This window comes from Cheilinus undulatus, linkage group 9, assembly GCF_018320785.1.
Source record: "Cheilinus undulatus linkage group 9, ASM1832078v1, whole genome shotgun sequence".
Classification (NCBI taxonomy): Eukaryota; Metazoa; Chordata; class Actinopteri; order Labriformes; family Labridae; genus Cheilinus; species Cheilinus undulatus.
The window spans coordinates 35,979,054-36,118,452 of record NC_054873.1 but is presented as its reverse complement, the minus strand read 5'-3'; the positions used below and the strand labels follow the sequence as shown (position 1 = coordinate 36,118,452).

The 139,399-nt window shown below is 38.6% G+C and overlaps 4 protein-coding genes across 5 annotated transcripts; 2 read left to right on the top strand and 2 right to left on the bottom strand.

Moving 5' to 3' along the window:
* Positions 1 to 25,106: 25,106 nt before the first annotated feature.
* On the bottom strand, positions 25,107 to 26,870 carry foxl1 (forkhead box L1). Its single transcript, XM_041796142.1, has one exon. It carries the CDS (start codon positions 26,742 to 26,744, stop codon positions 25,578 to 25,580), a length of 1,167 nt encoding a protein of 388 aa, XP_041652076.1. The 5' UTR covers positions 26,745 to 26,870; the 3' UTR covers positions 25,107 to 25,577.
* Positions 26,871 to 34,942: 8,072 nt separating this feature from the next.
* On the bottom strand, positions 34,943 to 37,556 carry acd (ACD shelterin complex subunit and telomerase recruitment factor). The gene is made up of 2 exons (XM_041794808.1): positions 37,493 to 37,556; positions 34,943 to 37,288 (listed from the first exon to the last, which is right to left on the bottom strand). The coding sequence occupies exon 2, from the start codon at positions 37,190 to 37,192 to the stop codon at positions 35,399 to 35,401; it is 1,794 nt and encodes a 597-aa protein (XP_041650742.1). The 5' UTR covers positions 37,193 to 37,288; positions 37,493 to 37,556; the 3' UTR covers positions 34,943 to 35,398.
* Positions 37,557 to 39,252: 1,696 nt separating this feature from the next.
* On the top strand, positions 39,253 to 58,714 carry gan (gigaxonin). The gene is made up of 13 exons (XM_041796543.1): positions 39,253 to 39,334; positions 39,965 to 40,151; positions 40,349 to 40,463; positions 43,538 to 43,888; positions 44,718 to 44,786; positions 44,881 to 45,032; positions 45,856 to 45,977; positions 46,271 to 46,383; positions 47,700 to 47,849; positions 48,306 to 48,442; positions 51,682 to 51,816; positions 53,356 to 53,465; positions 53,555 to 58,714. Exons 2-13 carry the CDS (start codon positions 39,967 to 39,969, stop codon positions 53,725 to 53,727), a joined length of 1,812 nt encoding a protein of 603 aa, XP_041652477.1. The 5' UTR covers positions 39,253 to 39,334; positions 39,965 to 39,966; the 3' UTR covers positions 53,728 to 58,714.
* A 16,993-nt stretch (positions 58,715 to 75,707) lies between these two features.
* Positions 75,708 to 137,176, top strand: LOC121514879 (c-Maf inducing protein). 2 transcript variants are annotated; one of them, XM_041795270.1, is made up of 21 exons: positions 75,708 to 76,604; positions 104,153 to 104,278; positions 108,041 to 108,091; positions 108,691 to 108,852; positions 111,973 to 112,014; positions 112,379 to 112,441; positions 112,577 to 112,657; positions 113,029 to 113,132; positions 113,406 to 113,510; positions 115,943 to 116,389; positions 119,079 to 119,144; positions 123,972 to 123,998; positions 124,091 to 124,139; positions 124,220 to 124,327; positions 124,415 to 124,531; positions 126,849 to 126,989; positions 129,775 to 129,822; positions 129,960 to 130,106; positions 130,207 to 130,312; positions 131,079 to 131,149; positions 132,908 to 137,176. In XM_041795270.1, the coding sequence occupies exons 1-21, from the start codon at positions 76,284 to 76,286 to the stop codon at positions 132,959 to 132,961; spliced, it is 2,436 nt and encodes an 811-aa protein (XP_041651204.1). In that variant the 5' UTR covers positions 75,708 to 76,283; the 3' UTR covers positions 132,962 to 137,176. The 2 variants fall into 2 exon arrangements, with proteins under 2 accessions (XP_041651204.1, XP_041651205.1); XM_041795271.1 differs by lacking the exon at positions 75,708 to 76,604 and adding an exon at positions 88,500 to 88,636.
* Positions 137,177 to 139,399: the final 2,223 nt, after the last annotated feature.

Sequence of the window (139,399 nt, the reverse complement as noted above, 5' to 3'; positions counted from 1 at the left end):
TCACATTGCTGCATACAGTTGACATTCTAACACACTTAAACCTGCCAAAGTTAACAATAAAACCTCTGTTCAATCAACCAGATGCTTAAGAGTGGCAACATGTAAAGGTTAAAAAGTAAAGGACCCAGTATTGAACCCTGAGGATCACCACCTGTCATTATACAGCACGGTGGAAAATCATTCATACTTATTTTTTCATTTCAGCACAAATACAATAAGACTTTTATTTATATAAAAAAGTAAAAAGGAGAATCAAACTTTGAAGTCCACTTAAAGACATCAAGTAATCGCCTGTATTAGAGGCAGTATTTCCGTCCAAACCTACAGATAACAAAGCTTTCCTTATCCATATTAATTTAGGGGTGCTTATGGTTATTGCTGTTCTAAAACTGAAACCTGAAAATCTATCTACACTGAAAGAAGCCTTGTCAAATTTCACTCAAAATGAAACACTGATAGCAGTGTTCCTTGGGTTCATTATTAGTTCTTACACTCTTTATCATTTACTGTTTCTTTTACCATTTTTCTACCTCTATTTAGCAAAGTCAGACCCACTGAGACCAGAGATCTCTTTTTCAAAGGAGACCTGACCAAGAATGGCAGCATTACACAATTTCAACAACTAATACACTTGAACTCAAACAGTACACCATAGATGTTAACGACAATAACCTAAAGCTCTCTTTCCCAACATGATTTCGACTTTGGGAACAACAAACTGCACAAAGTCAAACGAACACAGATTGTGCAATCAGCCCATCAAGATTAAGACAGAGGAAAGGCTGTCTGTAATTTTGCTCTGAATGGTCTTATAAATACACATACTAATGTCTGAGACGAGAAGTTCTCAAAGTCCAGCTGACTTTAGAATATAAACTACTGTACAATGGTGAGTTAATAATGTAAAGTTTGTGATGAATCTCAGAGCTCCATATAAACTGTCAAACACATGAAGACTCTGAGCAGAGGCTTTCATGGGTAAAATATCACCATAGGACAGGTTAAAAAAAAAGAAAAGCAGACCCAAGTAATGTCTTTTTGACATAAAAGAAGAAACAGGATTTGTTTCTGTAGTAAAATCTCAGCAAAACCTTCAGTTTTGTAGCAACAGACTGAATCTACTTTTTGAAAGACAAGTTTTAATCAAGTAAAATCCCCAAAGTATTAAAAAATAGTTAAAAATTCCATTTTTGATCCTATTTTGTATTTTGTTTGCAGCTCTTGAGGATGTAAAGAACATGAGTTTAATTTTATCTGCATTTAGAACAAGTTTCAGCTGACACAGCTGATCTTGGACTAAATCAAAAGCATGCTGAAGATCTGCAAAAGCTTGTGAAGTCAAAGGGACACGGTAATAGCTAACAGTATGATTGACAAAAAAGGAAAAGGAACAGAAGGAATATTCTGTCCAAGGCAATTGATATAAAAAAAAAGTTAATAAGAGAACCAAACCAAAGGGTACCCCCTTTTTGTTCACTCTTTTGAACTTTTGGTACTGTTTAGTTCAGTTTGACCCAGGACATTACTGGGGTTTTAAAAACAACACAGAAATGAAAAAATACATAGTACTTAAAAGCAGTAGGATAAACAGTTGTCTAGATGTTGTTATCATTTAAATTCAGTGTTTTCCAAATGAACTCTTGTTTAAAAGTATGTAGGAATGGAATATGGAAAAAAACATTGTGGGCTCAAATGTGGAGAAAACTTAATCATGCACCACATAACTCAAAAACTCTCATATCTTCACTGAGCAAAGGCCCTTTATTGATCACTGTGATGATAATAATGTTGCAGCAGTAAAATTCAGGCTGAAAAAGAGAACACTGAAACTCTGCTCAGCCCTGCCTGTTTCTAAGAGTTTGTATATGTCTGTGTCAATAATACCGCAGTGTTGATTGGGACTCTTCGCAGTATTACAATGTGCTGGAGTGTTCAGTGTTTGAGGTTTGTCCGAGCTGCCTGCGCTCCACCGTTTCCAGTGCTGAGTATAAATAAACAGCAGTCACGCTGGCTGCTCTCTGATTGGACAACATGTAATGAGCTGTGAAAGGCCAGTCAGCAGTGTCACACCATGAACACCCTCCTCCATCTAATTGATGCCAGACCTCGACACACATGACACAGGCAGACATGTTACATGGGAGTCACCTTTGTCACGCTTTCTTTATATGAGGTTCTCCATGTGAAGTTTCGAATGGTTCAGCAAAGAAAAGCTGCAGCCCGTATGTGCTGTGATGTACACAAGGTGATTACACTGTTTATATTTGTCATCAAGTTTCTTCAGTTCAATTCAAACAGTTTCATTAATCCCTGCAGGGGCAATTACTTCAGAACAGCTTGTACACAAAAGACATGAACACTGGGACATACTGAGTCCGACAACAATGCACAAGAGTGATAACAATATGAGATCTCAAAGGAATACACGTTTTTAAAAGAATTATGAATACAAACAACTTAACAGTTTTAGTGAGTGGCTAGTCAACTTAAAAGTTTAAAAAAAAACATCCTGATAGCAACAGAGACTGTTTTCTTTGCCCATAAAGAAAAAAAACTGAGTCTTTCTGAGGATCTGCTGATTACTGGTGGATTTCAAATGTCTCTTTTCACACCAATGCAGGCTTTGGCTATGAGTTACATGCTCTTGCATTGCAAAGTGGTAACAAAAACACAAAGACTTTCTGGGCATAAACTAAATTGCTTCAGAACTTTTTGATAGTGTGTACATTTGAGCCAACATTGTTTTGTGGCCCATTTTGTGCTTATTTCCAGGGAGAAACTGTACCTATTTGTTTCGCTGCGTAGCCCAGCTTCCTGGCCGGTACAACCAGCGAGTCTTTATTAAAGGAGAAATGCTGACTGAAATCACTGGAGGCTAATGCAGCTACTACTGCTACATGCCTCATAACTCAACTTCAAAATTACTGAACTATCCCTTTAAATGAGAGTTTATTAAACCGGCAGGGAAAAGAAAAACAGAGGAAACATTCTGGTTAAAGGATGACTTTCTTTATAATGCCTACCCAAGTCCATAGATGAATTCACAGCTCACCATTTTCATCATGAGAGATGTGCTGCTTTGCTACTTCTCTCCTTGTTCAAGTCCAACAAGCTTCCTTCACATCAGGATATAAACCAGGAAGAGAATTCCCATGATCTGATGCTTGACCCTAATGAAGGGGGAAAGCAGAGATGTATCATCAGAAAATTTCACCTGCTAACTGTGTCATTGCTCTGCACACTGACCACTTGTTCAACCGGTCATTTACACAAATATTTAATCAGCCAGTCACATGGCAGAAACCCATGCAGCTAGGCATGCATGCATGACAATCTGCTGGAGTTCAAACAAAGGATCACAATACAGAAGACAATTTTAATGAATAACTTTAATTCAAAACCACTCATATGCATTACTTTTCTCAGTTTGAAGAAGATCCTTTTAATTTAACCCTGGTTAGACTGGGAAATCTGTCTTCAACCAGCTAATTATCAAGCTTTTAGCGTTCAGTGTAGATTGGATGGTTGGATTGTCTATTTAGATTTTTTAACCCCTCTCCGTCTACCTCCTCTCAACATCCCAATATGGAAACTTACAGCTTCTGAAAAAGAAAATGGTGATCCCATAGACTCTATACAGCATTCACGTAGGTTTAGTGACATTGCTCATCAATTTCTTAAGCTGGAATTGAAGCCCATCAACAGCATTCATCATACTGAGAATTCTGCAAACAAAACCAAACTATTCACACTAAATGTAAAATCACATTCACTACACTCAGATTCATTGTATGGAATCCTGTGTATACAGAGAAACCCCCAAATGCACACTGGATTGGTTAGACATGGCAGTACTGGACATCCCCACAATGCATTGGGGCTCTCAGCAGAGCTTGTTGGCCAGCCAGTGGGGAGGGTAAAAGTAAAAGCAACCACAGGTTACTGACATATGTTTGTTTTTAAATGGAATTGGAATAACTAGACACAAAAAGGGAAAGCATTTTGATTGGTGGTGAACTTTATTTAAGCCCCAACAGTCATGCTAAGTTGCTACTAGCTTAGCAATGCTGTGCAGAAAGCCATGCTTGTGAGTATGGCAGAAAGGCGTTCTGACTGATAGCTTAGTATGCTGCATGCTTAATACAGAACATGTTTGCGTATGTAGTAGCAAAAATAGTAGTATGCCGTTTTGGACACAGCATAACTTTCCATTAACCTACTTACAGAGAAAAGGGGATGTAGCTGAGCCAGGCCTGGAGACTTTTAGCTAACATTTCCCACATGTCCTCTTTTCAGCCAGATCAGCAATGTTCCCTATCATGTAAGTTTAGGTGAAACACTTTTCCAAAATTAAGTCAAACAGATGACTTCTAAAGTAAAATTCACACCTCATATGGTATATTCCAATGGGGGCATCAATCAATCATTAAACTTTATTGATATAGCACCAATACATAACAAAAGGTATCTCAAGAGACTTTACAGGGGACAGAGTTTAACTGTACTCTTTGTTATGTTGTTTATAAAGACCTAACATTAATCTAGCATGAGCTCAGTTAGCAAAGAAAGACTTTTAGGAGCAGAACCCCCGAGCAGAACCAGAACAGTAATCTGTAGAACGAGAGAAGAGGGAAAGGCAGAAAAAGAGAGAGGCAGATGCAGTAAATGAGAGGAGAAAAATTCAGAAGTAGAACAAATGGGACACAAAAGGAAGAGAGAAAACAAGCAGCCATAAATCTTACCTGGCCAGAAATCATTGTGAAACTTAGTCACCTGGATATAGCTATAACATCAAAGATATGGAAACATAGTGTGAAGAATTAGCAGCAGTCGCGCTATCAGGTTAGATTACTGAACATTCTACAGATAGGTGAAATGGAGAAGGCTGATACTGGTTAGTATAGAAGTTAAAGCTGACCTGCTCTCAGATTTGATATTTCTAATGATGATAATAGATGTAGGTCTGATGTTGATGATTAAAGTGTTTGAAGACAAGTGGATCTAAAACATCAGTCTACTGATGTCCATGATGATGATAGTAGTGTGTTTGGAATTTGCAGGAACAACCATGTAGGTATAGGACATGTAGGCCAACCATCCTAAGCAACAATAATGAGGATGCACTAAAAAATAGGAGTAATTCTGGCAGTTAAAGTTGAGAAGTTATTGAGCTGTTTAGCCCCAAACCCTTTATATGAGGCTTAAAACATGTTTACTACTGTTTTAAAATGCAATATTTTAATATTTGTACTATTGGGGCTCCTAGAGCTGAAGTTTTTCTTTGGTATCAGTCAAGGTGATTACATTGCACTTGTACTCCCCGTTCAGATTATTGCCACACGCCAGTGTCTTTGACAAGTAAGTGGAAGAAAAATCCCTCTAATCCCTGTGTGACAAAATAATCTAAACTTGAGTATCCACTTTCAGGGTTGAACTCTTATTTTTATTTTTAATGTACAAGCTTACAACAGCTTCCTCAACTCTTTATGATTTATGAAGGGCTAAATAGAAGTATGTATGCATGGTCCACTCTTTAAGTCCTACTTGTGCTGACACAGCTGAGAGCACGCATAAAGTTCAGTAATGTCTTTACCAGCAGACATACACTGACACTGTAACAACACTGTACATACAAACACAGCTATGATGCATTCACAGTCGCTTCGCCACGACAGATTCAGCAAACATGCTGGATTTGTACAAGACCAGCTGTGCAGAATAAATCTGGATTGTTTTGTTTTAGTCTAAGTGCTCAAATTAAACCTGTGTATGTTTGCATATGTGTGTATTTGAGGATACTGTCTCCATTGCAACATAGACCGTGAGCATGTGTGTATCTGGGTGTGTGATGGCCCTGAGTGAGTCTGTGATGCAGCTCCACTTCCTCCTGGATTAAGTGTTAAAGTCAGGGTGGTCCCAGTCTGGGGGTGGTAATCCTGCTGCTGTGTACACATCCTTCTACCAGCACTTGCATACACAGAGATATACACACCAGCCTCATGAGACTGTGGGTATTTATTTACAGTTGGTGAAAGCAAAGCTGCAGAGATGTTGAAAAGTTTTGATGAGAGCAGTGTTTGAGAGGCCAGACGCCGTCAGTGACGCCATCACTGCTCCTCTGGAAATGTTTTGTCTTCAGGATTTGAGCTTTTTAGGGAACATAACAACACACTCATGTTAAAGATTAAATAAATATTTGTCTCTGTGAATTACACTAAAGTGATGCTTTTTGTGTTTTAAATATGCAGAAGTAATCCCTGCACTTTGAGCTGCAAGTGAAGAAAAACAACCACAGTTGTCCTGACTTTAAGTAAACCTACCAGTCAGTAAGTACGATAACAATCAGTATGTATAAGCACTTATAACATGTTTTTAATAAGCGCTCCTTCAAGTAAATAGTTATTATTATTTTAATATCAGTACTACAGCTAGAAATGTCTATCAATAACTCTTAACGGCTATGGAGATTGAATAATGGATGAGATACAAGCAGAATGAATTTGCTGAATAGTCCTGACAGTTTGTGGAAAGATAAATCATGGCCTGTATTTAGACGAAGCACAGCTGAGTTATAAACAACTTCCTGTTTGTCAGAAAATATGCACATGTGAGGGCTCGCTACAGCCACGCCTATTGACTGATGAAAACTTCCCAAAGAACTTTTCATCATCAAGGTCCCTTCTACCTCTATGCCAAAGTAAAAGTCGATTGCATCAAGTCCCTCTGACTAGTTAGGTCAAGTATGACCCCTGGAAATGGCCCAAAACACCTCGATTTTGGCTAATTTATTCAGGATAGCAGATTTCCTGTTGGAGGTAGAAACATGGTCCTGCATGGTCCTCCCCACGCTGCATCTACTCACCAAATTTCATACATTAAAAACAACCTCTAATTTTCTATAGGTGTTAAGGTGTGTGTCAATTTGCATGCAAATTGGTGCAAAATGGGCTCTGGCATCAATTCGCTACTCAGGCCCCTTATGATCTGAAAATGAGGTCGTTGCATTTGTGGTCCACAGAGTGTTTTCTGTTCATGAGTAGAGAGGATTCTCTGCAGGCTGATGTTAAAGAACACAACTCTAGAGGATTTTCTGTTTGGCTAAAAGTAAAATATTCATTTCAGGTTTCTAACTGTGCACTGATAAAAATGACATTAACCAGTGATGGAGCTATTCACTACAACTTCATCTGCTGTTGTTAAGTGTTACCTTCCAAACTATTTCAGGGGAGAGAATGAACTGTCACTGCCATCCTCTTGGTTTTTACCAAAAAAGCCAAAAAAAGGCTTTTCTTAAAAGAACATTTTATTGGAGGAAAAAAATAGACAATCTCAAAGCAGATAAATAATATCAGAAACAAGGAGTTTCCACAAAATGTTCTTTTGTTCACATTAAAGCATGAATATGAAACATTAAAAAGGACTTCACATCTCTCCTGGTGTATCTCATTTCAGGGGCTGCATCCAGCCTAGACTGCTAAGGCTGATCTGATATTAAACAGCCTGGACTCTGGAGGAATCCTGTTGAGTCACCAGATATTCCTGCCCTTACTCTGTCAGCTCTAAAGCATGGTACACAACGTGTGTTTGTAGCCAATTCAGAAACAAACTTTTAGTCACAAAACTCACTTGGAAGTCACACAGACCTTCAGTCTTGGTGTGCATCATTTGCTGTTTAATGTATGGGGCACACCATACACTGACCAGCTGCTCCTGACTGGTCAGACGATTTCCGGCATGCTTGATATTTTGATCACATGACTGCAAACATGCAGTGAGACCAAAACCGTCCAACCGAAACCTGGGCAACAACAAATCAGCACCACCAGCAACATTCAACCTACCTGATCGACACCTGTTATGCAGGGATTTCCTCTTCATCCAGCATTGATGTTCACAAGGGCTTTGCCCCGCCACCTTCATGTGACATCCAGCTTGTCTAACAGCTGCAGCATCAGGTGTACTACCCCTGAATGGCTCTTTCACTTGTAGGTGTTTACATGTGATGAAGTTAAAGGGCGTTGACTCTGGAAGGGACGCCCACCCCCCTTTCAGTTGCGTTAGTACATCTTTGGGTATTGATATCAGGACCGTGGGTCTAATGCTGACATTCAGGAGGAGGAGGATGGGAAGAGTCAGCTGCCTGATACAGGAGAGGCAGCTGTGCTCCTGCAGGCAGCTGGACCCTGTGTCCTGGTTCAGATGGCAGGTTCCAGCTGCATGTTTTGTGGAGGGGACAGCTAAGAAGAAAACAGGAGAGATGAGCCATGGCCCAGTGCAGAATCTAACGGATAGTCATCAGGGGACCAGAACAGGACAGTATCAATGCTGACACAGGGATGTGTTGAAACAGCATGCTCCCATACCTGACCTGAAAATGTCAGACATCATCTTTAATCACCATGAAAATAGCACGAAAGCCTTTATTATGTTAAGTTACACCGCTGCAGTGGAACGCCTCAACTTCGTGGGGGGCCTCGCTTTGAGCTTTGTTTTCTTCTCTCTCTGCACATCAGTCCAGTGTTTGTATAATAAATATGATCGAGGCAATGTATAGACAATGTTGACCAAAAAAAAACTTTACATGGCCGTCACATTAGTAAATCAACCCTCAAGATATCTATTTTTGGAAATCAATGCCATCTGTGATCAATGAAGTGCGCGCAGTGTGCACTAGCTCTCCCTTTCTCTCTCTCCTGATGCTTGCAGCTACTTGCAGAAACTCCAATCACGTCTTTCCCATACATCCATCCGTTATTCTGCAACCTCAAAAGTCAGCTTCTACTGTCCTTTAGTTTGTGAATTTATGAATTATTATGAATTTATATTCAAATAGTTGAACAGAGTCCTAAAGGCCATTGAAATTCATTGTATAGCCTAGTCAAATTCGTCCCTATAGTAGCTCACAGACCACATTCTATAATGAAAATAATTGGGCTTGTATTAATTTTGTACCCTGGGCATGCCCACAATGGGAGGAAAAAGAGTGAAAAAAAGATGTTTAATTCAAAACAATTTAAATGTATACGACACATCTGACAATTAAAAGCAAAAAATGTAATTTAAAAATTTAGTTAGTTAAATTTAGTTAATTGTTAAATTCACCTGCCATTTTTGGCCAATCCTGTTGTCAGGTTAATCCTGTTGTCAGGTCAATCCTGTTGTCAGGCCCGTCTCCTTGTGGCCTGCTGCATTCTAGATAATCGGGATAGATCTCACTGGTAATAACTCAAAATGTCCTGTAGTTTCAAGGAATATAAAAAATACTACTGCAATGATATTTCAATCAGACCAAAATGTTCATTTAATTTTTGCGTACTTGAAAATCCGGCCCCCAGAGTTTCTGTTGAGACTAAATCTGGCCCTTGTGCAAATGTCCTTGATGAGCCCTGCTTTACGGTCTAGACTAGACCAGCATCCGAGCAGCAGCGCCTCCACCAAGGAGCCTGATGCTCCTCTGACACCTGTTTCTGCTGATACTCTCCCCGAACAAGATAACAACAAGATTTAATAACAATAACATTATTCTAAATAAATGACCAGACTGTCGGTTAAAGGATCATTGACAGTATTTTTGCAAAGAGGACAACGGATTAGGGAGAGTATCTGTACTTTTTCTCCACTTAAAGCAGGGGTGTCAAACTCACTCACAGCAGGGGCCAAATTCTGAATGTGGGTCTAACCTGAGGGTCCAACTGGGTCAACATTTCCCATAAACTGTCAACCCCATCTTCACCGGTACCCAATTATAGGGGAAAAAGTAACATTGATGATAAATCAGTTTGAGATTAAAAATAAAGGTCAAAAATTAAAGCCACGATTTTTAACAGTTAAAGTACTAAATGAAATTCAAAATTATGAGTTAAAAAGGTTGAAATATGAGATGAAATTCAAAATTATGAGTTATAAAAGCAAAATATGAGTTGAAATAAAAAAAAAAAACTTAAATTTTTAAATCACAAAGGTCAAAAATTGGGAATAGAAGTTTAATTAAAGAGTTGAAAAGGTCAAGATGTAAGAAAAATCAAGAGTATCAGAGGTGAAATATGAGATAAAATACAAAATTATAAGTTTTAAAGGCAAAATATAAGATACAATTTTAAATCATAAAATTTTAAATACAAGATATCATTGAAAATATTGAGTTATAAAGGTCCAAAGATGAGATAAAAAAATTAAGATTTTAAGTTGAAAAGGTTTATATTTGGCATTAAAATCCAAATTCATGAATTTAAAATGTCAAAATATGACTTAAAAATTTAGATTTTCAATCCAAATGTTCAAAATATCATATAAAAAGTAAAGCCATAACCTAAAGTCAGAATTGTGAGATGCAAATTAGAAAACAGGAAATGAAAACACAAATTGATTTCCCCACTTTCCTGACTTTTAATAAAATGATTGTAACTCTTTACTCTGTTGAATTCTTATGATTTAACAAGCATTCTTTCAATTATCAAGATTTAGTCTGTTATACTGGAGGAAATCTGCAGACCTCATACTGGTGGGCCAGTGATAATAAAAATATGATATGATCTGGTGGGCCGGGTTTAACTGTACCACAGGCCAGATTTGGCCCCTGGGCCTTGAGTTTGACACGCCTGACTTAAAAAAAAAAAATCAAAAGTTATATCTTTTCATGAACTACTTAGCACTGAATATAAAATGAAATAAAAATTTGTCCAAAACAAACTACTGCTTTCACAAAATACTTAGGCTATAATACTTGTAAACATATCAATAAATGTAATTAAATAACAATAAACTAGAGTTTTATATGGGGGATGATAAAATGTCACGTTTTTCTATCTGTGCGTGCTCACGCTCACGCGCACGTCATTTATTGTCATGGAAACGGCCCAGCCTATATATAGGGCCCTGAACCTTCTAGTCTCCCCTTTTGCATTTAAACTTTTTGAGAGAGTTGACCTGCAAAGACGAGCTGACCAAACTTTGGAAAGCGAACAAGAAAGCTTCAACAAAACTTGGATACGACCTCTTCAAGCCTTTAGGATTGTTTTCAACGGAGAGAGAGTCTGTAAAATGGCCGACAGACTTCTCAACGACGCCAGACAGCTGCTGCAGCTGATAGCAGAGGTGCAAGGTAAGACAACTTTAGAATGAGCTTCATTTATCTAGACTAGACTAGAATAACGTAGTCTGTTTGTTTTCATTCTTATCTGCTTTATAGACTTTATCAGTTGGTCTACAGGAATAAATCAAACTTAGCCTGTGAGCTAGCTTAATTGGGACTGTTTGGAGAAAATAGTCCACCGACTAGTAAGGATCAATTTTTCACTGGACGATTTTTCTCCATTTACTTTCTTTATTTTCAAAGAATTTTATTTTTCCATATCCCGGGAAAAAGTGGAGGGAAATAACAGTTACTATTGTGATTTGAAAGCACGTTTATTTTGTTGGGGTTCATTATTTTTTCTAATATGTTCAGTAAAAGCTAGCATAAAAGCGAACGTTCAGACTGCCTCTGATGACGTGACGTCAGCCCTGAAAGGGAATTCCCCTGACGCTGGGGGAAAACCCAATCAAATCCCCGCCCACTACTCAGGTGCTGCTGCTTCGTGTTTCCGCAGCAACCGTTGCTACCTCCAGTTTTGGGAAAGTTTGTCTTTATACCGTGGGCGACGCCATTTTGAACTGTTTGTGATCCCGCATGCTTTCAGTGAGTCAGCATCAGGTCAGAATCCGTCCATGCGCGGGCGGGAGTGGATGACAGGTGATGCGGTAGAGCAGGGGTGTCAAACTCAGTCTCAGCAGGGGCCAGATTCTTGATTTAGGTCTGACCTGAGGGCCTCACTGGGCCAACATTTAACCATAACCGTCAACTTCATTTTCCCCAGTAATTAAATATGAAAAAAAGCGCTGATGATAAATCATTTTGAAATTCAAAAAAGGAAAAATGAGAAGTTTAAAGGCTCAAATCTGAGATAAAAATTCCAATTTATTGGTTCAAAACATCAAACCATGATAGTAAAAATGAAAAAAATATGTTTTTAAAATGCAAATATACAAGGAGAAAGTTGAAATCATACGTTTGTACGGTCAAAATATGAGATAAATTTGAAATAATGTGCTTAAAAGTCAAAATATGACTTAAAATTTGAAACTGTGAGACTGATAGTTCAAAATGTGTGATTAAAAAGCCAAAATTAGGGGTTGAAAATGTCAAAATATGGGCTAGAATTCAAAATGATAACTTGAAAAGTTAAAAATATGATTTCAATTCAAAATCTGGAGTGTTAAAGGTAAAAGTATGTTAAAAAGTAAAAATCATGAATTAAAAATGTCAAATATGAGGAAAAAAATGAAATCATTAGTCTTAAAGACAAAATATGAGTTAAAATTTTAAATTGTGTGTCTTATTTGAAAATATGGGATTAAAATGCCAAAATAAATATATTATCCTTGCATATACTTATATATTTCTCTCACATACATGCAGTTTTTGTCTGACGTACATGTATTTGAGAGAAGAATGTATGCATGTGAAAGGTCCAGAATGAATGATGTCTTACACAGCCCCTCATAAGAATCAAATTCATGAGCCAGAGAGTGAAACAATATTAATTTCCCATGACTGTTGTTTTATTTTCAACCTGTTCACAAAGGGCCCAGTAAATGTAAATAAATATATCGTCATTTTGTCCAAAATAAAAGAAATGCACAATATCTGAAACCAGTTTAACTGTTTGTGTGGATTAGTAGTGTAGCACAGCTATAGGAAATGTCATTTTTTCACCTTTATTATTGTAAATGTTTGAAGTAAGAGTTAGTCTTCATATTTTCAACAGGGTATCCGAGGGGTCTTGAAAAGTATCAAAAGGTGATAAATCAATTTTGGGAAAATTAAGACCCTTAAAAAGTATTAAAAAGTCTTATCACAACTTTATAAAGTCTTAAATTTTGTGAAAGGTATTTTTTCTGAATTAGCTGTCCAAGAGTTTGAATTCAAAAAACATCATAAAAGTGTGTGAATTTATTCATTTTCATTAAAAAAACAAAGATTAACAAGTACATAAAAAACTAGGCTATTGTGGGTGCGTTTGTAAATTGTCTCTGAGAGCGCCAGAGCAGGTGGGCAGGCGGGCGGGTGGAAATTCAGAAGCACAAAGATTTACTATCCCAGCCTCTTTGAATTTTGTTGGATCATAGTGGTCTACAGTCTTCATCACAAACTATATTTAACTAAAGTTAAAAATATCACTGATGTAAATGGTTACAGCTTGAAGTGGCGGTGAGGTATTAAAAAATATTGAGAAGGTCTTGAAAAAGTCTTAAAAAGGTGTTAAAATCAACTTCAAGATTCCTGCATATACCCTGTTCAAACACTTTGGCTTGGCCTCTTTCAGATGATGCACGTGTCTTACTGGGACTTCCTCCTGTAGATGTTGCACCGGAGGTCATCGTCATTCCTGATGATAACGACGCTCCGGAGGTCATCGTCATCCCTGATGATGATGATGACGCCCCAGAGGTCATCATCATCCCTGATGATGACATAGGTGAGTATGAAGGTGAGTATGTTCCTTTTCCAGGGTTTCCTCCGATCTCCGACGATGAGTCTGATGATGAGATCCAGAACATCATGAACCTTGATGGTGAGGAGGATGAGGAGGAAGAAGATGTCCAACGGCCGTGGCTGTGGCAGGAGGATGAAGACGACGAATCGACAGACAACAGCAGCGACTGGAGTGATAGGGTTGTGTCAGAGGAAACAGACTCCGGTTATGAGTCGATGTCTGAGGATGAGGAGGATGAAGAGGGAGAAGATGAAGGGGATGACGCCCGACCTCTCTCTCCTCTCGAGCAGAACTCCCCACCAGAGAATTTCTGGCAGGGCTGGCGCCAACTGTTTCCCCCTGTCTCTGCTGGACCTCCTGCAGGACCTTCTGTCTCCTCTGGACCTTCTGTCCCTGAGGAGACTCCTCCATCCACATCAGGCCAGGGTGTGAAGAGGACCAGGGAGGAGAGCTCTGAGGCAGAAGAGGGTGCAAAGAGGCAGAGGATGGATGAAGACGTGGACGACGAGCAGCCTTCCACCTCTGGGGTCACTTCTTCTGCACAGAGCAGACACTGGCACTGGAAGCCTGCATGTGACGACAGCGACTCGGATTAAAACCGACGACCTGTCTGATGGGACAGTTTGGTTAAGTCCAAAGACTTTATGTCCAGCAGGCACCAGGGGTCACCTTCACCTTCTATTATTTATTTATTATGAATTTATGCATTCTTAATTATTAATTTATTATGTAAATATGTATTTATTTATTATTAATGTATTATGTATTTATTAATTATCTATTATTTCTAATTCATTTCTTGTTTGTTAATTAATTTATTTATCTTTTATTATTATTATTATTCATTCATTCATTTATTGTAGTTTTATACCATTTATGTCCATTAAGTGTTACTGAAGACAAAGGTAAGTCGGTCAGAGGAGGTAAGGCTATGACTACTAAAACTTTTAGAATCAAATGAAAACATAATTTGCTTTAAGAAAATTCAATTTTAACTCATTTAAAATATTTGAAATGAAATTTTAATTCTCACTTTTTTTTTTTAACAGAGTAGATGGTTGACCAAGGAATTTAAAACAACTTCAATGAAATTCACTTCCCTTAAATTTGATTTAATAATTCAGCTGTTGGGACATCTTACTTACTATGTTGTATCTTTTTGTTTTTTACATGCTGACAGGAGGCGAAAGGTTGGACCCAGAGAGAAGTGTTTACCCTGGACCAGATGAGAAGGATGGATGACTACAGGACCAGCTGGAGAGCGGTGGTCGCCTTTTTTCCCCAGATGTCCATGTAAGTAATCCCCTCAATCAGTGTTCAGTAAAAGTGACATAAAATAAGAAAAGCTGTAGTAAATATTTGGATTTTGTTTATTATAACATTCCTAGAAGGAAGATTTAACATCAAATCTCTCAACTCTAAGGTGTATACATTTTGTTCAAACTTGTCTTTCTGTCTTACAGAGGCTTCTGTGTTTTTGGTGTTTGCGGAGCAGCTGACTGTAAACTTGAACCAACGGACTGAGCCTCCATCTTCACCTCCAGCGCCACCTTCTTCAGCCAGCAGCCCAGTGACAAGGAGTGATGTTCAGTTTGGGACGCTCTTCAGACACCATCAAGGAATCTTGATGTCAACCATTGACAGAAGAGACAGAGAGCTCAGAAACTGTTGACTCTGAAGAATCAGAGGTATCTAGTTCGCATCTGGAATTTGTGTCAATGCTGGAAAGGCCGCCCAGCTGTGGGGCGTTTCTGACAATTACAGGCCTGTCTCTGGACCGTTTGGATCTTCATTCTTTTCCTATACCTGTAAAATATGTGGCCTTTTTATTAAATGATTTAACTTAAACATGTGTCACATAGTTTTCCAAATGCACGCTTTCCTGTCTTGGGAGCAAGAGGCCTGGTTGGGGTCATGTCATGCTAGTGGGTCAGCTTGGGAGTAGGATGTGAGAATACCGGCCGACGGCCTGTATAGGTCCGGTATACGGCGTTCTTGCGCTTCTACTCACTGGGCTTTGAATTCCCTTCTGACAGTAAATACAAGCAGGGAGAGTAGCTTCTCTTTGAAAGAAGAAAAAATATAAAGAGTAGCCCATGCCCACAGGTGGAGAAATATTCACAGTCACTTACCCAAAGAAATGGACGAGAGAGAAGAGGAGATGAAGGGATACAACTCACAGGAAAGCAAGAAAGACAGAGAAGAAGGGAGATAAAACAAACTGAAAGCTGAGGCAGCAGGCTTTGGAGAATTTAGCCTGCTCGAACCGCTAAAACGGAACTGGGGGACGTAGGCAACTTCATGGTAGAACGTTAATCCATGGAGCACTTAAAATAGTTTGCAAATCATCAGGAGCCAAGAGCACCAAGTGTAGCATAGAACAGTTATAGCTACACTACTGAAGTGAGTGCTGCCAAGTAACACTCAGGCTGTAACTTCTGCCAAACTATTGTCAGAAGAATGAAATAACACAAACAGAAAGATTAGAAGTCACTGTTTCTTTATTGAGCCAAAAAGACATACCTCATATATATTCCTGAATATTATATCCTGGGTGCAAATTGTTGAAAAGTCGTGGGAAGACTTCTAAAAAAAAAACCAATGCATCATGCAGCTGACCTTTAACCTATAGGCAGGTGTTCCCTAGTGTATTCAAACAGAGGATTATGAGCCTACTGAGGGAGAAAAGTTCCTGCAACCCTCTGAAAGAATCCAAACCTGCAGCGGGGAAGCAAAGTTTTTCTACCTGACATCTCTTTTTTAGAGGATATTGTGTTTTATTTACTCAAACAGAGCTTGTCTGCTATTTTTTTTTTTTACCATCAGACTGTCTCATCCAGGTTTAGAGTCTGATCATAGATGGTTCTGTCTTTCTTCCTGCCTTTATTGATAAATTTGTTGAAGCATGCTGCCGTTATGCTTCTTACATTGTTTTTTTTAGCATTGTTGTGCAGTCTCTGTTCACAAGACCTTAAGTCAGTCTGACTTCTTAAATTTTGACCTGCTCCATCATATGTGTAACATTTACAACCAGGCATCACTTAAACAAACCCAGTGCACACGTAATATGTGAAAAGCCAAAGACAAACAAGCTTCATGTATGCTTGGACCTATAGCCACTGAAGACAGCAACAATGAGGCCATATTACCCCTTTCCCACACTTGATGATGGAACACACAAACTGGCAGGAGCCAAATACTTCAGCATATTGGATGCAAGACCTGGCTATTGGGCCATCCTCTAAAAGGGCCACACACAAGCTCAGAGAAGATATGCTACAGCGTATACACGCAGGACACTTTGGGGTGGAGAAGAGCAAACAGGGCAAGAGACATAATGTTTTGGCCAGGTATGAGCCAACAGATAGAAAAGACAATTGCAAAGTGTGACACATGCCAAACACCCAAGCTCTAACCAAAGGAGCCCATGCTCTTGCAGGCAGTTCCAGGGAACCCATGGGAATCTGTAGCAACATACTTAATCTCCTGGAACTCAGAGAACTACATTGTTATCTGTGACTAACTCAGCAGGTACTTTGAAATTGAACGTCTGGACAACATCACTGCAGCTACTGTTGTCCATAAAATGAAAGCAGTGTTCGCCCGGCATGGTATTCTAAAGAAGGTCACAAGTGACAACGAGCCATGCTACATCACTTCGAGGCCACTCCTGTCGACGGACTAAATTCACCAGCCCAGATCCTTATGAGCCGCATAAGGATCTGGGCTGCCCTCAGCCCACAACAACAACACAAGCTGGGACTTGATCCCCCCAGCTGGGTCACCTGGGCGAGGGGGTATGATGTTGAAAGACCCGAAACCCCCAATGATCCCAGGAACATCACTGAAGATGAATCCCAGCACATCATAGCGATGTAAAACCTTTCTTCTGGAGCAACCAGTGACATCTGGGAAAAGCCAGATAACAACCAAGAATAGTTTGTTGAGTACTGGAGAGTCAGTTGACAGCACGGAAAGATGGCACCCGGTTCAAGTTGGGCTAGCACCCAAGCTTGTATCCCTGCAAGGGAGAAACCATAACAGGCTACAAGTGACTCCTCTGAAATAAACCCCCAAGGGATCCCGAGAGGGGCCAGAATGAGATATCCAAGCAGATGGCCCCAAGGGTTACAACCCATGGAAATGGTCAGACAATCCTCGGCATGGATTAGCTAGGTCTCCAGAGGCTTTTTGCTGCTGGGATGCAAGCTGGGACTTGATCCCCCCAGCTGGGTCACCTGGGCGAGGGAGTATGATGTTGAAAGACCCAAATCCCCCCATGACCCCAGGAACTTCACTGAAGATGCATCCCAGCGCATCATAGCGATGTATCTTGAAACCAAGATGCCGACGTCTCAACGTTGTGGGGGGCCTCACTTTGAGCTTTGTTATCTTCTCTCCCTTTCTGCACATCATTTCAGTGTTTGTATGATAAATCACATTAGTAAATCAACCCTCAAGATATCTATTTTTGGAAATCAATGCCATCTGTGATTAATAAAGTGCACGCAGTGTGCGCTAGCTCTCCCTTTCTCTCTCTCCTGACACTTGTAGCCAATACTTGCAGAAACTCCAATCACGTCTGTCCTGTATATCCATCCGTTAATCTGCAACCTCTCTTGTCAAAAGTCAGCTTCTACTGCCCTTCAGTTTGTGAATTTATGGTAAAACTCCATAAAGCTCCCGCGTTGGTTCTGACCAGGAATTAATTGACGTCATCGAACTTCCTCACGCTGAGCAGCTGTTTTAAAATCAGATTGCGGGCGAAAACAAATAGTCTAAAGACAACGTATATTTTAAGGTGATATAATAAAATAAAACCTACTGTTGATGACACAGAAAAAGAAACATAGTGCAAAACGAATGAGCTGCTGTCTGTGAGGGAAGGTGAGGTGTGCAGGAGTATGTTTGAGGGGGGATGAGGGGGCAAGATCACTGGCTTATGCTAGTTTAATTCTGAGGGGAAAACCCCAATAAAACAGAGTTAAAAATGTGGGATTTATGTTATGATGAAAATAACTCTTAAAACATCAGACATTTAAAATATTATCTTTATTATTGCAACAAGAAATATGATCACTGAAAGCACTGATCATTTTGGTGACTTTTTTTCAGATAAAAGTTATTTTTGCTGAAAGACAGTCCTGTGGTAGTTTTTGGTTGCCATCCTTGATGATGACTCAATTACAACTAAGAATGGCCTCTTTTATATTCAACTAACCCAGGCTAAATTGCATTTGCGCAGACTCTGTAAGTGTTATTGTAATACTGAGATGGTGGGTTTGTGCGTGTGTGAGTGTGTGGAGGGGTATTTGGGGGCCTCATATCAGGGTCTGCTTAGGGTCTCACTTTGGCCAGGGGCGGCCCTGCTTACATGGCTTGCGCTTGACTCAAACAGTTGAACAGAGGGCCATAGGGTATAATCACTGTCTCTCTTCACTCCAGTCTCCCAGCAGTGAGGAAGCAGGGCCTGTGAAATAAGTTTGTTAGGGAAGTTTGCTCCTCGAAGTAAAATAATGCCAAAACTGTTGCCACAATCTTTTTAACTCTAAAGTTTGTCTGTGAAAGTTCTCAGACACCCAGCTAATAGTTATTTAAAGTCTCATCAACAAAGCAGCTTGGTTGTGCTTCCTAAACTTCACCAGAGTCCATCTGCCTTTTGAATGAAACTTTGAACCCTTTTTCAGTCACCTTAGGAAGAGAGAGTAACTGAGCTCCTGTGCAGATTCCATGTGAAGCTTAGATTAGTTAAAAGCACTTTCATCTTGCTTAAACATCCTTTTCTAAAGTGAGCATATGAGACTCTCCGGTCACACAGAGACAGAAGGAGAAATATGGCCCTGAGTTTGCAACGTGTCATTGCCTGTGTTTTATGTGCAATCATACCAAGCTTAGTGCTTAATCACACAGTTTAAAGCTCGCTGGTTCAAAAGGGCTCCTAATCCAAGTGTTTATTATATTTTTTCACTCTCTACATAAACCGGCTACACTTGTCCAAATACACACTCAGCACCAGGGGAGGGTGGGGCCATGATGAAGATTGATGGGCTCGGTTCAGGCCACATTAGCTGCTAATCAAGTTAGGTTTCCTGGCACAGAGCTCTATACATCATTATGTGTCTGAAATGTCCTCCAGAGCATAGCTCAAGCTGTTTAAAACCTGCAAATAAATACATATGTGCAGATAAATGTACAGAATAAACACCTGTTGCATGTCAGAGTATGAAAAACAGCTGACCTGCAGTCATTATTACCTCATTAATATTCACTTTTGGCATTAAGTGAAATGGTTTTCTCTAAGCCTGAAGTACTAATGGTCATATTAACAAACATTTGTGGACATTTTATCAGGTTATTGCACTCTCTTGATGCTCATAGGGGGAAAATTCTGGATAAAACAGCTTTATGTTTCCCACCTTTTAAATTGATCTTATACCAGTATTGACAGTAGGTATGGATAACTAAACAGCAACAAATAGAGCTGATGATGAAAAAAGTTAAAATGTTGTAGTTCCTTTCATGGCCACTTGAGGCCTACTCTAAATTAAGTAACTCTTCATAGAGCCCCATATCAAAATGTCATTCTTTACAGCCTGTTTAAACACTGACTTTAGTTTGTTTGTTACTTTCTCTTTTCCTTGCTAACTCTGAAAAATATTAGCTCATTTGGAATTTGATTGAAGCAACAAATTAAAATAACATAGGGGAGGGGCAACCCATGGCAGGAAAAGTAACTGGTAAAAATAAAAACAGCTGGAGGAGCATTTAACCAACTAATTTGGTTAATTGGCAACAGGTCAGTGACTGGGTATAAAAGGAGAGTTTTAGAGAGGCAAAGTCTCTCATAAAAGATGGGCAGAGGTTCACCAATCAGCAAAAAACTGTGTCTAAAAATTGTCAAACAATTTCAGAAAATCTTAATAATCATAATATCATCAAAAGACTCAGAGAATCTGGAGAAATCTCTGTATGCAAGGGAGAAGGGAGAAGGCTGAAGGTCAATATTGGATGCTCCCGGTCTTTTGGCCCTCAGGTGGTACAGCATTAAAAACAGGCATGATTCTGTTCTGGAAATCACTGCATGGGCTCAGGAACACTTCCAGAAATCATTGTCTGCCAACACAGTTGGCCATGCCATCCACAGCCCAAGTTAAAGCTGTATCATGCAAAAAAGAAGGCCATAACCGCTGCCATCTTCTCTGGACCAAAGCTCATTTGTGATGGACTGAAGCAAAATGGAAAACTGTTCTGTGGTCAATTTAATCAGAATTTGAAAATCTTTCTGGAAATCATGGACACCATGTCTTGTGGACTAAAGAAGAGAGGGACCATGTGGCTTGTTATCAAGGCACAGTTTAAAGCCTGCATCTCTGATGGTATGAGGTTGTATTAGTGTCTATGGTGTTTGCAGCTATATTGAAAGGCACGTACGTTACTTTTTTAAACCATGGTTAATTGCATGCTTTCAGCTGGTCTCATAAAGCCTCTGCAACATCTCCCTGCAGCCACAGTGATGTAAAATAAGTCCACCACTGCTCCTTAATGTCTGATCATACAAAAGTCATCTGCTGCTTGTGTTAGCAAACATTTACCGTTCCTTTATCTCCTTTTCAAATTATAACTAGTCCTATTTCCATGGTTAGGTTCATGTCATTATCTTTGATCTACTACAAGTGTGAAAGCTGGTCTAGATCTACAAAGAGAGCCAGTTGCCCTTAATTTAAGTCCGTACAAAAACAAAAATGATACAAAAATAGTTGCAAATGCAAAATAGTGGAATTTCCACATACTTCTTTCTACTTCACCTGTTGTTTGAGCGCCCTCCCACCTGACGGTTTGAAAGCGCAACAGAAAAAAAAAAAAAGGCCTCATTCAGTTCAGACTGGATAAAGAGGAGAGACCACACATGAGATGTAACTAAAAAAGTGTTTATTTTATATAACTACAAGAGACAGGAACTGCAAACAAAGCAAACAGGATGAAGAGGAAAAAAACTGGCTGACCTCCATCAGTTTATCCTCTCTAGCAAACACACAGGTGAGATGAATCTGGACAGCAGGCTTCTGATGAGTGAGGGTCATCACAGTTACACGACCGAGAAGACACAAGGAAAATATAGCAGTGTTTACCCCTCTGTGGTTGGAAAACTTAGACCAATCAAGAAATCTAAGATGGTGAAAAAATAACACGCCAAACTCAAAGATATAAAACAACAATGCCGTGCTAACCATTTCTCCCAAGTGCTGATTTTATTTTTACATGTGTAAGTAAGTGTGTTTTCAGCACATAAAGTCACTCTACAGTCTTTTGAAAGTCAACGGTTTCACTCACTGTCAGGGCTGATTGACTAATGGTACTAATAGCTCTCAAATATGTGCAGCATCTGCTCCAACAATATGGGCTGTCTTAGGATCTAATGCACAAAGGGCACTCTATGGACACGCCGTTAGAGCTGTCCTCCTCTCTGCATTTTGCTTTTATTTTTGATGTTAATTTGGAGGGAAGCTGCACTACTCTGCACACAGCTGCACCCTCATAGTTATGGGAGCATTTTATCTACATAAGATGGTGAACAGGAAGAGTAGGGGAAACTTTTTCAAGGTTTTGTGATGCCTGATATAAAATATGATCTTCTTTGTACGTCACAGCTGCAGTTTGTCTCTACATGAGGACAGAGTGATGATTTAATCCCAGGTTACATTAATGATAGTCATTTATAACTCAATGAATATGTCATGTAACACCTACATTAAACTGTGTCTATATCATGTCAAGCTGGTGTGTCTGTTTATGTGTCATAATAAAAAAGTCATGAAAATAATTCAGAATCCAGCGGTGAAAACAGACAGCTTATTAATGTTACAGGTCTGTGCATGCATTTTTTTAATCATATTGAAAGGATGTCCTTTTTGTCTGAGCTGCTTTCTAATGAAGATCTTTAACTCTTCAGTCAAATCTGACCATCAACATTGACTGATTTGTCTTTAGAAGACTCTTTGAGGATGAAGAGGCGGAGGAGTCGATGCCACAGCGCATCATGAGACCAAACTGACCCAAAGTCAAACAGAAATTTCTCACTTCTCCTTCTTTCCTCTTGTCCGTTCTTTCCCCTCTCAGCATGTTTTATTTACACGTCCCACCAAAGGAATCCTATACACAGGAAATGCTTGTGATTGTGTGTTCCTCTCCTCAAATGTGGGGACGTTTATTTATTTCAACAAACATTCCTGATTTGCAGAGCGCCGGCCTCGCACACTGCAGCTTTTACAGTTCAAACGTGTATGTGAGCTTGGGCCTAAATTTAGAGCTGGCTGCTCTGTGTTTGTAATGATGCTGTCAGCAGAGAGCTTTGATTTCATGCAGGTGTCAGCCGGCAGAAAGGCCAGCACATCTCATCAGATACTGGCTGGAAAATGGACGAACACGAGACAAAGAGGGGTCAGAGTGGCTCTCCTTGTCATTTAGGTTTTTTTGAAACGGTATATTTCTTATTTGTTTTTTCATCTTTCTCTTTAATGGCTGTTTTGTTGTTGCCATATTTAGCTTATGTCATTTCATTTTTGGGGCTTTTGTTCTTTTATTTCTTCAGAACAAAAATCTTTTCAGGACTTGAAAGAAGCAGCTGTCTAGAGCAATGAATGTTTCACTCCAACCATAAGTCCCCATCATTGACATCCATTAGTCTGGAAAGGGCTACAAAGCCATGTCTAAGGCTTTAGGACTCCAGTGAACCACAATGAGAGTCATTATCCATAAATGGAGAAAACTTGGAACAGTGGTGAACCTTCCCAGGAGTGGCTGGTCCACCAGAATTAATCCAAGCGAGCATCAACCACTCACCCAGGAGGTCACAAAAGAACCCAGATCAACATCTAGACCTGCAGAAAACATCTTAATAATCAGCTTTTAGGAAAATATTCTGTAGACTGACGAGACAAATGTTTAACTTTCTGGAAGGTGTGTGGCTTGTTGTATCTTGTGTAAAACACAATGTGTGTGTAATGATCAAAAACACACCATCAAGTCCACCACTGAGTGGCTCAAAAAACGTGATATGAAAGATTCATTGCCAGTTAGTGCAAATGCTTGCAGCTGTTGTTGCCAAGGGTGGAACAACCCTTTATTAGGTTTAATTACTTTTCTTTTTTTTTCTACACAGGGCCAGGAAGGTTTTGGGTGGCTTTGTCCTTAACAAATGAAATCATCATTTTAAAACTGTGTTTTGTATTTACTTGATCATTTAGGCTTATTTTGAAATATTTTTGGAGATCTGTATATCTGCAATTGTTTTCACTGCACTGGACCAGCAGGAGTAAATTGATCTCAACTGCATTATCTAGGTGTGTCTGACTTTGAGAATTTTGATTTTGTATCGTTACAGTCTGATTAACGAGTTTGTATGTCTTTTGAAAGTCCAGTTTTCTTACAGCGTGTGCATGTAATGACTTTGTGATTTAACATTGTTTTGGTAATGTCAAACATGACAATGATGTGTAAACAAACACACATTCCTATCCTGCCGCCTCTGACATGCAGTGATGCAAACTGACCCGTTTCACCTCTGTTGTTAACTTTGACCTCTGTGTTCTGCCTTGCAGACTCAAACGGTGCAACAGAGTTGTAAATATTCATGTCTATAGAGTATAAAAGGGCTTTTAACAGCTTTATCACATGTGGTCACCAGTTGCATTGGAGTTAAACCATTTTGGGCAGATTGGCAAATGTTTAAAATCTCATGGGAAAACATGAAGGATCTTCACCTGAAAACAACAAGAAACTATTATTAACAGCAGCTCAGTACCAGACCCTCCAGTCAGCTGATTTTCAAGTTTATTATTTTTTTCAGTCCTCTGTTCATCTTTGCATTATTTCATAACTGTTAAATTTCTTGAAATCTGTTTTTCTTTGCCCTGATGCTGGTGTTGTTAAAATGGTCTCAGTATAGATGTGTAAAAGGGCAACTTTTCTGTGTAGGCTGCTGTTTTGTTCCTGATAGGTTTCACATGAAGTAATGTTATTATGAAAATGGCTTCAAAGAGAGGACAAGGGGTCCAACTCTTGACTGGAGTAGTGGCACTAAAGGCTGTGAAAGCTCTTAAACAGTGAGTTTATAATGATTTAGGACTTAGCATCCAGGGTACATCAATTTTGACGTCATCTTCACTTTTGGCAGAGAGTGAAAACACCTGCCTCACCGGTTTTTATGTTTTATTTTATATTCAGATCAAAACGTTTCTCAGAGGATTGGACTTTTTAAAACAAAGAGTCTGTGAAACTTATAATGCACATCACATTCTTAAAATATCTCTCTGGTTCAATGGGGATCAAAAGGAGAGACGTTGAACAAAAAGGCTGTGTGTAGATACATATATGTTTCAAATTAACATATATATCATATTCACAAAATCTGGGATAGATAGCAAAGAAAAAAATACTCCTCAGTACTCTCACATCTAAGGCCATTATGTCAGATCCCACGGATATGATAAGATGTTCTAATTTATCTGTCAAATAATCAGTTTAAATGAAAAAATACCACTGTTTTATTACCAAACTAATCTTTATTTTGCAATTGAGATTCAGGGCAGAGTGGAAAACAAACAAGCGTTTGATTACATCACAGGCATTAAACTTTATTCTCATTATCTGAATTACGCAAACCTGTGGAGTCTGTCTCCATGAATGCAGATATAAATGCTGTTTGTCATATTTACCCATATTTTAAAGTATTAACATCTTCATGATCTCAACTTTGTGCCTGTAAGCTCTATTGCCCAGCCGTAAACTTCATCCAGCTAAAGTTACAGAAAAGAATGTGCATAAACCAGAACCTGACAATTACGCATGCGTAAAAGTAGCAATAGTCTCCCTGCTGCCGTTTGTCGGTGTCTGATTAGCGCTGTATTGATCAAAAGGACAGAGGTCCTGAAACGATCACAGCACCGAACCGTTTTAGAGTCATTTTGTCATGCATTTTAAGACGTTACGCTTTTACGCATCTGTGCGTAAAATACGCGCAAAGGCCTTGATTCAAACTTTCACTCATTTAAACTGCAGGACTTTGTCCGGGTAGGAGACAGACAGGTAGGAACAGAAAGGGAATCCCATCTGGTACAGCTGATGCGGTCGAGCACCGAGGACCATAGAGGGACAGAGAGCAGGACTCTGGCGCCCTGAACATGTCTCTGCTGACACACCGAGGATGCTGCCGCGCACATCGTCCTCACCTCTTGATAATATACTCTCTATGCTAAAACCTCTCGGTTTGTCCTTGGCTGGAACATTTCCTTTCGGCTTGTCCTGAGCAGCTGTTGTCAAGTTAGTGTTTCCTGCGCAGCTCACTGCGCATAACGGACCTCTCTCTCTTTCTCTCCCGCTGAAGGTAGACCTCCTCTCCTCCGGATCCAGACGGAATGATGCGCTCTGGATTTGTGCGCTTTCCATCCAAAAAGGAACGGCACACTGCTCGGGCGGGGGGTCTTCAGCCCCCCTCCCAGTGGGCGCAGAGGTGTCTTGGTTAGAGAGCACTTTAAGTCTCTGTGTGGGAGGATTTTGCAGATTCTCTGAATGTTTACTCACGACTAGAACTGATTTTTTGTCTGCTGGTTTCTCCAACCTCTCCGCGTCCTGTCTCATCTGCACCTCTGCGGTCCCAGAGCCGTCCTGAGGTGTCAGAGAGGACTGGGGGTCCCTGGGTGGCCCTGGACTCCTTTTGCGCCTGTGTCCAGATGCTTTGGAGTCCCGTGCCTCCTGCTGGCTCTTAGCCTTCCTCTTTCTCCGGCGGTAGTTTCCGTTCTCAAACATGTCCAGGCACTTGGTGTCCAGAGTCCAGTAGCTGCCTTTGCCGGGCCGGCCCTTCTCTCTGGGCACTTTGATGAAGCAGTCATTGAGGGACAGGTTGTGTCGGATGGAGTTCTGCCAGCCCTGCTTGTTGTCGTGATAAAAGGGGAAGCGGTCCATGATGAACTGGTAGATGCCGCTGAGCGTGGCGCGCTGCTCCGGTGCGCTCTTGATGGCCATGGCGATGAGCGCGATGTAGCTGTAGGGAGGCTTCTGCGGAGGCTCCTGACGGGTCGGCACGAAGCTCAGGCCGGCTGGCACTACTCCTCCGCTGTCTCCTCCGTACAGGTAGATCAGCGGGGGGTTAGTGAGGCTCAGAGCCGGGGTGGGCGCTCCAAGTGACGGCAGTCGACCGTGGTAGAGAGTCATGACGCCGGAGTGAGTCCCAGAGAAAGCTTCGGCTGCTCCCGGAGCTCCTCTCCGCCACTGACTGACTGCACGGCCTCATGAGGGCCCCACAAAATGTTAATAATTGTTGTACGTTTGCTGTGTTATGTTGACTTTGCACTGGGAAATAAATTGTCCATCATAAACAGTCGGTGGTGTTCTCAGCCCACCCACATTAATTAAAATTTCATTGCGCTGAAACTCCCTCATGTTCCCCCCGTCTGCCCAGCAGCCAATGAGGCGCAGGGTTATTCCCTCATCTGTTTACAGAATTAGTCGCTTGATAAGTCTGCCCACCCAGGTCGAATCAAGCTGTGTTTATTTGGAAAAATTTCCGGGCACCCAATACATAAACGCACTGATGTGCTGTTTGAAATATCACGTCCACCCCTGACGCGGAGGGTTGCTCACACAGAGAGAACAAGCAAACACAGCAAGCTCTTTCTGGGAGTTGCTGTGAGTTCTCTCAAACGAAAACAAAGTATATAAAAGGGAAAATAACTAAAAACCTCTTTTTTTAACTGGTGTCAGACCATTTTCTTAACTCCAGTTACACATCATAAATGCACAAGGACGTTTTGTCTGCAGGAACTACTTCTCTGTAAGGACAGAGATCATCTGAACATGATGAGCTGAGTGCACAGATTTATAATCTCCACTGAAGAACTGAATGCAACTCTTCAGTTTCTCTGTGTAATTTAGATTATTGGAACAAAACTTTGAATAAGGGCGCTACATTTGTGGCAGTTTTTCGGTTTAAATCTTTATACATGATCTTTCCCTCTCATTTAATTCATGTCTCATTAAAAATACAAGATATCTTCCTCTGACTTAGTCAAATTCAAACTTTATAAAAAGTTTAAAAATGTTTACCCCTCTTCAAAAATCTTTCTTAATCTGGATTAGTTCTGCTCAAACCAGATAGAATAGTAGAAAATGTAAACTTTTGTTTTAATTGTGTAAAACATGTCACCACATTCACAAAAATAATCTGAAGATTTATGTATTTCAATCGCATATAAAATTTCCATCCATTTAAATTACTTAGATTTAACATAAACAGGCCAATAAACTTTATGTGTTGCATATTTATCACTCTAAATCACACTAGATTTATGTTCAATCCAAGTAATTCAAATGGATGGAAATTTTATATGCAATTGAAATACATAAATCTTAATAATTAGGCCTAAATATTTCTGTGAGTGCGCCTGAGATTGTTTCTCCCCAGTAAACTCAGTCATAAAACAAAAGTTTAACTTTACTTCTAAAGGAAACTTGAACAACAATACCCTTAATTTCACCACATTTTAGAACGGTATCATTTATGAGAGTAATGTAGATTATGATGACTTTATGATCACAGGCAGTTTTACCATAAACCAAGGTGGGTGATCATCTGGGGTCTTGAGATACAATTGAAATATGTGTGCATCCAATAAGTATACTAAATATAGACTAAATATGACCAAATAAACAGGCAATCAAATGGTTTTCAGCGATAAAAATATGTATTTGAATGTTCTTGGGGCAACAATTCAATCAAATAGCACCAGAATAGCAGTTATCACAAAAAGTCCCTGAGGATGACCTCTGGCCCTAGCAGCAAGATCTAAGCCCCATCAAGTCTTCATATCAAGAAAGCAGATCAGAGGCATCCTGAATCAGGGACTGGCTGATTGTTGCAGCTTCTATCTGTAGCAGAAAAATAGCTATTGCACTAATGAAAATCTCAGTGTGAAACATTTCAGGATAGATTTTAATTCCCAAAGTGTAATTTAACATCATTATTTGGTAAATGGCATTTAGTTGTGGAGTTATTTGGCAGTGTTGATCCATTCAGTGTAAGTCCAACTTAAATGTGTTTGAACGCTGCCTATTGTGCAGCGATCACTGTCGGGATTTCTTTGCTCATGTTTCTGGTAGAATATTGTTTTTTTTTTATTTTAAAGGTCACATATTTTACCCCTTTAAGACAAGTTCTCTTTAAGACTCAGATGTCCCCAAAACATGACTGTGAAGTCTGTTTCTGAAAAAACACTCCAGTATAGGATTTTTGCATGTCTAAAAAAACCCTCGTCTGCTTCAGCCCTGATCAGAATGAGCTGTTTTGTGTCTGTGGCTTTAAATGTCAATGAGATGTCTGACTCCACCCCTGACTCCGCCCCTCTCTAGAAATGGATGGATGTGTTTCATAGCGTGGTGAATGTACAGGTCACAACTTGTCCACGAGAGAGTTTTGGAGTTGTTGGATTGTGTATTTGATGAGTTTGATGAGGGAAAGCAAAAATACCATCCATCTCCATTGAGTTGGCACAGCAGCTCCAAACTCGGCAGCGCTGATCTGAAAATAGCTTGCACGGACAACCAAAGGTAACGACCCTATTACTAAGACTATAGGGATTATGGCAATGGGCAAATTTGCCAGAATGTTAAAGTTTCCCTTTAAGACACTTCACACACGAGTGAAGTTATCCGCAACAAAGGAAAATCTGCAAGTAAAGATGGTGGGCTTGTTTCTGTTTTCCATTCCTGCATATGTCCCTTATCTCTCCCCTTACCTGAAAACACCTGACTTTGCCAGGTGTCCAACACAAAATGGCAATGTTTATTAATTATGGAAAGTACATTGCAATGACTCAATAATTACAATTTAAAAAATGTCAAATTTACATCCTAAGTGAAAGGTAACGATATACTGTAGTGTTATTTTAGCAACATCTCCATTTTTAGTCATTAATTACATAAATATGTATCTTTACAGTGTAGGATGACACTTTAATAGTTCAAAATGATTCACTTACTCTACAAAGAAGCGTTGAGCTAAAGTACCACTGGTTAGTGTAAAGAAGAGTCCATTTTTAACTCCTAAAGAGTCTGAGTGTGTATAACACAGTGTAGACCATTCTAGACACTGTAAAAATGTCAGTATTAACTCTGACAGAGTTCATTTAACTACACAGGTTTTGCTGTGTAGACATGTTGAGTTATTTAGATGAGGTGAGTTTGATTTTGATTCCTTCATGGGTTCCAGGACCCCCTAGATGAGGTGCAAAAGGTCTAAATTTATTTGGGTGAGGGGTTGCAAAGTGTCTGTTCTGAGGTTGTCATAATTAGATCTGCACACACAAACTAAAATCTTGATTAAAAAAACATTAAAAAGCTTATACAAAGGTCTCAACATCTGGAGACCTTTTTCCTTTTGATTACATTAATGTAGTAATTCAAATTTAGGTTGTTTTGTGATTGCATTGTATCACTTCTACTTTTAAAGGAGTAAAGAGCTTCCTCCTTCATACACAGAGGTATGGATTATAATTCAGATTTGGGTGTGCCCTGTAGTTCTATGGATTTTTTAAACTTAAAAAAAGATGCTTTAAAATATTTTGTTTGCTTGAATTTCCCTCAGGATTAAATAAGTTTCTGTCTGTTTGTCTGCCTGTGATTGCATTTACCTAAACAGGGATGGGTCTCGTATTAATTTTTGCCAAGGGCCTCTAAATTGCTGATAACCACCCTGCTGATGATGAATAAATAAACGTATAAATTATCTGATGCATCGATGTGAATCACTGTTGAAACGGCTGATCTGCAGGTGATGATTAAAACTCAGGGGCTGAGAAAGAGTAAACAAGTAATGAGTAAAACCTGACAGCATCCATGCAGCACAAACTCAAACAGGGTGAACAGATTTTCAGTGAGAATATTTACAGACAAAGGGATAGCAAGAAAACAGAGCCAGGGAGTGTAGAAATGGTTCTGTTTTGTTCACTACTGTCAACAGATTCAAGCCTCAAGGTTGGACATGTTTTGTGTTCAGGGATGCTCTCCTACATACCAAACCTCTGGTTGTTATTGGAGTTAATGTTGCCTTTCTATCAGCTTGAACCAGTCTTCTCATTCTTCTCTGACCTCTGCCATCATTAATGCGTTTCTACCCAGAGAACTGCAGCTCCCTTTTTCAGACCGTTCTCTGTTAAACCCAAAGGACGGCTGAGTGGGAAAATAAAAGCCAATCTGCAGTTTCTAAAATCCTCAGACCAGTCAAACAACCATGGCATGTACAAAGTCATTTATATCCCTACTTCTGCTTCATCCTGATTCTCAGAACTTCACATCATTCCTGACCATGTCCACCTAAATGCACTGGTTGCTGCCATGTGATTGGCTAACAAGGTGTTTTGCACTGAGCAGCTGAACAGGTATACCTAATAAAGTGATTGCTGAGTGTATTTATGGTTTTAGTAGAATTTTCTTAAAGTAAATTGCTTGGCATGACCCTTCAAATTAACATTTGATGTACATATTTTGTTTCTGATTGCATCAAAGCTATAAAAAAGAAGCAGGCATTCTCCCTGAGAAGCTGCAGCAGGCGCTCAGGCCTATATTGCCTTACAAGGAAACTATGGTCAGTGTATTATTTGTAGATGTGAGCATGATGCTTTATATTCTGTATTTTCCTGTTTATAGGTCAAAGGAGGATTATAACAACTTTACAAGTGCGCACAGCTGGCTGCTGATTACATTAGAGCTTTGGAGCTTTCAGTGGATAAACTCTAAAAGTTGTCTCCGTTTCTCTCTCAGCAGACGGTGATTCATTCGCAGAAAGAACTAAACTAACATGCAAGTTTTAGAAGAGGCCAGAGCGAAGTCACATTTGGCATTTTCAAAGGGCAACAGCTCAGATCTTCTCTATCCACACTGCAGAAACCATGATTTGGATGTTATATAACTGTTCAAGCTTTTCTGCCACTGCAGCAAACACAGAAGTCTGTTACATGAATATTAGTCCATCATGCTGTGTTAATTCTAAATAATATTAATGCAGCTGTGTCCTGTTTTAAGACGTGTTTATTCATCAAACTTTATGCTCTTTATTACCTGTGTGGTCACGGTTTATTCAAATAACTTGATTATATGTTTGTTAAATGTATTATGATTCTGGTGTAAATGCAGGTGTAGAAATAGCAGTTACACATCAGCACACACAGGTGTTGAGAAATAATATGCTTTCACATCTCTGTTTGCCATCCATCTCTTTGCAAGTGTAATAATGTGACTTTTTAATCTTTTGTCCCCAAATTTCTCAGATGAAAGCTTCAACTAATCTCTCTGAGTTTTCTGCCTCTCTCTGTAGAGTGCACCATCTATCTTTCTTACTTGTGCATGCACAAAAATAAAAATAAAACTGTGGCAGTACCCTCAACCTAAGGTCAGGCTAAGAGAACAAACTCACAGGGATGGAGCTTGTTTTCCCAGCATATCTGACTTTTATCAGGGAACTATGGAACCCATTTCTATGGAAGCCCATTTCCACCAAAAATTAAAAAGAAAAAATGTGACAATAAAGCAATTTTGAAATATAAAAAATCCTAAGTCAATTATGAGATACAAAGTCAAAATAGTGATATAAAAAGGCAGAATTATGATATAAAGTCATAATTCTGAGATAAATAGTCAAAACGAGATTAAAAAAAAAAGTCAAAATAATTAGATTTAAAAAGTCAAAATGATGAAATAAATAGTCACAATTATAGGATAAAAAGTTGAAATAAAGAGTAAAAAGTCAAAATTATGAGATAAAACTTGATATTATGAGATGAAATCAGATTTATGAGGTTAAAAAGTCAAAATTATGAGATAAAAATACTTGGAATTATGAGATTAAATTTCATAATATAAGATAAAAGATGAACCAATGGGATAAAAATTGAAATAATAAGATGAAAAGTCATAATTATGAGATAAAATGTTGCAATTATGAGATAAAAATCAAAATTATGAGATTAAAAGCCAAAATTATAAGATAAAAAGTCAAAAATATTAAAATAAAAAACTTTAAATTATGAGATTTAATGTCATAATTAAAGCATAAAAAGTCATAATTATGAGATTTAAAGCAAAATTATTAAATAAAAATGATGAGATTAGATTATGAGTCATAATTTTGACTTTTTGTCTCATATTTTTGACTTTTTATTTCAGAATCTTGGCTTAGAATTATTTCTTCTTTTTTTTAAATTGTCTAACTTCCACATTTTCGTTTTTAAGTGGCAGAAATGGGCTTCCATAATAAATAGTAAAGCAAGCAAATCAAAACAAGTTTGTGGGTCTGTTAACCATTCATCTCCCAACAATTAGCAGATAAACACACAAACATACTAATACAAAGATTTTACATTTACATTTCACACTTTACAAAGTTTTACATGAAGTATTTTTTATTGTTAAAAATTAATGGGCCGAGGCGTAGATGGCCTCACTGTTTGGTCGTGCCCCATATACGTGGGTGGCCTGGGTTCGAGTCCTGCCTATGGACCACTCTCTTATCCCCTTTCCTCATTTCTGATAAAGCCCACAAAGTATCTCAAAAGGAATGGGCCTAATAAAGTCAATTAATTACACAAAAGACTGCACTGGCCACTCAAATAATCATTTCTAGTAGTTGAACATTTGAAAATCTTACATATTCTTAAATTCTAGAACTATCAAAAGGTGAAAAAATATGTTGCAGACTTCGTTTTTGAACAGATGAAATTTAAAAACCCTCAGCATAGTCACCATTTGAGGGTTTCAGTTTTACAGTGATCACCTTGTATACGATTACTATAGGGAACGCTGTCTGCATGAGGACAAAATGACAAAAATAAAGATATTTAGCTACTTTTTATATTCTGATTACAATTCCATCAGCATTATTAGTTCTCTTCCATTAACCCTGCACTGGACTAGACTGGAACCAATTTCTAAATCAAGTTAAAGAAGCGATTTGGTGACATCTCCTGGACAAATGGAGGATTACAGTTTTTTTGTTTTTTTTAAAGAAATGTATTATTTATCATATTGATCTCAAGGTTATCCACAAGTGGCTGACACACATATGATCAAATAAGTGGAAATTAATTTTGGTTCCATCACTTAACTTCATATAATAAATCATTTTAATGTGTTTTGCCATCTTTCACATCAATTTCCAAATAAATCCAAATACATTCTTACAACACACGTTGAAGAACTGCCCCACTGAGCCTTTACTACACTCCTCCACACTCATTCAAAATATCTAGTGAGTACATTGCTGCCTACCCAGCATGCACTGCTCCTTCACTAACATGATGGTAACAAGATGGGCCTATAGTGAGTTGAATATGCAGACCCATTATGCAGGTATGGCACACAGCTGATTTCTAAAGCTGATATTGTTTCTGGTTTTAGAGAGGGAGATTCAGTGCTTCATTTCAATACAACAGATAAAGGTAATTATCAGTAAAGAGCTGGAATACAAACACTTGCCCTTTTAGGGAACTGTGCTTCTTGCAAGGCCTGTGTAACCTTTCTTACAAAATCTTAACAAAGAATATAAATGATTTATTAACTTTCCTAGATGATTTGTAATTTAATTATATTGTAAACCATTTCACTGACACCATGCTACATGTGCTGCAGACGGCCCTGAAAGGTTCATAAACTAAACTATGCAGGCAGAGTATTTCACTGGCCAAACAATAAAAAAAAGAAAGTGTATTAAATCAGAATTTATTGGCTTTATGATAAAATGTGGGTAATATTTGAAGAAACTCTGGGACACTTAAAAAATATGTTCAAGAAATCTGGGTGGATTTTGGAAGGGAAAACTTCTGAGAAATCCAGAGCTTCTGGTTAAATTTGGTGCATGCTTTGCTGGAACAAGTCCTTGTGGTCCATCATCAAAATAACAAGAAAAATGACTCCACCATGCATCTCTCAATGGCTGACACCATTTCTTACTGACTGGAGACCCCAAAAACTGGTCAACACAAAGCCAAAACATCCACAAAAACCTATCCAGTGTTGTATTTTCAGCAGAAACAGGATCTTCAAGAGATGTGTGTAAGTTTGGTAAAAAATAGTTCCTGTTCAATGACAAGGTTGAACTTTTACACTCATAAGCCCTTTATTATACCAAATAAGCATGGAAAACTAAAAACTTCCAACAAAGCTCACGTCTCAGGGGGTCATAGTTGCATTAATTAAGTGGCATATCAACGCTGGACCCATTTTTCTTAGTCGGCTCTTTGGGCTGTTTCTGCATCTGTCAACATATTGTTATGATTTTGCATAAGACAACTTGACTATTTTGATTCTGTGAAACAGAAAATGCATGACAAAAATGTGGCTGTATAAATTTAATGAGGCCATGGCATGGGTCAGAGTGGGCTTGAGACCAAAAGATGCCAACAAATAGAATTAACTAAGTGAAAGTAAAAAATGAATCATTTTCAGAAGTGCAGTTAAAGGTTAAGTGAAGTTAAAGTAACACAATAAAATAAAACTTTCAACAAATGTATGGTGTTTATTTTGGCTGGAACAGCATAAAATGTCACAGTGAACATGTGCAACTTCCTTATAAACGTTACACAAATTGATATTTAAAAATATCATTAAAGGATGCATCTTAAAGATGATCAAAATGGACTTTATCTGAGCTGCTCTGGAATATATAAAGATATTTCTTCAGCTGGAGTCTTATTTTTGCCAATATTAGAAGCACTAGGGGTTCCTTTTAAATCGATTCAGTGTATCTCATCACATCCATTATGTTGAAAACAGAAGGTGTAATAAAAACAGAGAACTTTAACTGCCTTTAAACACTGAACCTAAAGTGGAGTGATCTCAGTCCTGTCAGAAGATGTCTGATTGGAGGTTGCTGACGTGTTGTGTTGATTATCCATCTGCCTTGGAGTGACAAGATACTTCACAGCCCAGTTCAGCAACGATTCAGAGATTTTACATTTACTGAAGTCTTGTAAATTCTTCCCAGACACTTGGTATGAGTAAGAGAACTTCTTTCCATCGCTGTGAACTGTAGAAATCTTTCTACATAATGGCTCTATAGTTTTGTCTGGTTGGTGACTGCTGCCCTCCTCAAGCCCAGAGCTGTTCTTAGACTCAAAAAGCCAAGATGGAGGACTCCCGCTAACCTGAGCTTCCTCCTCCTCTGCTAGGAGGTTTTGTGCTTCTGCCGAGGGCTCGCTTCTCTTTCTCTTTGCCTTCCTGCATTTTCTCTCTACACCCTCCACCATGACCTCCTCAAATATCGGGCTTTCCTGCTCTGAAGCTAAAAGATTAGTCTTTTCTGGTTCAGCACGGGCTTCATCTGGTCTAGTAAAGGGTTCTGGTGGAGTCACAGAGGTAGACGCTGAAGTACTGACAGTGACAGGGAGGCAGGTTGAGCTTGGAGGTTTCTGGTATGGCAGAAGCTCGCTTTGCTCTCCTTTGCTGTTCAGCTCAGAGGTCTGCGGGGTTGCTGTCGAGCTGTGGGTAGGAAGTCGAGTGCTTGTTAAGATGCCAACAGGTGGGTGGTCCTGTGTTGCACATGGGGATACGTCTTCTGAGGAGGTTTCATCAGGTGGAGGAAACATGTCCCAAGGATTGGTCAGTGGTCTGATTTTACCCTCATTCAACCTTGTGATTATGACCTCATCTAGCACATCATCCTCCTCGTCAAGTTGTGGGTTCTCATTTGTGACACAGTCTACCTGTCTGAGTGCTGGACCCTCTATTCGCCAATCGTCATCATCAACAGAGGGCTTCGCTGTCTCAAGAATTTGAGGTAAATCTCTTGATCTTTCTTCAAATCCTGCTGAAACCTCAATCAGTGTGCTGCTTGGAACATCCAGATGTTCTTGCAGATGCTGAGCATCTTCCTCAGGAATGAGAAGATAGTTCATAGGAACAGTGAAACATTTCTCTCTCTTGTCTCTGATCCTTTCAATATCCCAGCTTATGGCAGCAAATGTGTCTGGGCAGGTGAGGGAAGGAGTAAAAGTTGAGGTGGAGGGCTGTGGCTCCACTGCATAGCTTGCTTTCATCAGCCTCTCCTTAATGTCCTCCAGCACAGACTGCAGACAGTCATGCTGCCACTCCCCCAACAGCTCAGTCAGATCAAACCCACACTGGCTCTGGGATTCCTGCCCCTCCTGACCCATCAGGGCCCTCCATGTCTCACAGATCTTCTGCCTGACTGAGGGCAATGTTGTGCAGCAAGGGGTGCTATCTTTAACCGGACCTGCTGCAGTTGTAGCCAGCTCTCCTACTGACAAGAAGAACCTGCATTTAGTCTGCTCGGGGCCCATGTGGAACTGCAGCGTGTAATTCTGGATGCACACTGTGTGGTTGAGCAGACTGGTAAAGCACTCCCGCTCCTCCTGATCCTGAAGGTGCTCCCAGGCTGATGTGGTGAGGATGGCTGGGATCTGGAGCACCCCATCGGACAGGAAGAGCAGCCCAGTGGGCCCCTCAGAGCCCTGAGCCTGGGACTGAGACATCTGACCCACTCCGATGACTTGAGCCTTCAACCGGCCGCTGCTGCTGCCTCCATCCTGGCTGCCATAGTTCAGGATCAGACTCTCTATCCATGGGGAAAGTTTACTCCTGGTAGGTCGGGACATGTTTATAGTTTCAAACGGTACGCCTCTGATTATTGTCCGTCGAGTAGGCAGGCACGGTGCTTAGTGGTTCCTCCATCAAAACATCACAGGGAGGAGCTAGAGTAGAAAAGCATACATAATCAAAAATGAGCCACTATAATTATTTTGTTGATTTGACGTTGTCTTATATTGTTAGCAGGCATTATATCATCTGTAAACGTGTAAAATACACAACGACTACAGTCAGTGTTGTTCGTTATTATTTCCCTTCTAAGCTAGCACAACAAGAAACAAAACTCATCAACAAACCATGAAAATTACCTTAAAGTTGCGTCATTCAAAACAGCACACCAGTATGTACATATGTCCAAAGTTATGGCGGCGGAAGTTTTGAGCTAATAAGAGGAAATAGAAAAGGCGGAAGACGAACTACCTTCAAATTAAAAGCACAAATGTTAATTCATTGTGTTGGCACGAGAAACTTCAGTTGATACAGTATTTGCAGTATTTGCAGCTTTCACAAGGAAAGTACTAATGAGTGAGTTTGTACAGGTGAGATAAGGATGAGCTTATAATCACACCTCACCATGCCATGTATTAACCATTTCAATACAAGGAATGGTTGAATAATTTATATAACAAAACAAAACTAAGTAAACAGTAGAGGAGAAAGAAAACGATAGGAAAGGAGAGAAAAGTTGTGCATAATTAAAATATATTAGTTTTCAGTTACTGGAGTTTTAAAGTGTACTGCTCGAACATTCACTTACATTTTAATTTTTATATAGTCATGATACAACATAGACATGCATGTCTGGTTATATATACGCATATAGGTTGATACACAGACCCTTAAATCATTGTATGTTGCTGCCATCAGAATATATAGACACACGGGATGTACATACAGTATACTCGTGCACAGATATCTATACACACACTCATATTAACCCAACCAGAATATTTTTTCGTATTTGTCTTCTTATTATTTTATTATTGCCTCAATATTTGTGATATTAAGTCAAGTTAGACATCTAAAGACTTGTTTATACTTAGTTGTAAAGATATTTGTTTTTGTCTGTACAGATATATAGACGTCCATATTGTTGGAAAAAAATATTATTACTGTATCATTTTATTACCACTGTTCACCATGATTTAGATTATTACCATAGTCATCAAGAAACATTATTATTATTATTATTATTATTATTATTATTATTATTATTATTATTTTCACTGCTATTGTTATCATCATCTTCAATTAACTGTGGTTAACTAAAAACAAATATGTGGGTATTTAGATGAAAAAGTAATCAACTTGTTTTTTAAACACCTTTTAAATATCTTAGGGAGGATGAATTTCTTAGGGGATGGTGAGGTATTCTAATCTAAAATTTAGCCTCAACATAAACGTCTGCTAATAATAACAAGCAAGTGGTGAAGATAATATAACACAGTTTATTCACTGAAACTGAAATAAGAGAATAACAAATTTACTTTTTGGTGAAAGTTTTATTTTCCTAACACCGGAAATACAATACGGTTGATTGTCTTAGGCCGTCGTGGACTTTATGCTCGCATTTTGTTTTGTGGTTCCATTTTGTTTGGATTCTTATTTCTCGTCAATCTTTCACCATCGAGACACTGAAAATGAAAACGAATGTAAGTTTTTTTTTAGCTTAAAGAAAATATACACACATTTTGTATTGAAATGTTGGTTGTTATCTTTTGCAGTGGTATATATCGACAATTCTTTTAGGAGACAAGGTGGTACATAAAGTGTCCTTTAATTATTGGAACACCCTCTATATGCACACTTTCCGCCTAGCTGGAGAGGCGTTCAGGGGCCACGTGAATTTTAAGTATCAAACGAATAACAACAACAGACAGACGTTCCTAACCAAAATACCACACAACTTAAAAACCTCATTACCTGAAAAGTACAAGCTTTCAATACCTCTTTTGTGAATAAGTTCATGCATTGTTATTCTGAGCTTGATAGTTGTCAATACGGTTAAGTTTGATCATGGAAAGGTTTGTTTACGATAATATCGTTGACCCTGAATGCACATCTTCGCGTCCACTTACAACATTCTGGCATGGAATGATTCATGATGTTCTAAATACATAGAGGTACAGCCCGTGCTCTTATTAAAGGAAGTGAGTATTTTATTATCTATATGTAAGACATTTACTTGAATTAAGTTTAATATCTGAAATATAAATCATGACGTAAGCAGCTTTAACCATTGTAAACAAACACTGCAGAGCTGACTCCTCTTTGTAGCTTTATCTAACGGCATTGAATTAGCTAATCAAACTAGCCAATGACGAGTTAACAAATTCTCCCACTGCTGGACTGTAAATGATTTTGCTGGCGAAAGTTTGTCCTCGTTGTAAAAGGCACTGTCGCTGTCGACGGTTGAATTGCTAATAGCCTTTAGGCTGTAGCCTTTCATTTTTCTCCATGAGCCTCTCCAAACTTCATGTTGAAACTTGTCAGTTTGAGAAATTTAGCACAAATCTTTGACTATTTGTTCCCACGATATTCTGAAGACAGGTGGTAAACTCAGCAGGAGTTCATTAACATTTTAAGGTTTGGATATTGTAAACACAAGCCTACTTCTCTCTTTTTTGTTATTATAAATAACTTGCTGGAAAGGTGGGCAACTGGCGTATTGTTGAAAGCAAATCCAGTTCAGAAAATATTCTCTATCTGTATTTTTATTTATTTATTTATTTATTTTTGCTAGCTAAATTGCTTTTTGTATTTTCACTTGTCATATCTAGACATGCCTCTTTCTGGATCAAGTGATCCCAGTTCCAAGGTTTCTGATCCCCAGCACTCCCAGAAACTCCTTAGGGTCCTTCGAAGCTTCTGGCAAGAGCAAAGTTTCCACGATGCAGTTCTTGTGGTGGATGGAGAGGAGCTCCCTGTGCAGAAAAACATCCTGGCTGCTGCCAGTCCTTATGTCAGGTCAGAAAATCTGACACTGGCTATTTACCTTTGCTAAGATCTGATTCTGAATATATTGGTGTTTCTACTGTGAAGCAGCACAGACATGTCCAATTTTACAATGTTTGTTTTGACTGCAGAGTGTTAAAAATACTTCTCTGTTTCAAGTTTAATTTTTTAATGCTTTTTATATTTACTTGTGTTGATGGCTTTGTTAGGACCAAGCTGAACTACAATCCTCCAAAAGAAGATGGATCTACATACAGAATTGAGCTACAGGGGGTCTCAATGGCCATAATGAAACAGATCTTGGACTACATCTTCAGTGGTGAAGTGAGTATGAAGGTTTTGATGGAAAATTCACATATTTTTAAACCAGTCATATATTGTATATTTTCCTTGTTCCAGATGATGTAGATGTAGAGAACATTTTGAAGTTTCCTTAGCAGATTACTGTCACTGTCAGAGCACACATGCTCAATCAAAGTATGTCAACTAAAATTCTTTGTTTTTTTACTACGCTTGAGTGTCTGACATAAAAGAGGAGATTCCTTCAAAGACTGAGCTTTTTGTTATGCAAGAATCCAGAAACACTTGTTTAATCTGCTCTCTTAAAAACCACAAGATTCATTTACAAAAACGGGTATTTTCAGTCTTCAGAACATGGGAGTTTCAAGTCTATCTCTCTCTGATTGGTTAGTTTTACTTTCAAAGGTTAACTTTGGTCCAGTGAAAAACAAAACACAATAAACTAACTTAGTAGGAGAGTAGACAAGCAGCTGATGAGGTGTTTATAATTTATTGTTTCTGAAGAGAAATGTCTATCTCTAATGTGTCCTATCTGTTTTATTATTTCACCCCATAATAACAATCCGAACATGCACTTTAAGTGGAAGTACTTGGATGGTTTGCCTTCAAGTTTTATTACAGACATTAAGGTAGTAAAGGCATCTGCTGAGGCAGATTCAAAGTTTTTTTCTATCTAGTTAGACTCCATAAAACATGCAGAATGGCGTAAAGTTCAAAATATCAGAATTCCCTTTTATAGGGATAGTGAATTTTTGAAGTAGGGTCATATGAGGTACTTGTCTGGGTCATGAAAAACATGCGAACTTCTAAAGGCTTGCTAAGGTATGTTAACAACCATACATGAAGTCATTTATCTGTAAAACACATGAGGAGCAGTCAGATAGAGCTGCTGCATCAGTCTTACTTTAAATACATGGGATATGCTGCAATGGAATTGAAACTTTGAAGCACTAGAGGGGTGAAACACGCTACTGTTTGTATTAAAGGGGGAGAAGGAGGAAGTGTGAATACATATTGAAGTCAAGAGACAAACTGTTTCAAGTTAAACTAAAATATATTGGTCATATATTTGGGGCATAGTGGTTGTACTGTAATTCATTGTTCCATGACGATCTGTCAATCAAGATGTGAGCTGACACACAACATGGTCTTTAGAAATCTAAACTCTTGGTTCTTAAGTCTTGGGTCAGGACCCAAAGTGGGTCCAGAGGGTTGCAGGTGTGCCTGGAAAAAAATGTGTGGCAAAGACATCCATGATGTGCTTTTATTTTGAAGGGCATATCTCCATCTCTATGTTTCTGTTTGTTTTATGTTGACACACTGGTTGCGGGATCAATTTCTGGCCTACTCTCTCTCCCCATACTTCCTGTCTCTCTTCAGCTGTCCAATCCAAATAAAGGCCAAAAAAAGCCCCCCAAAATAATCTTTAAAAAGTCATTTGTTCCATCTGAAGTCCAAACTGCCTAATTTTCATGAAAAACATCTGATTATAATTGAAACATTTAAGACATTTGGGTCATGATTTGTCATATATGAGGTGGTGGGTCCTGACACAAGACCAGTAGAGAACCAGAAGACAGCAAAGTAAGCTGTTTTGAACACAGTTTTCTCAAACTTATGACTGTTCATTTTCAGTCAGGTTTTTGCAGATGCTCAATGACACATCAAACTTTGATATCACTTTTGATTTTTTTATATTTCAAGCCTAGTTTCCAGAGGCTTTAAACTTGAAAAGTGCTATTTAAAAATATCAGTTGAATTGTACACTATTTTGAGTGTTGTAAATGCTTCACTTTGATGTCAGACAGCCCTTTCCTGTTACCCTGTAGAAGGCTGTTTTTAACTGCACTATTGCCCTTTACTTCTCACATGGAGCGAGTTGTATCATGCCATGTGTCAGCAGTTTTGGTTAGGAATTACTGAAGCCAGTAGGAACTGAAAAAACGTCACAGTTTTTTAGATCTTCTCAACAGGTGGGTCTGGACCCAAGTGGGTCATGAAGCCATTTTCAGTGGGTCGCAGATGTGTGCCTGAAAAAATAGGTGGCCAAAAGTCTATGGTGTGCTTTTATTTGGAAGTAAATGTCCCCATCGCTTTGTTACGTCCCATTTCAAGTCAAAAGATGCTTCCATGCTATTAACAATAACTGGTTGTGATTGAGAAACGTGAGACAACTTCTCATTATGGAGGCGGTAGTGGATCCTAATGCAAAACCAGTTAAGAATTACTGCTTAAGATCATCACAGATTAAATAAAATATTACAATTTGTGATTTCCTTATTTTCTCAGACTCTTCAAACTAATACTGTCCTAGTCACTATATTTAACCCAGTCTCCACACACAACATACTGAGACAACTCCACCCATCTATTATTTCTGTGAAGAGGATAAAGCAAATCCTACACCAATAACCCTGCTAGACTCTTAATAAAGAACAGCACTGAACCAGCCACCAGGAACTGTAGTGCATAGCAAATAAATGAAGCAAGTCATTAAAAAAACAAGAGAAAACTTTCCCCAGTGTCTCTGTCAATTAGTCTCATCTGTAAAAGTTATTCCCACATGTTGTCTGATTTATAACATTATCATTTTTCATTGTTGTTTTCTTACCATTATATTTTCTTTTATCTTTTTCTTTCCCAATAATCCCTTTTTTTAATACTGGATCTGCCAAAAAGTGTTGTACACATAAGAATGACAGGAGCATTGTGTAGTTAAAAATAGAGAGTAAAGACAATCTGAAACTAAAATGAAGAGTTGAAACATTGCAAAACAGCCTCAACATCAGCTGCTGTTTCAATGAAGGAGTTTTTTTTGTAGTGGCTTAAGCTACTATGTCTTGAACCTCTTTCAGCTTCCTCTGCAGTGGTACAATACTCTGCAGCCAAATAAAAACTAGCTGGCACCTCAAAACAGTGATCTTGTTTGTAAAAAATCAAAACAAACTATCTTTAAAGTATTTGTGTTAAAATTCAAAATTGTGTTTTTATTAGTATTTTTAAAGCACTTGTAATTATTACATGCCTTTTCGACATACTGTAGATATTTATTTGGCATTAATTGCCCCACACACTCTCTTTGTCCCTCACACACACAGATCGCTCTAAGTGAAGAAACAATCCAGGACATGGTGCAGGCATCAGACCTGCTCCTGATGACAGATCTGAAGTCCCTCTGCTGCCAGTTCTTGGAGAGCTGCATCACAGCGGAGAACTGCATCGGCATTCGGCTCTTTTCCCTGCACTACTGCCTCTACCACGTCCACTATGTTGCCACCGAGTTCCTGCAGACACATTTTGGTGACGTGGCGCACACTGAGGAGTTCAGGGAGCTCCCCCCAGACCGGCTCTGCGAGGTGCTGTCCATGGAGAAGCTGAACATCGGCAATGAGAGACTCGTGCTGGAGGCGGTGGTGCGATGGCTGGCTCATGACCCCGAGGACCGCAGGGTGGGTGATGCTCTCTGTAGGTTCAATGATGAGAAAATACATTTTTTCAAAGGATATAGAAGCAACTGTTTTGCTGAACAGCAAATTCCGTGTTTGTGCATTTTACTACTACTGGACATTGTAGTGATTTAGAGCTTAGAGCACTTAAGTGTATTAAGGTGGTTAATATATTAAATTTCAAAAAGGTGAGGATAGAGAGATGTCAGAGTTAAGGCTGCTGCCCATGAAGGAGCCTCACCCAAGCAGTCCTGAGTACCACCAAGCACCTTGGTGGTACTCAGGAAGTGAGCTCCAGATTTTAACAGACTAGGACTTGAACCAACGTCCCTCCAGTTCTCAACCAAAGTCCTTACAGACTGAGCTCCTGTTATGGCTTTGGAATTACGGTTGAGAACAAAAGATGACCTTTGCAATGCAATGTAGTGAAACTTTGCAGTGTTGTGTTGTATGTACCCTTCATACTCCTCTTCATAATATTGTGTTCATCTCTGCTCTTCAGCTGATAATGTGACTCTCTTATATTACACTTAGAATTTATATGTAAAGGTTCATCACAGTGTCAGACCCCCAGAAGGCCCCCTCCCCTCCTGATAGAAGAAATTTCAGTGGCAGCGTGTCCGGTAATTTCCATGAGTGCAACTTGCAAAATAGGGGCGCTCTACAGTTTGTGAACTAGCAGCCTACCTTGCTGTTTTTAGTGGCTTTAAGTGACTTGGTAGGCTGTAAAACCAGGATCTATAGAGGTTTGTCAATATATAAACATAATTTTAATCTGCTTCAATCTGTGTTTGTTTTCAATAGAAAAGTCTTATGCAATCTTCATTTGCAGGTGCACATGAAGGAAGTGATGTCTGCTGTGTGGCTGCAGGGCCTGGACCTGAGCTACCTGAGAGAACAGGTAGAGAAAAACATTAACTTCATTATATAACTTACTACTAACTCTGTACATTTCAGTTTTTAACAGTATTGGATGTTGCATGGTATCCCATCAGGCCATGGGGGAGCCTCTGATGAGGGAGGTGGTCAGAGAGTACTGTCAGTCTGTGCTGAGTGCTGGACCGCTGCAGGGGGAGGCTCTGCTCGCTGCTTTCAAACCCAGAGGCTATTCAGAGTGTATTGTTATCGTCGGAGGAGAGGATCGCAAGTGAGTAACCATCATTTACTGATCATAAATACTGTACAGTGATAGGGCTTTATTGGTTAGTGTGATATCAGAAGGGCTGAAAATTTTAGGAAAATAATTTAAATATTTAAGTCCAATATTGCAATTGTGTTTTAATGTTGTAATTTTTTTCAGTTCTTTCCAGTAATTTAAAAAAAAAACAGACAATAAACCATTCTATATCACAACCAACAACAGTTTAGATAGACTAAACTAGGGGTAATTGATTAAGAAAAAAATGTAATATCAGTTATTTGAACTGATTTGAATGCTGTATTGAAGGAAACAATCATTTCTTGTCATTCTCATTTTGATCAAGAAAAGCAGGATTTTTTTGTAAAATGTTCTAAAAATGACACTTGTATGGCTGCGTGACGTGTAGAGAGTAACATTTCGGCTGTAAAAAGCGTATCAAACTGTTGTTTTGACATGCATGTCAGGTTAAAGAAATATTGAATCTTCTGTGATTTTAATATTGCAGCATGCCATATTGCAGTTTAATCTAAATTGTGATTAATTGCCCAGCCTTAATTACAATTATTTCTACTGTGTATCATTGGAGAGCTCTGATGTACAGACATGACCCAAACTAGAGTTTAAAGGAAACCAGATGTAGTGTGGATGTAAAAAGATGCCTTTACTGTGGCAGACATCTGGTTTTTTAGACATTAAGTATTGGTACTGTAATACAGATCAGAAAAATGTATGTAAAAAATAATATGATGAGGTAAAGAGGAAGTTAAACTACCTCTAAATGAGGTGAAACAATTTAAATTCTGTGTTGTTTGCTGTTTTTCATCTGCAGAAGTAGGAAGCCCACTGCTGCAGCGCGCTGCATGTGTCCGCTCTACGACACCAACAGACAGGCCTGGATCGAGCTGCAGCCAATGAGTGAAGCACGCTTCTGCCACGGAGTGGTTGCAACTGGTCAGTGCTGGCTTAAAGCCAAAAAAACTGCACTCAGCACAACAGAAGCGACATGTATCTATGACTTGTATTTGTTTTTCATAGAACATAAAGGGCAGTTCTGTAATTTATTAACTAAGGCGATGACTTTGAAGTATGAAGGTTTTGAAGTACGTTTATTATTAATGTATTGTTAGCCCTGGTTTGAAAATATGAGAATTTCTTCTCTATTGCTGTAGATACGTCCAAAACAGTAAAACAGCTTATCAAGGAATATGCAAGTCCTTAATGACATTTGGTGTCCTGTTTATTAGAGGGCTTTCTGTTTGTGATTGGTGGGACTAATGAACACAAAGCCGTCCTTGGCAGTGGAGAAAAATATGACCCTGATTCCAACACATGGAGCCCAATAAGCCCCATGCTACAGGTAAACATTCTCTCTCTGCTCTGCATTCAAGTGCTTTCTTTAGTTCAGTTTTTATAGAAAATAAACAAAAAAAGGTTTGATGTTTTATTTTTTTGCTTTTAGATTTTCTGTTATGACTTCAGTGTAAGAAAGATAAAAGCATTAGCTTTTTGTGTGAAGATTATTTCTGCAGCCATGTTGTAAAATGTTCACTAATTTTTCATGATTTTTTCTTTATGACCACCAGATGTCAGCAGCGCTATAATTCAGGTTCTTTGTCAACTCTAGTTGGTGTTCAGAAAGAATATGAAGATGTAGTTGCTTACATTTACTACAGAAAAGTCGGGTTTTAGATTAAAAATATTCTCTATAAATATTGTTTGGCACTCTACGGACTAGACTTGAAATGATGGAAGCTCATAAAAACATGAATCTGAAAAATAAAAATAAAAGACTATGTCCACATTCAAATTTCTTATTTTAACACACCAAAGCAGACTGAGTGACAGCTTGACCTTAGAAGAAAGAGCAAAAACCAACAGAGAAAAATAAGAAAACACAAGGGATATACTGTAATTGAATAAATGGCTTTAAAATAGACTCATTTTTGATTTACTCACTTATTTCCATGTGTTATTTTTATGTGGTTTGTCACACTTTTGCTGATATAATCTTTTTATTCCAAATACATCCAAGTTTCACAATTAGATTTTAGTGTATTATAGATAATGTAAATCTTCCTAAAAACACCAAATGTATATTGTTTAATGTAAATGGACACCTTAAATGCAAATCAAAACTCTGTTAGACATCAGTGCAGAGTAAAATGATTACAAAGTAAGTCAGATACTCTAAATTAACTCTCTTTAAATTATTTATGGCATGAAAGCAGTCAGAGTAATATTAACTGGATTTTTATGACTTGAAGGTTTAATGCAAGACTACCCAGGTTCTCCAGTTTGTCATTTAAAAACTTATTGATACTTGTAATAGAGGTAAAATCATGTTTAAATCTTTACAACACCTGATAATAGCATTTTAGCACAACTATCATGTGTGTTATTAAACCTGTTAAACATGGCTTTATCTATCATTATTCTGTCATTTTTAGTTATCACATCTTTTATTTATGTATGTCCAAGTTAATTTGTTGTTGTTTTGTCGGTACATCATATGTACATCATATTTTATACGTTTTATACGTTAGTTTAACTGTTTAATCCTCCTGTATGTGCTTAATGCCCCGTGGGTCGAAGAGGAACTATTTTTATTTTCTGTTTTTCCAGTACACGGGGCAAAAGATTGACAATAAAGTTTACTTTGACTTTGTCTTGCAGCCTCGCCATAGCTTCGGTGTGGTTGAGCTAGATGGTCTGATCTACGTCCTCGGAGGGGAGAATGAAGTAACAGAGCTAGTCACTGTAGAAGTGTATGACCCACACTTTAATTCCTGGAAGACGACCACAAGTATGACCATGGTCCGCAAGGTAAAAACACAAAAACAAATTTCTTAGCATAGTTATAAATCACCCATCTCTGCTTTTATCTTGAATATTATAAAAATACTGTATTATTTTCTGTTATTTAACTACATAAACAAAGCCTCTCCTTCTTATTTTGCTGTTGTCAGACACTTGTCTTTGATTGCACAGAATAAGGCTCAGTCACATTTCTAATTTTTACCCCTACCACAACCCTAGACCTTTTTTGGGGTGTTCCCTTACCCCTGTGGAAAGCATTTTTAGGGGAAGTGGTGAAATCTTCCCCTACGAAATGGAATGATCCTTAAAATACACCTAGAATTAAAACTAAATCCTCCATGTAGAAAAGGTATCAAATAGCCATTAAAACTCTTTTACATAAAATGGAAGATCTTTTGATCATTATTTCATTTAATCTGAGCATCCTGTGAACTGTAAAGTTGTGTCTTTCTCTTGCTTCAGGTTGGCTGCTACGCCTCCATGAACAAGAAGATCTATGCCATGGGTGGGGGCTCCTATGGGAAGCTGTTTGACTCTGTTGAATGCTTTGATCCCAAAACACAGCACTGGACCGGTCTCTGTCCTCTGAAAGAAAGAAGGTAAACAACATCTGATTGTGAAAGCTCAGCTTTGTTAAAAGACAGAGGAGCTATTATGTCATCATGATCACAATTTAATGACTTCCTTTTTCACTCCATTAAAAGTGTCTAAGTCATATGATATACACACTAGAGGTATAAGAAAAATTAGTAACTTTAACCAATAACATCAGTCTGATTTGTTTCCTAAACTGTAAGCAGTTTTCTGGGTTTTAGTTTCATTTTGACTTCCCTGACATGTCCCCACGGTCAGAGTGATGACAAATGTTGCTAAGGATGAAGTGTTTTAACTGAGAATGATGAGTCAAATATCCCACATTTATCAGTCATAGTTGAACCTGTGACCTTCAGAAGTGAAGAAACATTTAACAATCAGCCTTCAGTTTGTTCATATCTTCATTTTTGATTTACAGATCCCAGACAGCATTGAAAAATGGTTTTAGATTCTTCATAGGTGAAGATATATTGACTTTTCTCTTCTTCTGAATAAAAGCACTGCAGTTGAAACCAGACATTTACATACACTGTATAAAAGGACACATAACCTTTTTTTCTCACTGTCTGACATTAAATCAGACTAAACTTTTCCTGTTTTGGGTCATTTTGGATTATCAAAATTATTTCTATTTGCTAAATGCCAGAATATTTGGAGAATTTTTAAAGGTTTTTTTTTTTTTACAACTTTCTTCAAAGTCTGCAATTTGCATCTGTTATGCCTTTAAACAATTTGGGAAAGCCCAGATGATGATGTCATGGATTTGGAAGCTTCTGATAGGCTAATTGACAATATTTGAGTTAATTGGAGGAGCACCTGTGGATGTATTTTAAGTAGGGCTGAAGTAAGTAAGTAGGGATGAAAATGATCTAACTGCGATTTTTTTTTTGCCCCCGGTATTGCAATTGCTAAGTCACTTGTATTATGTTTTTTAGCAACAAACACAAGCAATAAATCATTCTATATTATAACCAACACAATATTAGATAAAACTGGAGCCAAATAATTTTGAAAAAAATCCAATTGTGATGATTGTGACTTGTATTGCAAATTGGATAGAAATTTGTGTATTGAAGGGAGTTATAATTTTTATGTCATTCTCGTATTTTGTAAGAAAAATGTACAAAAAGTTGAATTATTGTAGACTATTCTAAAAAGAATGCCTTTGGATGATTGCATGATATGTAAAGCATAACATCTCTGCTGCAAAAAAAAAGTTTTAAATGGGTATTTTGGCACAAATTTAGGTTAAAGTAATATTGCAACTTCTGCTATTTGAAAATTGCAGCAGGCCAAATTAAGATTTAATCTAGTTTTCGATTAATTGCCCAACCCTAACTTTAAGGCCCACCTCAAAAACACTGCATCTGTGTGTGACATCATGGGAAAATCCGAATAAATCAGCCAAGATATCAAGAAGAGAATTGTGAACCTCCACAAGTCTGGTTCATCCTTGGCTACAATTTCCAGATGCCTGAAGGTGCCATGTTCCTCTTTTCTGAAAAATATACGCCAAAAAAACACCATGGGAATGTCCAGGCATTATACCGCTCAGAAAAGAGACGCGTTCTATGTCCCGGAGTGCTTTGGTGTGAAATGTGCATATCAAACCTAGAACGAAAGCTAAAGATCTTGTGAAGATTCTGTCTTAAATGAGTAAGGGAGTGCCATAATCCACAGCTAACAGAGTCCTGTACAGACATGGGCTGAAAGGCCGCTCAGCTAGGAAGAAGCCATTGCTCCAAAAGCAACATAAAAAGACAGATCACAGTTTGCAAATGCACACAGGGACGACAACTTTAATTTCTGGAGACATCCTGTGGTCTGATATAACTAAAATTGAACTGTTTGGCCATAATGACCATCTTTACATTTGGAGGAAAAAAGGCGGATGCTTGCAAGCCTGAGAACACCATCTCAACTGAGAAGTACAGGGGCGGCAGCATCATGTTGTAGGGGTGTTTTGCTGCAGGAGGGACGGGTGCAATTCACAAAATAGATGTCATCATGAGGAAATAACATTATGTAGAAATATTGAAGCAACATCTCAGGACATCAGCCAGGAAGTTAAAGCTTGGGCGCAAATGAGTCTTCAGAATGGACAATGACCCGAAACATACTGCCAAATTAGTGGCTTAAGGACAACAAAGTCAGTGTTTTGGAGTGGCCATCACAAAGCCCTGACCTCAATCCTATAGGAAATTTGTGGGCTGAGCTGAAGAGGCTTGTGCAATCAAAGCGGCCTACAAACCTGACTCAGTTACACCAGTTCTGTCAGGAGGAATGGGCTAAAATTTCAGCAAACTGTTGTGAGAAGCTTTGAGAAGGATACCTAAAACGTTTGACCCAAGTCATACAGTTTAAAGGCAATGCTACCAAATACTGAGGAGATATATGTAAACTTCTTACTTTGAAGAAAGTTATTAAAAAAAATTCTCACTCTCATTGTTCTGGGATTTAGCAAATAGAAATAATTTTGGTAATCCAAAATGACCCAAAACAGGAAAAGTTTAGTCTGATTTAATGTCAGACAGTGAGAAAAAAAGGTTATGTGTCCTTTTATACAGTATACAGTATGTAAACTTCTGGTTTCAACAGTTTGCATTATAAACACTTCTTCAGAATTTGGCCTCAGGATGTTGAGATCCAGACTGGAAGCCAAATCAGTATTTTCTGATGAGTACGTGACCCACTCTTCCTCTCAAGCACCACAGCTTCCTATAAAGTGAGCAAATGTACTGACTAACTCCTTGAGAGTTAAATGACAGATTGAACATTATTACAGCAACGAAAAAGGCATCGTTAGCAGCTTGCAAAGAATTCAAAATTGTTTTCCCTAAAACAGAAATTTCTCAGTTTCAGCAGCTCATATGTTTTATTTGTGCCATTTGGAAAGAAAAGACAGCCTTTTTTTTTTAGTTTGATATTTGTTTATACAGAGTAGAGGACAGATATTCATAGGTCAATATGGTTGCAGTGTGTTAACCACATGTAACCACACCATAAAAATATCCACTACTTTATCATCTACTTTACTTTTAGAAAAAAACATCATTTACTAAATGAATATGATGCTTTACTGGAGAAAACTAATAATGGCTATGACCAAAACATGATAGGGAAATATTTAAAGAGGCAGCAATTAAATTAAGGGAAGCTGCAAAAGACCAACTTCATTGTAGTCAGGGCTTCATCTAGTGATCACAAAGACTTCAGGCTAAATTCTGTATCCGTTTCTGGTCAGGTTTGGGTCAGTGGCATGCGGTGTGGGTCAGGAGCTGTACGTGTTTGGAGGAGTCAGAAGCCAAGAGAACGATAATCCTGAGCAAAGACAGATGATGACCTGCAAGTCTGAGTTCTACCATGACGAGATGAGGAGGTCAGTGCAAAAAGTCCGCCAAAGAAGGATTTTTAAAAATCATAATGTTTAAGTTTTTTAGGTTTGTGTTATCACTACTTCATTTGTATGCTACATAATCATAATTTGTATTTTCTGTGTTTTGACACTTAATTTGTTGTTATAGTTATGGAATGAAGGAAACGACATCTATCTGTAATTTTGGTCCTGCACACTTTTTAAAATCTTCACCTTAGAAACTGCAGTTTAGAAAACATCTCATATAAGGGACAATTAAACACAGGCGGAAAAAGTACCAGACTACTTTACTCAAGTTAAAGTACAGTTACTCTTGTTAAAATTTAGTGAAGTAGAAGTAAAAGTACTGGTCTATTGATCTACTCATTAAAAGTTAAAAGTAAACCAGTAAGTACTGAGCTACTTTTGGTACACATGGGGCTTTCACAGTGAAATATGACCTGTCCTTAATGTGCAATAACAACAAGAAAACATGGACCTCCAACTAGGTTATTTATAAGTTTTTTTCTAACCTAAAATACAATACATCAGCTGTTTTGGTTAGAAATGTGGAATCGTTCTCTCGCTATGTGCATGTACTGACTGATGTGTTGTGTTGTGAAAGCCAAACGACTGGTCGTCTTCATGCTTCTGGCAGAAAGCTTGGACCTCCTTGTTGTGGCTTTTAGTGAGGTTTGTTTGTTACTCGGTAAAAAACATAGTGATTTTGAAAATTACTCAAAAAAGTGCAAGTAAAAAAAACAAAAAAGCTACTACTTGAGTAAATGTAATGAGTTACTTTCCACCCCTGCAATTAAATCACTGTTTTTGAGCTCTATTTGTGTCCCATAATCTGCATTAGCACATCTGGTGCCACATGTTTCTTCCCATCATGAACCACAAAGTTCAAAGTTTTTATTTTGCATAAAGAAGAACACATTAAAGAGTCTTGAAATGTGAAAATCAAACGACTGTGAATGGATTGTATTGAGGAAAAAAAAAAGCTGATTGCCTTTTTCATTATCCAGCATTTTTAAGTGACCAGATTTTCTTGCATTTGGTGAAACTCAAGGACATCATAAACCAAAATTACCCACCAAAGAATAACATTTACTTCAAATGCCTGCATATACAGTTGTTTTTTATTTTCTTTAATTTTTATAGGATTATTTTAGGGGCATTTTGCCTTTATTTGGTAGGATAGCTGAAGAGAGACAGGAAATGCGAGGAGAGAGGAAGACCGGACCCAAAATTGCGCAGAGACCAGGAATTGATCCCTGAATAGTGTGTTGAGGTCTATAGCCTCTATATATAGGCTCAGAGCTAAACCAGAGCCAAATGCTGTTGTTTTAAATGTGAAAAAGGAGATGTCTAAGAAATCATGAAAGGGAATACCTTTACATTTTGGAAAATGCCCACCTGCACTCTGGGGTACAAATGGATTCAAATACTATTTTCAAATGTTAAGGCCACTGTGACCTTAGCTATGTCCTTTTCCCTTTTTTTACCTGATTTAATTTCTTGTTTATAATTCCCATTTTTGTTGTGATATGATCTTTGCAGGTGGATGTTCCTGGACGACCAGAACTTGTGTGTTCACACCAGCTCATCTTTTGTTTACGGTGCTGTGCCCATCGGGGCCAGCATCTATGTGGTGGGAGACTTGGACACTGGTGAGTGAAGAAAGAGAAGAAACTGACAAGTTTCCCTTCAGTTAAAGCAACTGAAGTATTTAAAAAATGTTACGTTGTTGCACACACAGGAACCAGCTTTGACTACATCCGTGAGTTTCGGCGCAGCACGGGGACGTGGCATCGCACTAAACCCATGTTAGTTTCTGATCTGTCCAAGACATCCTGCGCCACTCTGCGCATCGCCAACTGCCGCCTGTTTCGCCTTCAGCTGAGCCAGGGCATGTTCAGGATCAGAGTATGACTTCAACAACAACAGCCAGCATCCCGGTATCACTCTGTTCTCCTTCACCTTCGCACACTGAAGCGGTCTGCCAGCTGTAGGTCTGGGTTTTGGGACTTCATGAACACTAAAATATGGTAGCTGACTGGAAAACAGTTCATCCAAACATGTTTTTAATGTTTTAGGTCTGATGGGATTTTTTTTATTAACCTTTTTTATTTTAAGACATTTTTTGCCTTTAATATTAATGGATACTGCTGCTTTCTTATGTTTACAGGTGATGTTTTGCTCTCAGAGGGATTTAACACTTGATAACTTTAGAATTATATTACATGAGGGATCATGGTTATAACAGTTCAGAAGGACTACTGTGGTGCAATTTGCTATGGGGATGTACTCAATATTTTTGGTGGTGTATTGTTTATCTCTACAGCCAAATGTGGACGTTATTACCTTCAAGGTTAGGTTAGGGGTGAAAAATGTTTCTATAGAAGGCTTCTGTGGGAGGTGAGACTTTGGTGCAAGAGCAGGAGGATGTTTTGCAGCATTTACATGAAGATATTGTCTGTACAAGGCAATTACTATGCGTTCCTGTTTTACTGCTTCTATCCTTGGTATGGACCATAAAGCAATGCAACTACTAATTAAGGCAAAGGCCTCAACAAATTGCACAATGACAGTGATCTAAACAGGATCATTCCCCTCCACACTTTGAGATGACTGATAAAATCATGGTCACAGTCTCAGGCTGATTATAAAGTGAGGATTTTGAAATGTGTGCAAGTTTGCAGTGAATTTTAGTTCCAAATTAAAAATACAAAAAGATGTGCTGCTCAAAATTGTAAGCCTCTAGCTTCTAGCTTTATCAATCTGTGTCTATAACAAGCTAAGCTTTGGCCTAAAGTAAATCGGCTGATTTACTATAATCACTTTATGGATTTTGTGATGGTTCTGCAGAAAAAAAATATTTCCAGCAACTATCAAAATAGTAATTTATTTCCATTTACATAGTCTTTTTTAATCTGTGCAGACATAAAGAGGAAATTTTAACGCAAATCTTTAATTTCTTCCATTAGCTTGTTACCAAGGCCTTTGTGTTTCTTAAAACTGTGAGGAGCTTTATCTTTTTTTGAAACTGATGGGGATTAAAAAAGGTGAATCTAATGAGCAACAAAAACAAGCAAGACTTAGTACCAAAAAAAAAAGATTGTTTCTTAGTAGTTGCTTTTCTTACCTGAAACTTCCACAGGGAAGGTTTTAGATAAAGAGATTAATTGCGCATAGGAATGGGCAGTAATACAGTCATAACAAATCCCGGGGGGTTTATTTTGCAAAAATGCTTTGTTTTCGTTAGGTTTTAGTTTTGTCTGCAATGTGGGATTCCTGTCAGGGGCAAGACCCAAAAGGTCTCTGCACTTTTTACTTTACTTATTCAATTTTAATGTTTGTTTACAACTCAAGCCCTAAAATTACCATTGTTTGAAATTGTCTTCAGTCAAATCAAGTGATTATACCTTCTCCAGGCTTGGATATTTGTTTCGGTCAGTACGCTAGTGTAAAGAATAAAACTAAGGAGATTTTATCCCTAATTCTATTTCATTTTACTTCGTTTTGCAAGCACAACCGTTTACTTTGTTTTCATTTTATTTGTAAAGCTTAGTTTTTATTTATTATTTTCATTCAACTAAGATGATTTTTTAATTTTATTTGTACTTATTTAGTTAAAGTTAACTATAATAACCTTGGCACGCAGGTTTATAATTAATTCCAAAATAATATGTATGTGTTTCCACCAGCAGCGCCACTGCCTGTGTGTGAAGATGCTTTAAAAGTGAGGAAAGAAGTCCTGTAAACATCACCTTGTAAATGTTTAGTTTTTGCTCAAACCATTTCGATAAAGGATTAAATTAAGCGCCTGTAGAGGCGCCATGAATTCCGCTCTCTGTGCTTGTGCATGCACACCGACAAGTGCTTGTTTAATGTGATTTTTAAACTCCTAGTGGTAATTCTGTACACCCTTGTAAAATTGAGGTGACAGTATTAAAAAGTGAATTTCTGCCCATTCCTACATAATTGCACAATTCCAAAAATTATTTTATTTATTTAGTTTTTTACATTTTCATGGGCAAAGATTCTCTGTTAGTGACATATATTAATGTTAAAATACATCCTAAAAAAGTATTACTAAAGTGTGTACTGGACACACAAAGCAACCTGAAAAGTGTTGCCACTTTGTCTGCAGTAGTGCTTAGATGAGGTCCTAAACATCTGGCCCAGCTCTACCCGATCCATGTAAGTTCTCTCCCAGCCTGACCTGACCCATAACCTGTACTTTTAGGCCCGAGCCCAAGTAAAACCCTACTTTTTTAATATTTTGACTTTATTGTTAAACTTTAAACTACAATTTTCAGTTGTTTGAATGGTAGAAATGTGTTCAGAAGTGACCTTAATGAGCACAACAGGATATCATGTATTACATGAAGCGTTTTTTTTTTTTTTATGTTAATGATAAAAAGAGCAGCGTGGATGGATGGGCAGATGTGCAAACATCTGTATGTGCTGAATACACACAGCTTGTAAGAGAGCATATGCCTGTTAACAGACTCCAGACTGAAGTGTTGTTCACACACTTCATTTGTAAACTCAGCTGCATTACAACAGATGATCAGATGAAGTTTTCGTTTCTTTGCCCACTACCTTTGTGCATAATTGCATGCTGCCTTTCTCTTGCTAGTTACCCACTGCAGTGTATCATCATGTCTGCACTGAGTGGACTTGCTGTGCCACTTTTTAAGCTTTCCTCCCTTGTCCTGTTAAGACGAATACTTAAAGAGGAAGGTGATTTATAATTTAGTAAATAAATTGTAAGGAGTACAGTTTTTTTAATTGAAAATACTTAATTTTAGACACATGAGCAGTGGTTCTTAGGTTATAACAAGAAAAACAGACTTGATATCAACAATCTAGGATAAAATCTAGTCATAACAACCTACACTACAGTAGTAGTGTTCCCGACATGGGGTCCATGAACCCCTGGGGGTGTGAGATCTCGGGGGGGATGCAAGGTTGTCAAAGTTAGATAAGCAAATATGAACTCAAATCATGACAAAACACTCATTATATAGGTCATAAAAAGGTCTGTTGGTAAGAAAAACGTGTTTCTTAGAGTTTTAGCAATGAAACAATAAAACCTAATGTTGGTTTTGACAGAAGTGTATGACTTTTTTCCTCGTTTGGGTCCTGGGGAGCTCAACTTTTCAAAAGTTCAGGAACCACTGCACTACAGTATGATTAGACATCTTTGACACACTTCTTTCTTTGAATTCCCTTGAGCCCTGCCCTGCTAAGGCCCAAGGGGAGGGGCAGGGATCATGGTGGGCTGGGCCGGGTCGGTCTTGGGCTTGGGCAGAGAATCTAGCCTCTAGTCTCCAGGGGTTACCAAAATAGATACAAACCAAAAGTTCCTCACAGTAGTAACTAATCCAAGTATGCTGATGGTTTACAATATTAATCATTTAATTTGGAGGAATCATCAGCAGTTTTCTGTGGTTTCTCAAGCTCCCATTTGGCTGTGTTGATGTTTCACCACATTTTTGTCTTATTAGTCACTGTGGTCACTAACAGACAGAAACAGACAATGAGAGGAAGTTTAATGTCACGATTGTCACATGAAACTTCTGTTCTGCAGAAATGCTTGCTCTTTCTCTCTGTAAATACATAACACTTAGCTATGCAACAAAATAACCATGGAAATAGAAGAAAAGCAGAAACTGAAGTTGATCAAGATAAAGGTAGATATATCAGAGTCAATCACCAGTTTAGCCCTGAATGTATTAAATTAAGTGAATGTTTGCACGGTCGAGCACAAGCGCTTTGCTTGATAGTCACTTTTTGTCTTTGACGAGCTGTGTGGGCTCTGCCTGGTCAGAAATAGTCGTCTGTGTGAGTGCTGCTCTTGAGTTGCTGGATGTGTTGCTGCCTCTGTGACCTGTGACCTGGCTTTCCTGTCAGAACAGTTTTGGCATCCTGACCCTGTTTGTTCTGTGTGAGATACAGCTGCTGCTGTCCGTCCTCAGGCCAGAAACAGCACATACACAACGCACACGCTCAGTCTTACTATCATGTTATCAGGAAGGCAGTACATCAGAAACACTGGGGAGGATGAAACAGAGGCATGACCAATAAATGGACCATTCAAATAGTTCAAATCTTTCTTCTTCTAAGAGGAGAATAATCATGCTACACTTAAAGGTGCATGTTATAACTCTGTAATTCTGAATAAATGCTACATACTGTACATATAAATTGTTGTAAGAAAAATGTTGCAATAGCATCAGTGGGTTTCAGTGTAGTGTATCAGCTTTATAATGACTATTTAGGCAAGCCAACTTTGAAAATGTAAAGAAAATTTCATATCAAAAGCTTAACTAAGCAAAAAGCATGAAGCCACCTTAAACTGAAACTCTCTCACTGCTTGATTATACAATCAGATGCATGTCCAAAAATTAGAATATCATGAAAAAAAATCATTTCTTTCCTGTGATTTAATTCAAAAAGTATAATTCCATATATTCTAGTTACATCTCATACAAAGTGAGGTAATTCAAGACTTTTTGTTGTTGTATGAGATAAGAAATGTTGACCTTCTGGAAAATTCTGCTCATTTATGCTCTCAGAAATTGGTTGGAGCTTCTTCTGCACAAATCACTGCATCTGTGTGACCTAGCATGGAGACAAACAGCCTGTGGCACTGCTGAGGTGCTATCGAGCCCAGATTGCTGTGATAGCAGCCTTCAGCTCGTCTGCATTGTTTCTCGTCTTCCTCTTGTCATTTCCCTGAGACTCCCTATGGCAAGGGTGTCTTCTCTATCAGAGCAGGGCCTGAATTTACATCTAACCTGAGAGCTTAAGAGGGTCAGCATTTAACCATAAACTGTTGATCTCATTTTCAATAGTAATGAATTATGGGAACAAAACTTAGCACTGATTATAAAGATTCAAACAAGACAAAATCTCAAAATCTGAGATAAAAGGTGAAAATATGAAATTAAAAGTCTAAATCATGTTTTAAAAATGCAAATATGTGAGATAGAAAGTCAAAATCATGAGTTTTAAAGGTCAAAATATGAAATAATATTCAAAATCAAGTTTTAAAGGTCAGAATATTAGATAGAAAGTCAAATTATGAGTTTTAAAGACTTATATATGAGCCCGTGGTGAAAATTCTGAGTATGAAAGGTCAAAAATAAGACAAAAGTCAAAATCATAAAGTTAGATAGTCTAAATATGAGATATTTCAAATTGTAAGTCAAATTGGTTACAATTTCGGATAAAAAGTCAAAATCATGAGTTGAAAAGGTCAAAATATGACTTAGAAAATAAAGCTGTGAGTCTCAACTGTTGAAATATGAAATGATAATTCAAAATCATAAGTATTTGTAATCCTAAAATGCAAAATTCCGAATCTGAAATGAAACACGAATTAATTTATTTTCCCACATTCCTGACTTTTTGTCCAATTATTTTTACTCTTTACTTTTTCACATTTTTATGACTGAACGAGAATGTTTTAAATCACTAAGGTTAAGTTTAAGTTTTTATACTGGAGGAAATCTGCAGATCTCACACCTGTGGGCCAGTTATAACAAAAATATGATAAGATCTTGCAGGCCGGGCTAGATTTGGCCCCTGGGCCTTGAGTTTGATACCCCTGTCCTACAGTGTTCAGGTCAGACCAGTTGGCTGGCCAGTCAAGCACCATGATCAGTAAACCAGTTTCTGGTAGTTTTGGCTTCACTGTGGACAGGTGCCAAGTCCTGCTGGAAAAGGAAATCAGTATCTCCATAAAGCCTCTCAGCAGATGGAAGTATGAAGTGCTCTAAAATCTCCTGGTAGACGGCTGACAGTGTTGATCCTGGACTTGATCAAGCACAGTGGACCAACAGCAGCAGATGACATGGCTCCCCCAACCATCACTGACCGTGGAAACTGAAACACTTGACTTTGAGCACCTTAAATTCTGTGCCTCTCAGATCTTCCTCCAGACTCTGGGACCATAATTTCCAAATTAAAAGGCAACAATCTCTTGATCTGAAAACAAGACTTTAGACTACTCAGCAACCATTCATTTCTTTTTCTCCTTAGCCCATCTTGGCTGTGGTTCAGGAGGAGTGACTCGACACTAAGAACACTCCACTGACTCCAGCCTCAGTCCACTCCTTGTGAAGCTCCCCTAAGTTCTTGAATTCAAAGGATTGCTTGGCAATCCTCTGAAGGCTGAGCTCATTCCTGCTGCTTGTTTACCTTTTCTTACCACTTTTCCCTTCCAGTCAACCTTTAATGAATATGCTTTGATACAGTCTCTAAGAACAGCCTGCCCTTTCAGCAGTGACCTTCTGTGTCTTACCCTCCTTGTGAAGGGTGTCAATGATCGTCTCCTGGACATTTGTTAAGTCAGCAGTTAGGGCTGGGCAATTAATCGCAAGTTAGATTAAAATGCAATATGGCCTTCTGCAATTTTCAAATCGCAGAGGGTGCAGTATTTCTTCTACCTGAAATTTGTGTCAAAATACCCATTTAAAACATTTTTTTGCAGCAGAGATGTTATGCATTACATACCATGCTATCATTCTAGTGGCATATTTTAAGAACAGTGTACAAAAAATCCAGTTTTATTAATTTTTGTATGTTTTTCTTGTTAAATATGAGAATTATATAACATTATCTTTCCCTTTAATAAAACAGTTCATATCCAATTCAAAACATGAGTCAAAATCATCACAATTAGATCTTTTTTTCAAAATTATTCAGACCCAGTTTAATCTAAAATTGTGTTGGTTATAGTTTAGAATGAATAATTGTTTGTTTTTGGTGGATAATACATGAGATGAGGAACTTAAGAAATAATCACGTATTAAAATCACAATCACAATACTGGGTAAAAAAATTATCAATTAGATTTTTTTCCCAAATTGTTCAGCCTCATCAGCAGACCTCGCCATGATTGTGGTTGTGTGAACTGAAGCAGAGTGAGAAAACGAAGGCTCAGGAAACCTTTGCAAATTGAACTTTTCTACAGTAATCTAATGTCTAAAATATTATACAATCTAATATTTTGAGATTGTTTTTTATTTTTGTGAGCTGTAAGCTGTAACCAACAAGATTAAAACAAAAAAGTCTTGAAATATTTCACGTTGTATGAGATGAATAAAGAATTTATAAAATTAACCATTTTGAAGTAATTAACCTGAAAAAAGGGAACTTTTACATGATATTTAAATGTTTTTGAGATGCACCTGTATATGCAGTCTACATGTGCTTACATCACTTTATCAGTAGTTCAAATATCATTTATTGACTGCATTCTTGTAAACTTTTTAAAAATGTAATATCTCATATATGTGGGCATAAATAACTAGATCAGAGAGTTTCAAAAATAAAGTAAACATTCATTTGAAACAATTCTGCCAAATTTCCAGAAATGCTGAATGGAGCTGTAGAAATCTTCTCTGTCTAATGAATCCAAAAAGTTACGCCTCAGTTGATGCTTCCATTTTCCGTAAGCAGGTGTGAGAATATGAGGTTTTAATGGCTGCAAAGTATCCTAAGACTAGTTGAGAGCCTGGTCTAAGAAGGTCACCTAAAAGTGCTTTTTTATTGGGCAATTTTGTTGGAAAAAAATGAAATGAAATGGGCTTCTCAGTATGAAGACAGATCCCCCATGTTAAGAAGAAACAGCTGTTAAATTGCTCTTCAGTGACAGACTCCAGGAACAAAGCAGTAAATTTACCCTGCAAAACTTTGGAAGTGCTAGTCTATTGCTGCCTTTATTTATTTATTTATTTCAGTTTTTGCATAACCATACCATTTCTTAAAAAGACACCTTTTAGCTACCTAAACCCCCTTTTAATGTTAAATTGAATGTTGAACTTTTTTAACCATGGTATAGCTAGGCAGCGATGCTTTAAAAGCAGAGCCTCAAATTTGTTGGTAATTGTTATGGTAAATTTTAGTTTTAGTAATAATGTCACTCATATTCTGGTACTGCTTCCAAATTAATTATAGTTGTAAAACACAATGTGAAGAATGTGCATCGGTATCATCATGGATCTAAAGAAATGTGGTCTCTGATGAGAAATATCCACCCTGTAAGAACAAAACTCCTCTGGCTCTTTTATAAATAGATTTCTACCTGTTTCTAAAATTGTTGTTGTCCATCAGAATCCTTGTAGACAAATCAAGGGGGAATGCATTTGAAATGGAGAATAAGGCAATATTACACATGAGGAAATGTTAGGATATTAACTGTGAGTTATTAAAAATAATCACAGAAGTGATACTAATTTCTTGACCTCATAATATTTCTTTAGTATAACAGTTCAACAACTAAAATATTGAAGAAAACAATTAAAAAAACATTTTTTTGCCCTTTTTATTGAATTTATTTCTCATCTTAATTGAATTTGACCTGTTGCTGACACTACTGTGTGCCAAAGCTGCTTAGTATGTGTACATTTATGTGAATGTTTTCATTGATCATGCAGCAAATTAGAAAAAGATTTTGTGATTCAGAAGCACCAGCTCAAACATCCTCTGTCTGCTGTATTGTTAGCTTACAGTACTCAAAATATTTGGCCTAGGCGGAGTGATACACATTGTGAAAAGGCCCACTGATGCCGTACAGAATACTCAGTGAGTTTTTTGTATTTTGCCAACTTTAAATAATGAAATAAAACTAATGAAAAAAACTGATTGCCACATGTCAGAACTATTCTCATTAGACTCTGCTGTTATGACTCATAGCTAAAATAAAGGACTTCCTGTTGCTCCTTGAAGCCACAGCACCAATCAGCTGAGGCTGACAGTGAATAATGGGAGTCCTTATTTTTCTCAGACACTTTACATTCCTTAGCATCTCATCATTTACAGTAAATACTACATCAAGTTTTTTGGCTGCTCTGTATCATAAACAAGGCTTGTTCTATCATGCAAACACCGCATGACTCTCTGTGGTGGAATAAGAGGAAATAAGAAGGGAAATAACTGCAGTCCGCACTGAAAAGAATCATCTAGTATTAACTGAAGTTGTGAAAGATGGGGACTGAAACTTTAGTTTCAGTTTGTAATTTTCTCTCTGATGCATCAGGAAGTTTTGTAACATGACTGTCCTCATTTACGTCAAAGGAATTAAAACACCAAAGTGGTCAACTTTGTGTCTCATCTGGTGTATTTCTGTTTTTGTTTGTAGCTTGTGATGAGTACCTGACTTGTATAGACAGCCAGGGCAAATATTAAGTTTCAGTGTTATCTGTTTAAGCCTAAATTATCGTTTTATTCCAAATGATTTACAAAGTCTAACTCATGTGGTGAGAGGGTGCCAGCACTGTGCAAATATGGTAAATATGACACCTAGTTAGGACTTTTTATACGTGACTCTGTCATTAATCAGTTTCTCATCATAAGGTTGGAAGAGCTATATTTCACTTGTAGCTTTAACTTCTGTGACTGACATCATTATTGAGTTTGCAGGATCTTGTGGAGGTCAGTGACGTGCAGGGAAGGAGCTACTGGTTGCATTTTAACCTCTTCAAGAACAACAGCCTCTGTACAAGGTGTGTGCAGACATAACCACTGAGCTATCAGTGCCCCCGGATATCTTAACAATGATCCTAGTACATACATTTTAACATGCAATAAAATGATGTGTTGATTTGCTTTGCAACCAAGTTTGAAATCGGACTATTAAGTTATTAAGGCACAAAAGCAAGAGGATTGTTCATCATGGATGACAAACAAATTGTGCAATGTCAGTATAAAGACACTTAAAGGGCTAATCAGAACTAAAAAACTTTAACTTTTACAAGGAGAAATTATTTTTGGTCGCTTTCATGAAGTAACAATGTCTGTGGTTAAAATGTAATTACAGCCCTAAAAAAAATTACAGACCTTCTCTGTGAGCAATCAGAACCCATAAGAAGTAGGTCAATGTTGTTGCAATCATTTCTTTTCTTTGTTCTAGGTCTAAAGGAGACGGGGACATGGATCATCTCAATTATAACTCACATTTTTGCTCCAAAATAAGTGGTCCAGGCCCTGAAGCAGCAAAGCAGCCCCTGAGTATCACACTACCACCACCATGTTTGACTGTTGGTATGATGTTCTTTTTATGAAATGTTGTGTTAGCTTTATGCCAGATATAACGGGACGCACACCTTCTAGAAAGTTCTGTCTCATCAGTCCACAGAATATTTTCGCAAAAGTCTTAAGGATCATTTAGATGATTTCTGGCAAATGTGAGATGAGTCTTTGTGTACTTTTTGGCCATCATGAACAGGGACCCTAAGTGAGTCAAGTGAGGCCTTCAGGTCTTTAGATGTTTTTCTGGGATCTTTTGTGACCCCCAGGATGAGTCGTCGATGCACTCTTGGAGTAATTTTGGTTGGCCGGCCACCACTGAGAAGGTTCACCTATGCTGCAAGTTTTCTCCATTTGTGGATAATGACTCTCACTGTAGTTTGCTGGAATCCCAAAGCCTGAGAAATGGCTTTGTAATACTTTTCCACACTGATAGATTTCAATGACTTTGTTTCTCATCTGTTCTTGAATGTCCCATCATCCCAGATCCCATCATAGCGAGTGAAATTGAACCCAGCTTTCCAAAAACATGTGGTTAGTCACAGTTAACATGGGGGATGTGGGGGCAGATAGGTTATGATGGCTTTTTCCCTTAATAAGAAATCATCATTTAAAAAGTGCATTGTATTTACTAGGGTTACCTTTGTCTTATATTAGATTTGTTTGATGATCAGAAACATTTAAGTATGACAAATATGCAAAAGAAATACGAAATCAGGAAGGGGGTAAACACTCTATCACAGCACAGCACTGTAATCTTTTCAAAACACAACTTGAATTTAACAGTATTAAACAGTTTTTACTGACTTCAGTGTTTTAGCTGTAGAGCTCTACTTTCTGTAGTTTATTTTTTTAGATAGTGTTAGCATTCGTATGTCTTTGTAAACATTTATAGCCTTTCCTATTTAACTAAATTTATCTTTTTTTCTCTAACATCCTTTTTTTCCCCTTGAGCCTGCATTAAAAAAGACAGTAGACTAAATCTTCTTGAAATGCAAATGTTTGATTTCAAAATGACTTCATTTAGTTTTCAACAGCTTTACTTTGAGTCAGCACTATCATCTGTGTGTTTTAGTCAAATCCTGGTTACAGTACAAACACATGCATGCACACTCAAACAGGAGGCTAAAATAAAGGACATGTGAATCGATCACCTGTGTCACTTTCATAAGCCACAGGTAGTTTGCAGTGACTAGAGCCACATGCTCACATCTGTTATCAAAACAGATAAAAGCAACACATTTCACATTTGTTATCGAAAAGGCTAATGTTTACTATTTGTTCCCTTTTTTTAAACATTGTAGACCCTCGGTTTAGATTTTTGCACTGATATTTGCTGTAAATTAAGCATTTTTCTTACATATTACTTACATTCAGTTAGGGCCATTTTATATGTAGATTGATAATAATGAACAGATTCAGCTTTAGGAAACCCCTCCATCTTCTCAATGAGAATTCACCATTCAAATTTATTTAATGAAAAGTTCAGCAGTTTGGACCTTAGATGGAGCAAATCATTTGATTAAACAAAGAGGTGAGATAAAACAATATTCACTCTATTTCCCCTGACACCATGCAGGCCTGATTTTTTTAAGAGATCCAAAAAAAAATCATTATCATGGAAAACCAGCTTTTTATCCCAACATGACATAAACGATAAGTCACAATCACAAGACAACAACCAAAATGTACTTCAAGGAAAACAGTGCAACATTCAATATATGCATGCATGTATGTTTAGGATTTCTGCCACAGTTTTTCCAGTCACACACCAGTTGAGGTCCACTGTATCATACAACAAGCAGATACCTTTGGTTTTATATATGCTGCTGTCAGATCACTATTGTTGTCTGGTTATTTTTTTCCATGACAAAAACTAGACTAAAACTAACAAAAATAGATCCATGATGACTAAATCTGACAGAAACTAAGTTTAGTTTTTGTCAGGATGACTAAAACTGAAATGTAATGTCATTTTTGTCAGATATTCAAAATCCATATTCCTCCACTGTGGGTAAATCTGTCAAAAAACATTGCAGCAGTAGCTATTCTGCCTCTCAGCTGTAGACAGCAGGGACCACAGGTTTAGCAGAGTGCAGAGAACACACTACCATGACTTGGTTCCAGATTTAGGCAAGAAAATGAATGCTTGGACTAAAAGTAAAGACTAAAATGTGAGGACTTTTTATGGACTAAAACTAGACAAAAATGTCTTGAGTTTTCGTTGACTAAAACTAAAAGGATAAAAATAACTAACGTGACTAAAATTAAAATGCATTTCATTTAAAGACTAAAACTTAGACTAAGATTAAAAATACCTGCCAAAATTAACACAGCTCCAAGTTACCTAAAGCAGGCCTGTGGAGACTAAAAGACGCCACAAAAACACATAAGAGCGGACAATAAGTATAAAGCAACACAAATGTAATCAAAAATACACAGAAATGTACTAAGCGACAACCAATTCAGATTTTTTGCTGAAAGAATTGATAAAAATTGGAATAAGTATGTAAAAAAAAAAGTCAAAATAGGACAAAATTGAATTATAAAAATCTTAAATAAATACAAAAAAGCAAAAAATGAAGTGAAAAAGGTGAAAAAAACTGATTGATTCATAGTTTGTTATAATTTGGCAGCTTCATCACCTGAATATTCAAACAGCTAGAGACTTGGCACATTGCTAATGTACTTAATTTAAAGTTAGGCCTTTAATAGAAGAGCCAAAATATCACACCAGTAATTTCAACACCAAACAAAATATCATACTTGCTACTGGTATGATCCAAAAATATTGATCCATCCACATCACAATAATTTATTTTATAGTAAACACAAAAGACATAATCCACACATGTAGTAATGTTAATGGTTTGAGGTGCATTTATGTGCCGATATATGAGGACTAATAGAAATTAATAATGCAACACTGTGTGCCTATAGATGTATATTAGAGTGGCATGTATGTGGGAAAGATATTGGTTATCACCAAAATCAGCCTGATTAAAATGGATGGGATACCAGGACAAACAACACAACTAATCTAATCCATTGGTTCCCAAACTGGGGTCCAGGACCCCCTTGGGGGGGCGCCAGAGATTTCAAGGGAGGCTCGAGGCTCTGTCTGCTTTGAGGTTGCCAAAATTAGATTCATTGGTTTTAACTAAATCCATCCATTTTCTTCTGCTGATCAGCCCAGGGTCGGGTCGCAGAGATGGATGGACAGATAACTTAAGATCATCATGATAAAACGCTTATGAATCATTTATTCAAAGGCCTCTTGATAAGAAAACCTTTGTGTGAGGCTATTTTATATAGATTTGAACAATGAAAACATTTAAATTTGTTGTTAATTTATAATCCATGCATCCCCTTTTGTTTGTGTGGGTCCTGGGGCCCTCATCTCCTCTACGATACAAATAAGGGGGGCTCATAGGAAAAAAGGTTGGGAACCACGGCTCTAATCTAATATGTGGCGTCGTGTCCTGTGTCTATGTTGGATGCAACCATATGATAAAAAAAAGGAAATACTGATGGTTTTGTGTCTGAAATCAGAGTTCATAGTGAATTTGGTTTCTTGCTATAACTGTAAGCTCTGTTTAGTGTCACTAGAATAAAGCAGAGGTGTAAATGTTATTATATGAATGTTTTTATAACCATTTTAATCAAAAATAAACCTGTATTTATAGAGCACTGTTCGAATCCAAAGAACAACCTGCAGACATATCAAAAGTGAGACATAAAAATTATTTTCAAGAACTTAAATAAAACTTTGAGGTAATTTAAAGAATATCTCTCCTGTGAGTTGTGTTTTAGGGGTTTCCAGCCCGGATCTAAGTATTCCAATACGTCACGTTATTTCCACGATTGCCTAATCAATATACCAGTCTGACTGTATATGACACATTGCATTCTTGCTGCACTCCTCTCTTTCCAGTCACTGTGCGTGCTCTGTTGACACAACAGCAGTCAGCCAGCTGGCGGCCCACTCGTCGTGTTGAAACTTGTCTCCAGAACAACACCGACTGGAGCGCCGGCGGTGCTGCGGCAGGAAGGACTTTTCTGATGGGAGACTGTGGGACGGATGGAAATAAGGAAGGGTTTAGGCAACAGTGGGAACTCCAGGTGGGAACATAAGACACCTTACAGGTGACACAGAGGAGGTTGTTGTTCAGAGTCTGGACCCTTGAGATGGGAGAGGCTTCTGTTGCCAGTCAGTAACATTACAGTAGACAGTTACACCTCCCTGGTCTGAGTAACTCACTCCTGAGAGTTTCTAAACCCTGATGTCACCTGGCATGACTTTTTCCACCTGCATATGACTGATGGCATATTTCTGTATGTGTATTGAATATAACACACCCTTACTGATAATCAGGATCAACTGAACCCTAAATTTACTGTAGGTTCCTTACGATGACTGTCTACACGGGGTGGGACAACATATCGATACAGCAATACAGACCCTTTCCAAAAAATTAGAATATCATGTAAAAGTTGTTTAAGTTCCACAATTCCATTCAAAAAGTTAAACTTTCATAGATTATAGATTCAGGGCCCACAATTTAAACGATTTCAAGTATTTATTTGTTTATTTTTACATAATTTGGGCTTCCAGCTCATAAAACCCACAAAAACAGGATTTCAAAAAATTAGAATACTGTGAAGAAATCACCATTTACTTCTCAGTTTTTGCGGAAGAAAAAGAAAGAAATTAGGATCACATCAAATCAATCAAAATATGGTACTTTCAAAACGATATGTCAATCTTCAATACTTGGTTGGGAATCCCATTGCCTTAATTACTGCCTCGATGTGACGTGGCATTGAGGCAATCAGCATGTGGCATTGCCTGGGAGTTATGGAAGCCCAGATTTCCTTGATGCTTGCTGTCAGCTCTTCTTTGTTGTTGGGTCTGGTGCCCCTCATTTTCCTCTTGAGAATACCCCATAGATTCTCAATGGGGTTTAGGTCCAGCGAGTTGGCTGGCCAGTCAAGCACTGTGATGGCATGGGCATCAAACCAGGTTTTGGTGCTTCTGGCGGTATGGGCAGGGGCCAGGTCCAGCTGGAAGATGAAATCAGCATCTCCATACAGATCCTCAGCAGAAGGAATCATGAAGTCCTCTAAAACATTCTGGTAGACTGTTGCGGTGACCTTGGATTTAAGAAAGCAGAGTTTACCAACACCTGCACCAGACATTGCACTCCAAATCATGACTGACTGTGGATATTTCACACTGGACCTCAAGCAGCTTGGCTTCTGTTCCTCACCTGTCTTCCTCCAAACCCTTGGACCTTGATTCCCGTATGAAAGGCACACTTTACTTTCATCAGAAAAGAGGACCTTGGACCACTGGCCAACAGTCCAGTCCTTCTTCTCCTTGGCCAGTTGAGACACTTCCTAGTTGGCTCAGGTTCAGAAGTGGCTTGACCCGGGGAACCCGACAGTTGTAGCCCATCTCCCGGATGCGTCTGAATGTGGTGGTTTTTGAAGCTGTGACTCCCGCCTCATTCCACTCTTTCTGGATCTCTGCCAAATTCTTGAATCTTCTCTGTTTGATAATCCGCTGAAGCCCACGGTCATCTCTTTTGCTGGTGCAACTTCTCCTGCCACATTTTGCCCTTCCACTAAACTTTCCATTGATATGCTTGGACACAGCACTCTGTGAACAGCCAGCCTCCTTAGCTATGAACTTTTGTGGCTTACCCATCCTATGAAGGGTATCAATGATGGTCTTCTGGCCAGTTGTCATGTCTGCAGTCTTCCCCATATTGAACCAAACTGAGACAATTGAACCAAACTGAAGCAATTTAATGACACCTGGGGAAACCTGTGCAGGTGCTTTGAGTTTAGTAGATGATTAGTGTGTGACACTCAGTTTAAAACATTCATGCCCTGCAAAATTTGGACTGATTTCTTCACAGTATTCTAATTTTTTGAAATCCTGTTTTCGTGGGTTTTATGAGCTGGAAGCCCAAATTATGTAAAAATAAACAAATAAATACTTGAAATCATTCAAATTGTGGGCCCTGAATCTATAATCTATGAAAGTTTAACTTTTTGAATGGAATTGTGGAACTTAAACAACTTTTCCATGATATTCTAATTTTTTGGAAAGGGTCTGTATATGAGTGTCCTAACTTGTGTTACAATTACTGTACAGCCAGAGCAAAATGCTGATTTTAATTGAAGAAATCCTGATCTCACTGACAATGGGACTCATACTATCACTTCATCATGACTAGACGTTGATGCTTTTTTATGATGGAGCATTTAACGCCTTGACTGCAGAGAAAGTGGGGAGAGTGGGGAACCAGGTAAACAGAGTAGGAATGGCATGAGGGAAAGGAGTCGTTCTCTGGACTTAAACCTGATGTCGTCTCAGACCAGGTGCAAGTTTGCTGTGTGACAGCTGCAATCTTGTCTGCTCTGGCTCACACAGTCGTGGCTTTTATACCAGAAATGGTATGTGCTGCATGTTAGCTGTGTCAGCCTGCTGGCAAAGGCCTGTCTTTATTACATTTTTACCTAAAAAGAAGCTACAAGATGTTGAAGTTCCTTACAGAGAGCTCCAACAATAAAAACAACTTTATTATCCTGACTCATTTTGGCTGATGGCATTTATCTTGATCATCAAGAAACACATTGCAAACACATTCTAATACGTGGACATGCATATTTGCTAAGATAAGGTCAGCGTGGCTCTTGATTTGCATTTTCTTACCTGCTTTGGCTGAGAAACCAAGTGAAATAAAATCAAGGCATAATGCTTCCATTTTGAAATGGCCATGAGCCATCCACCTCAAGGACGACAGCCTCTTTACATGGTGTTTAGACATCGTAACCATAGGCTACCAGCACCCTGTGCATCCATGCTTGAGACAGGAATAAAAATAATGTTGACGTAAAAAGAAAGTTAATAGAGCAAGAAGAAAACACAATGGGGTATTGACAGACAGCTGAGTTTTAAATGAGTTTCACTGATATGAGTTAGTAAAACAACTGAAAAAGTTCGCTTGGGTCTGAAGTCAGTGGTGATGAATGGATGAATTAGAACACAAGGATTTTACCAAGGAGACGAGGTTCGAGTGTGAATAAAAAAGTAAACCACTGTAGTGATGTAACATTTTTATTCGTTAGTAACCTAGATTTTATTTTTTTACAAAATCAACCAAAAAACAGTTGACCATAAATCTTTTGGTAAAGAGAGAACAGACCTTAAAACAGATGCTCATCTATTTTGTGAAGTGCACAAGTCCCTCCTGCAGCAAAAAAAACACCCACAACATGGTGCTGGCACACCGTACTTCTCAGTTGGGATGGTGTTCTCAGGCTTACAAGCGTCCCCCTTTTTTCCTCCATATGTAATGATGGCCATTATGGCCAAACAGTTCAATTTTAGTTATATCAGACCACAGGATGTCTCCAAAAATTAAGGTTGTTGTCCCTGTGTGCCTTTGCAAACTGATCTGGCTTTTTATGTTGTTTTTGGAGTAACGGCTTTGTCCTCGCCAAGTGGCCAAAGCACTCTGGGAAATACAACCCATCTCCTTCCTGAGCGGTATGATGCCTGGACATTCCCATGGTGGTTTTTTTTGCATATAAGCGGTTAAACAGATGAATGTGGCACCTTCAGGCATCTGGAAATTGTAGCCAAGGATGAACCAGACTTGTTGAGGTCCACAGTTCTCTTTCTGATATCTTGGCTGATTTATTTGGATTTTCCCATGATGTCACACAGGGACACAGTGTGTTTGAGGTGAGCCTCCAGTTAACTCAAACGTTGTTAATTAACCTATCAGAAGCTTCCAAAGCCATGACATCATCATCTGGGCTTTCCCAGATTGTTTAAAGGAATAGTAATCTAAGTATATGTAAGCTTCTGACATTGAAGACAATAATAAAACATTCTCTCTGGCATTATTCTGGCATTTAGCAAATAGAAATAATTTTGGTCTGGTTTAATGTCAGACAGTGAGACAAAAAAGGTTAAGTGTCTTTTTATACAGTGTATGTAAACTTCTGGTTTCAACTGTAGGTGTAACATTAATGAAAATAATCTGGATTAGTCAGGTAGAGCGTATCTCGTTGGTGGATTTAATGCTTAATCACAAAGCAGAAACCTCCAGGATTTTTTTTTTTTAAGTGTTGCAAAGTTCATCACAATTCTCATACACAAGCCTCAATAAATATTTCTGTACAAGACCAAAAAAGTAACTATCAAGTTGTTAAAATGAGCGTAGTTATTCTTGGTTTGAAAACACCTTAAAAAAATAATTTATTATATCCAGGGATGCACAGACTTTAACCATCTCCTCTGTTTAGTTTTCCTTAACCCTTAGAGATCCACTGGCTATTTGGCCATTTTTTTCATTTTCTTTTGAGAAAATAAACCACCTAAAAAATGTATACCATGCTCATGATTGGTATAATCTTTCTCAGCACTAACTCAACTTTATAAATAAAATTATATTTTTTCAAGTTTAACTGTATTAGATATAGGGCCTCCAAAAAAACACATCACGTCACAAAAACAGATTTTTAAAAATTGTTATTTGTTAAAAATTGTTAATTGTTATTACACTTTATTTGACTACCAAAGACATTGCTTCATACACAGAAATCCCCCCACTTTGGTTTCTATTTTAGGTTATATGTGAATAATTTCTTTATGAAAGGGAAACATGAGTGTTCTTCTGGTGAAGAGCATGGCTGCAGGGCTTCGTGTTCAATATCCGCCCTGCTGACGGCTCCATGACAGATGATAAATCTTTACAAGGTGTGGCAAGGTGTGCTTCACTCTGTATCGTAACTTTGCCAACCTAAGACTAATCCACTGACTGTATGAAGGGTATTTACTGTTTTTTTCATTATTTATTATAAGAAAGACAAGGATGGCAAGGGAAAGCTGTCTTTAATCAGGCAGAAACCATTAGCAGAACCAGCCTCATGTTGAACAGCCATCTGCTGGGACTGTGTTGGAGTGCCAGCGGTGCTGCGTACATGGATAGGGGATAGAGAGAAAGAAAGATATGAATGAGGATAAACACAGCAATGATGGATATTTGCAGCAAACATTATGATGATGAGCTTTAAGACATGTAGGCCTGGTGTCATTACAAAAGATAATCAGAATTGTCAGAGCTGACAGTGCTGAGGAAGCTTTTAACGCGAGTAGCCTGCAGATTTGGTGAATGGACTGTTTAGGTTGGGTCACACAAAGTACAGCCCCAGTTCCACAAAAGTTGGGGCGCTGTGTTAAACGTTAAGAAAAACAGAATATATCATAAACCCAATATTTTATCAACAACAGAACATAAACAGCATATCAGATGTAGAAAGCAAAACATTTTACCTTTTCATGAAAGTATTAGCTCATTTTCTAATTTACTGGCAGGAACATTTTAGAAGAGTGGGGACAGGGCCATGTTTACCATTCTAACAACAGACTGTACACACGTTGGAAGTGAGAAGACCAGGTGCTTGAGTTTTGGGAGAGGAATGTTGTCTCATTGTTGTCTGATGTAGGATTTTTCGTTTTTAATGTCATAAGTAGTTACTCAGATAAAGTAATCTTTAAACATAACTTGTTACTGCCTAAAAAAGTCATGCATTGGATTACATAGTTACTCATACCTAAAAGTAACTAGTTACGCTAATATTCACATTACTTTTGCGTTACTGCATTTCAATAGAGACTTTCTGAAACTTGACAATGAAAAAAGCAGTGCTAAACCTTATGTATTGACACAGCAGTGTAATATACTGTAATGCTACTATTTCAGGCAGTCAAAGGCGTAAGGATACCTGAGTGATGTCAACACAAGAAGTGGCATCACCAGACAGAACTTAGCGTATGTGTGCTCCACAAGAAGATAGTCTGCAGTCGAGTTCGTCTGTCATGTGTTAGGTCAAATCGTGTTAAGAAAATCAATAATAAATAATAATTCTACACACCACTACAAACAGCACAAATCCTTCTTATAATAGGGAGGGAAGACACAAGATCTCTCCTTTCTGCTCTTGAATACAAAAAGTTGGCAGCAAAGTTGTGAAAAGTCAAAACAGCGCCTAGGTCCAGAACAAAGCCTCAGAAGATAATGTTACCTTCTGCCACAAGCCTGTTTATCTGCTGACACTGAAACTGGAGTTCTGGCTGCCCTGTAGGTGTGTATGCAGTTATCTTGAGCAATTGGGAGGGAGGGGCCTTCATAAGACAGGTGACCAAGAACCTGATGGCCACTCTGACTGAGCTCCAGAGATCCTGTGTGAAGAGCGGACATAGGTCCTGCAGGATCCAGGCTTTATGGCAGGGTGGCTATAGAAGCCTCTCCTCGGTGCAGATTGCATAAAAGCCCACTTGGAGTTTGCAAAAAACTTGAGTGAAAGCCATTGGAAGGAACCTGAGCGAAGTTTGATTTGTTTTTGCAGAGGGTCTGAATACAATGTGATATTTCAGTTTTTTAATTTTTAATCAATTTGCAGGGAAAAAAAATTCTATTTTAACTTTGTCATGATGAGCTACTGGGTTATATTCATGAGAATTTTTTTCAACATAATCACCGGGCTGTAACATAACAAAGCAAGTGAAAAAGTGAAGGAGGTCTGAATATTTTCTGAATGCTCTGTATTTACAGCATCATTGAGTGTTAAACAATATCTATATCATATAAGTATTCAAAATAAATGTGTACTGTGTCTTTTACCCTTTTGTTTTTTTGTTGTCTCGTCTGCTGATAGCACCGTACTCCCCAAAATAAAGATGCCAGAGACCAGGGACCCCCACTGTGCCTGAAGGTGGTTGAAACATTGAACACAGTCATGCACATTCAAGAACAGTCATGTTGCAGACTAAACATAACTTTGGTTTCAGCGTAAATCTCACCAAATTACCATTTTTTTATTTTACATTTACCTCCATTTAAAGATATAAGTGGGTAAAAAATACAATTTGAAATCACTTGAAATATTCTTAGTTTTTTCAAAGGCATCTGGCGACCCCCTGTTTGTGTCTCATGACCCCCACGGGGGTCCCGACCCAATCTTGAGAACCACTGCTATACTCTTGGAACCTGGTTTATATGCTCCAGCTGTATTGCTGTTGTAGGAGTGTGAATGACAGTAAGGTTTAATTGACTTTATTTTTTTATTGAGTTGATTCTTCTGAGAAATCTGTTTCTTGGTCTCATTCTTGTGGCCTGTAATAACCTAAAAGCTTTTCATTGTGTGACGTCACACGCTTGGCTCTTGGTATTCCCACTGCGACGCTTGGGAAAATGATCTGGATGGAAAATGGAAATTTGAAAGTAAAATAGATTGACCTTTGCGTTTTAGTATGAGCTTGGGTTGATTCCATTTATTTATTTTAAGTTTAAATGCATTTTGGCTGTTAATAGAAAAAAATCAATAGCTAATATGCTTTGATATTATGAGAAGGTTCGGCTTTTTATATGAGTTAACCTACCTTTGGTTTAAAAAAAATGTATCATAATGTCGCTCGACTTTTACCGCAAGTATGGGCTTTTATTCAGATACTATTTAATTTCAGTTAGAGCTACATTTTTAATCAGCTTCTTTCTCTTAAAGTCGAGAAGCTGCATCATTTCTATGGAAATTAAATGAAAGGAGGTGGATTCTCCTGAAGTCCCTGCGCCCTCCTCCTTGTCTCTGTGCGGGCGGGGGTGGGGGGGTAGCTCGGTGTTGCTGAGGAGCAGGGAGGGAGGCAGGGAGGGGTGAGCGTGCGCCCTCGGCAGACAGTCAAGCGCAAAAGACACACGGCTCATCCGCTCGCCTCCCCATTGACGTCAGTCCGGTATCACATGAACGTGCAGGGACCAATCGGCGCTTCGCTGCCGGAGAGTGCTGGCTCCTTCACACCGAGACAGGGGGAAAAGACTGAATAAAAGGAAACCGAGCCCGTGAGCCTCTAATGACCACGAAACCTCTCGGAGGGGACTAGATCCGCCGATATTGGATATTTCTCCCGTTTTCTACTGGTTCCCACGCGCTCCCCCGGTGTGGATTATCCAGTTTGGCACTTGGGCGGACGGAATGGATAAGGCCATGGCCCTAACATATTGAATAGCTCGCTGGTGGTGGGGGGGAGGCGAGACGCGCACCGTGGAGACAATTCATGGGGCATTATGCGGGGAGGAAAATGGTGGATTATTTGCACTGTATCATAAAAACGCTTCCCCGCCTGGATATCCTGCCTTAAGAAGCGGTTTGGTGTGTTTTCTGAGCCTGTCTTGCTCGTGTCTTCATTTCGGAGGTCGTGTTATAGCGGTAGGTAGGTAGGTACCCCCCTCCCCTTACTCCCCCCTTCAGCTCGATCCGAACGACCTTATCCATTTCTTCATTTTTATATACATGTGGGATCCTCGAGTCGCTAAAGCTGTCTGAAAGTAACATTTGGGATCAATAAACTGCTGGATTACTGAACTATGGATTTCAACAGCGGCGGTGGCGGAGGCAACGAGCTGCACAACAACCAGTTTTATCACTGCGAGGAGAACAAGCCTCTGCTGGGGGAGATGTCGGAGGGGAATAATAACACCAAACTGGGCGCGGGGCCGTGCAAGAGGTCCCTGCACCACTGCAGCAGCAGCGGGATGCGATACAAGCTGCTCCACGAGGGGGACATCCAGGTGTGCGTGGTCAAACACCCCCGCACCTTCCTGAGCAAGATCCTCACCTCCAAGTTCCTGCGGAGATGGGAGCCGCACCACCTCACGCTCACAGACAGCAGCCTGACCTCGGCCACAGTGAGTCTCTTTCTGGCCTCCCCTCTGTGTATGAGAATGAGTGAGTGACTGTATTTATGCTGCGTTTCACATTCCTCAGGCAGATTTGGTGTTTGTCTTTTCTTGTCTGGACGCAGCAGACGCGCACTGAGATTACGCACAGTCTGTTGACGCAGTTTACAAGAAGACAGTGTTTCAGATAGGATCGGCAACACTGTTGCTGTGGCCTTCTGCACCCTTCCACCCTGCACATCCACAGCTCCCCATCTCTGCTTCCCCACTGTATGTGACCCACATCTCTCTGGTTCTAGCACCGTGATGCAAAGATGCTAAAGGCCCTTTGATGTGGAGGTTCCTTAACGCGTTTATATGGGTCAGTAATCGGCTCCAGGATGCTTTCAGCAGCTTTAAAGTCTTAATTTGAATTATAGATCAGCAAAGAGGTAGTGTCTGGAAATAAAAGCCAGCAGCAGGGGGTCTAGGGGGGCCTGCTGTGTGACATGAAGCCAGAAGAGGACTCCTGCAGCCTGCAACCACAGAACAAACTGGTTCTTATGTGTTGCTTTTTGGCTGTGTGACTGAGAGAAGGGATGCAGTGACAACATGTCATTAACAACGGCATTGGATTTACAGTTTAAAAAGTCAGCTGATAATACATAGAGAAAAGGTTCATCTGTGCAGATGTGTTAGCCTGTAGGCTGTGTTGATCAGCTGCTGGGCCTGCTCTGACAACAGGCCTTCATATACAGATATGATTCTTTCCTGTTACTGATTGCTACTGGTAGTGAATCAGCTGTTATCAAAAACATCTGCTACCAGAATTACAGTCCGGAAAAATAACTGTCACCCTGGCCTGCATGGATGTGACAGGACTCAGTGCCATCATGCTTTCAGGCCTGCCTCAGGTTTAGCCTTTTGTTAAAAGGATGCATGAGAACTTTTTTTTTTTCTAGTTTGATGGTCAGTTAATTCATCTAAACAATTACTGCGAATCCTTGAAGATTCAAGTCTTTCCAGTACCATTAATGAGACTTTTCTCTAATATGGTGGAAAGATGAGACAATACCATGTGCTAAAAAAGACTGTGAAGTGCAGATGTGTCTCTGGAGTGGCTGATTTTGATTGAAAACAGCTTAATTTAGTGTTTATCTTCCAGACATATTATTGTGCTTTTGTTGTTTGCTTTTGTCACATGATTAGTTTTCTGCAGTTTTATTGCAGCACTAAACTACTAAGGGTGTTACTGTATTTTTATCGTATGCAGTCAAGTGGCAAATACATCAGAGAGGAGAAGTGGCTTTCATACCTCGCAGTATCCACACCCCAGTCCTGGTTCATCCTTGTAGCTGTTTGCTAACAGCTGTTAAACTACAAACAAAGAAATTAAGAGGGGGTGCATGATGTTAGCAACATGATATTTGTATTAGCAGATATTAGCTTTAAAATGTAATGATCATATCAGTAAATATGAAAATTCCTGCTGATGTTAACAGCCAATATATCAGCCGTAAGTACGAATAAGTTCGTGCTGCTTTAGGCAGGACTAATGCACTTATAACAGCTGAAGATTTACTTTCTTCATCTTAAGTTTTAAGTGTGTTGAGGACTGAAGTTTTAGGCCTTAAATACATGTTTGAATATTGATATTAATATCGATTTCCGCTAAAATTACTTTAATATCAGCGTATTGGCAAAATCCAATATTGTGCATCCCTAAAATGAAACTGAAAGCTTTTTCAGATCAGTTTTGTAGGGAAGTTTTGGGTTCACAGTGTGGTTTTTCAAAGACTTGTAGTTAAATCCCTGTTGGCCTCTAAGATTTGAACTAACTGGTGATGACAGTCTTATTTCATTTCAATCACTGTTTTAAAGACTGCAAGAATATCTAGTTTCATGTAAAACTGTTAATTTTGACAGCTTTTTTAAATGATAGTTTTAGTCTTCGTCTTGAAATTAAATTCTTTATAGTTGCAGTCAAATTGTAGTCATTTCTACCCTTGATAGTTTTAGTCCAGTTGTAGTTGTCCAAAACTCACAAACATCATAGTCTTAACTTGTAGTCCAAACATTGGTGCCAAGTCATGTTAGTGTGTTCTGTGCACTCTGCCAAACCTGAGGGGCAGAAGAGCTGAAGATGCGTTGTATTTTGAAAGATTAAGTCACAGTGGAAAACTATGATGGGTTTTTAATGCCCGACAAACACTAAATTACATATGTAGTGTAGTTTAAGTCATCTTGACGCACACTAACTATTACTAACTATGTCAGAGTTTTAGTCATCTAACATCTATTTTTGGCTAGTCTTAGTCTTGTCTTTCTCGTGGATTAAAGGTTGTTGACAAATATTTTTAGTAATAGTTTTAGTCACCAAAATGAACACTGGTATAAAAGTTGATTTTATCAAAGAAAATAAATGACGGTATAGAATTGCTTCACAGACTGACATTAGGGATGCTCTATATAATCAGCATGATATCAGCAGATATTGGTGAATTGTTGGTATGCACATCTGAGCATTACTGCAAAGATTTACAGCCAATATTTCAGCTTTAAAAATCTGCCTATATCAGCTGTAAATATTGGCTATGTGAACAAAAAAGTTAGCAGAGTTTTAGGCTGGACCAACAGATCTACATCAGCTGAAGTCTTTTTCTTTATTCATCATCATTCCTTACACTTTATGGTATTTTAAGGGCTGAAACTTGTTAATTTGTTCATCCTCAAATTTAAAATTGTGTGTTTTGCATACTGAAGTTGTAGGTTAGAACTCCATTTTACTATAAGTATCTATACTGGTATTATTGGCTAAAATATTAGAGCTGTAATGTATCAAAATCTCATGGTACGATAATAGCTCAGCTTAGTCCAGGGTGCAGTATTCATTACAGTATCAGAAAAAAATAATGACTTGGGAAAAAAAGTGATGTTGGCTTTTATTAAACGACAATTGCACTTTGAATATTGCAATATGTGCAAAAAAAGTGCCGTGGGTGTGCATTAGGCTTAAAAATATATACTTACACTTTGTATAAGTAGAGTCTTTTAACCTGGCCCGATTCTGCTCCTGGCATCTCTCTGTATCTTTACAGGGTGATGATTTTCCAAGTTATGTTACTTGTGTTCTCCATCAAGTGTGCCACCAGGCTGGCAGTGTATGCAAATATTTTTTTTGTTTTTCTGTCACCCTTTCGCCTTCCTCATTTCTTGACACTGGGAAACCAGAGTGCGCTTTGTCACTCGGTTCTCCCTCACATCCACCAATTTCGCCATTTGCCATTTTTGGCAAGGGCCAACGGCAACTGTAGTCCCTGCTTCTTTAAAAAAACACACACTTTTTGCCCTGACGGCCTATCATTTGAAACCATCACATGTACACGACAACAGTGAGATGCTTCTGTCACCGCAACACCATGAAAATCCACAACATTGTTACATCTCCAGTAAATATTGGCATATGTGATATCTGCAAAAATACAACATTGTGCATCTCTATCTGGCATACTAGCTGATATTCAGTAACACATTTCAGGTTTTGTTGGAAGACTTTTCCCTTGGTATCAGTGCAGGAACAATCCCATATGAAAATATAACCATGTTAAAATGATAACTACAAAAGAGAAAAGCCCTGATTGGCTGTCCAAACATCAACAAGTTATTAATCTTATTGTTCACATCCTCATTAAATTCTTTGCTTCAATATTGTGTCTACTTGAAAACACACTAATCTTGATTACAGTATGTGGAATCACAGACACCATGTAATTAAGGATGATACGAGCCATGTCTGTGCTAATCAAATATAATTGCAGAATAATGCCAAAATAATAAAGGCCTTTATTTCCTCTTCTGTTATTGTCAACACTTCTGACATTTTCCATAAAGCCCAGCCCCATTGTTGTATCAACACACCTTGTTAAAGCCTTTTGGATGTCTGCCTATCACACCCACGTTACATCAGTGTGCTGCAGCGTGTCTTAGAGACTGTTTTCATCACAGAAAACACTTGCTGATGTAGCTCTGGGAAAACCCACCTCCTGGCTCCCTGTTTCAGAGGATTTGAACTTTTTTAACCCTCTCATAACCTAAATATTGATACAAGTTATGGGAGGAACATGAGAAAAGCATTTCATCTGCATTTTCTAACATCTAAATAAATTTGTTGTGCACAGACACTGATTCTCTTGTTACGAGCACTTGCTGGTTTCCTGCAGCTTTTTTTGTCTTTAATGATATGAGTAAGAAGATGTACATTATCGATCAATGAATCTTTGTGGTTGGGTAGACAGAATTTGATCATGAAGTGTTATGTAATGGAAGCTTCCTGCTGGTGACTAAACATCAGTGTAAACACACCAGGGTGCTTCACAGGATGCACTGTTTACTTAAGAAAAACACAAGTCGTCTTCTGTGGAAGACAACTTCAGCATCAGCAAGTCTGCTTTATTGGTCTGTTACAGACATGGCTGTATGGTGTAGATAGTTGTAATTATAACTATATTTACAGAACAATTAATCTAAAAATCAATATGTTGGTGGTTTTTGGAAATTTTAACACTGTGTAGTTTGTCAAATGATTGTACTTATCTATTCTCCCAGCATTATAGCTGAACCAATGTTTGTCTGCAAAATAATGGTTGGCTGACTTTTTTTTGCTGTGCTTAGTATTGCATATTTTGCACGTGTCCTTTAGTTCTCAAAGTCAGTGTTCTGGGGGCTGGTTTGGCTCATTTGGTAGAGTGGACACTCACATAAAGAGGCCACAGTCTTCATAGTACTGGTTGCAGGTTTGAATCCCAATCTGAGTACCAAAAACCCAGAAATAGATACATATTTATGACATATATATCCTCCTGAGACCCAAGCTTTCATCTGCAAAGCATTTGTAGTTTCTCCCAGTTATTTTTGATAAGTGGGGCCTGATAAGTCTAAAACCTTGAGAGAAACTGCAAACAGAAAAACACAAATCTAAAGAAGGTCCTGTTTCAGTGGAAACGGCACTTCTCTGAAAAGGTTTTGAACCTACATTTTGGCTGCATCGAAGATTTAAAATATGGGTCATCTTTATGAAAAAGTCCAAAGATTAAAATAAAACTTTCCCCCTTAAAATCCATGAAAATTTCTGAAAATTTTCAAGTGTATTCCTGAAATTTCAAAGGAAGTTCCATACAAAAAAATTAAGCAGATTCCTACCAAAATTACCAATCAAGGTGCAAATACATTTCACCAAAATCCATGGAATATTATGGTATATTTACAATTAAAATGCCCTAAACATTAAAACAAATTCCCCCAAACTCAAGTTATATTCAAAAATTTCTTTGAGCAATTTCCACCTCAGTTTAATAGAAAAAAAAACATTTCACATATATAAATGAAAAATCCATAAAAAATCCTGGAAAAAGTCTGAAAAAATATCTTGAATGTCCAAACAAATTCACTCAAATTTCCAATTATATTCAAGAAAATATTAAAGCAAAATGTCATAATCAAATTCCTAAAAAAAACCCACCAAAATTCCATTAAAAAGCTTGGACATTTTTTAAAGGAACCCCTAAACATCCATACAAATTGACTCAAATTTACAATGATTTAAAAAAAAATTCAATTACAATAACACCCTAAAAAAATAATAAAATTTCCCCTAAAATTCAAATCACATCCCAAATAATTTGATGAAAAACTCTTGAAAATTTCAAAGCAAACTACTTCAACTTCTATGTTAATGCAGTAAAAAATACTAATAGCAGAATTTATTGCTGTGTGTTGGAAAGAAAAAATGTATTTTATATATATTTTGTACACGCAGGGTCTCAGGAGTATATATATATAAATATATATGCTGTGAATGTCAGCCCAGCTCTAAGTATCAGCCTATGTCAGCTGAAAATATTGGCCATATGTACAAATAAGTCTGTGGGGTTAAAATCATCACCAACAGCCCTATTCCAGCTGAGGTCTTTTTCTTTGTTCATACTCATTCCTTCATTGTTAAAGTGTGTTTGAACAACTGTTGTTTTAGGTCTGTGGCATTAATATATCAGTACCGACTTAAGTGAATTTATAGATACCAGCAAAAATCCAATATTGTGCATCCCTAACTGTAACCATGCACTATAAATTCTTACCAAATTTGTGTAAGTTGATTACTGAAAGTCTGGAACATTTAAAGGTATATTTCTACTTCATATTTGGAAGTATGTCTAGAAGACACATTGAAATGTGAAACACCCAGTTAGCCAACAGTACTTAATCAGCTCTTAGAAGGGCACCATGAATCAAACTCACCAAATATTGGTCATCAATATCGTTAAGTCTTTGGGCCAGGTGGCACATAAAAATAAAACATATGTGCTCAATATCGGGGTTAAATTCATCTTCTGCTACCAATCATACATTTTATCATACACAGCAATGCACCATTTCACTGTGCCAATATGTCTTCACGGGTCAGCCTCACTATAATTTGCCTGACATGAAGATTTTGGGGGTTTTTTTAGGGGCTTTGACTCTTTGGTATGGTCCAGTGGTCCTCCCTGGGGAATTTTTGGGGATAATCAAACTCTCTTTGACACTATTTATTCACACTTTGCCCTTTCTTTACACTCAAAATACAAAAAAAAACACAGAAATTGCCTCTCTATGTCTACGTTTTTTCACACACGTCTTCACATACCTCCACTTCTTCTTCACTGCCATCCGACTAGCATTCAGTTCCTGTCAGATCTCCACTCAGCTGTTCTGTTGTGGTTGTCTATCCCTGCACTCAGCTAGGTAACATCCAAAAGTTTCCACCATTTCTGAAGTATTATTACTGGGGATTTGCTGATCTGGCTTGAACATTGCTCAGCACTGCCATCATGGTTTCTTGTGGTATTGCGATGTTGGGTCTGTACCTCTAACTTCCAGAAAACAAGCATGTACACAGACAAAATGAATGTAGGAGGCTCTGTCCATAACCATATGTATATTAGATCATCTTTTGTCTAATTATGGACACCTTTGACTCCAGAAAAACCAACAACAGTCAGAATGTCAAACCAGTGGCTTTAAAGCATCGCTCACGAATCACTTTTTAGCAGGGCTGAGAAGAAGACATGAAGCCAAACTCCAACTCTCTCATGATTTAAAATAACTAATGAGAGGCCTACCAACACTTTTGTAAGAGAGACAAAGAATAGGCTGTGGTTTCTTGTGCAGTAGGAGACGCCGTCCTCAGCATTTGTGCTTCCCTGCCATTGTTGAAGTGACTGTAGAGCTTTTGTATGCGTAGTCATCAGCTTCTGCTTTTTTCAACTCTCATGGGGAATATAAGGAACCTGAGTCATATCTGAAACACATGCTGCTTTTAATCTAAACTTTGGACATTAAGTCCTATTGCTCATTATTTTATTGTGCCTTTGTAGACTAAAATATACATTCAAATGGAACTTTGCCAGACGGTGCAGTGTGTTATGTTTGTTGTGTATATATGTAAGCATTCACTAGGGAAATATGTTTTTGCTTTTTTGGGCTTTTTTATGTTTTTCTAAATGACATTTCTTGGTTGTGGTTTTAGGTGATGTGTTTTGAACTCCACTGAGTATCAAGGAATCTTTATTGATTGTGGTTTCAGTGGGAAAGTGGGACAGAACACGAACTTTGACCAGTCAACAGCAGCTCTTAGCGACAGCCAGGAAATTATCTGTGTGGGAGTGGTGATTAGGCAAAACCTAGTTTTACTTTCTCTAACGTCACTGTCTATTCATTTTTAACATTGAAGCATATCCGTATCATTTTTTTTTACAAATTATCAGCTTTTTCTCAGATCTTTGGAGTCACATTAAGCAGAAACAAGCATTGAATTATTAAATATGAGTTCAACCTAATCTTGATTAGTAGAAAAAGGCACTACCACTCTTTGTTTCACTGCCATAAGTATAAAAAAGCCTGTGCCCTTTATAAGATACATTCAGTGTTTTGTATTGGCCAATGTATTGCATAAACATAAACCTGGTTTGGCTAAAAACAATTACCCCCACATGATGTTATGATGTTTATATAATTAATTGATTGATTGGTTGCTTTATATATTTATTTAAAAGAGTTCAAAAACTACGAGGGGCTGAAAATAATGCAGTAAGTCACATGTGTAATATAATAAATACATTACAGAGTCACACAAAATACATTTTGCTGCAAAGGTGTAATAAATCTGAAAATGCCCAGCTATCCAGCAGGGAGATGTAATATTTCCACATTAAATTAGAGTATTACATCTCCCTCTCATGCCTCAAAGACAATCTAGAGTAGTAAATTACTCTGTAACTCTTTAGTTCTTTTCCTCACTTTACTAATGGGACACTGCTGGTCTCTGTTGAACAATTCACTTTGACTTGTGATTCTTGTAGCTGCAAACTGTCAAACATATCAGCACAGAAAGGTGTCGCTGATTAATGTTGTAGCACAACACTGCATAGGTGCAATGTATTCAGCTTACGCCACTCATATTGCTTCATCTTGATAACAGCTGCACTTGAACCCAAGATAATCTGGGTACTTTCTGTTGACCCCTGTATCTCTACATCTTGAATTTCTTTTCTAGAAGGTGGTATGATAAAGTCAAGCTCCCATATACAGTTTGATTTGTCTGTCTGTCTAGACCCACCGGTGAAAACTTAGTCTACCAAAGCTGCATTTCCACCAAGTGGTCTAGTTCAGTTTGGTCTGAAACAGTTGGCAGTTATTTCCACTGTTAAAAGTTGGGAAAAGATCCCAAACTAACCAGTCTTTATTGTCCTACTTTTTGGCCCTCTTCTGTTGAGAAACCAAGCGTATCTTTCTAACCCTAGAAAGAAGAGTTAGCCACACACTGACTGGTTAAAAGAATCCTCACTTCCTGTGCAAAAGCAGTAATATCCTGTGGATTTTGAAAGAATATTTCAAGAGTATTTCCTAACAACATAGCACTGTCCCATGGATGACCTTAGAGGATGTTTTTAAGGGAACCCCACCTACCTAGTGTTTGGTGGAATGTGGAATGCAAATAAAATCAGGGTTTATCAAACAAAACCATAATGAAACAAACCAGCACCATAAAGCCTCATTTATGCTCTACATACTGTATGTACAAAAGTAGATCAGTGCATTTTAAATGTTACAACCATCAGTGCCCCCATACTAACCGTGTGTCTGTTATGTTGGGAGTGGACATTGGAAAACCAAACCCACTAGAGGTTGATGCTTTTCCATCTGTCACATAGACTAAAGAAAGAAGCCAAAGATTAGCTAAGCCTGAGACATGTCGACACATGTGTAGTGCTAAGCAGCCAAGGTCCAGCTTGATGGCATTTATTTTGTCCAGGCCTTGTTGCCCCTGGTATAATACGTCCAGTGACTAACGGCAGTTTTTATGTCCTTGGGACATTCACAGCATGACCAGGGGCTCATGGCAACTGTACCCCCCCACCCGGACAATAATTTAGGCAAGTGTTTCCCAACCCCTTTTCCTTGGAGCCCCCCATGTGTACCTAATAAAAGTGGAGCCCCCCCAGGACCCAAGAGAGAAGAAAAAGTTACGCACTGCCATCAAAATCAACATAGATTTTAATTGTTTCATTGATAAAACCCTAAAAAAAATCCTATGCATGCTTTTCTTATCAAAAGACTTTTCTATAAACTACTTAATGACTGCTTTATCATGGTTTTAGTCAATATTTGCAAAGCCTGGCACCCCCTTTAAGCCGTATTTACCTGCCACATCCATCCCTTACTCTGTCCTAAAGGTGTGGCCTTTATTATTTATTCAACTGATTATTTTTATGACCCTGGTAAAATGCAGAACATCCAGACCCTGACCTGGGTTGTGTCAATCCTCCTTCCTTGCCAGTGGTACCTTACGCCGTGAATGGCACTGTGTGATGTCTACAACAAATCTAAGATGACATATGAAAGAAGAAACCTGATACTGACAGTCTCTGCCGTTATATATGTGCTACATGCAACTGGATGTATTACAGGTATTAACCACTGAGTGAAAAGAACATGCTGGCGAGGGAGGAGGAGTCCAAAAGAGCTTAAATACCAGCATCAAGTTCTGATTGGTTATGCACTGGTTGCCAAATATGAATGACCTTATCCCCGCTCTGCACTTCCCTGTAGAAAACCTGTTGCATTCACACATTGGTTCACTCAGACTTTTTACAGGGAAAGTTGTGGTGTTGTTGGGATGAAGACTTTGACTATTTGTGGTCACACTTGTAGCCTACCATAAACTAGAGAAGCACTCGGAGAGCGCAGACCTCCGCTATTAGCCCTGTCTACCAATAGTAAAGAATCCTTTAAAAATTCCTGGATCCAGACGGTGATCCAGACGGTGATGCGGATCAGTCCCAAAATCTAATCAGTTCTTCCTTTGCCATTTGTGACATTTCCTGAAAATTTCATCAAAATCCGTCCATAACTTTTTGAGTTATGTTGCTAACAAACTAACAAATTAACAAACCCTGCTGATCACATAACCTCCTTGGCGGAGGTAAAAATATGGGACATTTTTAAGAGTACACTTCATGTGTGAAAGGGGCTTCTGTTTTATTCAGCCCAACCATGTAAGCCCTATCATTGAAGCCTATAAGAACAAGATTGTATTTTTTGTTCAAATCATTGTTGGGTACATAAAAACTCTACCTTCAAAGACTTTTGTGAAATTGAGATCTGTTTGCTTGTGTTATAAAATCCTTTTAAAGCAGTATCTCTCCAAGGATCTCACATGCTTGTATTAGACCCTTTATTGTTCCTGCTTCAAAGCTCCAATAGGTAACAGCCACTGAGTGCAAGAGACCTGCTGTCATAAATTATCCTGTTAAGCCCTCAGAGACTAATGGAAATGTTATTCTGTAAGATAACAACGCACTTTAAACACTGAATGGAATGCCTTTAGCAGAGGATGTTCGTTGACAGAGTAGAAACTTCAACTCAGAATTTTTTTAAGATGAGCTGTCCTTTAGTGAACCAGAGTCCGCTCTGTGTTTTTTGGCAGGAAACTGATTCTCCAGAGACCACGGCCCTAAAAATTATGACGCTAATTCTTTTGTTGTAGGAGTCATGTGGGTGATTTATCCAGAAAATATCTGGATAGTGACACTCCGTATCCAGCAATAATGTGTCCCGTTGGCTTGTCGACGATGTCACATATTCTTCTCTGTGTGAAGGCTGAACTATGAGGAAGAGGGTTTTTATATTCAGGGTGAAGCATGAATGTGCATTTCCTGAGAGGAGTTGTTGTTGTGCTCTGTGTCGAACAGAGCGGTTATGTGGGCAGAAGAACAATGGCGACCCGTTTGCTCTGCTCTCTTACAGAGAGACCACTTCTTCTAACAAGGAGGCAAAGAGCGTTGACTCTGCGTCTCCAACAACATCCCCACGCATGGCAAATTACTGAGATGATTGGGAGAAAAGAGCTTTGTGAAAGTGATAGTGGCTGCCAAAGGGGATCATTAGTTTCTGTTACCAAAATCTCACAAATCCGGTTAAAGCTAACTGCTAAATCCTGCTAAATAGGTTGTTATGAAACCTGCATTCATAATAATATCATCTCATTGATTTTTGCCTTTTAAACAGGAATTAACATATTAATAGAAGCTCATTTTCTCAAACGAAAGGAGAGATGGGACTCTTGTCTGTCACTCATGTGTCAGTCTTGTCTTTATGCTTTCTGTTTCTATTGTTATTTCTATTCTGGTAATAGCATTATCATTGTTATTTTCATTTTCTGCGTCCATGTAAAGCACTCTGTAACTCTTGTCTGTGAACTGTGCTGTGTAAATAAACTTTACTTCCTTTGACAGAGCCGTCCGTCACCACTGTAGTCTCAAACCTTCATCTCAATCTGCGTAAGAAGTGCATGCAAACACTTCCTGTGTCACACCTTCTTCACAAAATGCCTGAGATGAAAGGAAACAGGTTGAGTCGTGAGCATGAGGGGCTCATTGTTGGCAGAAAGGCGAGAGATGGGATCATGTAATCAATGCAAGAGGGTCGTCTGGTCACGTATGGAGCCTGAAGAGTCCAATTATTATGTAAGAAGACACATCATGCATGTGTTTGAATGATAATACTTCTTTGTGTCATGCATGAGGCAGTAGCAGCTTTTACTGAAGATCTTCATGGGGGAACTGGCAAAGAAAATCAGTTCATTTAAAAAAGCAGAAGCCTATTTTGCTGCTAAGTAGGGCAAGTCAATTCTTCTCGCCTCAGATAATAAAAAAGATTTTAATCACTGTAAAGTTCACTTCTGTGTGTGGAAAGAGCCCTGTCCAGGGTGTCAAGCATATCCATTCATCTGAGAAGTTTCAGTTTATGCCAAAACATTAAACACTCTTGTATTTCTTTAATTGGGCATGGACAGGCCATTTGAGACACCACCTTTACACTTTTTGCTAATACCACATGATTTTCTGCTCTAGTTAAGCTGATGTGTCAGCCAAGGAAGGGGTCATTAAGACCAAGTTGTCAAAAACAAATCAAAGAACACTCAGACATCACTGTCTGCAGTTTTTGTCAAAATAAAAAACAAATAAGAGGAGATTGATCTATATTTGGTAGAGAGCATCAGAATTTGTTAGAGGTGACAGTCACAGGGTAACTCCTGATGTGATTCATGGCCAAAGGAAATGATCATATTATGATTCAGCAATTCTGGGGTAATAAGTATATAACAGGACTAGGGCTGGGAAATTAATCGAAATTCAGATTAAATTGCAATATGGCCTGTGGAATTTTCAAATCACAGAAGGTACAATTTTTCTTTGACCTGAGAATTGTCAAAGAGAACAGTTTAATACTTTTTGAAGCAGAGACATTAGCCCCTGCACATGCAATCATTCAAGTGTGATTTCTTTTTTGTAATAGTCTGTCAGCCCTGCTCAGAACGAGCTGTTTCTGTGTCTGTGGCTTTAAATGTTAATAAGCTGTCTGACTCCACCCCTCTCAGGAAATGGCTGTCACTCTTCTGATCAGCTGAGAGGAGGATCAGGGGAGGAGGGAATTTCGACCGAACCTGGGGGCGGTGCTAACTCCCCACATGACATCATGAGGGGACTATCTGAGAACCTGTTTGTTACAGCAGATATTTTCTTAAAGATGGAGAAGGGGGGGTCTGATTCTTGGGGGGATTGTGGAAAAGCCAAGGGCGCATATTTTTGCAAGAAAAGCCTGAAAAGGTAACCTTGCAAAGTAGATGGATACACCCGTTTCTTTGTTTTTCACTGGCGAATTCATCCTGCAAAGCTCCCATCTGAACCATTTGGGCCCGGTTAGAAAGTGGCAGGACCAATCAGCAACGAGGGGCAGTACTTTCAGGTGTGGCACAGTCCTGACGTAAACAAGCAGTAGCAAAAGCTGGTGCAGTTATGGAGGAAGAGCTTAGTGTGGATGCTGCTAGAGCGCCAGTTTTATTAGAACTTGACAACATTTCTTCATTAAAAGAAGAACAAAGAACAGCAGTGAGTTTTCTTTTCAAAAACAACAAAAGTCGAGTACTTACATGTATACAGTCGCCATGTTTTGCGTTATTCCTCACTAGCTGCGCACGCTCGATAGCAGCTATAATGATGCATCATGAAATCTGTTTAGATTAGAATACACAACTCCCCCTTATTATGCAAAATACACCTTTTCAGGCTTTTCTAACAAAAATATGTGCCTGTCCACAATCCCCTCAAGTACCAGAAAAATCCATTTTCTTACACCCTCTCTTTCTCCACCTTCAGAAAACGTTTGCTAAAACAAGCTGTTCTCAGATTTTCCCCTCATGACCCCACATAGGGAGTAAGCACCTGCCCCCAAGTTTGGCTGGCCCTCCTGCTTGGAAGAAAGTTCCACGCTCCTCTCCTGATCTTCCTCTCAGTTGCCAGCTGCGATGCTGGATAGCTCAGTGGGTTACCCTGCTGACTTTGGACTGGGAGATTGTTGGTTCAAATGTACAATGTAGCATCAGGAGTGCCACGTCCATTTCCTGAGAAGGGTGTGGTCAGGGGTGCAGTCAGACAGCTAATTACCATTTAAAGCCACAGACACAGAAATGGCTCGTTCTGAGCAGGGCTGAAACAGAGAGGTTTTCAAACGTACAAAAATTATATACTACAATGTCTTTTCAGCAACAAACTTCACAGGCATGTTTTGGGGACCTCTGAGAGCAATATAAACTTGTCTTGAAAAGGTCAAATATGTCCCCTTTAAATGGTCAAAGGATTGATGCATTTATTCACTGCATTACAACTCAGTTTCACTGGTTATCAAACTTAACCTTAACTCTTTTCAACACTGTCAGGCATCCTGCTGCCTTTATCTTTGGCTCATTATCTTTCATTCCAGACTTACTCATTCATAAATGCCACCGTTGGTCATATGGACATGTGAAAGAGCACTATACATATTTTTGCCTTTATTATAGAGATAGAGGAGTGGATAGAATTGGAAAGAGGGATGAGAGATGAATTCACACTTTGAAATTTAACATTGTAACTCTTTAATAGTGTACATTTTTAACAACCCAGTTTTATTTTATTACACATTTAAGTGTGATGTTAACACTACAATGTGTTACTTCCTCTCACTGTAGGCATTAATTTGGGGGTATTTACAGCTACAGTTTTTGATTCATTGCAACCCACCTGTCATACTTAATTGAGTTTGCCATTTCATGTTTAACATTTGTGGCAAAATTACATCTTCAGGCAAAGATGAAATAGAGTGACTGACTCATAACCAGGTAATGGATCTCCCTTAAAGAGATGAATTTTGGCAAATTCGCCCACTGCCATAATTCCTATAGTCTTAGCAATAGGTTCGTTACCTTTAGTTGTCGGTGGACAAGTTGTGACCTGTACATTCACCACGCTATGAAATAATCATGGCACATTACAAGACAGGGATGTTTTAAAGCTAAATGTAAAGCCGGAACTACAGTCCAGACATGGCTGCTGCACTGTGTCACTCCGCCCAGTGGTTTACTCAGGAAATAGTTCCGAGTATTTGCTTCATGTGTCATAATGTTACATAATTATACATTACTATTTCATAGCGTGGTGAATGTGCAGGTCACAACTTGTCCACAAGAGTGTTTTGGAGTTGTTTGATTGTGTATTTGATGAGTTTGATGAGGGAAAGCCAGAATACCGTCTGCTTACATTGAGTTGGCACAGCAGCTCCGAACTCGGCAGCGCTGATCTAAAAATAGCTTGCACCTACAACTAAAGGTAACGAACCTGTTACTAAGACTATAGGAACTATGGCAGTAGGCGAATTGCCAAAATGTTGAAGTATCCCTTTAACTTTGGCCTTCCCATTTCTAACTCAGTGGTTAACTTCACTCATGGTGCAAAAGTGTATCACATCAAAAACAACCACCAAAAACAATAGCAATACAGATACATATGTATCTCAGAATGGGTTAAAATTAAATTAAGTTAAAATAAACTATGAAATATTGGAGATCTAAATAGCTACAGTGCAGTTTTTGCTTTGTAACCTTAAAGCCTGCCTTTTAACCCCTGTGTTGAATTTGCGCTGTAGTGGCGTACGCCGTTCAGAGCACTACATAATTTGTTGGTGAGTCCACATCACTCTGCAATACTCTGCCTTGATGTTACTCTGTAGTGCAATTTAAATGCTTGTTCCAGGTCTTGCCGCCACTTTTTCTGCTTTTCATTGTACAGGATTGTGTTGGAGTTGATTGATATTGAGCTGAAGTTAATTTTACTGCAGTTATAACAAAGAAGAAAATAAAGGCGACTTCATAGTAGATGGACTGTACAGCGCTGGAATATTTTTTTTGCATTTGTTTGGCCACTTTGACTTAGACAAGGAAATTCAGTCACCACCTGCAGCCATTTACCTCACTCCAGTTCAGGGCTACATGGACCTATGGCGTATGATCAGGCAAACATTCAACATAGAAGTGTAAATCAGGCTTAACAGCATTCATGTAGGTTTTTAACTTGACCTCAGTGCCATGGGGCTTCCTACCAGCACTCGGAAGGTGCACAGTGGTTGCATAATGGTTAGAGGAAGAGAGTAATTTCTCTCTTCAGTTCACACATATCTGAACTAGGGTTGCATTTGTAGTGTTACAGCACAGTTTTGGACTTCATCACTGCCATATTGCAAATTGTAATATCTCAACTTAAACGGGCTCCAACCATAATCTCAGCTGCCTTTGGAGCTGTTATATGGTTGTAAAAGGCAAAGAAAACATACCCAACACCTCTTTGTTGTGTATGTGTGGATATAGCTGGTGTAACAGGAAGTAAGTGTCAGCGTTTCCACTGATGCAGAACAAGAGGATTTTGTGAATACAGTTTACAGTCAAATCAGCTGATTGCACTGCACGTCACTGAGCAGAAGCAGAACATGATAACTTTGCAGCTAGACCTTGTTGATAGTACTTAGTTCAATGCAATAAAAGGGAAGAGAAACAACATGAAGTGAGAACAACCTGGGATCTGGTACACATGTACACAGAGAGCTCTGAAAGGCTCAGGGCAGGCCTCCAGGACATTCTGCTCGACACGTTCGTATACAAATAATGGATCCTCCCTGTGTTGTTTGAACAATGCAGCCATTAGACAAAGATTTGAGTTACAGGAGGGAATAATGGCATTTTTTGCTGTAATGATTTATGATATTTATTCTAGACCTGTTCTGAGATGTTGTGTGTCAGTGGTGAATGAAGTGAAGGAAACAGAGGAACTAAACAGAGAAGCAGTTTGATGGTGGTCTGAAGTCTTCAAGGAAGCTTTGGCTTGTTCCTACTGTCATGAACTGTCATGAACTGTTTTGTTTTATTTTTCTGGTGAATTTGATAGTGTTTTTCTTTTGTTTGACCTTGGTCTTATTTTTGACTCTTCTGGTGTCTAAATATGGCCACCAACTGTTCTGCATTAGCCTGGACATTCAAATTAAACATGCTTATTTCCCCACATGCCCCATGTTGCTTACACTGATGTTACTTATTCTTTCCTTTTACTCTGTGAACAAGACCAATAAAAGCAGGGAAATAAAAAAGTTTGTATTAGCAGGGTGATAGGATTAAGAGAGGGTTAAATGCTATTTAGACTGTGGCTTCATGTGGGAACCACAGCTAGATTATGTGAACCAGCAGCTCATCATGTGTGACACATTAAAACCAAAATAAGACAACACTGCTCTGCTCTCATTGGCTGCCTTTGCTTTATCATTACTGAAACAAGTGTAACATTTCTATTTGAATACTTTGAAGTATACTGAGGTACATTTTATAAATCTAATGGATATATCATTATTTGGAAGTAACTGCACACAGTAGACCAGTGGTTCTCAAACTTTTTTTGCCCAAGGCACACCTAACATCCAGCCAAGTTTTCAAGGCACACCATATTTATTTCCATGCAAAACAACCTATCTAACATGCGTTAAAAAATCATTTCCTAATATTGACTTAATCTGTTCATTACAATGTCATCTAATATCTAATATAAGCCAAACGACAAATAATTATCATGAAATTGTCTACTGGCTGTTTTTTTTCCCTTTTTTTGTGGGTCTTCCTCATTAACAGCTCTTTGGGGTTTAATATGCTCAAGGAAATGATCCATTTCCCCTCGATTTTACTCCATCACAAAACTGTCAATCAAGCCCTTTGGTGTGTGTCGTTCTAACAATCCCCCCCACCTGCTGATTTAACAAACTGCAAAGACGGTGTTCCTTTTAAGGTGGTATAGGGATTTTTGAATTAGGCGAATAGAAATTGCAGCCATACGTGGAAAGAAATGTTGATAAAATACTGATAATGTAAATTTAAAAAAAATCAATAATGTGTTGCTGAATAGTTGTAAATATGACTTAAAGTAGCAAAAAATCTCATGGCACGCCTAGACTCGCCACAAGGCACACCAGTGTGCCATGGCACACCATTTGAGAACCACTGCAGTAGACGTTGCTAATGCTGATGCGTGATATAAAAAGAGATGTGTTACTTACTGGTTATCTAGCCTACTTGCAATGACGTCTGAAGCTCATTCACATCTGCTCCTGTCAGACCACAATGAGAAACAGCAAGAAGTGAAACTGTGGCCTGGCTTTTAGCAGCCACTCTTTGCATATCAGTTCAGCCAAAGCAGACTGTAATTTAAGAAAAGTACCTTCAGCATTACCTTGAAGTTCACGGAAGTACACACAGTTTCTCTTTTTTGCTGTAACCCACAAAAATTCTATAATGCATTTAACCTCAGGTTAAGTTCATGTTTGTACAAAGAGGAATGTGTCAACAAGCATGAACTCTGCAGTCAAAGAAAGAATGGATGTTTATAAAGATCATCGTCTGTGTAAATGTTGTAAGATGTGATCCAACCTAATACATATTCTAATTGTCCATGGAATCAAGTTAGGGATGTGTTTCTGAATCCTCAGACCCTATTTACTCACGAGAATGCAAGGCTGCAATAGCAAGGTAGCCCTAAGAAACAAAAGGCCCAGACCAAGAGAGGGGTCTGGCTGCAGACCACAGATCTCAGACGACCCCTTTTACAAACCTCTACTTTGACATGCCGCTTCTGTCAGGACAGAGGTAATGTAATTTGCAATGCATTTCCAGTGGATTTTACTTTTTTTTAATTCAACTTAATTAAAAGTCAGACAGTTACATTGATACAGACTAAGAAGCATTTCAAAAATAAAAGCAAAAACAAGGTTGGCGTTCTAATTAGATTGAATTATGTATGAACCTGTTTTAGAAGTAATTACGTAAACATAGGCCTGTGCGATATATCGGTTTTATGGATTAATTCAATTTTTTTTTGTTCGGGACGAATTAAAAAATAAAAATCTAGATTTTCTGAAGATATTTAGAACCTAAAATGTGCTGAAAACTTGCCCCATATTTTAAAAAGACCAGAATTTCCCTTGAAGCTTGAAATACACACGTTGAGTTCTTATGTGCGAGGTGCTGAGCTTTAACTTCAACACTGTTTTCCTTATTTTTTTATGTATGTATTTTCATTCATATAACCCGACAGATACAAAAAATTACACGTATTTTGCAGTTCTGCTTTTGACTTTTGAGTTCTGCAAAAGAATGTGTGCATCACACAGCAGGACAGCTTGAAGGCTTTTTTCCAGTAAATTTAATTGATAATCAGAACAGAACATGCAAATTAATTCAAGCTCTATGTTAATTTAGGATAGTGTTATATTTGGAAATGTACTTGCACATTTGTTTTTAAGTATTTGGAAGTGAAACAATGCACTCATGTTGTGTTTGAGAAGTGTTTTATTGAGCGCTTGGAGCTGTGGGAGTCCTGCCACTCCTGTTTATTATTGTACTAATGATGTCTTTCACTGCTCTCCTTTCTAGTCAACATTTTCTTTATTTCAGGAAGTTTTTTTATTGTTCTTTTTGGTTGTTGTCACTCTTATTTTGAAGTTGTAAGTTCTAGTAGCATATAGGCCAGTACTGTTTTTTTTTCTGGACACAACCTTTGTTTTTTATCCAGATTTCTGAAATTTATCATTGAAAAAATCTTGTATTTATGAGTTTATAAAGCTTTTGATTCGGTATTGTTCTGTTTGTGTTCATCTCAGTAAGCGTAACAAAAGTAAAACCTAGTGTAAACCCTTCTTTAGCTCTTTGCTTATAACTAGTCTGCCCATTTGAATAATTTGACAATTGAGAGACAGCTCATGCAGATCACATCACCAGAAGACTTTGGGAATAAGACGCAAAAATACAAAATTATAATCCACTTTAATCTTGAACTACTTTAACTTGTGATGAAACAACATTTTTTAACTCTGGAAGGGGAAAATGAAAGTCATAATGGTCTTTTTGGTTGATGTTGATGCTTATTCTCTTATGTAGACTTAAGTAATAAGAACCCTTTAATGGTGTAATAGGTTATTTAGTTATTTTATGTGCTCTTTGATTGATACATTCTCAGATATTTTTGCTAGCAAGCAATTCAGGCCTAATTCTTTGCGTTTGCTTTAAAAAATTAGAAGATTTTGCAAGTTAAGAAATGTCATGTTCTCAGCATCTCTTCAGTCAGTGACGTCACAGCTGTCTGTGGTCTGAATAAACTGAGCCCAAATTATTCTTAGGGACGCCACACTCACCAGTCATTTAAAGGTGTAGTATGTTTTCATCTAGGTATTAGGCTTAATTCTTCTCTCCACTTGTGCCTTTCCAAAGTGAAAGTTTCCCATGTTTGTGGTAATAATTCATGTTATAGAGGAAGGAGACAAAGGAAAATTACTTGAAGAACTAAATGAGATTTACATCATAAAAAATGTCAAATGTGCGGTTCTTATTTCCATCTCGCCTTGTGCTCAAGTGTGACAGAGAGAAATGTCTGCATCATTGTTTTTATTTGGACAAAAGAAAAAGGGAGGATTCACCTGCTAGCCCATCAATATCAGCCATCTCTGGTGCTCACATGACGTCACAATTTCAACAGTTTCAGAGGGACTCCCAGAAAAACACGTAATAAACCTATCTACTGTGATGACAGGTGACCTGGGATGTCTACGTAATTTCTTGCTGATGTTTATGTCTTTCAGTGTATTATTAACCAGTGAAGCTTTTTAGAGCTGTTTTATTGCTTTGTTTATTTTTTCATGTGACTCACAGTCTCCTGTCCTGACAACAGTTATAGCTGTAGCAGTAGCCATTTTTCAATTCTTAATTTATTTTATCAAGTGTTCAGAAAGTTTGATTAAACAAGATTCTTGGAACTGAAAGTTCACAGCGCCGCAGTGTCAAACCACATAGAACCAGCACACTAACTCTAGACCAGTGAGGCTCCACCTTATTTGACCAAAGAGCCACGTTGTCTTAAAAATACTTTAGCAAGAGCCCCAATCTGAACCAGGGATGTAAGGCAGATATTGGATCAGTTAATCCATAGCTGAAATGAAATGAAACAGTGATGGAAATTTTGAGGTTAAATGGGATGCAGTAGGCTACATAAAAAGTCTGTGTTGTGTCAGAAGAAACAATGTCACTGATAATTAGCATATATTTATTTTATTTATCACTGACATCGGACTAAAATCTTGTATTTCAATTTTTCATGATTTTATATGCAGGTCTTCCAGCTTACTTTAGACTCTTACTCTGCATGTTGTCCTTACAGCTAAAACTGTACTGTTGATCTGTATGCTAACCTTAGAGCAAACTCTAGACTAATGCTCTGTATGCTGTCCTCACAGCTAACAGTAGACTTTTGCTTTGTATGCTAACCAAACCTTTGCTCAATATGCTATCCTTAAAGTTAACTTTAGGCTATTACTCTGTATGCTAACACCGCTGACTCTAGACTATAGAGTGGTGCAGGAATGAGTCCTAAAAAAAAGTGAGTTGGCATTTTAGCACTTCAGGTTCCCTCGTCTGGAAGTCTATGGGATTTTTGAATGAGTTTTCGGTTATGCCTCAAATAAGGTCTGTGGTGAACAATGAATTGTGTATCTTTTCAAGTCTTAATAAAGGGGGTTGCTAAAAGACAGCTAGCAAGGACAACAGCGTTTGTTGGGAAGACTATACGTAAATATCCGAAGTGTGGCGAGCCTGCCGTTCACATGTATCTGCGGGTGATGACGATAAATCCAGTTGTCCGTGTTGCAGTCAATATAGCATTACGTTTGCTTTTTACTTTTGTCAGTTAGATTAACAAACCAGATATGATGCTTTTATTATCAATTTATGATTATCTGTATGAACAAAACTTGTAAGTTTTATAAACTTTTTTTGGACACAGAGCTTATTTTCAGCAATAATCCAAAGACAATGTGATGCAAACTTCCAGGTTTACTTACAAAATTACATCACGACTGCATCACTCCATTGCTCTGTATGCCAGCCTTACAGCTAACTCTGCACTATGCTCTGTATGCAGTCTACCATTACAGCAGGCCTGCAGCACTTGTTGACAGTGTTCTGCAGGTTGGCTGTGTGTGTTTTTGTCCCCTGAGGTTTATGAGCAGCAATTTAATTGTCCCTTGGAAAATGGAGAAGTAGAGCGGCTTATCGTTCAGGGAAGTGTCCCCTTTTAGTCTGACAACATCATACACATGTCCTGTAGCTTAATATGAGCTTACAGTATTTCCCTACACTGAAATAACAGTGTTTATGCTCATGTGTGATTAATCTGTCAGTGACAGTTCTTTAATAAACTGAGAAATCATATCACCTCTGATGGCCTTCAAGATCTGGGTCACTGCTGAATGTCCTTTTGTTTGGGAACTACTGTTGTGTGATTATTGGTAAACATGAACCAATGGAGCTCAGGATGTGAACTGATAGTGTTTGCCTGATGACAGGAAGAGGAAGAAATGTGCACTCAGATGCCCCTCTTATCCACTTGCTATCTGTGTTCAACAGGAGGTCTGTGGATGTGACACTGTGTGATGCAAACAAATACGGTGGCTACAGGAGGGAGATTCATTTAATATCCACATTGTCTCTGCAGATGTGTTGCTTTTCTTACCCTGCTTGTTACTGTGCTTCTTGTCTTACAAGAGGGATTTCCATTGTCATTGCAACAGACATGAAACAACAAAAGACTTTGAGGGAAAGATATGGATTACATTATTAGGATGTAATAGAAAAAAGCAAAAAAGGATGCAGGACACAAAGCAGAGATGACAAGGACACAGAGCATCACAGAAAAATGGAAGCAGTGAACAGAGTGAGTAAAGAAACGAAGATAGTGGCCAGACAGTAAAAAGTGAGTCAAGGGGATGGAAGAGAGAGAAAATGTAACTTGGAAAAGTTGGAAAGGGTCCCAGTAACCAACCTGTATTAGCCTACTTTTTTGGCACCCCTCTGTAGAAGTGTCAAGCTTACCTAAGCAGCACTTCCAGGTGCAATTTGATGAAGTACGGTTTGGTAAGGCTGGTTAGGATAGGGTAGGACAGTAAGGGTCGGTTATTTGGGATCCTTTTTAACTTTTAATAAAGGAAACAGAACTGTATCTTTCTATACCAAACTTCAACCATGGAAATAACCTGAAGCCTAAAATCTAAAGGGGACACATGAAGAGCTCACTTTTTAGTATTTTTGCACATACATTTGGGTATCTGGAATATCGAGAGGAGTACGGCTGCAGCCAGTTTATCTGTGACGCCCCATCACACTGTTCATCTGAGACACTGTATATCTCAGAATGGAACTGCCCTATTTTGTCAGTACAACATATTTCCAGTTTTAGACTTTTTTTTAATTCAACTTTATTCATAAATATAGTCTGCCAGTTACATTCATGAAATAACCACATTGCAAACAGCACAGACTAAGAAACATTTCATAGATAAAACGGAGAAAAAGGTCAGAGGTCTTATCCAGGATTAAATTAAATGTGAAACCATTTTAGAAGTAGTTACATGAACACTGGCTCACTTTAGCTTCATTAGCTTTAGCTAAAGCTGACATAGCTATGCTAACTATGTAATTTATGTTACTAGCCTGTGTAGCTAAGATAGCTGTAGCAATGTTAGCTTAGCTATGTAGATAATGTACCTATGCAGCTTACATACCTGCTTTGTGAGCTTAGCTTTTGCTATGTTAGCTATGTTGCTACTTAGCTCTATGATGGATAGCTAAGTTAGCTAAAGCAACGTGAGCAAATGTAGCTAAAGCTAACTTAGCATACATAGCTTCTTTTTGAGCTTCACTTGAACGCAGCTAACGGAGCTACGTAAGCTACACTAGCTGCAGACAAATGTTTAAATGAAGGATAAGCTTTTTTTTCCTGTAGGCAGGCTGTTCACTTGGCTTTATTAAACATTTTGTAATCAGGCTGGGCAGGTCAGGTTTTTCACTTTAAACTTTTGGTGTCCTAACCCTTACGGTAAGCCTAAACAGAAGTTTAATGCTATTTTGTTTTGAAGTTTTAGCATGTGTTTCCATTCTGAGATATATATAGTGTCTCAGATGAACGGTTGTGAGAGTGGCCTTCAGAAATTAGTGCTGCAGCCAGACTGTGTTGGGAATATTTACCAAGCCAAAAAAGGTCTGCCTTTGTCTTAAAACAGGAAATCTGATGGTCTGTTCAGAACCCGCGTTTTCTGAGATATTAGAATGAGTACCTGCCTGTTACCTGGTATCTCCATCTGTAGGTCACCTCCCACAGCCAGAGGATAGCTGTACATTTAGACAGAAGGTGCAAGGGGTTGACAGTTATTATGACTTGCATACTTACCATGAAAAAGAGAAAACACTTTCTCATAGGCATTAGAGATTGCTGGGGTAAAAAATACTTATAAATGGCCATGTTGTTGGCCATTATTAATTTGGTTATTGGTATGTTTGTATTGGCTCTATCATTGAACCGTATGCTGCCCTTTGTGAGATTATTTGATGATGTACAAGAAAAGGAATTAAAGTAATTTGTGGTGAAGGGTACAAATAAGCAGGTATCTTCTGTTTTTTAAAAGTCTTACATTAGCTTAGAATGACACTTTGGATCAAGTCCGCATTTTGAAGACGGTTTTACTCTACAAAAGAAAGAAATATGACAATAAGAATAACAGAATAAATCTTTTTCATGTTGTTATACCTCTTATTCATGTCTTCTTTTTGCTACTGTAGTGTGATATGATCAGCATATTGAACAATGCATGGCCACACTTTCTTTCTATCCTCCTATATTTTCCCCTCCCCTCCTCCCAAACCTCCATCATTGGTCCCTTCTTCTTCTCCCTGGATACAAACAAAGAAAACAACATAACATACATCTCCATCCCCTTGTTTCTATGGCAACACAGCAGTGAGGAGAAGAGACAAGTGGAGCCATAGCCTCCTCCAACCATTCTCCTCCATGCAGGATAAAAGACAAAACAGAAAAAGACAGAATGAGGGAAAAAGAGGAGAACAGACAACTTGAGATGAAGTAGGGAAACAGAAAAAGAAAGAAAGAAAAGATGGACAGGAAGGGCAATGGATGCTGAGACAGAGCGAGGAAGGTAGAGGGAGACAGGCAATCAGTGCTCGCTCGCGTGCAGGATGGAGTATCTATGGTAACCTCGGCTGGTTATCAGAAAATTGAACCTCCTTCTGTTTATCTCCATTCTGCTCTGCCTCTGCCAGCTGAAAAAAACACATACGTCTCCTTCTTTAGTGCATAATTTCCAGTCGTTAGCGTGGCACGTGCATCCTGCTTGAGGAAAGACTGTTTAGACGTACAGACAGACACACAATCCTGGCATTTACTCTTCCAAGGAAATGAGACATCTTACCCACAACCAATATTTGACATTCATGTTGTAATGAAAATCCTGTAGTAGTGTTGGGGGGGCTGTTGGAGTGAATGTGAGACAGATGCAAATAAAAAGAACCACCTGTCTGCAGAACGACGCCAGGGCAGATCTGCCGCTACCTCTGTTAGACATCATGTAGTTGTGTGTTTGTGCGTGTAGGTATAGTTGTGCACAGCAGGAAGAAGGGCTGTTTTGATAGATTAATGGTGCCAGTTAGTTTGTCTACCAAAGGCAGCATTTCTATTGGACTGTTCTCTTTGTATTTGAGCAACATGTGCCATGAGACATGTCACGTATAGTGTAACTCATTAAACACACAGTGTGTAGAACTCCTCCACCAGGGGGCTCTCAACCAAAACAATGACAATATGACAGGTGGACCAGCACAGCCCAGCTCTGATCTAGGAAACTGAGGACACTTTTCAATCAAAACAGCACCTTATATGGTATTTACTCAGCAGAAAACCAACATTTTTTTCATTAATATATCTCATAATGAGGGAGAAATGCACTGTAAAAGACACTTCCTGGTTATGCTGGAAGCAGTCATTTGCTCATTTTCTTGGTTTTCACACAAATTGGCACTCTGGGACCTTATCGCAGCGTGATCTGCAACTCATCTGGAAAACCCCATCGTTTTCCCCTCCCTCCTCTCAGAAGTAAAGCGCCCATTTTTTGTGCATTTTTCAGTTTCTAAAGTGGGCGGAGTTATCTCTGAGCTGGGGGTTTACTTTCCCTTTAAATCACTTCAGTGTCAGGGTCAGCAAATGGTACTGTGCAAACATCATGCATTTTTTTCACTCAAGCAGGTGTGCCAAAACCCACCAGCACCACCCTTCTGCACATGTCTACTCTAAACAACATTGCCAGCGCAATATGTTAGCACCTGTTGCAAGGGTATTTTGGCTTCACCTTATACATAGGAAGGAGACTGAAATGTGTTGTCCATATATACATTCAAAGATCAATACAGTTAGTATTTCTTTTACATTGTGCAAAACAACCATTATCAGCTGGTATGTTTTCCTGATTTATAAACATTCATTTCATGATGATTTCACTTGGTGGCCTTTTTCCTCAGTCATCAGAGACAAAACTGGCTTGCAGTATTAAGAAGTACTGATGTTTTGATTTAAAGCCCTTGACAGTGGAGTTTGCATACTGTGTGCTTAAATTTGTTTATCAAATGATGTTATAAAGTTTAACCAAGCTATTGAAAATGCCCTAAAATGTTTTCTCAAATACTGGACAGCTGAATCCAGATGAAACTTCCACTCAGCCACTGATAGTGGATTTGCTCTACAAAATGCAGAGAGAAAAACGTTACCCTGAGATTCTCTGCATACTCTGAGTCACCATCTCAGCCTTTCTATATTAAAATGGCCACTCAAAAACAGAAAGTAAGAGAGAAAAAAAGCGTATAATTCCCTGAAAGCAGTGCTGCTTTGTTGGCAAGCTGCTGAAACAGTGCAGATGACGTCCACAGGGCCCACTTGTGGGGATATACAGTTAGTGTCCCATCAGCAATAATTGGTACTAAGTCATGTAGTGACGCTAATGTCTGGGAAATCAACCAGTGATTCATTTACTGCCATTTCTACATTACTGACAGGCACGTCTTATTATAGACACACTGTGGCACTAAACATTTCTCTTCGAACTCCTTCTGGGGGTTACAAGATATACAGACTTGGTTTCCTTGTGGCTTTTGCTCAGCCTTGTTATTTTTATCTGTTTATATTCTTTTTTTCTGCCTCTTCCCCTTTTCTCTCTAAAGACTCTTCTGTTCCTGAGCCCGGAAACTTGTGGTCATTTGTCAGCGTTTCTGTAATCATTCTGAGACGAGCAAACAGGTTGTGGCCTGTTACTCAGTTGCATCTGCTTCCAGCTCTCACAATAGTGAGCCTGGGATCAGAGCTGTGCATCACACACTCTAGGTTCTCTGTGTGTGTTGACTCAGAGCTACATCAACAATGTCTTTCTAGGTGATGTTTGTGTGTTTGTGTGATTAATGGCTTTGGCTTAATTGATTTTCCACTCTGTTTCACCGTATATTCATTTCTTCAGATGACACCACAGCTGATAAAGATTATGATGTGTACCTAGCCGTTCTGCTGTATTTGGAGGTTTTGTTCGACGTTGTGTTTACTCAGGGCAGGTTAGCCCAGGATATGTTTCTTTTTGTCTTTTCAGCTGACTGCCAGTAAAAATAACTATTTTTTCTCTTCTGGCTCTGGTTAAATATACAGCATGTACTGTAAATGTTAGACAGTGGCAGACTAATATCCTCCTGTTTTCTTCTCCAGCCCACCGGCTACATGGAGACGTCATTGTCCTACAGCTCCATAGAGGACCTGCAGCTCCTTTCATGGGACAACGCTCCCAAGTACTGTGTCCAGCTCAGCTTCCCTGGTGGCACCGTCCTGCTGCAGGTAATTTAACAAATAACAGAGATACACATCCCTTAAAGCTTTTTAAAGTGCTGTGGGAAAGTATTTGCCTCCTTCTTGATTCCTTATTTTTTGGGTATTTGTCACACTTACATGTTTCATCCAACAAACTTTATCACTGGACAAATTTAACCCAGGTAAATACAAAATGCAGTTTTCAAATGATGATTTCATTTATGAGGGGGAAATTCCATCCAAACCTACCTGGCCCTATGTGAAAAAAAGTAATTGCATCCATTATTAAATCATGAATTAACTGTGATTAACCACATTTTTTGGAAAGCGGAGTTCAACTTCACTGGCCACACACAGGCTTGATTACCGCCAGACCTCTTGAGTCAAAGCTCACTTCAAAAGAACCTGTCTGGCACAGTGCAATAGACTAAAAGATCTCAAAAAGAAACACATCATGACGCAAACTCAAGAAATTCAAGAACAGATGAGAAACAAAGTCATTGATATCTGTCAGTCTGGAAATCTTACAAAGATATTTCTAAGACTTTGAGAGTCATTATCCACAAATGGAGAAAGCTTGGAACGGTGGTGAACCTTCCCAGGAATGGCTGGCCTACTAAAATTACTCCAAGAGCGCATCGACGACTCATCTAGGAGGTCACGAAAGAACCCAGACCTAGATATATAGAACTGCAGGCCTCACTTGATTAACTTATGGCCAGTTTAACAATAACAGCTGGGCAAAAAGGGAATCTGTGAATGAATGTTTTCCCAAGACTTTGGGGAAATATTCTGTGGACTGATGAGACAAAAGCTGAACTTTCTGAAAGGTGTTGCCTGTTATATCTGGCATAAAAATGAACACAGCATTTCCTAAAAAATGTGGTGTGATGAAGATTAAGATATTTCTATAAAGAAGAGTGAGCCACAGTTCCTCCACAGTGATGTGAAAGACTCAGTACCAGTTATCACAAATTCTTGCTTGCAGTTGTTGCTGCCAAAGGTGAACGACAGTTATTAGGTTTAGGGGATTACTTTTGCACAAAAGGCCAGGAAGGTTTGGATGGCTTTTTCCCCTCAATGATTAAATCATCATTTAAAATCTATGTTTTGTATTTACTCTGATTATCTTCGTCATATTGAAATGTGTTTGTTGATGTAAAACATTTAACCGTGACAAATATGCAAAATAAAATCTGAAATCAGGAAGGGGGCAAATACATTTTCGCAGCACTGATTGCTTTATATCAAAGTCCTGCATCTATCACCTGTTTAAAATTCAAAGATCAATGGTATAAAATAAGTTAGAATGAAAATCTAAATCAGAGTACCTCTACATGTACATGGGCTAGGATAGGAATATATGTAAATTATTTTAGTTGAGTTTTTATGTTAGATTAAATATTTTGGACAGTTTTCAAAACTAGAGACGTTCTGATTTTTTAATGGTTTATGGGTGTTGTGGAAAGAGTAGATGCATCAAAGACTGCCCCATAAGGAGGATGGAGCTGGTATTGGTAGCTGCTGTTCTGTTCCTGTATCTGGTTAATGTTTTTGTGCTGGCACCCTCTGTAACCCCACCCTCCCACGCTTTATGACGTGATCCCACTGGACATTATCAAGTAAACTAGAGACCCCACTGCTCAGTTCCTCTCAACTCTTTTGCCTACTAGTTTTAAATTGAGGGCTCTTGTCATTAAAAAGCACTCCATAAGCACTCCATAAACATTTTTTTTATGATATTAATTTACTGAGTCACATGGAAGAGTTATGAGGTTCACTTTTTAAACATAAATACAAAGTCAAACACAATATGAAATTGCTCTTGTAATATAAAACATGGAAGTGTTCACCGGCAGCTCTGTACTACAGAGTTAGCTAACTTCCTTCTTTTTTAGCACACAATGATTGTGTGAAAGACTGGACATAGCTGCTATAACATTTACCACTCATTCTTTGATATAGCATGTTAAAATAGCCATTTCTAGCTGTCTAGTTTGGTGACTGTAGTGCTTCTGTGTACTCACTGAACCCTTTAAGAGACTGTCCTGCATTCCTGGAAAAAAATCTCATCCCCTCACATTAGCTATTCAGTGAACATATTTCTAAGTTAGCCCAATTACCTCTGATACACAATTCAGCCCATTATGAGTGTTGGGGGTCAACTGTGTATACCCACATCCTCAGCTGTGTTTGCTTATGCCTGCTGGCAGCTGTTTGGACCGCAGCCAGACACTGATTCCTATCAACAAACCAAGATCAGGAAGCGTTCCTGCACAAGATGTGGAAAAGTGGAAAACTTTACAGCTAGAGAAATGACATGGAAATTTAGACATGTAACTAAATGTTATGAAGAAATGAAGATTGTTTTGAAGAAGTCTAGAGAGGAATGAAACACTGAAATCCCAGTCTGCCTATTGACTAGTTAAGGCGCAGCAGCCATGGGTGATTCTTACACACTCAATATTTTCTGCAGCTCCATCTGCCAGCTTCCTTCTGTGCATGTCAGCATCCACCGTTTGGGTATATTAGCTTCATTTCAATACCAAGAAGCACCATCCATTTTGATATACAGTCAATGTATAAGAGCACCAAGGAAATCTGATTTGGCTATACTAGAAGTGTTTGATAAATAAGTCAAGTCATTATCATAGATCCCAAACTAAATAGCTCTATCATTTGTAAAAGTTCAACAAGTTACATAGCATGGTGTGTATTTTGTACTGTAGTATGTAATAACAAATACAATGAATCATCTCAATGTCAACTGTTGTATTAGGTTTTTAATGATAATACTGGATTACTGGTGTCTCTGACACTGAGAATTTGACTAAGAGAAATGGGAATGTAATCTTGAATATAAATCAGTTTGCTTAAAGTTCACGTTTTACCCTTATAAGACAAATTTATAATGGTCTCAGAGGTCCCCAAAACATGCATGTGGAGTTTGTTGTTGAAAAACACTCCAGTATTTGATTTTTTCATGTCTAAGAACCCCTCTGTTTCTGACCTGCTCAGGACGAACTGTTTCAGTGTCTGTGGCTTTAAATGTTAATGAGCTGAAAGGTGGAGGGGGGGGGTGGATTTTTTTTTTTTTTTTTTTGCATAATATATTACCTTTAATGCAGGTACCATAAACTCTGGAATATAAGTTTGTATGCTTGACCAATTACTGTAAATCTGGAATAGATTTGCTCACCACAGAATCTGAAATATAAATCTGTGTTTAAATACAAGTACCATAAATCTGGAATAAATGGCAGCTTGCTAGTCTGTTTTTAAGGAACTTGCAGAGGGAAAAAGACCTAAATTTCCCATTTTGTTCAGCACAGTTCACAGTTGGTTGCTCTTTTACTGCCATGTTTTTTCATCATGTTTGCTCTTCTTAGTCACTGATATGGCTGTTGCGCTTTCAGCCTATAGTGAATATAATAAGTGAATAATAAGTTTGGATACATAGTTCATTATCACCACTGTTTCCTTCAATTTCCATTATTTAGGCACTGAAATGGATGTCACCTATTAAAACTCAGGTAGATTTCTTAAAATTCAAATGAAATTTACTGTAATGAAATAACCTGAATTTGGTTAAATGGTGCATCTAAAAATTATAATGTGATGTTACACTTCCAGGAAGTTCTGGTCTAGATTTTCTAACTCAGAGCCTTTAAGGAAAGAGGTTTATTTCACATTTTAAATCCCCATTCGTTTGTCAAGAAATCCGATTTTAATGTGTGTATATTTCTGGAGTTAGTGTTTGATTTCTTTTTGTGTCGTGTGTTTTGGCAGGCTGCAAACAGCTACTTGAGGGACCAGTGGTTTCACTCCCTGCAGTGGAAGGTAAGGTTACTTTTTGTCTTAAACTCTTAATTGATCCGTCTCTCTGCCTCATTAAAGCATCATGATGAGCCCCCCCAGACTCACAGGCACATTAACACACTTCGTGAGGGTTACCACACACGTAGAAGTATATTAAAGATTGATCGTGTTAAAACACCAATGAGAGTCTTTTGTTCTTTTACAGATCTTCTTACTGTCCAAATGTCATTTTATGGAACCTTAACAGGGATCAGACCTCTAAACCGGCTGTGTTCATGAGCTAAATAAAGATGTATAGGGAAGTATGCCTAAATTAGTTCAGAGAGCAACACTCAAAGTGACTTCCTATTGCTAAAAAATAATTTGATTCCAGTCATTTATTTCCTGCAGAAATCTGATTCTCAGGTAATAATTAAATGCACTTAAAACAAAGATACCAGCACCAGTTTAATGCAGCTCTTACATTTGCTCTGCACCACTAAAGAGATCGCATTTCTATGCCAAACCACTGAGATTTTTAGAGACAGTGGTGTGAAGCAGGCTGAAAAGAATGGCAGTAGATAGATGTTGGTGTTGATCCACACAGTTAACGTTATGTCATCCTTTGTGGGGTATTACAGAAAAAGATATACAAGTACCGTAAGGTCCTAAACAACCCAAGCCGCTGGGATGTGGTGTTGAAGGAGATCCGAGCGCTGGTGGACATGGCACTGACCTCACCACTGCAGGATGAGTCCATCCATCAGGCCCCGCTGCACATCATCTCCACCCTGCTGGCAGAGGTAGAAACACACAGACACACATGTATTGTTATTCAAATATAATGTGTGCCCTGGCTCTTTTCAGTGTCTCTTCATGATGTTAGTCCTATCCATGAACAGAAGATATTTGTTCTAACATTTTAATTTTCTGAACTTTTCTAATGAGCACAATTAAAAAAGAGAGACTTGTATCTACTTGCCACATCTGTAAGGGATTTTCATTATGTGTTGATACTGAATATTGCTTTAGAGTAGGCAAATCATCTTATCTTTCTTTCCTCTACCTGCTCATAGATGCTGCAGGAACAATCTCATTCTGCTTCCTTTAAGTCTAATGTGCCACACAGCCATATTGGCCAATTAAAAAGGAAAATGTAGATACCAGAATTACCCTTACATTCTAATGTAAGAGGAAATCTGGTATTTCAAAACGAGACCTGTATTTATTCAGCTCTAAATTTATAATAGGAACAACATGTTTTGGAACAAGTTGAGTGCATGCTTCAGCCATCAGCTGTAAAATAGTCTGTAACGTCAGCAATTTGCTATGACTGGCAAACATGCTTGATCAAAATATCTTTTTAGGGCACATTAGAGCCAGTTATCCTCTTTTTAGGTCCCTGTATAATGTTGAAACATACTTTCCCCCCCTCCCCAGTCCCCCCGCTGGCCTGCAGTCACATTGATCCAAACCCAGCCAGGGCTGAGAATGGATACTTTATCACATGGCAGTATGATGCATTTGGTTTGCAGTCTCAAAATCAGCACAGTGTAAAGCTACGTAGACATGTTTATTATTGAGTTGTTTTAGTCTGATTTGGCTCGCTAATACCCCACTACTGTTTGAAATGATTGTCGACAGAAATGGTCATAATGATTTTACATTTCATCCATGCTGTATTACTTGTGCGTGTGCGTAGGTGATCGTACCGTGCGTAAGTGCACTTCTTCCTCCCGGACCAGAGCCAGGGAAGTGTACCAGTGTTAATTTCGTTGACTAAAATTAGGGATTTCCAGATTAATTGAGTTAACCATGTTTAATCAAGGTCCACAGTTAGTACACCAATGTTTTTTTTAATCATGATTAATGTCATGCTGTTTGTCCCTTGCAAACCCTGATCCTGGTGACCCTTTTTGCTGACATTTTTGTTCCCTAGCAGCAGTGTGTTGTTTATGACAGCTATTAGTCTTTAGATAAAAAGACTTTTAGTTTTAGTAAGAGTTCAGTCATTTCTGCCCTTTATAGTTTAAGTCTAGTTTTAGTTCATAAAACATCCTCACATTTTAGTCTCAACTTTAAGTCCAAGCATTTGTTCTCTTGCATGAATCTGGTACTAAATCATGGTAGTGTGTTCTCTGCACCCTGCCAACCCTGGGGTCCCTGCTGAGAGGCAGAATAGCTACAGATGGATTGGATTTTGACAGATTTACCTACAGGGGAGAAATATAATGGATTTCGAGTCCATTTTAGCCTGATTTTAGTCATCAAAGATCCGTTTTTGTCTAGTCTTAATCTTGTCTTTCTCACTGCCTTGCAGCACTCACCCTCTTTTCTCTACTTTTACCTTTTGCCTGTTCTCTGATGATCCACAAGTTTCTTTTTCTGTGGTAAAATTCATGTTAAAATTTTCAATATACCTATTAAAGTAGATGTAAATCTAACAGGATGTCATTCATCCTTAGTTTAAGACAGTAGACACACTCCAAAATTACATAGAAAACACGTCTGAATGCAAAATAGTCAAATTTTAAAATGCGATAAAAGGAGTGTGAATAATCATAATGAACAACAAAAGTTATAAGATTAATCATGATTACAAATCTTAATCTTTTGACAGCACTACTAAATACATGACTACAGAGAAAGGAGTTTTTGTTGAAGAGCAAGATCCTTTTACGAGACCAGATCTAGTTTCCAGATGTCACTGATGAAATAATTTTACATTGTGGAGGATGGGATTTTTACATCTTGTTCTGTTTGGATTAATTAGTATCTTTGGGTTATTGTTAGCAGTGGTGCAGAAATATAAATATATCCTGAACATTTTTTCAATCGGCCCATCCAGCAAAGGATGATCACACTGTTATAAACAAAGACATGCAAGAATAGCTTGCTTGTGGAGTTCACATACTTAAAGCAATGCAGTAGTGTACTCAGTTAACCCTAAGACATCCCAGGAGAAGGGACTTAGAAGTGGGTATACCCTAAGGAAGCTAAAAAATAAGTAGATATGCTCCACACCTGTGTATTCTCTGCAATGCAGCACTGATTATTAGGAGTTTAATTATACACTCAATGCACAGAATGTCTTCCATAATACTTGAAGGCCATCAGTGAATAAGTGTGATACATGGTAAATGCACTTGAGCTTTTATAGTGCTTCTCTTGTCATCAGAGATATTCACACATCACTGATGCAGCATTTGGAGCAGTTTGGGGGGTAGGGTTTTCTTCCAGGACACTTTGATATGCAGCTGAAAGAGGTGGAGATGAAGCCCCAGACCTTCTGGTGACGAGTGACCCTATCACTGATCACAGCCGTCCCAAGAATTCTTCTTTCAGTTGTCTGACAAAAATACAAAATTTCTCTGTTGCCATACTATTCATGTGTATTAATAATATTTTTTTCTGTTGCTAAAAAGAGTATTTCAGTATATATGAGTCAAATTGATTTGTGTTGTCCTCAAAGCACCATAAACAATGTCATAGTCACGTCTCACTCCTGTCCTCTCAAGTTTTGCCTCATTCTCATATATAATTTATAGCTGTTTTTCAGCCAAAGCAAATTAATGAAAGACTAAAAACGTATCACTCGATGATGCCTTGTGTAATTGTCATTCTTACTCATGTCTCTCCTTCTTATTGTTGTGTTTGGATATGTCTCAATGTTTACTCTGGTTCCTCTACGGCCTCCTGTGAGGCAGCACATGCCAAGTGAAGGTGTTTGGATAGTGTTGATGTGGCACTGTGCGGTGACAGCCACATCCGTTAACCAAACCTTAGTTTAATCCTAATCTCTCAGCTAAACAAGAAACTCATCCTGCACCATAAATCTTAACAATAAGTCTTTGTTGAATTATCCTCTTTGTTATATTCTTGTGAAATTTAATTACAGTTTGATTCTTTGTTTTTCCCCTCAGAACTCTAATCTCAGCACTCAGGATCATGAGAACATCATTGTGGTGCGTATGAAGTTCACTCTCACTATAAATTGATATCTGATGTCAGGGAAGCTAATTATTAACACCAATCAATCTCTCTCTTTGTTGTTCTGGTCTTAAAACTGAAGAAAAGATGTTTATATATTCACTTTCACAGCTGTGTTTAAATGTTCACCTTTATGTTTGTGTTTGTGTCAATGCCCATGTGGATGTGGGGGTTTGACTGAAGAGTTCAACAGTGTTATGTTTGTGTAGCTCACCTGTGGGCTGTTTTTACAATGCTCCACTACCTAACAGCCAGCAGCTACAATGATGGCTCAGCGCCAGAGTAAAGTAAGATACGATATGGAAATATTCTTCTAACTGTGTGTTTGTGTGCAATCAGGCCATCGCTCCTCTCCTGGAAAACAACCACCCACCACCTGACCTGTGTGAGTTCTTCTGTAAGGTGAGCCCAAAAGCTCGTATATCATCAGAAATAGCTCATATATCATAAACAGAACACACCTGAATGCACAGTTTCCGCAGTAGTGGATTAATAATTGTACTTATTTAAAGTGCTCACTGTCTGTTTGCGTTGCAGCACTGTCGGGAGCGTCCTCGGTCGATGGTTGTGATTGAAGTGTTCACTCCTGTGGTCCAGAGAATCCTCAAACATAACATGGTGAGAACTGATGCTCAGAGAAATAAGTATCAAGTACATGTTATGCTGATAAAATGTTTTCCAGCCCTCTTTTGTTGCCTGTGAATTTTAGTGTATGTTGGTTCAGTACATGAATGGCATTTTGTTAATCAAAAAATTTCCCTCAACTGTTTTCAGTGCTTTTTATGAACTCATAAAGAGATAAAATATCCCTCTTGTGCATTAAATCTAATTGATAAAGTGCTACATTAACGTTGATATGCAATAAAAGACTGCATTAGGCACTGATATCATATCTTTAATGAAGGATTAATCTTCATATTTATGGGTGTAATCTTTGATTTCTCTTTGGTTTGTAACTCTGAGCTTCTGTTATTGTGTGTCTCTGTCAGGATTTTGGAAAGTGCCCTCGACTGCGTCTCTTTACTCAGGAGTACATCCTTGCTCTCAATGAGCTGAACGCTGGGATGGAGGTTGTCAAGAAGTTTGTTCACAGGTGAGAAACATCATATGATTTGAAAACAAGTCTTGTCTGATAAGATGAATACCTATATATCATAAACATAACCTAGTATTTTGCTCTCTTGGTTTCTAAACATCATTCCTCACCAAACTCTGTTCTTCTGAAAAGCTAGGCAGCAGGTAGAGTAGTTAAAAAGATATCATGAAACTCTTTAGACAGGTGAGGTAGATGAAGGCGCTCATGTTCAGTGACCTTCTGTGGATAGTTTGGGTCAGTATTTTTTAACTGCACCTGTGCTCACTGCAGCATGCACGGGCCGACCGGGCAGTGCCCCCACCCACGCGTCCTGCCAAACCTGGTGGCTGTGTGTCTCGCTGCCATTTATTCCTGTTATGAGGAGTTCATCAACAGGTCAGTCTCACATACTTACAGCACACATACACACAAATGCAGAGAGAGTATTCAGTTTGGTTGCAGAGGAGGAGACTTGATGGAGACCTACTTGTATTTAAAGAAAAGACTCAAAAGCAGTGTATTACCACCTAAAACTGAAGAATTCATCCTTGGAAGGAGTATTTTATCTTTGCTCTATGCAGGGTATTCTATGTTTCCCTCATAAGTTCCTTTTTGATCATTTTTGCTTTTATAAATAAGACAGCTGAGGTGAGAGAGGAAGTATTTGCAAGAGAAAGGGGGCGTACTTGCGGCAGAAAACCAAGGCTTCATCTCTGGACAATATGGCCCGTTTGGATATTGTTTTTACTAGGCCTCCTCGCCAGCAATAGCCAGGGCCCCAGGAGTTATGCTGACTCAAATATAACCTGAAAACATTTGAATGTCCCTTTTGTGACCCATACAAGCACCAGCAAGAGAGCTTCAAACTGTAGGACTCACTGCCTCTGGACATCAAATAGAACTCTAAAGATAAGGAAAAAGATATTGCTTTTAATCTGGGGCAATTTTACAGCCCCATCTAAGGTTACCATCATTGTAGCTCTGGTTTTTATTTTGTCTTACTTTCACCAATGTTTTCTTTGCATTTCATTATTTTTTGGTATTTTAGTGTCTTTTGCAGGATTGATTTTATTTAGTTCATTTATTATCAACTCATTTTAGTTACTTTATTCCTTTTATGGTTTGCCTAAAATTATATTGTTGCGTTCAGGCAATGTCTGTTTTTTGTCAAGCACATTGGGATGCATGGTTTTATGTTTAAAAGTGCTACACAAGTAAAGCTGAGTTAAGTTTGGTTCAGGTACAGTCTCATGATAAAAAAGCAGCCCTTCCACCTCACCCATCACTGTACTGTCACTGTTGGACTATGGTGTACCTCACAGAGGCACATATCTACCAGGAGGTAGTTCCAACACTTAAGTCAGGAATGTGTACTATTAAAGTCGTAGAGGAATGTCCGTCACGCTGTGCAACTGAAACAATTCATGCACAACCATCGCTCGCAATTTATATGCTCACACTGTACGGCCCAATACACTGTACCAGTGAGGTTGGAAAGGGCTATAGCAAATGTTTGAAAAATATCACATTAGGAGGTTAAAGTCATCTCTATTGTCTCATTTTTCATGTTTCAAATATCTACAAACAGCAACAAAATTGCTCCCTCCAGTTCCCTCTCACATAAACAACATTTCCAGCAAACACAACTAGCAGCTAAATAATAACAAATACTCTGTGTCAGCGGAAAGTCCACAGGTAGGCCTACTCCTTACATATTTATTTAGTATTTCTTTTATTTGGTTTAACCTTTATTAAACCAGGTTAGCCCCATTGAGATCAGAGATGTCTTTTTTTAAGGGAGACCTGGCCAAGAATGGCAGCTCCTTTATTTCCTTCATGATAGTTAAGAAAGGCCGAAAAGGCATTGTTGAAGTTTTCATTGTGATTTCAAATGCTGTCCTACAGTGTTACGGAATAAATGCCCCAAAGTTGAGGATTCTGCAATTGAGTGTGTGTGCAGTCACACACCCAAAATATCAAACGTGTCAGAGATCCATCAGACTGGTGTGAATTGGCTGAAAATTGCGTAGTGTATAGCCAGCTTTAGAAACAATCCACTGTCCTATCTCTTCTAAAAAGGCAAATAAAGCCCCCAAATAAATCTGAAAAAATAAATAATTACATTAAATCCAAAACCAAGCACAAATGAACTGTATTGTAATTATAACTATGTTACCCTTGAAGCTGCATATGAGGTCAGCTGTTGTTACCTTAGCTTATCTTTGACATGTCTTGTTTATTTTATCCTCATTTGAGAAGCTAAAAGATTTTACCTAAAAAGAAACCAAATCCACAGGTGTCAATAAATCTACCTATAGCTTAACATGAGTATAAGATTTATCAAGATGACAAACATCTATGACTATATACTAGTCAGACTTCTATATGATTGTAAATTGGTGGAACCAAAAATAGAAAGCAGCTTCCATTGCCAAGCACATAATATGTTTTCTTTAATAATTACAGTGATTTCCATCTTAATGGTCATGTTTCTGTCTGTTGTTTTCCACTGAGGCTTTTTGTTTACTGTAGCTGTATGACGTCATTTATCTTTAGTCATTAGTGTCATCTCCTTAGCTTCCTTTACTCCAGAGAGGATCATTCTTCGCAGATTTTTCCAAAACTCTGGCACTCAAAGGACTTGTTACTGTAGCAGCCGTCTCTCCTGACTCTCACAGCATCATATCCCGCTTTTCCCTTTTGACTGTCATCACACAATGTTATTTTTAGGCCTATGCTTACGCACTCATATGAACTGGAGCTGCTATCATATGTAATGTAAATACTTTAAGGAAAAAGGTGACATATTCTTATTTCTCTGCTTGTAGTCGGGACAACTCCCCCAGCCTGAAGGAGATCAGAAACGGTTGCCAGCAGCAAAATGACCGCAAACCTCCTATGCCTCTCCGACTGCTTCGTCCAGAGCCTCCCACGCCGCCTCCCACCACTCTTCTCCCTCTCTCTGCGAACCCCAGTCCCCCTCAGCTACCCCCCTCTGCCCCCTCAAACCCCACCCCTCCCATCTCCTCCCCTACACCCTCCCTGCCCCTCTCCCCTCCTCCATCTGTCGTCAACTCTAGCGAGATCCTGGTGGAGCTGGAGCGAAACAACAATTCAGCCAACACCAAACGGAAGGGAGGGCCATCAGGAGGCGACAGTGAGCCCAACCTCATCGACTGTCTGCTGGTCAGCCCGGCCGTGAACACTCTGTCCATCCAGCTGCCAGCGCAGGCTGACCGTGTGCTGGGCTGCTTCGCTCTCATCCTGAAGATGCTGTGAGTTTAAATGGAAAGCTGTCTGTGATGCTGAGTGTTGTCAACTACTTGTTGAAATGTGGCCCAAGGATTAGCACTGTTACCTCACAGCAAGACGGAAACTGTATGGCAGTGTGCTTGATTTTAAAAAATGTGATGTAAAAAATGGTGTCACATTTCCAAACCTTATAAATTCAGCCCTTTGTTGTTCCATTATGATGAGTAGACGCTGGACTGAGGACACTCCACAGCTAGCGAGAGGGATATATTAGGCCAAGATTTGATGAGGCAATGTGTTGGTGAGGAGCCCAGTTTAGCAGACCCAGCTCAAGTAAGACCCACTTAGACATGTTTTTTGAGCAGAAAGCAAAGAAAATAAAGAATGGCTTAGTCTTTAAACCCCTAGGAGGCTCTTTTTTACAGTAAAATGACCCATCAAATGACTGCATGGTTAATGATTATAAATTTGGGCACTGGTTTGGCTCAGTTAGTAGAATGGATTCCCAGTGCACCAGGTGTGGGATCTAATCCTGATCCAGGTGAGTGTTTGGTGCATGTCTACCCCCACTTTCTCTCCACGTAATTCATATCTATGACTTCATTTCGGATATCCACAATGTGTATTACAGATATCTGCAAATGAATTGTAGATATCTGTAATTCCAATTCAAGATATCTCTAATTACATTTTGACAAGGCAGAATTAGAATTACAGATATCTTAAATTCACCTCAACTCTATACAATTCAAGATATCTACATGTCCCTTTTCAGATATCTGTAAATGGAATTATGACTTGTCCAAATGAAATTGTAGATATCTCTAAATGGAATAAGGGATAGTCATAATTCAATTTCAGATATCTGCAATTGAATTATAGATATCTTGAAATGAATTTTGATTACAGATGTTCAAATTGGATATATCTGTAAATGTAATTCTGCCTAGTCAAAATGTAATTAGAGATATCTTGAGTTAGAATTCTGACTAGACGAAATGACGTTGCAGATATCTGTAATTACAATAAATTTGGCCCTCCTCCCACTTTGGGCGGGAGCAGAGCGGGTTGTTGTTCAAACCATTAAATCTATAGAAATCTGCTCGCCATACATGTCACCTTGTAGGCCTACCTGTGTGAGCCAACGCCATGACTGCTTCTTATTTCCTCCATTCATAGAAAAAAGTAAATAAACCCACTTGTTGTTTGATTATGGCGGGGAGGGGAAATGACGTATTTCTGGATATCCACAATAGAGCAACGTCAATAATGACGTTTGAAATATCTTTAATTCTCATTCTGCCTAGGCGAAATTGAGTTACAGATATCTGTAATTGTCATTTGAGATGTGTGACGAGTTGAATGACGTTTTCAGTGACGTCATTGCAGATATCTGTAATTCAATTTCGCCTTGTCAAAATTGAATTATAGATATCTCTATGTTATTTTGCTTAGTCAAAATTGAATTACAGATATATTGAATTAAAATTCCGACTATTCAAAATGTCATTACGACTAGTCAGAAAGACATTGTAGATATCTACAATTTTAATTCCGGATAGTCAAACTTAACTTTTAAATGTTAAAACGGCTTGCCATAGAAATGACATTGTAGATATCTATAATGAGAAACCCCATACACATGAATGGCAAAAGTGACGTCATTTCGTCTAGTCAAAATGACGTTGTAGATATCTGTAATGACAATTGTGGATAGGCAGAATGTATTTGCAGATATCTGAAATGTTCTTTTTGACTAGGCAAAATTGAATTACAGATATCTTGAATTAAAATACCGACTTTTCAAAATGTAATTACGACTAGTCAGAAAAATGTTGATATCTACAGTGTTAATTCCAGATAGTCAAACGTAACTTTTAAATGTTAAAACCGCCTGCCATACTGACCAAATAGGGGCTGGTAGTTAGAAAATACCTGGTGATCTAAAACGGAGCTCTAAGGACTTGCTTTGGATTTCTTCACTGTAACTGAAGGCAAATCTTTTTAAGGCACCACTAGCCTCTTAGCTCATGGCTAATTCAACCCCATTAATAGGCTGAGAGCCACAGAAATGATATATGGGCTGTTATTGGCACAAGATTTAGACAAGTGAGATCTAATTTCAGGTCATCACTGAAGATGCATGTTAATGTTGAATACACTACTTTCAGTCAAATTGATATTTGAATGGCCACAATGGATGATTCTCAGATATATCTGTGGGAGATACTAAATCAGCTTTGTGCTTTCACTCCAAGCTTGATTCAGAGGGTAAAACATGATGTCCTAGTTTGCTATTAGTATCATGCAGTGAATGGGTTAAGCAGTCCTTTATGAATGAATGTATAAGCCGGTGCTGATTACACACAGTGTGAAAGTGGAGCAGCAGTTACGTGTGTCTGCCTGTATGTGCAGTAGCCACACAGGTTGGCCTAAAAAGCTGTTCTGTCTGTGTGCTTGTAATATTTGTAACAATGACACTGTTACTTAACTGGCAGTAATTTGATGCTGCTCCAGTTTATGTTAAATTACAGCCACAGCAGGTCTGCGTCATCTCAGCGCTGCTCATGTTTCGGCGACTCCTCTGTCTTTTTGTTCTCCAGCCTCATTTCTCCAGGCTACACCCTCCTCTTCACATTGTTGAGCTCACTTTCCTCTTCTCTGTTTTCCATCCTTTCATTTTATCCTTGTCTTTTCACGTCTCTCTCATAGGTCGGACTACGATGACTGGAGACCTGCTCTGGCCAGCCTGCTGCAGCCCATCCCCTTCCCTAAAGAGTGAGTATCCACACAATTACACCTCAGCTCACACTCACACTCACGCTCACACTCACACATGAAACTTCATTGATCCAACACTCTTTTTGAACATGATTCAAAATTAATCCTAAATTTGGCCAATGTATTTACATAAGGTGGTTGCTTATCATTTCCTACTAGAGATGAGAGTACTAATACTCTCATATACCAGTATTTTTAAACCTGGGTCTTTAATATAGCTACTATATATATAGCCTATAGTGGTGAAACAGGTTGAAACATTGGAGAAAAAAAGATTTAAAAGGTCACATATTTTACCATATTTTAAGACAAGGTTATATTGGTCTCAGAGGTCCCCAAAAAATGCCTGTGAAGTTTGTTGTTGAAAAAAAAACACTCCAGTATTGGATTTTTGCTTGTCTAAAAACCCCTTTGCTTCAGTCCTGCTCAGAATGAGCTGTTTCAGTGTCTGTGGCTTTAAATGTTAATGAGCCGTCTGACTCCGCCCCATCATGAAATGGATGTGGCTTAGCGGATGTGGCTCTCCTGATCCTCACAGGAGGGCAGAACTTTCATCCGAGCGGGGAGGGCCAATCGAACCTGGGGGTGGTGCTAACTCCCCACATGACATCATCAGGGGAATATCTGAGAATGGCTTGTTTCAGCACACATTTTCTGAAAGATGGAGAAAGAGAGGTGGAAAGGGAATAGAATTTTTCTGATTCTTGGGGGTATTGTAGACAGGCCAGGGGCACATATTTTTGTTAGAAAAGCTTGAAAAAGTATATTTTGCAAAATATGTGACCTTTAAATTGCTCAGTTGGAGGTTACATCCTGCTGAGTAGAGCAGGCTAGAGTGTTCAGTGTCTGTATATAGACAACCATACAAATTAGGGTGCATTGAATGTCAGACCAGCATCCTTTTAAGACAGGTGACACAGGGAAACAATAGTGATAGCAACATGCATATTACCGCACAGAGATAACCAAATTTGTAAATTGATGCCCGCTTTCTTAGTTACTGGTCTGCCTAGTCCTAACATGAAGTTGAATGCACCAGCTTTTCCTTCAGCTATGTCTTAAGTTTTGTCCTAAGTTATGGCGTAAATTCCAAGATAAGCCCTTCGTTTAAACTATTTAAGATGCAACTTAAGTTGTGTTATGGTTTATTGCATCAGTCATCTATCTCATCTAGTACAGCACATCATCCAATCTAGCAAAAGTATTGTTGCAGATATGACATTTTCACTAGTGAAAAACAGTTTTTAATGCTGTGTTTGTTCTGTATATAAAAGTTCCAGTTAGCGATAATGCTGATACCTACCCAACCGCATGGCCCCTCATGGTCCTCGAGTCTAACTATGCAGATTGATGGGCAGTAATAGCCAAGAAATCACTGGAGTTGTCTAAAACCTACCTTCAAAGGTGCTTTTTCCAGTTAGCCCCTGGGCAGCTCTGGAGGCCAGACATTAAGCATCAGCATCCCTAGCTCTCACTGCCCGCCATGCTAGCATGAAGGCCTTCTGAATCTGTAGTGAAACTTCCAAAATGAAACACTTCCTTCCCTCCTTCCTTTCTCTTTCTTGTTTTTCTTTCTTGCTTTCTTGTTTTAAGAACTTGTGACTTAATTGAGTCAGGCTTACCTCTAGGCCTCAGAGGATGTTTTAATTTTGCTTTGAACATGCAATCCTGTCACTGAGTTGCACAATGTCTGCAGAGGCAAAGCTGCACATGAGCACAGCAGCTTTCTCCAGTACGCATTCATTTTATGTTTTGACCCACACAAAATTGGTACATCCTATAAAGAAAATAAACCAGCAGAACCCAATTAAGATTTTTCAGAGATCTATGTATGTTGAACAGTCATTGCTTCCATTATAAGAAACTGTAAAAGAAGATGTTAAAACTTTTAAAAGTAGTACTGGCAGTGGTTGTAGTAGTCCTTTTTGTTTCAGTATCTTCTAACTGGTGCTGTTTTAGGGAGTTTTTCCAGTCTCAAGTCACTATACACAACCATGTATGATGATATACTGTCAGCATAGAACAAATGCCTCATGTCACTTTTAGCACCTAATCTCACATCATGTATCTGGGGACGTGTACATGTTTCCAGGAAGCTCCTGTTGGGGCCTCACTGCTGACGCGGTTGAGGCGCCTCAGCACATCTCCAGGGATGGGGCATGACCTGGAGGTGAAGGCTTTTCTCTCCCCAGAGAGCACATGCTAATTGGCTCTATGCAGCCCCGAGCTTTCTTTGTAATTGTCTGTCTGACCATGATCTTCATTAGCTTCCCCTGGTGGACGACCTGTTGTTTCTTCCACACTCAGTCACACCTGTTGCTCACCTGTGCCACTGTTGCCTGGTTGATGCCTTTAGGCGTCATTAGGAAAGGCAACAATACTCCCCAGCACCCAGTAGCTGAGGATATGATGAATCATATCAGCAGACACAAACACAATCAGATTAGTACATGAAGCGTCTCGCAGAAAACAACTGGCTCTCATAGAACAAACACATTCTGCATGTTAACTGATCAGGACAGTGCCATAGAGTTCTCAAAACCCAGATAAAGTAACCAGCTGTAAAGAAAAGTAATATTACTGTCAAACCCAGTGATGGACAACATGACAGCCACAGAAATATTCAGCTAAAATATTTCAATCGCCCCCTTGTGGCTGGCTGTGATACAGGGACTTAACTCAATGTTAAAGACCCTGTAAAAAGAAATCCAAAGTTTTTGTCTTAACACACTAGAAATGTTAGAATAAGGTTGCTGTAAACATGTGAAAACACCGAGATCTACATGTGACTGAATTCTGGCCTTAGACCATTACAAAGTTTTTCACCTCTTTCCTGGGTGAATTTAATTTGGGCGGGGCAAATATGTGGGTTTGTGATGTCACAAGACCACAGTAGGGATTAACCCCGCCCCTCTATCGCTAATATAAAATCACAGAGCGGTTCATCTCAGTTAGTTCTGTTAATAGCTGATGTCACTTCCTTTATTGAAAGTTAACAGTTAAATGTTGTTTTTTGTTCATTGTGAAGTAAGTTTGCATAATCTATCAGCCACAGTGGTCTATGGATCATTTAAAGTATCATACCAGAGGTTTAAGCCAGAAAACTGACTGTCTTTGTTCTGACACAGAGCCAGGCAGCTGCTCTCTGTTCATAAGGCCAACAGGGTCTCATTGCTCTTCATGGTTTGCTTGTGAGTGTGTTACTTCAAAAACGCTTAAAGGATTTTCTTCAAACTTTGCACAAATGTCCCCTCTGACTCAATGATTAGATTCTGATAAGATTTTGAGACTTATATATATATATATTTTCAACTTGAGGATGAACTTTGTAAGATTCATAAACTTAGTGTTGGAATAAGCATACTTAGAAATTTAAAGGACATAAGCTCATTGAAAATATCACAACTTGTCAATAATGTCATCGTTCATAGTCTGATCTGATCCATCTACAGCAGTGGTTCTCAAATGGTGTGGCAGGGAACACTAGTGTGCCTTGAGGCAAGTCTTGGTGTGTCTTGAGAATCTGTACAACCATACGCTATTACTACAACTTTATCACAAGTAGTGAAAAATCCCAGAGAATGGGCCCTCCCCAGTGGTGATTTTAGATGATGTCAGTATGTTGGATCAGTAGCATTGGTGCTAGCATCCTGGTAAACAGTTACCTCATTACAAGCTGAAAAGCATGGCAAGCTATTATTGGGTTGAAATTAGTGCTTGGCAATTTTTTGCCATTATTTCCATCACATTTTACACCTTTTAGCAACTGTAACCCACTTTTCTGCCACTTGTGGTCTATTTGGCCACCTTTTTGATACTTACAACCCATTTTTGCCACCTTTTGCCTTTGATTGACCACTTTTGAGTCCAATTTCACTCTTTTATATCACTTTTAACCAATTTTCACCATCTTTTTACAACATTTAACCCTTTAAGACTACTTGTAACCAATTTTAGCCACCTTTGTCACGCTTTCAACAAGTTTTTGCCAATTTCAACCCATTGTTTGGCCCTTTGTTTTACCAATTTTCACCCATTTCTGACTTTGTTTTGCCACTTTTTGCCCAATTTTGCCATGTTTTTTCATCACTTTTAACTAATTTTTGCCTCCATTTAGACCCATTTTGCCAATTCCATATTCCCCCAGTTGGCTGGGCCCCAGAAAGCTTTCCCCTTTTTCCCCCACTAAGCCACCTTGACTGTAATATTATTTAAAAAGTCTATTTTGTGTTGATTTGAATTTAGTGTGCCTTGAGATTTTGGCTTAACCTCAGGTGTGCCATGGGTAAATAAAGTTTGAGAACCACTGATCTACAGTATCGCCTTTTCTCCTGGTCACAGGCTCAATTCCTCATCCTGACACTGTTTGGTGCGGTCTTCTCCCACTCCTTCTCCCCATATTTCCTGTCTCTCTTCAGCTGTCCTATCTAATTGAGGCAAAAAGTCCAAAAGTGATGTAAAACAGAAGCTACCTTACAACAATCTACAAATGCTACTCAGACATCACAGCACTGATTCCCCACAGGGATCATTAAAATGTCGTCCAAAGTAACAAACAGTGCCTACGAGTTCTTATTATCTTGTTCTTCATCATAATGGGCTCTGCTCTCCCTAACTAACTTATCTCAGCACACTGACTGTCCAACAATAGTCAGTAACATTGTATTTCTGTGTCATCATCTAAGAGCAGAAAAGAAGAACTACCCAGAGTTTAAAATAATGCATAAAGTCCAATTTTCTCCACGGAGATAGATTTGTTTCTTTCATCAATTTAGAGTTTGTTTCTGGCTGTAAAAATCTCACATTTCTCTCGTTTCCCTCCAGGGCTCTTGCACATGCCAAATTTACAAAGTAAGTAAATCAAAATCTAACATTGTTTTCACAGACTATGTCTGGTTTGAAAACAGCCTCCTGACTGTCTTTCTGTTTCTCTCTCCAAACAGGGAACTAAAATATGTTATTCAGAGGTTTGCAGAGGATCCAAGGCAGGAGGTGAGTTTCATCCAGTATCAGCTGGAGATATCAAATTTTATAGGGATGAACTGTGAAACAAACAATGTGTTTGTTTCCAGGTGCACTCCTGCCTGCTCAGTGTGCGTTCAGGTAAAGATGGCTGGTTCCAGCTCTACAGTCCAGGAGGCGTGGCCTGTGACGATGATGGAGAGCTGTTTGCCAGCATGGTGAGTGTGTGGACACACGGTCAGCATGAACTATTAATGTGCTGCTGTTACAACACTTAACCCTGCCCTCCTTTTCCCTTCCTGCAGGTCCACATCTTGATGGGCTCCTGCTATAAGACAAAGAAGTTCCTGCTTTCTCTGGCTGAAAACAAGCTGGGCCCCTGCATGCTGCTGGCCCTGCGGGGGAATCAGACCATGGTGGAGGTATGTGTCTTTTATTTTTTCCTCCAACAATAAAGACTCTCTTGGTGCTTTAAATACTCAAAAGTAAAGAGTTTTGTTCCTGGGATTTTTCCAGAATAGGCCCATTTTTATGCAGAAGAAGGAAGTATATTAAAGGGAAAAAAGAAAAGGTAAAATAATTTAAAATATACAGTGCTTAACAAATTGATTAGACCACCCTAACCCTAACCAAAGTAAGGTTTATGCAACAGCTACCCTAAATCAACAGCATTGGTAATTACCAAAATCCTTTTTTATTTTTCTGCAATGGTTAATACACCAATATGTAGAAGCTCTTTAACCAAAATGATATTTTTAATGCTAAAATATAATTATTATTGTTATCCATGAATTTTCAAATTTACTGATTTACTGAAAACCCGAAAAATTGGTAAAGCACATTATTTTTTCTTGATTAATATGTCAAATTATAGTTATTTACTTGCATTTCTGAAGAGAAAAATTAGTTTTAGTGGTTGAATGTTATGCTTGATTAATTTCTGACTTCTCAGAGAATCCCAGTGAGCCGGCTCAAATTTGGTTGAATTCAGTTTGAAATTCCTCATTCCTGTTCAAAATGGTAAAACATGAGCTCACTGAAGATGAAAGAGTCCGCATTAAAGCACTTCATGATGCTGGATGGTCTTTGAGACAAATATGACAGGTGGTCTAATAAATCTGTTAAGCACTGTATGTGTATATAAATCATTTATTTTTGACTTAAATATATATATATATATAAAGAGGAGGGGGCCTTATTACATTGTCCATAATCATTTTGAAATGAATCTTAGTCCCAACATTGCCTTTTAAAGCTGTGATATTTAAACCTGGGTTACATCGGGCTTCACTATAAACATCACAGAGGCATAGAAGGTCGTGTAAGTGATCCCCTTTAATGCTGTCTTTGGAGGTAGAAACAGAAGCGTTACGGAGGCTGTTTAAAGCCCGTTTCAGACTGGACACCATGAGACACGTGTCCTTCTGCAGCTTGGCTGGATTTTTACTTTGTTTGTTAACAAGTCAGGGCTCTTAGCCTGCCTGCGTGAGCGCCCTGACGGGATACACACAGAGAATTTAAAGAATTGAGCTCTTGCCTATTTTGTTTTTTACTGTATGCAGGCCTCAGCCAAAACAGACAAAAAATCATCAATAGAGAGTCATATTTTCCTTGCTGTAGCAAATATGTACATCCACATTAGTAGACTATGTTTATCTGTTTCTTGATGACCCTGATGAAGGCCATAAGTTAAAATACATCTCTTTAAAGTCCCTGTAAGGTGAAATCCAAACTTTGTTTGAACACACTAGGTATGTTGAAATAAGGTCTCTGTAAAAATGTGAAAATACTTGGATCTACATGTGACTGAATCCAGAAAATATCACCTTTTCCTGGCTTGGTTGTGTTTGAGCAGGGTAAAGACAGGAGCCCATGACATCTTGATGGGGGATTACTCCGATCCACTGCTACAGTGATATAAAATCATGGTTTATCTCAGTACAGCCTGTTGATAGCTGATGTCTCTGCTTTTATTGAAAGTTAACAGCCAGCTACATGCTATGGTTTTGTTCATTGTGAGGTAAATTTCCAAAATCTACCACTCTGTCTATGAGTCGTTAAAAGCATCATAACAGAGAGATTTGGGCCAGAAAACAAAAATTTGATCAGCAGCTGATCAGAAGCATTTTTTTTATTTGAGAGGATGGTATTTTTTGTGAGCAGGTGTGGCTTCAGCTTATTCAACCGACACACCCACACAGGCTTAGAGCAGATTTTAGTGGCTTATTTTTCAAGATTTTAAAGCTTAATTTTATAAACTTAAAGATGTTTTTCATTCCTGAAATTTGGCCTGGTGGTTCAGTTGAATGTCACTCAACAAACCTAAAAATTATATTTTTTTATCACTTGAGAGGGACTTTAATTAAGTTGTCCTCTTAACTCTACTATTTATGGAGCTTTCAGTTTCCACACCTGTACTGGTAATGTCACAGGAAAGATAAGCAAAGCATGAGTACACTTCTGGTTTGTGCTTTCCAAAATAATTCCCCTTTTAGCTTGTCTTTGGAGAAAGTCCCTTTTTTTTGTACAGAATGCTGAAACAGTGTTATGGCCGTCGGAAACAGACGTAACAGTGTGTGGTATCAGTATGAACGTCTAAAGGTAGCCGTCAACTTCATTACAGCACCGTCACAGAAATGCACAGTGAAATCATTTCAATGTATTGACTTAACTTACATTTTCATTAGCTTTAATTTTATTGATACAAATCATGTGAAAATTGTCTTTTTGTATGTGCAGATCTTGTGTCTGATGCTGGAGTACAACATCAGTGAGAACAAAGACACACAGCTGCAGATCATCTCCACGCTGGAGAGCACCCAGGTGGGCCTGCGCATGTACGAGCAACTCTGTGACCGCCAGAGAGAGCTCAAAGAACTGGTGAGTTTCTGCGCCGGCAGACACAAACACAGATGACTTTATAAGGTACGATCAGGCTGGAGTTAGCATGGTCTCAAACTGTTTGGTGTCCTGCAGTTCTTGTTGAACAGATCTGAACTAAGAACATCCCGTGCGGCTCGGCCCACACTTTAGTTGGATTCAGCTCAGTGGACTGAAACCAAGTCACCAGTTTCTCATTATGGACAAATTCTTGTGTCCTCAGTGACGCATGAGATCTATTAGTCTATCCAGAATCCAGCACACTGCTGACAGTCGCTTTTAGAGGCACAAAACGTTCCAAAGCCAAGCAAACACTGGGTATGATGAAAACAAAGGACATGGATGAGTTTTGTAGTACAGGGACATAAAGAGAAGGTTTACATTGCACAAGGTTAAGAGGAGTTTGTTCAGACTACACCAGCTCAAGTGGAGCTTGTATTTGATTTAATACATGAGCACCTTTTTTCTTCTTGCATGTTGAAGCGTCCTTGAAGAGATATTGGTGTGCTCCTGTTTGATCATTTTGAACTATAGTACCTCGTTACTGTCGGCCTTCTTCCTGTTTAGCTTAAGCAGCTTGCTGGTTGCATGTACAGTGGTGCACATCCCTGTGCATTTTGTACATACTTTATGATTAACTTTTGGTACAAATGAGATAAACACCATACATCTAGCTCAGCGGGGGCACATGCAGCCTCCTCTCACTCAATGTAGGCTCCAAGTTAATTTCAAATACCATTGAATTAAAAACCTTCAGGAAACAGGACAAAATTTGCTTAAATGCATGAAACAGAAACATTTCTCTAAAAATATTTACTACTGGTGTATAGTAATGCCTTTTGTTCTATTTAAAACTAGTTTTCTTTTTCTTTTTAATTTTTTTTTAACTTTAAATTGTAATGATTGTGTTTCATTGTTATTCCTTTTTTGTTTTCTTTTAGATTTATTTGATATAACTTATTTTTAGGTTTTCATTTGATTAAAAAAATAAATTATATATATATATATATATTTATTAATTATACGTTTTGAATTCAATGTTTTTTTATTCCTTTTATTATTTTTTTTTTATTATGTTCTTTTTGTTTTTCTTTTAGCAGTTTTAATTGGCTGCATGTGTTTCCATTCACTTCTTTATATGCATCACTAAATTGTAAAAAAAAAAAAAAAAAAAAAAAAAAATCAAGTAAAATAACAAGTAACTATTGTGTTCATTGCATCTTAAAGCTACTATATATTTATTTAATTCTGTGGTTATCTCAAATGAACTATTTCTATTTGGGTTTAAAAACATAAATGCTGGTTTTGATAAATGGTCATGAGAGCAAAATATTCTTCTATTGACATTGACAGTGAAATGAATGCAGGCCTTTTGCTGCAAAATTGCTGATTCCTACTCTGACTTATAATGATAACTGAATGCAGATGACAGCATGACTCTTAGTACTCTTCGCATTTATGACGTTCAACTTCCTGGGAAAAGCCCAGCATGGAGTCTGGAGTGTGCACAGAGCACCTAGTCTAGTCTGGTTTGATTGGGGTGCATGAATGCAAGAGACAATGATTTAAATTTGCTTTAAATTAGAACGGTTCCACTGAGACTTATGTGCTAACATGCATTTGAAAAATCCAGTTTAAGTCAGACTGACAATTTATCAACATTTTTACTGGCATGTAAAAGGTTCTCACTGATTTTGTCACAAGTTTGAACCATTTGTTGGGTCTAGCTGAGGTTAAATTCATTTCAACACCATCACCATCTAAACACCTGTCTTTTCAAAGCTTTTAGTGAGGATATAAAGAGATTTTAATAAATGTATATTATGTTATTACTGTCTTTTGCCATTATATCTGGCATGTATGGCCTGAAGCAGCCACATCTATCTCCCACAGCTAAATATATTCATAGCTGCTATAGACTGAGTAAACTCCAGTTTTGGAGTGAGAGAATGTACCTGAGATCATTTTAAATTGAAGCAGTAAAGATGAGAGCAGTAACAAGAGTCTGGCCCTCTCGGCTCAGTCTGCATGCTTCACACACTGAGTCACCTCCACTCGACTGTCTACAGATCTGAGCTGTTCATTTCTATGACTGTTCAGAGACCACTGGTTGACCCGTAATACACTTAACACATCAAGAGATTTCAGTGTTATACAGCTGTGTATGTATCTTCAGATTACATTATAGTTTTCTTTCCTATGATTATTGTGTTTTTATATTTACACTGGTTACTTTATCAGGTACACCTGTCCCACTGCTACTGTATATAATCAGTCAATAACATGGACGCAACTGATACATGTAGGCATGTAGACATAAAGAAGAAGCTGAGGTTCAAACTGAGCATCAGAATGGAGATGAAAGGATTCAGGGCTTGATTTCATCAATCAGATTGATATTAAACATTTAATTATTTGCTTTATTTTGTCTTTGCAATTGGAATATTCAATCGAAAAGCTATGCAACAGCCTATATTATTTATGTAAGTTAATAAGACAGCAATAAGGAAGAGAGAAATGGAAGCTTCCATAGACTTAAGTTTTGCCATTATTCTTTAGCTGAACTGCAAAATAAAGTAAATGTAGATAAATTCTTTAAATGCATTTTTAATATTTGAATGAGTTAAATTGTGATTTGTGAGAGTACTAACATGGCCAACTCCCCTAATATGACCTGAATGCAGCATGTTTGTAACTGCTCACACACGCCATCTACTGTTTGAAAAGGTTCCTGCAAAGCTCCTAGCTCAGCCGCCATCTTTTTTTTTTCCCATTTTCTCCTCAGCAAAGGAAAGGAGGCCCCACCCGGCTCACTCTGCCCTCAAAGTCCACGGTAAGATTACAATAATGACTTTATAAAATGAGGTGTCATATCTTTATCTGCTTAATAACAAAGAAGTTTAAATAAAAAGAAAAATATATGTTTTTATTTGTGTCTAAACTGGATGTTTCATTCCCATCATGCCTCAGGATGCAGACCTGGCCCGTCTGCTAAGTTCAGGTTCTTTTGGGAACTTAGAGAACCTGAGCCTGGCCTTCACCAACGTCACTAGTGCCTGTGCAGAGCAGCTCATTAAGCTGCCTTCACTCAAACAGCTCAACCTCTGGTCCACACAGGTACGCCTTCAATCAAAAGCATACACTACTGATGGTCATTACCCAAATGATGCTGGTGTGTAATGTCTGTCCTGTTTGTGTCTCTTTTTCCTCCCTTCAGTTTGGAGATGCAGGACTGAGGTTGTTATCAGAACATCTGGCCTGTCTGCAGGTTCTGAACCTGTGTGAGACTCCTGTCACTGATGCTGGTCTGCTGGCGCTCAGCTGTAAGAAAACATGCACAAAATTATCATATCCATGTGTTATATGCAAAATTCTTAGTCTCTTAAATTTTTTAACCAGTTGCAGTCCAGACCTTCGATCAAAAAGACAAAGAGATGGGACAAAACAACCATGTTTTAACAAGGCATCATTACGATTGTACTGGAAGGATATGCGTGCATAATTTTTATTAACGGCTTCCTTTGATAACATGGACAGTTTGGTTGTTTTCTAGAGAGGTCATGAAATGAAAAAAAGGATTTTATCATAATATCTTGATATTAAAAACTGCCTTTTCCCCAAGATAATATGATAAATGCTTGTTAAGATCATAAGAAAGAAACCAAAATGTTCTCAATATTATTGCAAAAATTAGCAAAACAGAAAAGATGTCTATGTGGTGTTTCCCTTCATCATAGACTTTTTTTTTCTAGGCATATATTGGCAACCTAAAGAAAATAGCTATATAGCTGTACTTTGTGTCCCAGTTAAGAGCTACTGATTTAAAGAAATCAGTTAAATGACGGATTTATGTTGGGTCTCTCTAAATGACATGACAAGGACTATGGGTTTAATCCTGCTCTTTTTGTAAAGTGTTGGAAGAAAACTCCTAAGGGTTTGGTTCTTATAAGCTTATTTACTTATTGAGAAACAGAATGACTTGAAAATGAATATTTAGCAAACAAAATAGGGCAGGTTTAAAGCTATCATGTCATGTACTCATTATATACAGCAACTGTGACTGATTTTGTTTTCCTTTTCCTTTTTCAGCCATGAAGAGTCTTTGCAGTCTGAACATGAACAGTACCAAGCTCACAGCGGACACATATGAGGACCTCAAGGTAAAACTACAGGACCAATCAAGTCAAAAGTTGCTACTGTAAATTTTATTTTGAAATCAGACAGGAAGATACACAGTCTCGTATGTCGAACATGTATTCAAGAAAAAAAAGCAATGATATTTCTGAGTTTTTTGAATATTCATTCCACTTTATGTTATCACACATAGATGCATTATGCCACACCAAGGTTAGAAAATAAGTGAAACATTAATTCCATTATTTCAAGCTTATGCAATCAGCATTAGTTACATGATGTATCAATGACCTGATCTCAGACCAACAACTCTTTTTTATGGGTATGTAATGATAGAACTACATCTATTACAGTATATATACAGTCATGTGCATAAGTGTTAGGCATGTAGGGCACCAAGAATTCAACCCAATATGCCACAAACGAGGGGTTGGCAGGGGCTAGAGTCAAGCTTAACACAAGTATCACTCACATTTCTTTTGTCTGGGACTTTTAACCCCTGGTAATACACCCAGAGACCATCAGCGGTTGGTTATCATGCTCTTGGCACATCCGCAGCACAAAAAGAGGCTTGTGGCAACCTCACTGCCTGCCTGGACAGTACCCTAGGACGTGCTTACTCAACACAGCCACCCCTCACTCTGCCCTTAAAGTGTGGACTTCATTATTCTTTCAGTAGGTTTTTTTTCCATGTCCCTGGTTATAAGCGAGGACATCAAAAGCACAACAGGGGGTTGTGTCAATCCTCCTTCCCGCCTGATAGTGCCCTCACGCAGCTTACTTGCCACATCAGCCTTAATTTTCTGCTCAAACATGCCCCAAAGTTCTGCACAGCATTGCATTTATACAAGTTCTGTTATTTTTGCAGTGTAATCCCCCAAATCTTTTAAGTATCTGAACAGAAAACTATTGAATTTTTTTATATTTTTTCATAGACCTTTGACTGAAGTGGACTGTGGTTGCAAAAGAGAAGTTTGCATAAACCAATCTCCAATTTTCAAGTTTCAGTCAGGTCAACACTGACAAGAAAAACATCATTTCAGTTAATTTTTCTGAGCTTTATCAGCAGTTATTTAAATTTGGTTGTGTTCTGTGATCTATCTGCCTTTCCTCTGCATACAAGGAAAGCCTGAGGCAGGGAGAGAACAAACAAAAAGAACAAATAAGGCATCAGTTACAGTATGACATTGACATAGTCAGATACAGCACCATGGAGGAGCTGGGGCGGAGGAGGGTTGCAAAGAGCATCTTGCATAGGCTTGATTGCTCTTAGCCAATAGCATGCTAAGAAGCGAATCAGCTGGCCATCAGCTCATGAGAGCTTGCATAAGATCAGCTGATCTCAGTGATATGGCAGCGCTTGACTCTGTAGCCTGCCTGAACTCATGCAATGCTCAATTTTTGAAAGGGTTGTTTTAAGTAATCCAACACCTTATTGTCTGTTTCCACTTGTACTTTCTGTGTAAATGCTTCAGCAAAGTATAGTATGCAATACAGTGAAAAAGTTCTAATATCTACTTACCTGTTAACAGCTACAGACCATCTTAGCAGAAGAACTACAGTCTTGAATGTGGTCTTTTGATAGGACTTGGCTAAAAGTTTTCTTTTTGCTTTCAGTTTTCATGCAAGGATAGACAAGCCACATTTCAAGCAATTTGTACTTTGTGTAATAGGAAAACATGTACTTTTTAGTATTTGATTTTGGGTGAGAGGGAACAGGAAAAGATGTTTTTTTCAAATGTAAGATTTTCCTAATGCCACTCCGTTGTGTGTTTTCTTTGCAGGCCAAACTGCCCAACCTGAAGGATGTTGATGTTCGGTACACGGAGGCCTGGTGATCAATCCAGTCACACACCTTTCATACATATCCGGACTAATACATAAACACATGCATACACTGCAACCAGGCTCAGATATGAGACATTGCCGCCAACATACGACCAGGAACTTACATCATTTGATCAGAGGACCGCCAGATGTGACTAGAACATTTCTGACTCTGAGCCCTCCTCGGACATCATCCCCAACCTCTGCAGTGACATCAATACCAGGAAGGAATCAGCTTCACTATCACCTGTTTTGTACATGAGAGGTCTCTCTGGACCTCTCCGCTCCCCTTACTCTTGTCAGCGATGTTCCAGGACCTACTTTTTACCGACATGAACAGAGGACATGCAAGGACCCACTCTATTGTGACATAAGGGACCCTCATTTCTCTATGTCTGCAACCTTTTGCCCTATTCTTTATAAATAGTCTCTCAGTTTTCCTATTCGGTCTAAATCCACTCTGCAGCAGTTGCCCTCCCACCTCTGTGCTCACTGAAAGCCTTTTCCTTTTTCTCTCTGCTGCCATCGTGTGATGAAGACCGGATACAGCAGCTCACATTCCAGTTTGTCTCTGATCTGATCCAAAATGTAGCTCTTCAAAAACAGACTTGTTTAGCTGTTAATTACTTTAGTCTGACTATCTTTTTTTATTTAGTTTTCACTCTCGAGTATCGAATATTTATTTGGAAAATGAGGTCCTACCTCCACAAAAAAGAAGCGTTGTGCCTAGTCCTCATTCATGACACACAAAAAGAGAAAAAAACAAGGTTTTTATCAAGTTGAATGAGCATATTTTTCCAGACATCTGTGCTTTCATATAATGTGTGTTTCTATATGATGAAGATAATGCCCCGGTGAAAACATTTCGCAACCATTTCAGGAGCTCTGCAGGAAAGTTTGTTCTTCTTTCATTAATTTTCTGTGTACATGATCTCCTAATACTATTTAATAGGACAGTTGTGTAGCATTAGCTGGGTGGTCTGGGACTGCCTGATATTTATAAGTTATGTCTTTCAAACCTCCTTTACTCTATCCTCTGGACTAAGTCCTGACAGTAATGAAGTACACAGGTCTTTCTTTTTCTAACAACTCAAGAAGCCACCAAACAGGCTGCCTGAACATACATGGATCTCTGTGCACCGTGCCATGGTGGCAACAATGACCTGCAAAGTGAACTGCAGCAAAGTGGACCTGAAAACAAGACCCATCACCAGCTGAGAGTTGTATATTTTCATACCCTTTGCATTTTGTCTTTGGCTCCGTCTAAGGCTGTTTTTGAAAAGAAGAAAGGACTCTTGCCAAACATCATCATTATAGTTTTGTGCACTTGTTTTACGAGGCCAACATGAGCGTGGTTTCGGTACTGATTGGTGGACCTGCCTGTGGAGAGAGACACTGACACTGTAAGGATCCCGTCTCCGACCTGCTGAGGTCAGAGCAAAGAGTCACGGTGCCTCTAGTTGAGCTGTGGATGAGTTTTCTTTTTATCTGTTGCACCACCTGTTCTGAATTGTTCTGCTGTATTTATATTAACGCCATAAAACATGGGTGACATTTTTAGGCTGTATGGATGAATAATCCTCATCAAGTTATGTACATATTTTATCACAATGGGTGATAAAGGGACAAAAGAATGGAAAAAGGCTCCTTTTGGCCATATTTGCCCATCTACATTCCCTCAAAAATGTTGCCTGTTTGTTATGGCAACATTTCATCTGATGTGGTAACTGCCCTGGCACACTGCAAGATCTCTTTTCCCTCTCTCTTTAGATGTGGTTTGATTTGTTTGTTTTGCAGCCCTTTTAGAAAACACAAGTCCACTCTTTTCTCCAGTCAGCCTCGCTCTGACTGCATCCATCCATTTTATTTATTTGTGTCCAGAAAGCTTGGGATGTTTGAGGCAGAAGCTGCAACAGAAGTCAGGATGCCGTCCACTATGAGACACTTTGTTTCCTATTTATTGGGTGCCATGACAGTTTTCTGTTCAGGCTGTGGACTCAGTTAGTGTACGGCCATGTTTTGGTCCCGCTCCAGGACCTTATGCTCTCTTTCATATCCTGTATGGTGTATATACACAAGTGTATATAGTCGTCTCCTCCCTCCTCTCTTTAAACCATTTTTAAATCCCTTTTCTGTATTTTCTCTCAGCCTCCTTTCATCGGCTGGCTGGTGTTGCCTTCATCTTACAGTAATGTGTGCGTGTTTGTTTTTTTCACACAAAGTGCACTGTAATCTAACAAATCATGTTTTCATTATGTTGATCAAATTTCTTTAATTTGATCGCTTTAATCAAACATTTGTTTTCTGTGTTTTTTTTTTTTGTTTTTTTGTTTTTTGTTTTATGTTTTTTTTGCATGTACATGTTGCCGCATCATATATACATATTTTTTGTAATTTTGTTTTATAACAGTTTGGAATTTGTTAAGGGGTCTGATCACTATCTAGTTGAGGTTAAAGACTGAAATCTAAAGATCCCATTCAACTTTTGTCTGACTGGTTGTTATCACGATCTGTCAATGAGCCTTGAGCGATCCTATTGGATGAAGCAGTTAGAGTTTGATTGATAAGAGTTTTCTTCGGGCCAGTTATAGTGCTGGTCCTTTAGACTGAAGCTGCCCCTAGCTGGGATTTAAGCATTTTAGACTGACCAATTTTAAAGTGCAAAAAAGATTCTTGTTTCCTCAAGAATTTTGTTTGAATGCTGCCAGATAATCATATCAGAGGTTAACCAAACTGAAAGGCTATTATTGTTTTTAAATGTTTTACACAATAAGAAAATTAGTCATTTTATAGAGCTTTCTTTCATTATTTTTCATTTTTGGAAAAGACTATTTTTCAAAGAGAGATGTGAATGAAAAGATTGATATCACAGAGTTGTCCATCCACTTTAATACAAGCCAAAGTTAGCTTAGCTTAGCGTAAAGCTCAGAAACTACAGGAAATAGCTTGCCTTAAGACAGAAGTCACCTACTACAACATTTAGTCTGATTTGTATATCTCAGTGCTTAAAGAAATCACTGCACTATGCCAAGGGAGAATTTGCCAGTACAAACTCCCCTCTAAATGCAGTTTGTGCCCAATTTGACTTTTCAGTCTATCAGTGCTGCAAGATAAGTCTTTTTACATTAGAGCAGGGGTTCTCAACCTGGGGGTTGGGACCCCCTTGGGGGTCATAAGACACTAAGAGGGGTCACCAGATGACTTCCAAAATGGCATTGTAGATTTTACACATGCATAGAGTTAGTTAATGTAACATTAAAAAACTGATCATTTGGTGAGATTTGTGCTAAAATCAAAGCAATATTTAAGAAATCCTTAAACTGTAAGTCGGTGCACACCTATTCTTGAATGTGCATGGCTGTGTTCAACTATGCTTCAACTACCTCTAGGTACAGTGAGGGCCCCTGGTCTTTGGCACCTTTATTTTGGGGGTTGCGGGCTAAAAAGTTTGCCTTAGAGTATAGCCATGCTAACTAGCTAATCTCTTTCAAGTCTTTATGCTAAGCTAAGCTAACTAACTAGCTACCTGTAGCCTCATACTTAGATTAGGGACATGAGAGTGGTATCAGTCTTCTCAGCAAACTCCACATCAAGGCAAATATTACCCACATACATATATCAATCACTTTTAAAGGAACTGGTCAGCCTTTCCCAGAACTCTACCCTCAGTTTTGTTGCCTTGTTGAGCTGCCACTCACCCAGCCTGGGGCCAGTACGTGGAACGCTTTTGTATTCCTGTTGATAAAAATGGTTGAAAAGAAGCACCTCCTCTTTTCTGTCATGTCTCCATATCCTGTGGAGCTCACTTTGCTTTCCATCCTGATCTCTTGACCTTTAATCCCTCTGACATTTTTTATCCCCCTCAAACTGTAAAGAGTTTCTACCATGTTGGAGTCATGTACAGCTGTATTCGAGTCTTAACAGTTGTTATGGAAGGAAAAGGGTCAGATGCAGCAAAGCCTGACTTATCTGACTGACTGAAAAACAACTCAATTTCCCATAATACCTTGTAGTAAAACCTGTTTTGGCAGCTGGAAAAGGGGCACCCATCATGTTTCTCTCTCTTTTTCAGTCTTTCTCCGCATTGATCTGCTTCTCCTGCTGGGTTATTATTATTATTATTGCTGCTGCTGCTGCTCTGTGGCTGTTGTAATAAAAATACAAAAGATCTTCAAAAGGAAAATAACAACTATGATGTGAAATAATTTCAATCAGAAATAAATTGTCTGTGAATATGTTTCATTTGTGTGTCAGATGTGTTCTTCATTTGTTTTTACCAATATTTGTCTTTCTTACAATAATTAAGATAGTAGGACAAAAGTCTCAAGTATTACTTTTTCAGAAATATAGTGAAATTCTAATTTCCAGCTTTTTAAGGGCAGACTTCAAAACTTTCACTTTGTACAGACGTACTACAAGGGGAAGCCAAAACACAGAGTGCATTCAGACCTCCTTCATTTTTTGCAATTTTGTGAAGTTGCAGACTGACTTCAACTGTTCAAATACATTTTATTCTCATTAAACTACACCCAGCACTCCATCATGACAAAGTCAAAACAGAAATTTTTTGCAAATTCATGAAAAATAAAAGTTAGTATATTAAATGGACATAAGTATTCAGACCCTTTACCCTTTTGCAGCACTTTTGGCAGAAATTACAACCTTGAGTCAAGCTTTGCCCACCTTGATTTGGGGATTTTCTGCCATTCCTCTGCAAATCTTCTCAAGCTCAGACAGGTTGGATGGGGACCACGAGTGGACAGCTACTTTGAGGTCTCGCCAGAGATGTAGGATAGGGTTCAAGTCAGAGCCCTTGCAGGGCCACTCTAGGACATTCACAGAGATGTCCCTAAGCCACTCTTGTGTTGTCTTGGCTGTGTGCTTAAGATCTTCATTATACTGGAAGGTGAACCTTCAGCCCAGTCTGAGGCCCTGAGCGCTGCAGAAACAGGTTTTCATTGAGGATATCTCTGTACTTAGTGCCATTCAGCTTTCTGTTGACCCTAACCAGTCCCTCAGTCCCTGTTGATGTAAAAACACCCCCACAGCATGATGCTGCCCCCATTATGCCTCACTATTGGGATGGCATTGAGCAGCTTTGCCTGCTTTCCTCCAGAGATAGCATTTAGAATTCAGGCCAATTAGTTCAATCTTGGTTTCATCAGCCCAGAGAATCTTCTTTCTCACCGTCTCCTTCAGGTGCTTTTTGTTGCAAACTCCTAGTGGGCTTTCATGTGTTTTGCACTGAGGAGAGGCATCTGTCTAGCCACTCTGCCATAAAGTCCAGTTAGTGGAGGGCTGCAATGTTGGTTGTCCTTCTGGATCCCTGTCCCATCTCCACACAGGATCTCTTGAGCTCAGTCTGAGTGATCATCAGGTTCTTAGTCATCCTCTTACTAAGGCTCATCTCCCTTAAATGCTCAGTTTGACCAAGGGAGCAGCTCTAGGAAGAGTCCTGGTTGTGTTAAACTTCTTCAATCTGAGAATTATGGAGGCCCCTGTGCTCTTGGGAACCTTCAGTGCAGCATTGTCAGCTTTGGGGCCTTCTATAGAGAAGTGTGTCCCTTTTCAAATCATGTCCAATAAATCTGATTTACCCAAAGGTGTAGAAACATCTCAGCAACAATCAAGAGAAATGGGAGGCACCTGAGCTAATCTTCAAGTGTTGTTGCCAAAGGTCTGAATACTTATTTCAATGTCATATTTCAGTTTATTTTCAATAAACTTGCAAAATATCTAAAATTCTATTTTCATTGTCATTATGGGGTACTAAGCGTATATTAAGGACAGGAAAAAAGTGAATATAATGATTGTAGCATCAGGCTGCATCATTACAAAAACTGTAAAGTGAGCAGGGTCTGAATACTTTCTAAATGTACTTTACATTCCTGTTATGCAGTGTTTGCAATGTGTAACACATGGAGTAAGAATGGTGGGTAGAGTCACTGGATAATAGGATCACTGTAATCATTATACATGGGAAAAAATCAAACACAATTTAAGGCTAATTTAAGAAACTAATAAAATAGAGACACACTGTTTAGTTCAACAAGCATACTTTAATTACTATTCAAACGGTTACAAGGGGGTAATAGAAATGCTATCAACATGATGGAGCTTCAAACTTTTCCTTTCTGGGATTTTGCCAACAAATCTCACTTTGCTTTCAGAGTCACAAAACAGACAGAGAATAAAAATAAAAAATAAAGCAAGCATTTTTTCAAAACTCTTATAAGACTTATTGTTGCGCTGTCAACATAATAAATTCATTACAGTTCAATTCTACACAAGCTCTGCAGCCAAAACACGTCTTACGTTTTGCAGTGAAACCATTATTTTGGTCAGTAAACATGCTTCTTTGAGGGAAAATAAATATGAGTGTTGCCCGCCTCTAACATTATGCAGTTTGATCACAGCCTGAAGCACCGGCAGCATCTTAGAACAAATGT

Excerpts from the sequence above, each read along its gene's own strand:
- foxl1 (XM_041796142.1), bottom strand. The coding sequence starts at position 26,744 with ATGACTCTCTACCACGGTCGACTGCCGTCACTTGGAGCGCCCACCCCG.
- acd (XM_041794808.1), bottom strand. The coding sequence starts at position 37,192 with ATGTCCCGACCTACCAGGAGTAAACTTTCCCCATGGATAGAGAGTCTG.
- gan (XM_041796543.1), top strand. The coding sequence starts at position 39,967 with ATGCCTCTTTCTGGATCAAGTGATCCCAGTTCCAAGGTTTCTGATCCC. Across the intron at positions 40,152-40,348 it reads GCTGCCAGTCCTTATGTCAG|GACCAAGCTGAACTACAATC; the intron begins GTCAGAAAATCT and ends TGGCTTTGTTAG. Across the intron at positions 40,464-43,537 it reads ACTACATCTTCAGTGGTGAA|ATCGCTCTAAGTGAAGAAAC; the intron begins GTGAGTATGAAG and ends TCACACACACAG.
- LOC121514879 (XM_041795270.1), top strand. The coding sequence starts at position 76,284 with ATGGATTTCAACAGCGGCGGTGGCGGAGGCAACGAGCTGCACAACAAC. Across the intron at positions 112,658-113,028 it reads GAATCCTCAAACATAACATG|GATTTTGGAAAGTGCCCTCG; the intron begins GTGAGAACTGAT and ends TGTCTCTGTCAG. Across the intron at positions 130,313-131,078 it reads TGGTCTGCTGGCGCTCAGCT|CCATGAAGAGTCTTTGCAGT; the intron begins GTAAGAAAACAT and ends TTCCTTTTTCAG.